Raw genomic sequence first — 140,696 nt, 5'->3', positions numbered from 1 at the left:
GAAATAAAAAAACAAAATATTGACAATTTTTGGACTCGTCTCCAAACGGCTCATGACGCCATAGTAGATTATGACAATTCAGATCTACCACACGATTTTAAATCATCGGCTTACGCACTATACGAAAACTGCTTAGACCAGTACGAAGCTACAAAAGCTATGATCTCCGATCAATTAAAGCTAATAAAAGCTATTGCACCTACTCCACATCCGAGAGTAGAGCTGCCACAAGTACAAAATCAAGAGGCAAGTTCAGGCATCCATCTCGAGGTGCCCGCATGTGACACAGAAATATTTTATGGAGGTTATGAAGAATGGCCGTCCTTCCGGGACATGTTCACTGCCGTTTACATCAACCATCCAAAATTATCAAAAGCGCAAAAATTGTATCACCTCCGATACAAAACGCAAGGTCAAGCAGGCGTAATAGTCAAACAGTTCGCACTTAATGACGACAATTTCAATTTGGCTTGGGAAGCTCTAAAAGCAAGATATGAAAATAAAAGAATATTGGTCGATAACCAAGTAACTACACTAATAACCTTGCCTAAGATTCAAAAAGAAACCAGTGAAGAGTTTATAAGACTACAATCCACTGTTTCAAACTGTTTGTCGGTTTTATCGACACAAAATATTCCCACAGACAGCTGGGACCCTATACTGGTAAACATATGCACCGCCGCATTACCAAAAAAATCTTTACTTTTATGGGAGCAATCGCTCTCATCACGAAAGAAATGCCCCACGTGGCAACAAATGAAAGACTTTCTTACTACCCAGTACGAAATCGCTGAAAGGGTAGACAAAAAGCTAATTAAAACAAAAAATGTACAACACGACCAAAAAAGAAGCTTCAATAGACCCCAAGCTAGTAGCAAAAATAAATTAAACAGAAGCTTTTACAAATCTCAATCGTTCACATCCGAACAAAATAATCATACGTCATGCGAACTATGCACGAGAGGGCATAAACTACAATCTTGCGAGAAATTCAAAAAATTAAAAATTATAGAAAGAAACTATTTCGTGAGATCAAAAAAATTATGTACAAATTGCTTGTCACATGCGCATACATATAAAAATTGTAAAAGCAAATTCAATTGCCTATATTGCCACAAAAGACACCACTCAATGCTTCATTACAGCAAATTTCCCATATCACCCCAAAGAAGCGCTTATACAAAAAGAACCACAGGTTTAGTGGTAACAACAACTCCCAAAAACCGAAATCCCAAAAATTGCCAAAAGACACCATGTTGCTCAAAGGCACAAAAAACTCAAACGCTACACAGCGAAATACAAAATAGGGTATTACTACCCACAGCAGTCATCTCCATCGAACACCGAGGAGAACTGTTTAAACTTAGGGCCTTAATAGACCAAGGATCACAACGATCTTTCATAGCGTCTAGGGCTCAAAATAGGCTACAACTGCCAACAAAACAAGCTAACTTTGAAATTACAGGAATGGGCGGAAGAGTAGTTCAAAACTCTAATAAAATCTGCCCCATTACCTTAATTTCCCCCCAAGCGGATAAGCACATACAAGCAGAAGCTATAGTCTTACCGCAACTTACAAATATGCTTCCAAACTATCACATAAATAGCAAGCATTGGCAAAAGGTTTCACACCTAAAGCTAGCAGATCCCAACTGCAACACTCCCGCTCAAATAGACCTTCTATTAGGCAGCGATCTCATACCACAGATAATACTCGAAGGTATTGAGAAAATTTCAAATACACTTCTGGCACAAAATACTATTTTTGGGTGGATCCTAAGTGGACTAGTTTCGGAACCAGTTACCACCATGACCACTCAGGTTGAGGAAATCTCAAACGAATACCTCAATTCACAATTAAAGAAATTTTGGGAGTTAGAAGAGCTCCCCCCCATATTAATCGCAACCCCTGAAGATCAGTATTGTGAAGACTTTTACAAAGCCACAACTACTAGATCAAATAATGGTCGGTACGTCATACGACTACCACTAAATTCACAATATTCCAACACTCCAAGAATTGGCCGAAAAAACAAACTCATAGTCCCTTCTGACAAGATCAGTTTGAAAAAAGACAAATATGTAACTTTTCGACCCCGCAGGATGGCTCTTGCCAATAATGATACAAAAATCCTGATTCAAAAAGCTTGAGATATGTTGTGCCCTCCTACTTGCCAAATTAGTGCATACGCACTTTAACATACATATATCCAAATTATCCCAAAAAAGTCGAAAAAATCGACACATAACAAATTATGCTCTAGTAGCTTACTTTTTCAAAATTATAAAACAATTTAAAAATAAAGTTAAGCGATCAGCATGCTCCCAATGCGATACAGTGACGCACCAAGCCTTACAACAAGCAAAGGTCGCTCTAATCGCATATATCTAAGCCCCCTTCGTATTGGTGGTTTATGGGAAATACTTGTAATACGTGTACAAATCCACTTAAAAAGTAGCCGTAAATCACAAATCTTACGCTCGCAAGATCCCTCTTTAAAGGTTTCAAAGGAGCACCCATTCTGGCCATATCTGAGCTAGGCGTGGAGTCGCCATCCTATAAGCCGATAATAAAATAATGGTAGATAACCGGCAATAAAATGAATAAACAAAATTATACCATCTAATAATACGTCGTCACAACAACAAATCGAATAAATGCAAAACAACGTTGCTTGCTTAACGCACTAACTTCTAAATCAAAAAACATAATACCCATTTCAAAATAAAGATTCCATCCTACACGTACAGGTAAATATGGATCTACCACTACTGCATTATCATGCATACCGCGCCCTCGGCTACTCCAATTGCAGTACGCCGTGATACCTGGGACATTTACAGCATATCTGTACTACTAGGCAAAATATTCGCCTAGGGGGCCCAGGATGTTTAAATGACTATAAACTCCCCTTCCAACTACACCGCTTCTTCAGGGTAAATAATGTCACACCCTAATACAACACACCACACCTTGGAACACAACACGCACTCACAACATAAACGACCACACTGCACACGATGTCAACACAGAAGTTACCACCATACACGATGACACCCCACACAATCTATAAAAAGAGGGATTGGATCTTCAATTCAACACATTCGAAATAATTCCGATCTCTTTTGCGCAACGTCACCGTATAATCGCTATCTGCGCTACCGCCCTTTTTAAAATCGTGGTATTAACGTTTAATTCAAAGGTTGTGAAAATAACATTTAATAAAAAAAAATAAACATTTTTAATTTAAACATAAAAAGAGCGTTTTATTAAAAAAGGGAAATAATATGTCTTTCGTGAGTGCTAACATTGTAGCATAATTATTCAAAGAGCAATAAGGTAACTTAGGAAAATTAGACAAAGTGAAGTTAGTGAGGAGGTGTGTTGAAAACAAGCTAAGTAATTTGAATTTGCCGGTTCGATAAAACATCGATAAATATGTAAATCTTTAGCTATCCAAAATAAAGACGTTGAAATAGCTTGTTGCAAAAACGCTATAAACAGGTATCGATACATATATATCGGATATATACGATTTTTTCTCAACTGACGCTTCGGAAAGACAACAAGGCTACGCATATCGAAAAAATAAAGAGAATATAAAACAAATTGAAAATTAAATTAGCGCCTGTGTTATTATTAAAATATTGTGGTTAATCGTATTATTAACGTAATTTAAATATAAATTGCGTTATCTATAACTGCGTGCTGTTGTTGTTTGCTGCCCACCGGAGCAATAGTATAAAGAAGATATACTTGTAACTTTTGATGAATACATATATTGATAATTGATATATTGGATGTCTAATATACTTGATACTATTGATATTTTACATGTGATGTGATTGACGACAACTCGATATAGTAATATTCAATCAGCTGTTTCGTTGTGAAATAGAAAGACTTCGAAATAAATCAAAAAATTCGGTTTGCAGAGCACCTTAATTGAAATCATTTGGTAAAAACGAAATCATATTACTTCCATTTGGTTTCTGGAACATGCCTCAAAAACTATTGATAGCAAATAAGTGACCAAATCTATTCCACAATCTTTAAATATATGCTTCGATATCGAATCCAGCAAGTCACGGCAATAATTAGCTTGGAAATCATTGTACAAACCTACAAGTAACCAATCCTAAATATATACATACATATCTCTTGTATCAAAACTTTATTAATATCAAATCAAAATAAACAAATCGAGGTAAACTTGGTAATAGATGAAGGCAGCTTCTACATGTTTTCGTATATATTTGCGGTTACTTATATTATAAATTAATATAATATATATATATATATAATAAAGAAAATCAATAGACTTGCAGTGTGGCGAACACGAATGAGAAGACAAAATAGAATCGGTGATAAATAGCTAAAATCAACCAGCCAGCAAAATAGCGTAGTTGCCAGGATGTTCGAGTGGCGACGTTTTCGTAACTATATAAGGGCTGCCGGATCGTGCAGCAGAGACAGTTCTAATTAAAGTGCAGCTTAGTAAAAGTAAACTCGAATAACAAGTAATAAGATTTCAGTGGTTTAAATTAGAAATAAAGGTAAGAGTATAAGAGCTATTAAATTGGGACTTTTATTTAACTATCTAGTGATCGAACTCAAATAGGAAGAGACAACGAAGACAGAATGCTCATCAAACTCTATGGACATAAACATGATTTTGGCTGCAATGTCGCAGATGACAACGCTAATGTCAACGCAAATATCGAAACAGTTTAAAGAGCAGGATATACGTATATCGCAGATGGCCTTACAAATAGCAGAGTGTCATCACAAAGAGTAGGATGCACGGATATCGCAGGTAACCTCACAAATAGCCGAAGTGTCCTTACATGTTTCAAATGAACAGGATAAAATTAAAACTGGAGTGGAGGAATTGAAAAATCGTCTCTGCGAAATACAATTATATCGGTCAATTATGTCAACAGCCTCTGGCAAGGTGTTTTTAAGCTTCAATTCGAAAAGACGGTATCTGCAAATAATTGGAACGTTGAATATAAAATAGGTGCATTTGGAGCTGAAAAACTACCGATCGATGCCCGTTCACTCAAGACTTTCGATAATTAAAAAAAATATTGTTCGATAGTTTTTCTCTTGAAATCTACTTACTTTTCGCTGGTTTAAAAAGAGAGTCCTCGGCTTTATACACTTCATTTTTATAAAATAATTTTGAATTTATTTATAAAACAAAACATGAACAATAAACAAAAAAAACAAAAAAATTAGTTACGTATAAAAATAGTATATAATTTTTCGTGTTACTATATTAACTGCTCTGAGAGCTGACAAGTTATAAAAATGTACATTTTTTATACATTTACTAATGTAATATGAGATCAAGAAATTTTCACTTAAAATACGTTTCGGTAGAGTACTTTATTGCTCAATAATATACATGTTCTTTTTTTTTATAATAGTAATTAGTTGACGTTTTCAGCCTTTAGTTTCTTCTATCTGATATCCTATCTGGATCGCTACAGCCTGGTTGAACACTCTCTCGGACTCTGTATCATCTACCAATAGGGATGACGTGGTTTTTACACTCGTGGCGGACATTTTTGTTTACGGATTTGTGTCAAATTTTGTCAGTGTATTCAGAAAAGCTTGCATATTATCATGTCAGGTTTCATTTTGGTACAACGCTTGGAAATTTTCCAAGACTATTACGAAAATTCACGTTCTCCGAAAAATTCACAATTTTACGTTCATCGAAAAATCATCTATTTTCTCAGATCAAGCTCATTTCTGGTTTAATGGTGTCATCAACAAACAAAATAGTCGCTATTGGAGTGAGTCCAATCCTCGTGTGGATCAGAAAACCCCAGCATTGCTCGAGGAGCTCGAAAACAACATTCAAAGCACTATGGCGGAAACGCTGCACCGATTTGGCCGACATTTTCTTTACTTCATAAATGGATGAAATTATCAGAGTACAAAAGTAGGAAAATGAACTCAGAAATCTACATTGATTTATCAGAAAGTGAGCTGCTAGATTTCACTTGTGATTTACATGGCAATGAATAGATTTTTCATCAAGATAATACCTTATCTCACGTGGTAAAGACGACAATGGGACTTCAGTAGCCTGCATTAATCCCAGATCTCAATCCCATCGAGGATCTATGGAGAACACTTTCCGCCAAAATACTTGCATGTTCGAAGCAATACGACAGCCTTAGGCAGCTTGAAAATGCTTTAGAAGATAAATAAGACAAAACTGATTTTCTGCTCTTAAAAAAACTGGTGGAATCAATGCCCCGTCGTATTTAGTTGGTGAAGTTAACTAAGCCCTATCTTTCATTTACTTTTGGCTAAATGACCACTCAATCCCCCCTCACCGTAAGACACTGTCACACTACACCAATTCACATCCACATCACCACACCTACTTACCATACATTCCACACCTACATATCATACATTCCACATCACTACTACACGCACACAAACACAACTTAACACCGATCACACCACCATGAAGACATCAGCAGATATATAAGGGACTAAAAGAAGGATCCCACCCGCTTTTTAGCATTTCGACTCGCTAGCGATTAGATCATCGAGCACCCGCCTAAATCGACTCCTTTTTTTAAAATAATTTTGCCAACGGTGAGTGGAGTTAAAATTAACTTAATAAGTAATTAATAGTGGTCCTTCGAGCCCTAGTGGACGGCACTATGGGTAGCTAAACATAAAAGAGGAAACAAAAAATATTAAAATAACGTGAACATAAAATTGTAACGTGAACAACAAATAATGTGAAAAAAAAAATTTACCAAAATGTAAAAAAAAAAAAAAAAATTAAAAACAAAAAAACAGGCGCAGTGACAAAATTGCAGTGCCAAAAAGTGCAAAAAAAAGGCGATGTGACAGCTATTGGAAAAAAAAAACAACAACCAAACCCAGAAAGTGCAGTAATATATAGAAAAATATAAATATATATATTTGTTATATGTGTATATAAATAAAAAATATGGACATTTATATATACATACATACATACATATGGAAAAAGTGAAGTCGAGAGTTCAGTATCCCAACATATGTTCGGACACATACACGTTCATATATAACACAAAAGTGGAAAAGCGGCAAAACACATTTAATGTGTCAAAAAAACAAAAACATAAAATCAAATACTTAAACACAAAAACAAACGGGCGCGAAACCAAAACCCAAAAATATAAAAAAAAAACAATATTAATCAAAAACGGGCGCGAAATTAACATTAACATATACGTACATATAGAGCCAAAACACAGGGAGAGAGCTGCACAACAGGCAACAGCTGGCGTCAAGGATAAAAGGGCTTACACAAAAAACCCTCAAAAAAAAAAAAAAAAAAGAAAAACAAATACATTCTCCCCAAAACCCCCTTGAGGCGAGGCAAAGTATGTGTATCGTTTTCATTTTTTATTTATTATATATGTATGTTTGGAAATCCTCTATACCATTAAAACTAAAAAAATTCGTTTTAACAGTTTGAATCCACGGGTACAGGAAACGTTAACGAAAAAAAAAACAAATAAAAAAAAAATAATATAATTATAATTATTATTTTCTTATAATTTTTCCTAACGTTAACGGAAAATTTCAAAAAACCGATACAAAAAAAAAAAAAACAGGAGAATATACTTATATACATATATACTTATATTTACATATATATGTATATATATATTATATTAACAAACATTCAGGACAATTCTGAATCGGTATTAGAAATTAAAAAGGAAAATCTTGATAATTTCTGGACACGTCTCCAAGCTGCATATGACGAAATAGTAGAATCTGACGACTCAGATCTACCTGAAAATTTTAAATCCTCGGCTTACGCCAAATACGAAAACTGCTTAGACCAGTTTGAAGAAACAAAAGCAATGATTTCGGATCAATTAAAATTAATTAAACCCATTGCACCTGCTCCACATCCGAGAGTAGAGCTGCCACAAATTCAATGTCAAGAGTCAAATTCAGGCATCCATCTCAAGGTGCCCACATGTGACACAGAAATATTTCATGGTGGTTATGAACAATGGCCGTCCTTCCGGGACATGTGTACAGCCGTTTACATAAACCACCCAAAATTAACAAATGCACAAAAATTGTATCACCTCCGATACAAAACAAAAGGTCAAGCGTCATAGTCAAACAGTTCGCACTAAATGACGATAATTTCAATCTGGCTTGGGAAGCTCTAAAAGCGAGATACGAAAATGAAAGAATATTGGTCGATAAGAATGTAACGATACTAATGAACTTGCCTAAAATTCAGAAAGAAATAAGTGATGAATTTATTAGACTACAATCCACTGTTTCTAATTGTTTGTCGGTTTTATCGACACAAAATATTCCCACAGATAGCTGGGACCCTATTCTGGTAAATATATGCACCGCGGCATTACCAGAAAAATCGTTACTTTTGTGGGAGCAATCGCTCTCATCTCGGAAAAATGCCCAACGTAGCAGCAATGAAATAATTTCTAACTACCCAATATGAAATAGCAGAAAGGGTAGACAAAAAACTAGTTAGAACTAAAAACGTTCAAAACGACCTCAATAGAAGCTTTAATAGACCCCAAACCAGTAGCAATAACAATTTAAATAGAAGTTTTTTTAAAAATCCATCTTTCACATCCGAACAGTATAAACAAACGTCATGCGAACTGTGTACAGGAGGTCATAAACTTAAATCTTGCGATAAATTCAAAAAATTAAATATTGTCGGTAGGAACAAATAGACCTTGTGCAAATTGCATATCACATGCACATACACTTAAAGAGTGCGAAAGCAAATTTAATTGCGTTTATTGTCATAAACGACATCATTCAATGCTGCATTACAACACATTTTCCAGCTCACCCCCAAACAGCGCAAATATGAAAAGAGCCACGGGTTTAGTTGCATCAGCAAATCCCGAAGTGCGAGATCCCGAAAATTGCCAAGAAGCACCATGCTGCTCAAAGGCATTAAAAACCCAAACGCTACACAGCGAAATTCAAAGTAGAGTACTACTACCCACAGCAGTCGTCTCCATCGAAAACCGAGGAGAGCTGTTCAAACTTAGAGCCTTAATAGACCAAGGATCACAACGATCTTTCATAGCGTCTAGGGCACAAAATAGGCTACAACTGCCAACAAAAAAATCGGTCCCATTACCCTAACTTCCCCCAAAGCGGATAAGCGCATTAAAGCAGAAGCTATTGTCTTACCGCAACTTACAAATATGCTTCCAAGCTATCACATAAATAGCAAGCATTGGCAAAAGGTTTCACACCTAAAGCTAGCAGATCCCAACTGCAACACTCCCGCTCAAATAGACCTTCTATTAGGCAGCGATCTCATACCACAGATAATACTCGAAGGTATTGAGAAAATTTCAAACACACTATTGGCACAAAATACTATTTTTAGTTGGATCCTAAGTGGACTAGTTATGGAACCAGTTACCACCATGACCACTCAAGTTGAGGAAATCTCAAACGAATACCTCAATTCACAATTGAAAAAATTTTGGGAGTTAGAAGAGCTCCCCCCCATATCAATCACAACTCCTGAAGATCAGTATTGTGAAGACTTTTACAAAGCCACAACTACTAGATCAGATAATGGTCGGTACGTCGTACGACTACCACTAAAACAACAATTTCCCAACACAATTGCCTTAGGTCACTCTCGCAACTCTGCAATACAGCAGTTTCAAAGTATGGAAAAAAACCTACTTAAAAAAGGCGAACTCAAACCAGAATATGATGGTGTGTTGGAAGAATACCTCCCTTTAGTCCACATGGAGGAAATAAGCCCATGCGAAAAAATCATCAACGGCAAATACTACTCATTTTACTTGCCGCACCATGCAGTAGTTAAGCCAGACTAAAAAACAACTAAAGTAAGAGTTGTCTTTAATGCATCAAGATCTACTAGCTCGGGGAATTCCCTAAATGATATTCTATTTACGGGACCCACACTCCAACCAGATTTAATGCTCCTCATATTAAATTGGCGTATATTCAAATACGTATTTAACGGAGACGTCGAAAAAATGTATAGACAAATAGTCGTACATAAAGACGATCAAGATTTTCAGCGAATTATTTTCCGAAAATCTCCCAATAGTCCACTCCGCAACTATAAATTGAAAACAGTTACCTTTGGCGTCAACTGTGCTCCTTATCTAGCCATTCGAACATTGCACGAATTGGCAGAAAACACCAAGTCAGAATTTCCTCTGGCAACCCAGGTGTTAAAAACACAAACGTATGTGGACGATATCCTGTCTGGAAGTCACAGTCTTCTACAAGCATACGAGTCACTATCACAAGTGGTAAAAGCCCTTAAAATCGCAGGGTTTCCGTTGAAAAAGATAACGGCGAATCACCCTAATATTTTAAAAACTATACCACATGAAAATTTGTTAGATACTAATTTCCTTAAATTCGAAAAGGAAAGTACAACAAAAACTTTGGGGATCCAATGGAATGCGATATCTGACCAGTTTTCATACACTACAGAGTCAATCTCTGCGTTATCCGCCATAACAAAGCGACAAATTCTATCCTCTGTGGCGAAACTTTTCGACCCCGCAGGATGGCTTTCGCCAGTACAAGCCAAAATCCTAATACAAGAATTATGGCTAGATGGAACCGACTGTGACAAACAAGTAAAACCACTTCGTTTAGAAAAGTGGTCCCAGTTTGCGAACAATCTGAACGATATCTCACAGATACAAATCCCACGATGGGTAAATTATGCCCCAGAGCACAAAGTCGAACTACACGGCTTCTGTGACGATTCTGAAAAGGCATATTGCGCAACTATATATGTTCGCACACAAAATGACACTGCGACTACATGCCACTTACTAGTAGCAAAAGCAAAAGTGGCTCCTTTAAAAACAATAAGTCTGCCACGACCTGAACTATGTGGAGCGCTACTACTAGCCAAACTCGTGTCCATCGTACAAACGCATTTAAACATGGCACAATATAAATTATATCTATGGTCCGATTCCGAAATTGTACTAGCCTGGTTAGAAAAACCACCACATGCATGGAAGACGTATATTTCCAACCGAACGTCTCAAATACTTGACCTAGTAGGATCAGCCACTTGGCGACATGTAGCCAGTGCTGACAATCCTGCTCATCTAGGTACGAGAGGATGCAAACCCCTGCATCTTGCCACCACCACCCTCTGGTGGAATGGCCCCCGATGGTTAACAGAATCTCCCGATTCTTGGCCACAATCGCCCATGCGCAATATAATTGCCCCAGAAAGTCAAAAAATCGACTTTTTTCACACAACCGTGGATGATACTGACATCCTCGAACGATTTTCATCGTATCCCCGTGCACTCAGGGTAATCGCTTACATGCTCAAGTTCATAGAGCGACTCAAAATTAAACTTAAGGGAGTAACTTCATTACACTCCCAATGCGATACAGTGACGCACCTAGACTTACAAAAAGCAAAGGTCGCTCTTATCGCATCTACGCAAGCACGCTACTTCAGCCGCGATATATCACTTTTGAGAGAATCAAAACCTATTGACAAGAGAAGTCCCCTCTTAGTTCTAAACCCATTCTTCGACGCGAAAGGTCTTCTTCGTGTGAATGGTCGGCTTGCCAATTCAAGCCTAACGTATAACGAACGCGGGGGCAGCACTTCCCCCGGAACGCTGCAACTTCGCTCTGCCTTTCTCCATCACAGGTATCGACCTTGCTGGGCCTTTTCGAATAAAGGCGTCCATGTTAAGGTCTCCCACTCTGATGAAAGGCTATGTGGCTGTTTTTGTCTGTTTTACGACAAAAGCAGTGCACCTTGAGCTTTGTACTAATCTGACGAAGGAGGCTTTTCTTGCGGCATTTGCTCGCTTCGTCGGTCGACGCGGCTTTCCATCGAAGATCATGAGCGATAATGGTAAAACATTCATCGGTGCTCAAAGAGCCACCGAAAAGCAATTAGTGGACTTTATCAAACAAGTCTCACCTGAGATTGTACAAAAGTACGCGCCCCAAGGCATTAATTGGCAATTCATCCCCCCAAGCGCTCCTCATATGGGTGGTTTATGGGAATCAACTGTAAAAAGCTTCAAATCCCACTTCAAAAAAGTAGCTGGAAATTACAAATTCAATTACGAAGAATTCACGACATTATTAATTCGAATTGAAGCCGTTCTCAATTCACGGCCTCTTACAATCCTCTCGCAAAATCCCTTCGATTTCACAGCCTTAACTCCAGGGCACTTTCTCAAAGGAACACCCATTATGGCCATAGCTGAGCCAGGCGTGGAGTCGCTATCCTTATTAAATCACTGGGAAAGAATTAAAATTCTCCATCACGATTTCAGCCGCCGATGGAAAGAAGAATACATAAAGGATCTCCATAAACGATCCCGTTGGAAGACTCCTGAACAAGCACCAAAGCTTGGAGATTGTGTCATCATCCATGATGATTGTCTACCTCCTACCGAATGGCGGTTTGGGCGCATAGAAAAGCTATATTACGGCTCCGACGGTCACATACGAGTGGTTGATCTTCGTACACAAAGCGGAATGCTAACCAGACCGCTCGTGAAGCTATGCTTTCTCCCAACCGCCGATAATAGTGACACAGCGAATCGCAAACAATCAACCGATACTACCGCAATCCAATAAAATAATCAAATCAATAAGCAAAAAACCGAAAAACTCGTTAATAACCGTTAAAAATAACAAATAACTAATAAAAAAATTGTCGATCAATACGATGACCCATTCATGCCACAGAAGGTGGCACAATCATCCATATCCTTTATATGACAAGTCTGCATAATTAAACAACTCTTTCATACAGATTAACATGGATGTGGATACGCCAACTACTCCCACGCCAACTGTGCGGGCGGCTACCAACGTGCCACGACACCGATGTCAGCACCAGTTCCTCGCGGTGGCACGCGACCTTCACCGACGCTATCATCGCCGCCTTCAGAGGCACATCGTATACGATGTCCCATTTGTCGGCGCCAGCATCGCCTGCAACATTGTGGGATTTTCAGAAGTATGCGACCGTTGCAACGACAACAAGTTGCCAAGGCACACGGGCACTGTCTAAACTGCCTATCGCACACGCATGGGACTGAAGAGTGTTTTTTTTTTTTTTGTATCCGAAGGGGGAATCTTCTGAAAGATACTGCCACAAGTGACAGCATGCACGATTCATACCGTGCGCTAAGTGCACCTCTTTCGGGACCACGCCCGGTCCATATTTTTTAATATGCCGAATGCGCAGCGGTACGCTTACGTGCTAAACCCTTAACTCCGTCAGCTTCGTATGTACCTTGCGGGACTACCGTAAAGTATTTCTTCGCAAGGTTAGCTTAGCCTATGGGCTCTTCCATCTCAGTGTACTTATACTCTATCTATTGCTCTCATTTCTCTCTTTCGCAGCCGTTCTGCTCGTCTCAGCTCTATTAGAACTTTTGCGGCCAGGTCTTTTACGGCGAGCCACACCTGCTCAGACCGCAGCATATGTGGTACTAAGTTGTCCGGTGATACGGGTTCTGCTATCTGTTGTTCTAGCAAGGTCCTTTCCACATTATATCGCGGGCAATAGAAAAAAATGTGTGGAGCATTCTCATTACTATTACCACAAAAGGAACACGTCACTCCGTTATCATGGCCATACTTGTAGAGGTACTCTCTAAAGCAGCCATGGCCAGTTAATAATTGCGTCATATAAAAGTCTGTTTGTCCGTGCTTTCTTTCCACCCAGGTTTTAACATTTTTGATAAGCCGGTGTGTCCACCGCCCTTTGGTTGTTTCGTCCCAGCGGTTTTGCCACTCGTTTAGACTCTTTTGTCTTTCTTCTTTTTGTTCCTCTATTGTCAATGACCTGCCGAGTATTTTGCTGGTATCGTATATTCGTTTGAGCTCAAGTGCCATTATATCTGGTGGCATTATACCGGATATAATGCTAACAGCTTCTTGCGATACTGTGCGGAATGCACTGGCTACTCTGATGGCGCTTAGTCTGAACATTGAAATCACCATTTTGGCATATATTTTATGGGTCACTGCTTATGCCCATACAGGTCCCGCATACAACATAACTGATTGGCTGGCTTTTGCTAAAAGTAACCTTCTCGCTTGATTTGGTCCACCTATGTTAGCCATAATTTGCGCTAGTGCCGAAATCACTCGGGCAGCTTTTTCGCAGGTTTTTTCAATATGCATCTTGTAGTTGAGTCTCGCATCGATTATTACACCCAGGTACTTTAGAGATGGCTGAGTTCTAATTTCATGCCCGTCAATGTTCAGAGTTCTCTCTAGTTTTTTTCTGCTCGAGATCAGGACTGCTTCTGTCTTCTGCCCCGCCAGCTGAAGTTTTGACGCGTCGAGCCAGTTTTTAATTTTCTGAGACGTAGCTACACAAACGCTTTGGATTTGGTGCAGCTCTTTTGCTACTATTGCCACAGCAATGTCATCCGCATATCCAATTATTTTCGCTTCTTTTGGTAGAGGGAGACGCAATATTCCATCGTATAAAATATTCCATAACATTGGGCCCAAAACAGAGCCTTGTGGAACTCCACCAGTTACTGCATAACTTTTCACCCCCTCCTCAGTGTCGTATAACAACAGCCTGTCGGACAAGTAACATCTTATAATCCGCAATAAATATACCGGAATATTGAGGTTCTCTAAGGCTCGTATTATGTGTGGCCAGTATGCTGAATTAAACGCATTTTTCACGTCGAAAGTGATGATTGCGCAGTATTCTTTTGTGCCATGCATCCACCTAGTACCTTCAATTGCTTTATCTGCTATTCCGGTCAGCTTCTTGATTGCGTCGATAGTCGAGCGCTTCCTGCGAAACCCGTATTGGTTGCTAGATAAGCCATCTTCAACTTCTTCCAGGTGTGCTTCAAGACGTTCACAGATCAACCGCTCCAGAATTTTCCCTATTGTGTCTATCATGCACAGTGGTCGATATGCACTAGGATCCCCAACTGTTTTGTTTGGCTTCTGTAATAAGACCAAACGTTGTTTTTTCCATATTTTTGGGAAAATACCATCGGTTAAGCACTTCGTATATAGCTGGGTGAAGCATTTTAGGTTTTGCTTTAGTGCAATCTTCAGAGCACGATTTGGGATGCCATCCAGCCCCGGTGCTTTAGCATTGCCGAAACGTATAGCAGCATTTATAACCTCCATATCGGTTAGTACTGGTATAGCTATGCGTTCTGATTCCTCGGGGAGAAACCGCTCTTCTTCTCGCGTGGGCTGTGTTGGAAAGAGTGTTTCCACAACACTTTTCAGAAGGGCTGGGCAGGTTGGCGCTCTTCCTTTAGGACCTCGAACTTTAGACATGACCAGCTTGTACGCACCGCCCCAGGGATTTTCATCGAGTTTGTTACAAAGCTCTTTGAAACACACAGCTTTGCTATTTTTAATACCTTTTTTCAGTTGCTTGCGTTTGGCCTTGAAGTTTTCACGTAAACCATCTTGAGCTGCCGTGCCTGCACTTCTCTGGTACTGTCGCCTCGCTTTATTACAATCAGCTCGCAATTGTTGGATATCATTATTCCACCAGTATGCTGGCTTTCGTTTGGGGTGTTGTTTCCATCGAATCATGGCGGCGTCACAGGCTCTCCAGATATGTTGAACAAGCAACTTAGCCTGTTGGTTGGTGTCTTCTGATTCGGGTATGTCTTCATTCAATACGAGTTTGAATAAATCCTCATCGATTGTGTTTTCCTTCCACCCTTTAGCTTGTACCTTTTTTTCACGCGCACCTCTTCTTTGCCTTAAGGAGCAGTTGCTTACATCTATTATAATTGCGAAATGGTCACTGTGCGTGTACGTGTCACACACCTGCCACTCTGCCGTTCGTGCCAGAGATTTACTGGCAAACGTTATGTCAATAATGGAACCACGACCATTTTTTTCGAATGTGTTCCTAAAGCCTGTGTTTAACAGGACAATATCAAGTAGCCCGAAGGCTTTCAGTAACGCATTTCCTCGCTGGTTTGTGCTTCTGCTTCCCCATTCTAAGGCCCATGCATTGAAGTCTCCTGCTATTATGTTTGGTTTGGTTGCGTGGGCATCCCCAACCAACTCATCGAGAACCTTTTCGAAGACCGACTGTGGAAGGCTTGGTGGCAAGTAACAACTGTAAAAGTGTATTCCGCCGATTTTTACTCTCGTGTAGAAGGATTTATGTGTCAGTGGTTTGTCCTGCATCATTTTATCACCGCAGGTCCAGATTGCTGCTTTTTTGGTCTTATCAGAAACCCACGTATCAAAGCTCAGAGCTTTTTGTATTGCTCACATATTATTACAACATCGACGTTCCTTTCGTACACGGTTTGCGTCAACAGTTCTTGTGCGGCTTCGCAGTGGTTTAGGTTGGTCTGTAATATTTTCATTTCCTTTTCTTTTGGCAGGCTTCTAAGAAAATGGGACATCTCCGGCTCCCAATTTGATGTTTTGCACTCGCTCTTCCATTGCTTTTACACAAGACACAGAGTGGCTCTTTACGACAGTCCTTCGCATAGTGTCCAGTTTCTCTGCATTTCATGCAACATTTACTCCTGTCATCAGGATTCGTGCACATTTTTGCGACATGCCCGAATTCAAAGCATCGGTAACACTTTTTTACGTTTACTTTTTCTCGAACTCTACATACTACCCAGCCAATCTTGACTTTTTGTGCGCCTAGTAGGTGCCTTGCCTGTTGCACTGGGAGACTTATCTCCGCCTTCTGTGTACCTGCGTATGCCTTCTTTACATGTTTTATTGAATCGACGCAGAAGAGATTCAGTTCTGTGCACTTGCATGCAGCTTGACAATCGTGTTTAGAAGCTCCCTCATGAGGTTATTTATGGAGCGTTGTGGGAGACTCATCATACTTGTTAATTTCTTTATGTTTTCTCCCAATTCGCGTATGCAATCTTGAACAACATCATTTTTTTGGAGCAGCGTCGGGATTTCCTTTTGTAGCGCGGGCGGAGAAGACCGAGCTCGTGCTTGTTTTTCGACGGACGTTTTCTCTGGCGATCGGGCTAGTTTTAGTGCTCGCCTGAATGGATCAGTTTCTGCTGGTTTTCTCAAACTTGTAGTTGTATCTGATGCAATGGCCAAGTGGTCCACCATCGCATCATTGCAGTCGTTGGATATCGACGGTCGGGAGCCTGCTTGCTCACCCCCCAAAACCGCCGGCACTGGGCTTTTTACACCCTGCACCGTAACTTTTAATTTTCCTGTACTATTCCCAGACATATTTTGTTTTTCCGGGATCCTACCCGTACCATTTTATACCTACTGGAAGGTGGTTTGCTCAGCCGCTCCTAACCTGGAGGCAGACGCTACCCATTAAGCCGCTCAATCTGAGTCAGACGCTTTTGGGGGTTTAGTGTTTGACACTTATTTATGGGCGGTGTCGAGTCACCCCATCACAGAAACTTCGTAGGGCAGATATAGCTTTTTAGGCTATACCCTCCATCTCTGCTGCTTTGGTCGGGGACTGCTTAGTGAATATTCGCAGCTAACCTTCATATCTGGAGGCCGTTCAGCTATCCGCCATCTGCTGACCCCCACAGTAGCATAAGCTAGCCTTGTGAGTGTGTGTCCACGGGTCTGTGCCAAATTTGCAGCAGACCACATCACTCACTACTTCATCGCACCTCGAGGCGCGACGTTGGTCGGCCACCTACTCTGCGAAGCCGCGCAACAGGACCTCGACCCTCAACTCGTGCGGTACACCCGCGGTTTGTAACACCACGGCGTCGACAGCCTTGACCGCAACCATGTCGTTCCAATGGACTGAGCAGCGTTGTGGAAACGTTACAACAGCGGCAGCGACTACTAGGCTAATAATTTGCCTAGGGGGGCCGGGATGGCTAAATGACCACTCAATCCCCCCTCACCGTAAGTCACTGTCACACTACACCAATTCACATCCACATCACCACACCTACTTACCATACATTCCACACCTACATACCATACATTCCACATCACTACTACACGCACACAAACTCAACTTAACACCGATCACACCACCATGAAGACATCAGCAGATATATAAGGGACTAAAAAAAGGATCCCACCCGCTTTTTAGCATTTCGACTCGCTAGCGATTAGATCATCGAGCACCCGCCTAAATCGACTCCTTTTTTTAAAATAATTTTGCCAACGGTGAGTGGAGTTAAAATTAACTTAATAAGTAATTAAAAAACTTTAATAAAACTTTTATTTCACAAAACAAAGAAAATGTTTATATATTAAAGAGGCTTTTACATGGGCTGTTAAAGTATACATATTTTCAATATAATACTATGTTAAGAAATAATATAATAATATAAAAACACTAACCAAAACTAAAACGTTGTCAAATTTTTTAGGTCTTTAAACCAGAGGTGCTACAATTGCTGCTACTAATACATATTTTTTAATACCGTAATTGGGATTGAAAACTAAAATAGGAAAAAATTAAACCCAAGCATTTGATCACGAAAAAATAAATTGTTTTAAAATTAGCATTATATCGCGTTTGCGTACCTCATTCATATAAAAGAAAATTCCTTTTTCAAATCTAATTTTTAATCCCAAAGTCGGGGAGTTATTTTTTAAAGCAAAATGTTTAAATTAAAATGTGCAACCGCGCTTCAAAATAATAATTAAGTTGAAGGCTTGCACATTCTTATAATGATTTGATTGGGGTACATATGTATGTATATTGTGAAATTAGATCACAACCTTGGTAAGTCTACTTAAGGCATAAACCATCGGTAGTCAAAATAAACTGCAAAATAAACTAGCAACTCTAAAATTGACGTTTGCGGAAACTGTTTCGTATGCTCTGACACAGAGAACAGGATTATGATTTATTCAAATGTGGAAGATCCAGTTACCTTGGTTATTTTAACAAGTACAAAGTTGAACGAATGCTAATAACAGAGACCCAGCAGATTCCCTCAAAATCAAAAGTAGTTATTTGACTAGTTATAGGTTGTTGAGGTCACAGAACAATTTACAGTAATCCCTAGCTATGACAAGGCAAGCTAAGTATATTAAAGAGGAGACAAAGGAGCTATAATAAGACAGTGTCCGAAGATTGAAGCCGTGATAAATTGCGAAAAATGTATTGACGAAGATTCCACTGGCGAAAATGACATATCGAGCGAAATGAATGCGTGTACCGAAGAACTAGAGGCAGACCATCAAAATAAGTATACACAATGCTTTGTCAAATACCCACCATATTTGATCAGGACCATTCTAAACCACGATGAACCAAAGCTGTGCTACATTTTTAACACAGGTGGTGCAAGACTTATCCGCCACGCTCCTAGAAGCGTTTCTTTTTTTTAGCAAAACCTGAAGTTATAAGCCAATCCATGCGTGAAAAAGCGGCGTAATCGAACCATCAGCGAGCCCATGTAGTTCACCTGTAGTACTGGTGAAAAAGAAAGATGACAACATGAGATTCTGTGTGTACTACAGAAGGTTTAATGATGTAACGAAGAAAGACAGTTATTCACTACCTAGAATCGATGACACGCTGGACTCGTTATCAGCTACAAAATGATTTTCAACACTACTAAACAAAGAAGACAAAGAAAATACGGTTTTCAGCGTTGGAGATGATCTATGTCAATTTACCGTAATGCCCTTTGGATTATGTAACACTCTTTCTACCTTTGAGAGACTTATGGACCAGTTATTAAAAGGATTACACTGTAAGACCTCTTTGGTATACCTCGGCGATGTCATCGTGTTGGGTAAAAGCTTCGATGAACATCGTTCCAACGGATAGCTATCGCTGGTCTAAAGCTGAGCCCAAAAAAGTGTTCCCTTTTCACAACAGAAGTAAGCTACTTAGGATACAAAGCGACAACGGAGGGCAGTTGCACAGATAATGAATATATAGAGGCAGTAAAAGTTTCCTTGGACCGTGTACTTATTATCGACGATTCGTTTCAGATTTTACCAGCGTAGCTGGTAGCCTCCATGAACTCATGAAAAAGAACAGAGTGTTTGAATGGAATATAGAATGTGAGAAGAAAATGTAATTTGGAAATGTCGGCAAGAAGATCTAGATTTAAAAAGTGTAATACATGGATTACAGTCGCAAAGGCTTATTGGGCACAATGGAATAGTTTGAAGTTAGTGTCTGGCTGCTTGCAGCGCATATGGGAAAGCGAAGATGGGCGAAATTCCCGCGCTCTGCTGATGGTTCCTAAAGTAAGAATACCCGAGGTTCTCAACGAGCTGCACAACGGACCAAGCGGAGGACACATGGGTATCAATAAAATATTGTAGAAATTAAAAGAAATTTTTAGTTGGGTTGGTTGTCGTCAATCAGTTACGGAGTGGACCAATTGTGTCTAGTGCATTGCTGCTAAAGGGCCGAGGTCCAGGAGTCATGGTCAGATGAAGCAGTACAATTCAGATGCGCCTTTTGAGCGAATTGGCATGGATGCAGCTGGTCTATTTCCTACCAGTAAATTAAGAAACAAGTATGTTTTGGTAGTTATGGACTATTTCAAAAAATGACCAGAAGTATACGCAACTTCTCACCATGAGACCGAAACAGTAGTAGTATTCATCAACAATTAGATAACGAGATATGGTGTTTCAATATAATTATATTCTGACCAAGGAAGAAATATTTAATCGGCTCTAATTCAAGAGATGTTCCAGAAACTGGGTACCCGGAAAACTTGTACAACTGCACTACATACGCAGACCGATGACATATTAGAAGAATATTTGAGGAGAGTTGTGGACAAGTATCAAAAAGATTGGGATACCCAAATAACCTTGTTCCTGATGGCTTATCGGTCTGCTGTACATAAAACAACAGGGCAGACTCCAGCAAGGACAATTTTTGGTAATGATCTTCGATTACCGATTGGTTTGAAATTTAGAACGCCAACGGAGGAAGGAATGCTAAGGAAGTCAATAGTATCCTAGAAGACGAGATGAATATATGCATGCTATGGTGAGACTGCACACCAAAATTATGAGCGATAAAATGAAACAAAATACGACAAGGCAATGAAATCTGAGGGTTTTATCGAAGACTATTGGGTATTGTTATATAACCCACAACGAAAGAAAGGGCTGTGTCCAAAATTACAATGTAATTTGGAAGGACCATACCAGGTAATTAAACGACTCAACGTAGTTTATCGCACACACATTGGACGACCAAGGAATAAAGTGAAGGTAGTTCATCTGGAACAGCTTGCAGTGTTTGGTACCGCAAATATGTCTAAACGGGCCGATCAGTTTATGGTGGAGGGCAGTGTGGCGAACACAAATACCAGAACAAATCAGAATTGACGATAAACAGCCAGAAACAAGTAGACAGAGAATTCGTAGTTGCCAGTGTGTTCTCGAAAGAAAGAGTTTGTCTGGAAATTAACACATGACCACCACCAGCAACTCAATGCATTTTGCCTAAGAAAGAGATAACCGATCACGAGTACACAAGTGGTTTGGTTAGATTTGTCAATTCTGGCAAGTAACAAGTAATTTAACCAAAAGTTCGCCTGCAAGAAGCAATCTCGTAACCACTTTACTGACGAAAGCGTACATTGTATCAGCCTACAAGTAACCAAAGAATCAGCTGTTTTCCTATGTGGGTGAAATAGCCGTGATCACCCCATCGAATCTGCATTTTTTCGACACAGAGATGTAAATAAAAGAAATGTATTGTAGTTTAACAACTTGGTTCTAAACATGTATTTGTAATGGAGAATATTATTGAAAACTTTCAAGAATATTTTCGAAACAAAAGATTATTATATATTTATTGCTTTTCCTCACCACCTCTAAGGCGCTCGGCTCCCCAGGATACCTATATTTACCCATATAATATATATAGTTCTTAAACAATCTACTTTTCATAACAATTATAACTCGAATAGATATATACTTCTTAAAATCAGGTACATGAATCAGGTTCGTGAATATTAATTACATTAACAATTTAACATTAACAATATAAGTTGAAATATTCAACTTGATTTGAACAAAAACGAAAATATGTATTAAAAATTTTATACAATTCAGGAACAATAACATAATCAAAACAATCTACTAAGTAATACATAATATTTACAAAATATTCCAAATCACCGTTACACAATAATATATTTGATAAAATTGGAAACACTTAAAAATATTGCAATACATTAAATAATAATTTAAATAATACTATGTAAATTTAATCTTTAGGAATTAAAACAACCAAAATATATTTGAATATGTAATAAAAACATTCTTAAAGTTATAAATTTTAAAACATAACACGGCAACACACTATAGCAGATTAGATTTGTGTCATTTGTACACTCAATCTTCATGTGAAATTTCCGTTGACACGTTTTTTGCTTTTATATCAAAGAGTCAATCTGTCGAAGGACTGACGCGACGACAAAGCGTCACAACATTGTGTTGGTAGAAAATCCGAGATGTGCCGAAAAATAATCGAACGAAATTCCCTTGCCGCTCTAACAGCTTTGCCTACAAATCATTGAGGTATGTATGTTTTTATATGAACATGCATACATATTGACGAAGATATTTGCGAGCCACGGAAAAATATTTTAGAATTGTGAAATATTTTAAATCGACAAAAGCTTTGTTGATACTTTTGTCATTGTTTTCTGTGTTTGCAGGGTTGTCACTTTTCCCTTTTAGAGGGAACATCAGAAAGATGTTCAATTTATGATTTCTAGCTTTTGCCATCGTCGCGAAAAGACGCTTGTAGGCAAAGGCCTGCTCGGGGAGATGTGTAAGGCATTTATGAATGAAACGACTTAGCTTATTGCTTGTGCGCCAGCGATCATGAATGAAAATGTTGTTGGTGTGTGATTTACTACAAATTTAGGATTTGTCAATTTGGCTGCCATAGTGATTTCTGGTGCTGATGCTATTTGAGACAATGTTTTTTTTTTGTACAACAATGTTTGTGTTTTGCCTATTGGCTGACGTACTCAAATTTGTACGCTTAAATGTATGTAGATTTGTGTATGCATTACTTATTTTGCGCGGTCATACGCATATTTGTACATTCATACTTACATATAGCGCAGTGCGCTCACATGTATTTATTGATAATTGATAATATATTATTATATTATATAATATAACATATTGATGTACATACATAAATTATTAATTCTGTAACAATTGAAATTAGAAAATTATGAAAATAGTAAAATATCATTTTTTGCATAATCTTTCACATTTTATCAATGTAACATTTGTGCAAAAAATCATATTCTATTAATTTTTCATCATAAAAATCGTTTATATTGCAAAAAATAATCATGCATATGTGAAGTGGCATTTGTATTTTTTGTTTTCTCTTTCATTTCATTTAATTTTTCTCTTTATGTTGGGAGATACGTAATTTGTCAGAGAACGTTGTTAGAAATTCTCATTTCTGTTAAATAACAGCAAATCCTACAGAAAATGGTGAACTCCTTGATCTCAATTTTTCAGCCAACCAATCGAGCATCATACAAAATTCAATTTGCACCATCTCGTTGTTTTAAGTTCTCTGGTTCAATTGCGGACCAGCGTGTGAATTGTCCAAATCTAAAAAAAAACGATGTTTGGATTTCACCACAGCTAGCTCGAAATGGGAAATTTTAACAGTGGTGCGTTAAGAGAGCTGAGCATTGAATGAAAATTATGCTTAGAAATATATATTGCTTTACAGCGCCCTTTGGCTTATAATATTATACGTTTATATGCAATGACATGTGTTGTTACTTTTGTGAATTTTTAGGAATGCATGCAGAACTTATAATATAGTAAATTATGCAATTTTCAGAGTAGTATTTATAGGGAATGTGCAAAGAACTACTACCTTTTATATATATTATATGTAGATGTGTATACTATGTACATTACATACTATCATAATATACTAAAAAATTTAATATATTACAATAGTAATTTATATAAATCCTACCATTCATCATTTAAAATTTATATACGTATGTGCCATGCACAAATATATGTATGTAAATTTATATGTATGTAAATATAAATAACAAAAACGGGTCAATTTTGTTGCGATTCAGCAGCGATTCGCAGATGGAAATTCGGTCCACCATGTTTTTTTGCGTTAGTTCGTGTGGCACCCAAACATCGAGCTTTTTTTTGAATCCAAGGTTATGCAAATGGTTCCAAATGGTTTTCTGTTTTATCTTTAGTTCCACAGCAATTAAATAAGTGCTCACGTCACGGTCTCTTTCCACTATTTTCATGATTTTATCGCAATTTTCGACGACAGGCCTCCCGACGCGTGGTGCATTTTTGACATCGAAATTACCGGAACGGAACCTAGCAGACCACTTTTGTGGTACACATTCGTTTATAGTATCGGGCCCATACTAAATTAATTTTTTCAACCGTTTTGGCTGCTTTTTCGCCTTGATCGAAGAAAAATTGTAAAATATTGCGAATTTTCTCTTTGCTGGTGTCCATCTTTGACGAGCGCTTACAACGTACTGAGTCAATCAATCGAAAAACTGTCAAAGACAAACTTTTAGCGCGAATAAACACGTTTTCAGTGCCGTATAGTATGACATGATGCGACACGTAACACTAGTACTATGGACAATAACGCCATCTCTTAGATAAACACCGAACAAACCTTTTACTTGCCCTAATATTATGACTTATCAGTAGTATCATATGTGCATATGGCATTGCCATACAAATAATGCATACACAAACTTATATATTTAACATATATGGAAACACATGATAATATGTCCGATGCCCAAATTTATAGTAAAACACAACGACAACATTTTCATTAATGAACGCAAGCGCACTTTCAACAAGCAAAGTTGATTCATTCATAATAGTGATGGTGTCACGTCTCCCCGAGCATGGGTTTGCCTACAAACGTCTGTTCGCGACGATGACAAAAGCTAAGAACTCATTATCCGAATTTACAACTTCTTACTTATATCTCAGTTGTTCTTTACACGGCAGCAGTCTGGCATGAACTTTGTCTGGTGCACAATCCGCAGCCCCTATAGACATTTTTATAAAAGTTCGCCATTGGAACATTCAGGCAACTACGAATTCGCTGTTTAGTTGCTTCTGGCAAAGTATCGATGGCTGGTAAGCAAAGCTGTTAGAGCAGCAAGGGAGAGGGCAAAAATTTGCGGAATAAATTTTTATAGTTGCTACATTCCACCAAGTGTTCCACAAGGCGAATATGACAAGATCCTCGATAACCTGGCACGAGAAGTATTGAATACTGCAATAAACGTTTAGCGTCTACACAAATAGACGAAGAGATGCTCTTCTCAAGGCTTTTTGGGTGCTGAATGCGGTTTTTCTGAATAGCGGTTACAGAAACACATTCGAAAAAAATGTCCTCGGCTCTGTTCTTGATATCACGTTCACTAGCAGCTCCCTTGTTATCTACATTTCAAGTAAGCGGCTCGTGCACGCACAGTGATAATTTGGCCATTATACTTGAAATTGGCAATCAAATGCATCTCCAAAAGTCGAAGCCTCCCAAAAAGGTTCAAACAAGCTACGAGACAGATACGGAACAGAAGGCTGAATACCTAGTTAAACACGTCAGCAAAGCCTGCGAATCCGCTATGTGTAGAAATAAACAAGGCACATACAGGAAACCCGCATACTGGAATGAGAATATCGCTGCTCTGAGAAGTGCCACAGTGTCAAAGGGGACGGCAATCGGCAGAATTCACAAGACTACACGAGCGCTTCAAGAGGATGCGAAATGACTTTAAAAAAGCAATAGAGAAGAGCTCTGTTGCTTTAAGGAGCTCTGCAACAAAGTTGAAGTAAATCCGTGACGAGATGCATACAAAATCGTCATGGCAAAGGTAAAAGGCCATAAAGAATAACGGTATCCTAAACCCTTTTTCCTACGCAAAATCTAAAAATGCGGTATATAGAAGAAGTTGCCACTGATGAAGAAATTATGGAAGTAGCAAAGAGATTCGCCAACTCTAAAGCATCAGGCATCTATGGCATCCCAAATAAGGTACCAAAGCATGCTATTAAATTAAAACCCGCTCCGTTCACGAAACTATATACGCAATGCTTACGAGAAAGAATTTTCCCTAAAATTTGTAAAAAAAACAGCGACTAGTGCTTATACAAAAGCCAACTAAACCAATGCCAAATTCTAACGGAGGTCGTAAGCAAGGCAATTGAGAGAACCAGGTGGATGTATGGCTCCAAATATTACTGCGTGGTAGTCACCTTCGATTTTAAAAATGCATATCATAGAAGTTCTTGAACGAAAGAAAACACCACTCTACCTGCTGGGGATCACATCTAGCTAACTTTTGGATAGGTTACTGCTATATGTCATGGATAAAGGACCTAAAAACTATATTGTGACAGGCGAAGTACCAAAGGGCTCAGGGTCGTTACTGTGGAACGTTTTATATGACGGTGGGTTACGTCTCCCACTACCCAAAGAGATACATATTATATAGTCAGGTAGGCTGATGATATAGCAGTAACTGTGGTAGCAAAGGAAATAAGCCAGATAGAGCACCTATGCAACCACGTGGCGATTAAAATAAAATAAAGGCTTACAAAAATAAAGCTCCAGTTAGCAGGCCAAAAAACCGAAGCGGTACTTATATGTAGGTAGGTGGGTAGAGTGGCGGTCTTTTGACACACCTAGGCCTTTAGGAGGCCCATTGTGATACCAGCGGGACTAAGGTTCCCTCACTTTATTGGCTCCTCTCTGAGCCACTCCGTGCCTCTCATGAACTTCATCAGTTTGCCTGCTTATTGAGCAAGTCAGGGACTGATTCCACCGAGACTCAGCTATGTTAGTAACATGTTTGTGGATTAAGTATCTACAAGTAGCCAGACACATATATATGTACATTTTCCTTACCAGAATCTAGTTTTAGGGTGGTGCCTGTTCTGACCAGTTCATCTACTACACAGTTCCCGGGGATATCACTGTGTCCTGGGACACATGGCAGGTTTATCGTTAAATAGGATATTAGATCCGTTGGGATATCAAAGCATTCCTCCCTTCTGGAGGGGAAGGTAATATTGGGGACCGGTTTTAGATTCAGATCTGTAGGATTTCGAAAATCCGTGGCTATGGGATGAAACGGTAACTTCCTAAGTATCATAGAATGCCCCTCATTACTGGCGACTAGTAGGAAGGATTTCCCAGTCTCTGGGCTGACTTCGCTGTAGTTTGTTTGCAAAACAGGTCTGTTGGCAGTAAGTGAAAAATTACGTTTAGTGCCTAACTTGGCGTTGTTCTGAGAGCTCTATTGATGTAAATACTGGCTACTCTTTGTATGCTTTCCATACTTCTAATCGAGTATTTCTTTTCTGTTATTGGCCACCATACCAATATACGTAACTCATAATCGGCCTTACAATTGCTGTGTAGAGCCAGTGAGCCACCTGAGGCGTCAGTCCCCATCTGGGCCCAACTATTTGCTTGCTTTATCTCCTATCGTTAGCCTGGTGCCATTTAATAATGGCGGCGTGATTCATGCTAGCATTTAAAATCAGTCCGCATGATACGGCCCATCGATTAATATAGTTTAATATTGTCTGCATAAGGCTAGCGAGGGTATTCGGGAACTTTTCTCTTACCGAAACTTCCACATTGTCAGCGTAGCCCACAACATGCACCCCCTTCTTTTCCAGATCTACCAGCATTTTATTCATTGGTAGGATCCAGAGAAGTGGGGATAACACGCTTCCTTGGGGTGTACCCCTACGGAGAGATCTGCACATCGTTGAAGCCCCCAGCCTTAAAATAATTGACCTGCCGAAGAGCATCTGTTCAAATAATCTTTAAGCGTGCTCAGTATGGCCTTCGGCTGGATGTTATTGAAAGCACCTTCTATGTCTAAGAAAGCCGCGAGGGTGTATTCTTCTATCTCTAGAGACTTTTCAATCTCTGCTTCCACTGAGTTTAACGCCGTTTCTGTGGATATACCCTTAGTATACGCATGCTGCGAAATTGCCATTTTTCCTAGGTAGTAGGTAGTTTGCCCCTTATGTGTATTTCTTTTAGACTCTCCAGCGTTTTTAAGAGAAATGAGGAAAGACTAATTGGTCTAAGATCCTTTGGATTAGTGTGTGAGCTTTTTTCAGCCTTTGGTATATATATCACCTTGACTTTCTTCCATATCGAGGGAATATAGTTTAATTACAGTGCCCCTTTAAGTATGGTTGTTACCCAGCTTATTGTATAGCTCATGGACTGCTGCAACTGAGCCGGGAATACCCCGTCTGGTCCCGGCGATTTATTAGGCATGAAGCTACCTATCGTCCAATAAGCATTACTATCTGACGCTATGTCTAACGAAGGGGACTCAACTACCACTTCACTATCCACTGTATAGTTCTCGAAACTGTCTGGGAAGTGAGTATCCATTAGCAAGCGTAGAGTCCCTTCACTGGATACCGTCCAACTGTGGTCTGGCTTCTGAAGGCATCCAAGGTTATGTTGCGACTGTGTAATTATTTTTCTAAGGCGAGACGCTTTTGCCGTTTTCTTGATGTCATTACAAAAAGATTTCCACGAATTTCTTTTCACCTTCCTTACCTCCTTTTTATATGACCTTAGGAGGTTATAACAGTTATCCCACTTTTCTTCTCTTTGAGATATTTTGGCTAAATTGAATTGCTTCCTGTAATCTTTCTGCATGTTCTTAAGTGTGGGAGATCACCAGGGGGCCCAATTCTTTCCGTATTGCGCGTTATTGGACAAGCCTCTTCTAGTTCTTAGCGACAAGAATCTGTAAACTGTGTAACGAGGATGTCTAGGTCATTTTTGTTCTCTGGTTGAAATGGCGGAATCATAGGAACAATTTTTTAGCTCCTGCAGGTGCATCTGTCAGTTCGTTTTCTTATGATTCCTGAATTTCTCTACCCTAACTACATTCTTTTCAATTATATACTCAATGTAGCGGTGATCTGAGAAGGAGTGTTACTCCAGTACCCTCCAATGTGTCGTTTTATCTACCAGTTCTTCGGACACAAGTGTTATGTCTAATACTTTCTGTCGATTTCTGGTTATAAACGTTGGCGTACTGATTTTGTTGCATAACAAAAGCTTATTTCCTAGCTCTCTCATACCAGCTCTTTAATCAGCTGCGATGGTACTACTATCTCGTCATACGGCAACTATCATGACGCCAGCCGGTATTTATTTCCGCCCGTCTCCCAGCGTACTGCTGTTGTGTCGTTATTACTATAGATGTATAATAAAAATACATTAAGCTTTTTACTAGCCAATATATAATAAAAGTATAAATTATACCCCGGTGTCCTCAGACCGCAAATACGCCCTCCATTAACCCATGGCTCCTAAATGAGGACGAAGGCAGGCCGTTTTTCCGCCATGCAGTTAACTAGGGTTAGACAAGGTAGTTTGCTGTGGTGGAGATTAATTTGGAAAATACGCATTAGTTAGTGTCTTCTCTGCGTCTTCTTGAGAGTCGCTCACTCTTAGTGTAAAGTTTAAAGAGTCTGTTTGCAAGCTCAGACCCAAAGTACACTCACCTTGATCTGTAGAGAAACTTCTAGGAAATTTTTAGACGTAGAACCAACCGGCTAAAGTTTCTCCTTGCGAGGAAAATATAGAGCTTCAGGAGATCTCTCACCAAAACACAAATTACAAAAATTAAACTCCTAATAACTGATAAAATAGATTCCATAAAAAACAAGCACTATTTGTAATAATAAATTACATAAATAAAGACGAAGTTAAGAGTTTAATTAGGTGTTCTACTTCGCAAGTCCCGCAAACGCTAAAACTGGTGGTCCAAGATCCCGGATGAGTTGCATCTTTAGAGAGTAGAATAAATCGTGCATGCCGTCTGCAATATAATGGGATCTTTTGAAGATTCCCCTTCCGACTACACAAAATAAAAAGAAAGAAAAGCGGTAACAATCGGCGAGCGTTCGTTTCTACCAACAGCGTCTTATACGTGATGACAAACAAGCGAGTCGAAACATATCACCACAAAGGACCAAATGGTCGCAAGGGGAAGAAATTGCAAAGGAATCAAACAACGTAGAGGGGATGGGCGAAGATCCGGTTATTGTAAGAAGGAAGAAAAAACCAAGAGATGAAGCTTGGGTTACTGTAAAACACAAAACCCCACAAAATAAGAAAGCGAAGATCGAAAACTTCAAGCCACTACAGCCGCCGCAACCGGATGCTCTTGCTATAGAAAAAACTGGAGACATGTCCTACAGTGACATACTGAGAGCAGTAAAAAAAGATTAAAAACCTTAAACAGCGTGGATAAAACGTCTCAATAAAACATGTTAATAAGGCATATGCGGGTACACAAAAGGCAGAAATAAGTCCCACAGTACAACAGGCAGGGCAACCACTAGGCGCTCAAAAAATTAAAATTGGCTGGGTAGTACGAGAATGATACTGATGCTTTGAATTCAGGCATGTTGCAAAAAAATTACAAATCCATGGAAGCTGGTCACTATACAAAGGACTGCCGTAACCAACCAGTCTGCGTCCAGTGTAAAAGCAAAGGAAGAATAAACACGAATCATCAAACCAGCACCCGGAGATGTCCCATTTAAATAGAAGACTGCAAAAAGAAATGAAATGAATGAAAATATTACAAATCAATTTAAACCACTGTGAACCACTGTCGATCTAATATGTGAGCAATACAAAAACCCCAACTCAAATACATGGACTTCTGATAGCTCCAAAAGGGGAGGAATTTGGGCCTATGGTGATAAAACTATGCAATTGACGTACAAATCTTTCTACACGAGAATAAAAATCTGCGGAACTCATCTACAGTTGTTACTTGCCACTAAGCCTTCCGCAGTCAGATTTCGTAAAAATTCTAGATGAGTTGGTTGGGGATGCTCATACAACCAAACCAAATGGTCTCGGTTTTATTATAGATATAACGTTTGCCATCAAATTTTTCGTTCGAACCAAGAAGTGTCAAGTGTGTGACACGTACACACACAGTGATCATTTTGGAATAAATATAGATGTAGGAAACCACTCCGCAAGACAAGCAAGAACTATGTGGGGTGGTAGAAGATGAAGACTTATTTAAATTCATGTTGAATGAAAATATACCCGAATCAGAAGACCCAAATTAACCGACTACCGGCCATGATTCGGAAAAAACAAAGACCCAAACGAAAGCCAGATGGGGGAATATCAAGATTCAACAATTGCAAAGAATTTGCAATAAAGGAGGCGATAATACCAGAGGGGTATAGGCACGGTAGATCATGAGGGTATTCGTGAAAACTTTATGACCAAACGCAAGGAGTTAAAAAAGAGCCATAAAAAAGAGCAGCTACTTGCTTCAAAGAACTTTGTAGCAAACTTTATGAAAACCGTCGGGTTAGGGCGTATAAGCTGGTCATGCCCAAAGTTCGAGGTCCTAAAGGAGAAGTGTCCAGTTCTTTTGAAAAATGTTGTGGAAACACTTTTTACAACACAGTACATGCAGGAGGAGGAGCCGTTCCTCCCTGAACAGTCAGCCTATAGCTTTACTAATAGTGAAATGAAGGTAATAAATTCTGCTGCATGGTTCGGTAAGCACCCAAGTTGGATGGCATCCCAAATCGTGCTCTGAAAATTGCACTAAAGTAACAGAAGATACTTCATAAAGACATACACAAAGTGCTTAACAAATGGTATTCTGCCAAACAAAATGGTAATGGAAGCCAAACAAAACAGTTTGGCATCCTAATGCAAATCGACGACTTTGCATGATGGACACAATTGGAAAAATCCTGGAGCGGCTGATTTGTGAACGCCTGAAAGCCCACCTAGAAGAAGTTGACGATTGTTTAACTAGTAACCAATATGGGTTCCGCAGGAAGTACTCGACTGCCGACGCAATTAACTAGAGTAACAGGTAAAGCTATTGAATGTACTATGTGGATGTATGGTAACAAAAGATACTGCGCAATCATCACTTTTGATGTGAAAAACGTTTTCAATTCAGCGCACTAGCCCCACATAATACCAGCCTTAGATAACCTCAAAACGCCGGCATATTTATTACTATACTATAAAGAGCTATTTGTCTGACAGGCTGCTATTTGTCTGACAGACTGACGAAAGTGTCATAAGTTAAACTGTAACTGGGGGTTGCACAAGGATAAGCGGATACGCTGAAAACATTGCTGTGACAATAGCCGAGGAGTTGCATAAAATGCAAACCGTATGTGTACCTACATCCCAGATAATTAAAAACTAGCTAACTGGGTCGAAACTTCAGCTGGCGGGGCAAAAAAAAAAAAGCAGTTCTGATCACGAGCAGGAAAATGCTAGAGACCACTACTCTAAATATTGACGGGTATACAATCAGAACACAACCATCACTAAAGTACTTGGATGTGGTACCTCTGAAAAAACTGCGCGGGTACTAAACAACTCGGCACTATCGTGATTTATGGACAGAAGGTTACTTTTAGCAAAAGACAGCCAATCAGATGTGTTGTATACGGCGCCTGTATGGGTGCAAGCGTTGATAAATAAAATATATGCCAGAATATTGTTTTCACAGTTCACACTAAGCGCCCTTAGAGTAGCTAGTGCATTCTACACCGTATCGTGGACGTACGGATTTCTATATGAAGCAATTTTTAACTGCCCATGGTTTCCTTTTGTGGAAACAGTAATGAAAATGCCCCTCACTCATTTTTATATTGCCCGAGATTTAATGTGGAAATGAATAAATTAGAAAAATTCTAATTTAACTGAAAATAGCAGAACAAAACGACAAGAACAAATAGTAACCTTACCATAAGCTTACCTTGCGCAGAAATACTTAACGGCAGTCCCGCAACATAGATACGAAGCTGACAGAGTTTAAGGGTTTAGCACGTAGTTCGGCATATTAAATAATATGGACCGAGCGTTGTCTCGAAGGAGGTATACTGGGGGCAGGGTATGAATCGTGTATCCTGTCACTAGAGGCAGTATTTTCAAGAAGAACACGTGATAGAAGTGAATACTTCTTTATCGCTTCATTGAGAGAAAGAGAAAGAAACAGAGAGAGTTATATTTCACATATTACAAGGATAATCGAAATAATAAAATGGGGTATACAAATTAATTTTTTTATTTATTTCTTCAATTTGTACATTATCTTCAGTTAGTATAGCGGATATTATAGCTTCATGGTAACTGAAGTATGAAATACATATATGTTCGTGATTTTAAATAGTTTAGATTTCTGGACAATAAAGATTGATGCAATCGTGGTTTCTGATTAAGTCGTGGCAATTTCCCGGTCATTACTCATATCTAAACCGAATTTCGCACGAAGAAAGTGAAGTAGTTGAATACTATCTTGACTATGAATATATTCAAGAAACTGAAAACGATTATTGTACCTTGAAATATCTTCATTTGTGATTGCTGCAATGGTTCGTCATTCATAATACATACATTTCGTTGGGTGTAGAGCTCTGTAATCTCGACTATACTTCGCTCTTGATTTAGCCGTTTTATTAACACGTGGCACATTTTTTCGAGCTTATGTCTCTGGAGTTTTCTTTGCAGATATTTTAGGCATTTCGAAATCTGTAGAATACAAGTTCGATCAAACAAATTAGTTGCAAATAGTATGGAACGCGTATTTGTAGGCTCCGTTCACGTAGTGTGTCTGCCCCTCTCACGTATGCAATCCAATTATGTATATACCATGAGGACACGTAAACTAAATGTAAATAGACAATTACTTCTATGTCTTTATATTATAATAATATAATGAGGATACCTACGTTATTAATTGTTTCAAGGATTTTATAAAAGTTACAATATCATTCAACACAAAATATAACAGTACTTTCCCCACCTCCGAGGCATACGTTCACATACGTTCTTTATATAAAAAATTTAACTATTATTAAATAGTTCTAAGTTTAGTTTTTGAATATATAGACTTCCTAAATAAACTATTTGTTGAAGTTCCAATATCTTTAGAGTATAAAATACGGTAGATATATACCTTTCCTAAAAAGTAGTTTAAAATTAGCTTACGCAACACTGTTATGCAATGCTCAATACCAATACGGGCAACCCATTTAAATATTTTTGAGAGTGACGCACTTATTTTTACAAGGGTGAGTTGTTTTTGAGTATTGTTTTTTATACAATTATTATTTCTGTATAAATTTATAAAACTTGTCTAAGGATTCGTTGAATAAGCATTATGTGGATCCCGTTATTTGACATGGTTGCTTAATTGCATCTTTCATTTTTCTGTGCTGAATATTTACTAATTTAGCACAGTTATAAATAGGCTTAAATCTTTAATTATTCTGGAATTTGCCAACAATAGTCGCTCATATATTAAAATAAACTAATTTTATTTTGAAAAATTACAAAAGTTTTACATATAACCAATATTTTTTTGGCAAATTTTTCATAACCATTTTCCGGTCAAAAGGCGGCCGTCTTAGTTGTCAATAGAAACTCAACCCCTAGGCGGACTTGACGTTTCTCCATGGACATCTCTCAGCTGTCGCTTTGTTTACATCTGATCAGCAGATAGTTTCTCTCCCTTTTACGATGATATAACCAGAAAACTTAGAACGAGAAGGTGCAAATTGAATTTTGTATGATGCTGGATTGGACGGCTAACAGAGCTGAAAAATTCCGAACAAGGAGTTCACCATTTTCTGTAATATTCGCTGTTATTTATCAGAAATGAGAATTTATAACAACGTTCTCTGACAGAAATACGTTTGTATTAACATAAAGAGAAAAATGAAATACTTTAAACAAAAAATATAAATGGCACTTTAATATGCGAAATTATTTTTTGTCATATAAACGATTTTTATGATGAAAAATTGATAATATATGATTTTTTTGTATAAATGCGGCATGATAAAATGTGAAAGATTATGCAAAAAAAACAAATATTTCACTTTTTCTAATAATTTTCTAATTTCAGTTGTTACAAAATTAATAATTTATGTATGTACATATATACTTATGTACATTAATATGGAGTTCGTTTGCATTCTTTGGTATGTACACATGGAGGAATAGAATTTTTGATATTACCACTTATCAATACATACATGTGCGCGCACTGCACTATATGTAAGTATGTGTGTACAAATATGCGTATGACGATCACCAGAAATCAATATGGCAGCCAAATCCTAAATTTATAGTAAATCACAAACGCTTTACACATCTCCACGAGCATGCATTCGCCTACAAGCGTCTTTTCGCGACGATGGCAAAAGATAGAAATCATAAATTGAACAACTTTCTGATGTTCCCTCTAGAAGGGAAAAGTGACAACCCTGCAAGCCCACAAAACACTGAAAATAGTGACAAAAGTGGCAACAAAGCTTTTGTCGATTAAAAATATTTCACAATTCTAAAATATTTTTCCGTGGCTGGCAAAAATCTGCGTAAATATATAAACATACCTATTTACGATGGTTTGTTGACAAAGCTGTTTGTCATGAAAGCGTGTCAACGGCGATTTCATATGAAGTGATGAATGTACATAACACTGCAAAACGCAGTTCTTTTGTGTCCATACTTTTGTGAACAGAATGGTGTTAAGTACATGAATTATTTTAAGAAATATATCAAAATACTTTAAAATTATTACTAATAACTCATAACAAAGTAAACATTTTTCAAGATAAAATAAAAAATTAAAAAATAATAGTTCTATAAAAGGGAATATATTTCAAATGGCATATCAATATTCCCTGTTTGGCATACTTATCATATTCTCTGCAATATTAGCCGTTGGGCATGTTAAGAAAGCGTATGTTTACAGATTCACCGCTGTTATAAAAGCGAGAAATGTTATTTGTTTCTCCTGACTGAAATTTTACAAATGTACTCTGCCAGTGGAACGCATATGTTTCACCATTAACGGAATGTGGACATTTGAAAAAACTCGCTTACAAATCTGCATCGTGAAATCGATTTTACAATATTTTTAAAGAATATATTAAAATTTTCTTGTCTGGAATTTTTCAATCACCTAAAATTGCACCCCGAGCTTCTGCGAAAAATCAGTCAACAAGAAAAATGCGTCAGACCGACGAAGCCTTCAGCAATTCCGGAAAAACCGTCCACTAAAGTACAAACGATCGAACCAGACAGTGATTGAATATTTTAATAATATTTAATTATATTTTGCTTTCTCTTTTATCATTTCCATTCTTTTTCATTAAAATTGTGTTGCTCTCTCGATGACTAAACAAAACGGTCCCGGATTTTTCCGGAAAAAATATGGTCACCTAAATCTAATCTAATCTAGCAGGTTTCTTAAGGCCATAAGGTTTTTCCGAAATCCTCACGCAAAAACTTTTGTGGAGATGTAAAAAGACGCCTGTGGAAATGAGAGCCCTTAACATAAATATAAGGGATCGCGCAACGCAAATTTCTATTTCCCATTTAAATAACACGGAAAAAATTTTTCTTCAATTTTGGAATTTTGCAACTCTGAACCGGTTTAACGGATTGTTGAACCAAATTACATTCTTATAGGAAATTTGACACTCTACAAAAAAATCTTTAGAAAATTTTTGATTATCTAGCAACAGGGGCAATTGTTTCATCATAGTCTATTGAGTATTTCTGTATAAAACTTTTAGCAGCTAGTCTTGCTTTATATTTAGTTGGTTTACCATACTCGTTATGCTTGGTTTAAAAACGCATTTAAAATCTACTATGTTTTTATCTTGAGGCATTTCTACAAGTGGCCAAGTGTTGTTAATTGAATGAGAATTTAATTCTTCTTTATCAGATCTAATTTTGATTTCATCAAATGTCGTTTGGAACGATTCCATTTCCGATTGTAACAACACAATTGTTTTTCATATCTTTGTATGAAAGTTTAGGTCTATCTCTTAGCCTCTCACTTTGCCTAATATTTGTCTGCGAGGCAAATTCATTAGTTTAGTCATTAATATCGGTTGACAGCGCAGACAGTTCTGGATCGGAATGCTCTATTTCTGTTAAGACACCATTAGGCTGTTTACTTGACTGGCCAGATGTCTTCTCATTTTCTATTATATTCTCAATTTTCAATTCGTATTGAGAATTTTTACCAGTATTTCTTTCATTAAGAAGAATGTTGTCTTCAACAACAGCTCTAAACTTGATCATGTTTGTTTAGTCAACAACCTCTTGCAATAGAAAATTTTATATTATCCACATACCATACCTTATACCCATTTGGTTCACATTCGAATAGGATTATCTTCCATGATTTTTCATCAAATTTTCAAGTATACCGTCCCAGGCTTTCGGTGCTAAAACAGGTATGAGCGGATAGAGGAGATCCTTCAGATCAAGAATATATAGCGGGGTCTAATATAAAAAAAAATGTCTAAACCGAATTAGTCAAGTGTTAGTGGAAATAAAAGTGAAAAATATATATGTATAATTTTTTTTTAAATCGCAAAAATATGTTATTTAAATAGCTGAAAATTTCTTTAAGCGTAAATATCTCGAAAACTATAAGTTTCCCGCGGCTATATCTATAATTTTCTTGATCTGGAGGATCTCCTCTATCCGCCCATACCCATACTAAAGGCGACCCATGAAATATGTGGCTGTGAATACTAAAGAACGTGCTTTTTCAGTTATGGTTCTACAAGTCATCGCATCATTCAACAGTAGAGTATCTGGTATGGTTAAATGGCAACTGATACTTTTTTCGACACAAAACTTCCGGCCACATATATCTGAATGTATGACAAATAAGGGTCGATTAATATTGTAACGGTTTTCTCGATAAATCGTCTACCTTGAAACTCGCTCTTGAGTTCGATCACTGGATTGTAGTTCTCCATTTGTTACCAAGCCACGTTAACCGCGTGAATATAGAACAGCCTGAATTTGTCCTCATTTAGGAGCCTTGGGAAAATCGAGGGCGTATTTGCGGATTGAGGACACCGAACTACAGCCTGGTTAATTGTGAATGTAAATTCAGAGCATGCATAATGGCAAGGAAAAACAGCAACGTTTTCACCTTCTCGTTCTTCTAAGTTCTCTGATATAACAACCTCAATTTCAGTTTGAAACATCGTAAAGGGGGAGTAGAGAAACTATCAGCTGATCACACGTAAACAAAGCGACAGCTGAGAGGAGCCATGGAGAAATGTCAAGTCCGTCCAGTGGTTGAGTTTTAATTGGCATTAAAGATGACCGTCGTTTGACCGGTAAATGGTTGCATATTGCTTTTTTTTATTTAATGCAAAGTTGTCCCAAAAATATTGGTTTTAATGTTTTTAAAGTAAAATCAGTTTATTTTAATATAAATTCTTAAAAAAAGCGACTATTATTGGCAAATTTATTTATGCTGCTTCTAAACTGCCGTAAATTAATAAATATTCATCACAGTAAAATGCAGATAAGTTTTATAAATGTATAAAAAACTAATAATTATATTAAAAACAATACTCAAAAACAACTCACCTTTGTAAAAATAAGAGTGTTGCGTAAGCCAATTTAAAATACTTTTCAGGAAAGAAATATATATCCCGTATATTATAATATAAAGATATTAGAACTCCAACAAAAAATTTATTTAAGAAGTCTATATATATTTAAAAACTAAGCTTAGGACTGTATAATAATATTTTATTTTTTTTTTGTTAAGAGTTGTGATAAACTATTGTACAGATATTAATCGCAAATGCTGAAATACAAAGACAGCTTCCGGGTAGGCCTATCGTATTTTATACTATAAAAATATTGCAACTTGAACTCATAAAATAATTTATTTAAAACTAAACCTTGCACTATATAATAATATGATAATGTTTTATGTAAAAAGAATGAAATATTGTACATATTTTCATCACTAAATGCTGAAAAATAAAACGTAAATAAAATTTGTGATTAAATAGATATATACTTAAATTAGAGAAAAGATCGGCTCAGTAATTATTTCTTGATATATCTACAATTATAAGTTTTGCTTAATTATTTAAATGAATAATTTAAACTGATATGATAATTTTGCTTTTTTGATTATATGAACCATTATGACTTATAATATCAAATTCTGTTACAATAGTTATTTCTTTCCGTTCATTCATAGTTGAATTGCTTTTTCAGTTTGTTTATTAATAAGTTAATTCAAATTCTTAAAAATATGCCGCTTATTTAACATCAGTAAACATCATTGAAAATATTTATAAATAATTATTACGGCGCTTTTTTTATGCCCAACCCGTTTCAACCCCTCGCTACTCAAACTCAAGAGAGGCGGCCATGTTGATTTTATTGTCAACGTACGCCTCGAAAGCGGGGAAAGTACTGTGAACGGGCACTTTCGCTGTTCCTTTATATCATGGTAATAGATTACTGTTATGGGTCTCACTGCGAACATAAGTTATATGAAGATTTAGTGCCGTTTTCTCAATACTCGGTTAATATTATCCTTAACCGTTAGTAGTTTAACTGGATGATACTTTAACTAACAGAACCGTTTTCACCAAGTTGTGTTTCGCTTACCTACAGGTAGTTTGATTATTGTGAATGCGTGCAAAAAACAGTCCACCAAACTTGCATTGTAAACATGCAAAAATGTCTAAACGTTATGAGTCATGTAAGTACACGTTCAGGACTCGAGGACTCTTTTTGCCGTCTTAACCGATTTCCTTTCATGTTTGCAACAGCGCTCGGTTTCAAAAAAATATTTACATTAAATTCGTCAGATTAAATGTTATTAGTTCTTTTTTGCATGTAATATGCATATATAATTGCAAATATACATAATATACCATACTTTTAATAATAATGCAGGACAATAGATAGAATACGCATCTGAACGCCGCATAAGCAGCTGATTTTTTTCCATGATCTGGTTAGAAACTAACTAGGACTCCTTCTTTCGCTAAAATTTACCAGAACTTAACTGCCAGATGTTTGCTAACCAGATATAGATAAAACCATTTTTCAATATGTTGCCGATAAAGTTCTAATAAAGCGTTTAACCATATATTGAAAAAGCGGCCCTTTTACGAATCTTTCGAGTATATGTTTTGTCTTCAATCAATAGTAATATCTATAGATATCATAAAGTCTCATTCACAATCAAGTTTCCTCGCTTTGCGTGACAGTTTATACTAAAAAAACGAAGCGCAGAACACAAATGGTATACCACAATGAAAGCTTTGCTTGCAGTGTTTCTGTCTAATAGAAATGGGGACTGAAGCTTGGCATAGCTTAAAAAGATGAGAGTTGCCCAACATTTTGCTTAGCTTCGACTCGAAAACTTTTTATGTGAAGGTATTCATACAAAAGCGATGTGGCAACATCATACACTACCGACAAGCTACAACTATGTAGTACTATGTTACCGATCGTCAAACGCACAACACTACCGACCGGCAAGCCTATATGCCATAAGTGATGGTCTTCAGGCGATACATCCGGATCTTGTCTGCAGGAGACTCTCGCCATATAATTCGTTGATAGTCCCGATGTTCAGATGCAACCAATTTTTGCCTGAACATCTTCTCTATGTCCGCAGTTATCACCACTCGAGCTCGACGAAAGCATAAGAGTATACTACTCAGTGAATCCTGAAGTGTTGGTAGGTGCCGAAGCGTTGAGCACCACGCGGAACTTCTTTGTGACCGAATGATGAGGAATGTGGTAGCAATTAGTATGGTCGTAAGATGGTTGTACTAATTCCATATGTCCGAGTGCTGCATACTCCCTCATAAATGAAATGAAGTTTTCTAGTCCGTCCATGTCAAAAATATTCAACTGTGTTGCCAGTATTGCTATTGAGCATTGAGTAAGCTAATTTTTTACTCTTTTTTAAAACAAAGAATATATCTAACGTATTTTATACTATAAAGACATTGAAACTTCAACAAATAATTTATTTTAGAAGTCTATACATTTAAAAATTAAACTAAGAGCTATATAATATTATATAATCTTTTTATGTAAAGGGTTGTAATAAAATAATGAACATATTTTCATCGCTAAATGCTGAAATATAAAACGAAAATAAAATTCGTGCTTAAATAATTCAAACTTAAATTAGAGAACATCGGGTCCGTAACTATTTCTTGATATATCTACAATGATAAGTTTTTCTTTTTTGATTATATGAACTATTATGACTTATAATATCAAATTCTGTTACAATAGTTATTTATTTTCGTCTACACATAGTTTGACTGAATTTTCAATTTCTCCATTAATAAGTTACTTAAAATGTCTAAAAATATGCGGTATATTTAATTATATCAACATGGTATAATATCACATTTTGTTAACAGCATTAAACATCATTCTATAACCAAAATTTAAGATTTTTATTAACAATTATTACTGCGTTTTTTGTTACGCGCAACCCGTTTCAACCCCTCGCCACCCTAACTCACCAGAGGCGGCCATGTTGGATTTATTGTGAACGTACGCCTCGGAGATGGGGAAAGTACGGTGAATGGGCACTTCCGCTACTCTCTTATTCCATGGTGAATAAAGCGATACACAATTTGAATGGGAGCACCCACCACTGTCTGTAAAATGCTGATACTCAATACACTCGCGTTTAAAATTATAATAGAAATGCTATTTTTCTCGTTTACAATGTAAAATATTTAATAACATATAAAAGTCAGTTATTATTATTGCTTTTAATACATTTCTATTCTAGGATGATGTCAATAAACGGGTTTATAATCGGCAAGAGTAGCGCACAGGATCATTGTTGTCGAAAGTGTATAAGCGAAAAATTGATGTGGCGCTCAGGCCCGTAGACGATAAGCGAATGTTGATGGTATGTTGTGTGGTCTTGTGTGGTGTGATTTCATCGGGTGGTGACAACCTATGAATGTTCTCAAGTGTATTGTGTTGCATTAGGGTGCGCCAGTTGTTCCCGGAGGGAGTGGTGGTACTGAGGCTTAGCTCATTTAAACAAATGGTTAGCGTTGTAACCGAAAAACAGTGCACGCGGTCAGCAGTCAGTATGGTTTCATTTCCCCCACTTTAACGGAGCATCTCGACAGGCAATTAAAAAGTGCTAATAACCTGAGTTGCTAGCAATATTGCTAATGTTTAGCAATTGGTGCTTACCAAATACATTTCATACCCTTTTATACTATGTTCGCACCGAATTGAAATCGTTTCGAAAACCCCATTTGTGGATTGTGGAACCAAAATCGTTCTGACCGACATTGTGTGTTTTCGATGAGTTTTCATTGACAGTACACACATCTATTTGTTTACATTTGTTATGTACCCTACAAGAACAGTGATGGTCATCTGATGGGTAATACGACAGTCATAGCTGAAAAAATTTTGTCAGCGCGCAGAACAAAGTTTCTATCATTTTTTTAAGAGCCTTGTTTTCTTTTTGTTTGTTTGTTTTGTTTTTTCTGAGTCATTGCTGACCATAAATCCGTCATAGCTGAAAATTGTCAGTTATGACTGAAACGGTATCAGAAGTGAAAAATTCTTTTTTTTTTTAATTTTTATTTCTTTAATAAATTTCAAACTTTTAATCAAAATTAGTTATAATAATATACTTAAATATAAAAAGGAATGCAACAAAAAATATAATAAAATATGAGAATATAAAAATAAATTTTCACTTGATGCCATCTCCCCCTCTCTATAGCTCTGCGTACGTCTTTCTCCAATCAGTGGATAGTTCTGAATTTAAAAATGCAAATGTAAATTAACAGTACTAACATATCAACTGTGAGTGTATTGGTGAACCCATCAGCAGTTTCTTGTAGGGTACGTTTGGGCCAATTATGGAATGTAAACAAATTGTCAACTGACATTTAGGGTTGACAAAATATGTCTTCTAATAAAATCGATTAAACTAGAGCAGGCACCGAATATAATGAGTGGAATGTATGTTTTCAAGCGGTTTGCAGCGAAAACTGTGTTTTCGTTTGACAGATTTTGTATGGATGAAAACACAAGTTTTCGCCTGAAAACCTCTTTTGTCTATGAAAACACGAATTTTGTGTCGGTGCGAACATAGTATTAGATAAAGAAATATGTTTTAAGAACTCATGAACACAAAAAGAATAAACGTATTTTTAATACTTACGTACAAGTATATATTAATTTGATTTATGATACATATTTTGTACTACTTATGTGTATACATAAATTAACAAATAAGACACCCAGACTTAATAATAACCCTATAAGCAACCTATTGGTTAAATCACCGGTTTCTTTCTGTTAAAATTTTTAAGAGCGACGAAACAACAACGTGCTTGGTCCGCTAAGGGAAATGTGCACTGCATGCAATATTGTAAAAACAACTTTTGTTGTCCAATTTGCTTAATTTCATGTTACATCACGTTCGTGAACCAACGTAAAGTTTTAATGGCAGCGTATTTTTCTCAACCTATACATAAACCACCAAATTCGTTCAAAAAATACGAGCCTTGAGCTATGCAGCTAAAGGTTTCAAGTATACATCTTGCAAAAACAAAATCGAGACAGAAATGAAAAAAAGTGTCGTGACGGGACCTTGAAAAATCACTCTGATGCGGCCAAAGAAGTATTCACTTCAAAAATGTATGTGAATATGTGCGACCGCTTAGTCTTTTAAGATGTCAAAACTTTTAATGACCAGAGCAAATAAATATATAAATATATAACTCATCAAACCTATATAAATTGCATTATTAGGTAATAATACAAATCTAACTTTATTATACCTTATATACGATTTTATTTATTAGCTGCATATTTATTTAACAATAGAAACCTTACTTTATTATATATAATATTATAAAAGATTCTTAGAATTCATCATCAAATAGGTAAATTTGTACATGCATATATACTTATGTGCTATTATACTAAATATATGTGATACAGAATATCTATAAATTATACTCAAAGTCGTTTGCGCATTGTAAATAAACGAATCTGCAATTACGCTATTTTTGTGTCTCCTGATGTTAAACTTTAGTGAAATCCGCTAATAATTTTTTTTGGTGATATCCTCCCATCGTGACGAGTACGTAGTAAAAACCGAACATTTTGACAATCGTCCCACCATGAACCTTTTTTATAAATCTACATTCGTAAAAGTTAGCAAATTGGTTACCGATAGGTTATCAGTAATTAATGCCTTTATTATCCGGTAGTTTACTTTTGTACGGGGCACGGGAAAAAAGGAAGACATCTATATATCGATCGATCACATCAAGTCACTGATACGCAAAACTGCAACACATTGAGAGAAGTTTCAAAGAAATCAATTGTCGGTGTACTCGGCGTTGATTTTGCCGGGGTGCCATATAATATAAAATATTATCTGAATTCAACAGAATTTCACTTTAATGTATTTAGGTGTGTAGGGTATAAATGTTATATGTAATTTGTGTGGGTTAGTTGTACAATTGGATATTTATGTGTGTTTTTGTTAGGTGTCAATTTTAAATATAAGTATGATTACAATTATAAATATAACCTGATGTGGTTTGATATTGCCGTGTAGATTTAAGTCCTGCTGTTGTTGTTGGTCTGCTGAGGTGATCTATTGGTTTCGCACCTTTTTTTGTCGGTACGCATTGATATGTGTTCCTTCTTATTGCGTTTCGTTCTTATTACTTATCTAATAATTTTGTTCCATTTGCCATCGTACTTTATACTTAGTACTTACTGCGTCAAACTTTCCGTGACTATTAATTTTTGTAAATTTTGAACATGTCACCAATCGGTGATGTTTTTTGCACAATCCACAGGCGACGTGTTTATGTGAGCGTTTTGCTGAATGGGTGATAGTACGCCGGGCCGTGCAGTGGGTACTTTCTCTTTTTTCTCGGATGGAGGAGAGCGTCGCTTTAAAGCGATGTAGGCGTCTAGCCAGGGTCCCATCGTCGGAGAGAGGGGGGATATTTTGAGGAGCCATGTCACTATAAAGAAATGAGATTAGTTATTTTGGATATTGGGCGGGTAATTGCTATTTAAGAGCTACGTCTGTTAACTAATATTGTCTTATTGTCTGCACCGAGATGGGTTTTTACGATGCGACCAAGTTTCCATTCATTTCCGGGTATTATTGACCTCTATATTAATGGAGTATCTTTATTGCGTTGAAGGTATTACCACTTATACCGTTTGTGGGGTTCTTTTAGATATTCTTCTCCCAATCTTTTGCAAAGATGTTGATGGAGTATCTTTAGCTCCTCTATGTACGATGATTAAATCTGCATCTTCTAAGCTGCGTTGTGCTGGGGTTAGTAAAGGGGTACCTGTTAAGAAATGGCCTGAAGTTAAAGGTTTTGTATTCCAGGCGTCTTCACTTAGTGAGCTTAACGGGCGAGAATTCAAGCAACTAATTCTTCAAAAGTGAATTTTTGGGACTTGGACACCTTTTTAAATGGTTCTTTAAACTATTCACTCCTGCTTCCCAGAGTCCACCCATGTGTGGAGCTCTTGGAGGATTAAAATGCCAGTTGATTTTTAGTGTGCTTCACTTGTTATTACTTGTGTTTTTAGTGATTTTATGAATTCTTGACGATCTTTGATTAAGAGTTTAGATGCTCCCACGAAATTAGTACCATTGTCCGAATAGAGATCGCCGGGACATTCGCGTCTGGAAAAGAAGTGTGCGAATGCGGCCATGAATGCTTGGATGGTGAGATCGCTTGCTGCTGCCAGGTGTATTGCTTTGGTTGCAAAGCAAACAAATACGCGTACATAACCCTTGTGCCGGTGTAATTTTTTATGTCATAGGGACCAGCGAAATTAATTTCTGCTTCTGCGAATGGGCGGGTCGCTAGGAGAGCTGTAATGATTTGAGTAGTTTCTCTCGTCTTGTGTAAAACGCAAGTTTTGCACTGATGGATAATGGACTTGATGAGTATTTTAAGCTTCGTTATCCAATATTCTGTGCGCATGAGTCGTAAAATTAGCTCGTTGCCACCATGTAGGATAATTTAGTAGATAAATTGGGTGAGTAGTTTTGTTAATCGACTACTATATGGTAGTAGAATCGGATGACGCCCGTTATATGTTAATGCGCCTGAATCCGACCATTAACTCGTATTATTCCTTTGGGATCGATTAAAGCGTATAGGGTCAAAATTGTACTTCTTCAGTGTACATATGCTCGTTTTTTGGGCTAAAGCTTTATACTTCTCCTGGAAGTGCCTTCTTTGTTTTAAAATAATTAACTTAGTGCGGGGATTATTGAACTCGTCTGGACTTATTTCCAACGTTGTGTATGGCTGTTGTGATCTATTGGATGACGCATTAGTACAGAATCGGAATAAATATTATATGTCTCGAATGGCTTGGGATGAGTGTGTAGTGATGAAAATTTATGCAGTATATTCTCTTGTGTCGAAAGTCTTGCTTGGCCGCAGTTCCACTGTTGTATCGAATGATTTTTGTGTAACTATTCAATGTTTCGGGTCGAGGTTTAGCCATTGGGGTCCGTGCCAGCAGAGGTCATTATTAACCATTTCCTGAGGTGTGTTTTCGCGACTATTCAGTTCTGCCGGATTGTCCTGGCTTTCTACGTAACACCAATTTTCGTAGAAACACTGATGTATAGGGTTGCTGCGTAAGCTTTTTCTGATTCGTCAGAGAATCCGTGAAAATGCATGATCGCTGATGTCAAAAAGTGAGTCCACTGAGAAATCCGAGGAAGATTTTGGGCTTCGTAATCCTTTATGAAGGTTTTTCATCTATGAAGTTAAGGGTTTTAGACTCTCATCCCAATCAGATTAATCGAGCAATATCTGTTGCAATATTATTTGGCTGTGACTGCAATGGGTATGAGCCAACCAGCTGGGTCGAAAATTTTTGCTATAATCGATAATACTTCTCTGGCTAGATGAGTTGCGCCCCCCCTCAACGTACATCACTGAGCACCAACCACCTCATCAACACAATCCACTAGAAGACACCGCCCACAAACATACACCACCCACACATACACATCACATCACACCACAACTCTACGTTACCCAACTATCCAAACGAACTGCCCAAGAGCGAGGCCGATCTTTTCCTTTTTGGATTTCAAACCGACCACAGCGTTCGTCGTAGCTTCACCGGGTAATTAACAAAATTAATCAACCTTTTTAAAAAACCAACTTTCCGACACCATTTTTCTTTCCGAAAGTTAAGTTCGCGGTAAGTGGCGACCATAGGTGAAGAATTATTCATGGTCTCTCGAGCCTTCATTATTTGCAGTTTCGTTATTAGGTGCGGTTGACAGTGATGAAGGTTTTCTATGCGGCTAAGCCGTGGGTGGGTAGACAATCAGAGTGTATGATGACACAGTCTCCAAGCTTTGACGCTTTTTATTGAGCTTTATATCGGTACCTCTTGAGGCGGTCCTTTAAATACTCTTCTTTACATCGGCGGCTGAAATTGTGATGGAGAATTTTAATTCTTTCCCATCGGTTTAATAAGGATAGGGACTCCACGCCTGGCTCAAGTATGGGTGCTCCTTTAAGAAAATGCCCTGGAGTTAGGACTGTGAAGTCAGGGGGATCTTGCGAGAGTGTTGTGAGTGGCCGTGAATTGAGAACGGCTTCAGTTCGAATTAATGAGGTAGTGAATTCTTCATAATTGAATTTGTAATTTCCAGCTCCTTTTTTTAAGTGGGACTTGAAGCTTTTTACTGCTAATTCCGATAAACCACGCATATGAGGATGGATTGTAGGGATAAACTGCCAATTAATGCCTGGCGAACTCTCTTAATAAAATCCACAAACTGTTTTTAAGTGGCTCTTTGGGCTCCAATGAAAGTTTTGTCGTTATCGCTCATTAGCTTTGAGGGGAAGCCGCGTCGTCCGACGAAGCAAGCAAACGCCGCGCGAAAAGCCTCCTTAGATTCGTACATAGCTTGAGGTACTCTGGTTTTGTCGTAAAACAGACAAAGACAACCACATAGCCTTTCATTATGGTGGGCGACCTTAGCATGAACGCCTTTATTAGAAAAGACCCGGCAAAATCGACTCCTATAACTGTGAAAGGCAGAGTCAAGTTGCAGCTTTCCAGTGGAAGTGCTGCCATAATTTACGTTCGCAACTTCTGCTTATGCAGAGTGCAGATCTTGCACATGAAAATGCATTTTTTTATTTGTGGCTTAAGTCGGGGAATATAAAACTCTAGGCGGACTATATGTTGTATTACGCGATGTTCTGCGTGGAGCATAAGTAAGTGGATATAAATGAGGAGTAAAGTAGCAAGTCGAGACTTCTCTGGTATGATTAGAGGATGTCGTTCGTGATACGTGAGGCTTGAATTGGCAAGCCGACCATTCGCACGAAGCAGACCTTTCGTGTCTATGAATGGGTTAAGAACTAAGAGTGAACTCCATTTGTCAATGCGTTTTAATTTTCTTAATAGTGTTATATCGCGGATAAACTAGCGCATTTAAGTTGATGCGATTAGAGCGACCTTTCCTTTTTGCAATTCTAGGTGCATCAATATATCGCATTGCGCCCTTAACTTTAATTTTAAGTCGCTCTATAAACATTAACATATACTCTGATTGCTCGGGAGAACGATGAAACTCGCTCAAGGATGTCAGTATTCTCCACTGCTGTGTGAAAGGAGTCGATTTTTCAACTTTCTGGGGCTATTATGTTGCGCATGGGCGATTTCGGACAAGAAGAAGAGATTTTGTTAACCATCGGGGACCATTCCACCAGAGGGTGGTGGTGGTAAGGTGCAGCGGTTTGCACCCTCTAGTACCCAGATCAGCAGGATTGTCAGCATTGGCTACATGTCACCAAGTGGCTGATCCTACTAGGTCACGTATTTGAGACGTTTAATTAGAAATATACGTCTGCCAAGCATGTGGTGGTTTTTCTAACCAGGCTAGTACAATCGGCCCATAGATATAGTTCAAGTCGTGGTAAACTTAACTAATAAGTGGCGTGTGGTCGCAATGTCGCTATGTGTGTGAACGCATATAATGGCGCAATATGCTTTATTAGAGGCGTCACAGTACTATTGTGTTTTTTGCCAATTCGTAACGCCAAAGGTAACTATTTTTAATTTCTAGTCGCGGAGTGGACTATTGGGAGATTTTCGGAAAATAATTCGCTGAAAATCGTGGTCGTCTTTATGTACGACTATTTGTCGATACATTTTCTCAACGTCCCCATTGAATACGTATTTGAATATACGCCAATTTAATATGAAAAGCATTAAATCTGGTTGAAGTGTGGGTCCCGTAAATAGAATATCATTTTGGGAATTTTCTGAGCTAGTGGATCTGGAGTCATTCAACACCACTCTGACTTTTGTTGTTTTTTTGTCTGGCTTTACTACTGCGTGATGAGGCAAGTAAAATGAGTAATATTTGCCGTTTATGATTTTTTCGCCGGCACTTACTTCCTCCGTGTGGTCTAAATGGAGGTACTCTTCTAACACGCCATCTTCAGGAGTTGTGATTAGCATGGGGGGGAGGTCTACTAACTCCCAAAATTTCTTTAGTTGTGAACTGAGGTATTCGTTTGAGATTTCCTTAAGTTTGGTGGTCATGGTGGTAACTGGTTCCGTGACTAGTCCACTTAGGATACAACCAAAAATAGTATTTTGTGCCAGAAGTGTATTTGAAATTTTCTCAATACCTTCAAATATTATGTGTTATATGAGATCGCTGCCTAATAGAAGATCTATTTGCGCAGGAGTGTTGCAGTTTATGTGATAGCTTGGAAGCATGTTTGCGGTAAGACAAAAGCTTCTTAAAGCAGAAGCTTATCCGCTTTGTGGGAAGTTATGGTAATGGGGCATATTTTGTTTGAGTTTTGGACTACTCTTCCGCCCATTCCCGAGATTTCAAAATTGGCTAGTTTTGTTGGCAGTTGTAGCCTATTTTGTGCCCTAGACGCTATAAATGATCGTAGTGATCCTTGGTCTATTAAGGCCCTAAGCTTCAACAGTTCTCCTCGGTGTGCGATGGAGACGACTGCTGAGGGTAGTAGTACTATACTTTGATTTTCACTGTGTAGCGTTTGGGTTTTTAATGCCTTTGAGCAGTATGGTGCTTCTGGGAAATTTTTGGGATATCGCACTTCGCGCTGTTTGGGCGTGAGCTGGAAAAATTGTTATAATGGAGCATTGAATGATATCGTGTATGACAGTAAACGAAATTAAATATGCTTTCGCACTCTTTAAGTGTATGCACATGTGGCAGACAGTTTTTACAAAGTCTTTTTGTTTTTACAAAATTATTTCGGTCGATAATATTAAATTTTTGAATTTCTCGGAAGATTTGAGCTTATGCCCCCCTGTACATAGTTCGCATGATGTTTGTTTGTACTGTTCGGATGTGAACATATGATTTTTGAAGAAGCTTCTATTTAAATTGTTGTTGCTACTTGCTTGGAGTGTGGAAGAAGAAGTGGAAGCTCCTATTTGGGTCGTGTTGAACGCTTTTCGTTCTGACTATTTTTTTGTCTAACCTTTCTGCGATTTCGTACTGGGCAGTTAGGAAATCTTTCATTTGTTGTCACGTGGGGCATTTTCTTCGTGATGGAGCGATGGCTCCCATAGCAGTAATGATTTTTCTGGTAATGCGTACGTATGTTTACCAGTATAGGGTTCCAGCTGTCTGTGGGAATATTCTGTGTCGATAAAACCGACAAACAATTTGAAGCAGTTGATTGAAGTTTGATAAATTCTTCACTTGTTTCCTTTTGAATGCATGGCAAGTTCATTAATATCTAGATTTTAGAGCTTCCCAAGCCAAATTGAAATTGTCATTGACCTTTTGTTTTGTACCGGAGGTGATATTCTACAATTTTGTGTATTTGCTAGTTTTAGGTGGTTTATGTAAACGGCTGTAAACATGTCCCGGAAGGACGGCCATTGCTTATAACCTCCATGAAAAATTTCTGTCACATGCGGGCACCTTGAGATGGATGCCTGAACTTGCCTCTTGACATTGAATTTGTTGCAGCTCTACTCTCCGTTGTGGAGTAGGCACAATTGCTTTAATTAATTTTAATTGGTCAAATGGAAATCATTGCTTTTATGTCTTAAAACTGGTCTAAACAATTTTCGTATTTGCCGAAAGCCGAGTAAACTGATGAAATTTCACAAATATTGTAGTATGTATATAGTTATATAGTTTTGAATAAAATTTAAAAAGACAAGAACATTTTCAATTTTCCAGGATACTCGTTATGTTGTGTATGTTTCACCCAGAACTCTTTTAAGTTAATAAGAGGTTTTATTTCCAAATAAATAAATAAATTAAGTGTATTTCGTATTTTATCGCTTTAATTTTTATTTGATTATATTTCAAATTGCCGCCGCTTTATTTGTTTATAAGTGTATAAGAACCTAAAAAACAAATGTTGTACCCCATGTCAATAGGGTATATTTTTTTTTTCGAAGGTATTCCGCGTATATGTTTGTATACCTGCGCCTGTATGTATGACCGCGAAAAAGAGAATAATTTACCGCAGGTATTTTTGTAAAATTTATGTATATATGAGGTCGGCAGATATCCTCCACTGAACTCTCCCCGAGGGTGCCGACGGGTAATAGATACCACAATTTCACGACGTAAGCGGGGACGAGCTGGTAACAGTCCGCCCCTGCCGTAGTTGTGAGGAATCTAGCTAGGGTCAAACTTCTTATCTGTGTGTGATGTTCCTCAATAGCACAGCATACAGATAAGGAGCCTTACCATGGTCGGGGGTAATATAAAGGGCTGGATCAAGGTGTCATGCGACCCGTGCCGAGGATCAACCTGCCTGGGGACCCTTAAATAGCCCAGTCTCAAATGGAGCTTACGGATACCTGGCGCCCTCCGTAATAATATAGCCTCACTTGCGTAGCGGGGGCTATGCGCAAGCGGATACACTTTCCCTTACACTCGTGGGACCATCTATGAACCTAAACACAAATAAACAAATTCAAAACAAAAATAAAAACAAAAATCGGAGAGAGCCCAGATCTCCAGAAAAAGGGAGATCCAGAAGATCAGGGCAAGCACTAGTAAAGGGGCAGAAGCTAAATAGGCCCATAGAAAGTGGTAGCGCCGGAGGCAGCCAGACCCAAACGCGGCAGCTAAAACACGGCTGTGAAGCAGGGGGAGGGAGGAGATGCCAAAGGGGCTGCTGCTGGAAGTGCACCTGCAAGGAAGTGCCCTGCATTTAGTATACAGGACCCGGCAAAGGCAAGGTATGCGGAAAGACGACGCGCCGCATTACTACACCTATTGAAGTTAGTGGAGGAGCAACCGCCAACCATAAGGGAGCTAACCAAGGAGCTCCAGGCAGCGATTGACTGCGCGAGAGCAGTCATACCCAACTTTAAGGTGGAACCTCCAGTAAAGGCAGCAAAGCGACAGAAGTCAGCTGAAGAGGCTAAGCCGTCAGCCAAACGACCGAAAATTAAGGGCGTGACGCCCGCGAAATCATTTGCAGAGGTGGCCCGGAACCGTATTGTCATTGGCGTTCTGGATGAGGGGGACCCCGAAGGAAGAATCCCCAGAGCCCAATGGAAATGGGTGCAGGCTGCGCTGACAAATGTGACGCTGGAAGTGCTACTTAGCAATATGGTACCAGGGCCAGATTAAAATGATTGCTTGCGATGATGAGAGATCGGTCGCACTATACAAAGCTGCTATAGCCAAGGTAGGGGAGGTATACCCCGGCGCAAAACTGGTAGCAGTAGATAGAAAGGACATACCATCCAGACCGAGAGCAAGGGTATGGATCCCGGCTACACCATCAAAGCCGGATCAGATTATGCAGCTCATAAGAGCCTGCAACCCGTGTCTGCCCACGGAGGGGTGGAAGTTCATCAGGGCATTTTACAATAGTGTAGCAGAATCTGGCGTGGAGACCAAGAGAGCAATGATGCAGATTCTGCTGTTACTAACAAAGGAATCCATAGAACCGCTGGCGAAAAGTGGCGGGGAGATAAACTACGGTTTCACGAAAGTGAGAACTATACCATACAAGTCGGACGCCAATGCTGCAGACCCTCTAGCATCGGAAAGCGAGGCATGCGAAGTAGAGGAAGATCCTATGGAGTCCTCGAGCGATGTAGAAAGTATAGAGCAAGGTGAGTGTTCTTCCGGGTCTGAGCTTTCTGCCAGACTTTCAAACTTGTATACTGAGAGAGAACTTTTGAGCGACTCTCTGGAAGACGCAGATACAACATTAGTTAATGCGTCTTCTACAAATTAATCCTTATCACAGCAAACTAGCTTCAGCAGCCCTTATTAACCGCGTGGCTATAGAACAGCGTAAGTTTGTCCTCATTCAGGAGCCATGAGTTAATGGAGGGCGTATTTGCGGACTGAGGACACCGAACTATAGGTTATTTATGGCTAATTGTCAAGGTAAAATCAGAGTCTGCATAATGGCAAAGAAAAACCTCAACGTTTTATATTACATCATTACAGCAACAACGACACAGTAACAGTAAGCTGGGAAAAGAGCACATGTAGTTATCGGCTGGTGTCGAGCTACATGCCATACGAGGAAGAGCTGATGCCACCTCTGATGGTAAAAGAGGTGGTACGGGATAGCGAGGCATCCAAGTGCATGATTATACTAGAATGCGACTCAAACGCGCATCACACAGTCTGGGGCAGCACAGATGTCAACGACAGAGGTAAGTGTCTCTTTAATTACCTACTAGGCACTAAGCTACTGTTGTGTAATAAGGGAAGTACACCGACGCTTATCACAAGAAATCGACAAGAAGTACTGGATATCACGATTGTGTCGGAAGTATTATTTGACAGGGTAATCCAATGGAGAGTCCTCAAAGAACATTCCTTTTCGGATCACCGATGTCTTCAGGAATCATAGGAAAACAAACTGTCAGGTGCACATGTAAGAGCTGGAAAAACGTATCCCTATGATTCCGCCATTTCAGCCCAATAGTAAGGAGGATCTCGGCATCCTCGTTGTTCGATTCACTGAATCTTGCCGGCAAGCATTAGAAGTGGCTTGTCCAATAACACATAGTAGGGGTAAAACTAGGCCCCCCTGGTGATCTCCCGAACAGAAAGAATGCAGAAAGCAGTTCAATTTAGCCAAACAATCCCAAGACGAGTTAGACTGGAATTATTATTACAACCTCCTTAGGTCATACAAAAAGGAAGTTAGGAGAGCAAAAAGAAATTCTTGGAAATCTTTTTGTAATGATATTGAGAATACAGCGGAAGCGTCTCGACCTAGGAAAATAATGACATAAACGGTGCATAGTATCGGTTTTCTTCAGAAGCCAGACGGCAGTTGGACGGTATCCAATGAAGAGTCGCTGGGACTACTAGTGGATACCCACTTCCCAGGCAGTTCTGAAAGCCATACGGTTGGATATACTCAAGAGAGTGGAGCAGAAGTTGCCTCCACTCTTATAAACACAGTGTCAGAAAGCAACGTACACTGGGCAATAAATAGCTTTAAGCCCTTCAAGTCGCAGGGGCCAGACGGTCTCTTCCCGGCTCAATTACACCAGTCGCAGAATTACATAATGGATTGGCTAGTTACCATTCTTAAGGGGGCGCTGCAATCAAACTATATCCCTTCGCTTTGGAGGAAAGTCAAGGTAATATACATACCTAAGGCAGGTAAAAGCTCGCATACAAGTCCAAAGGACTTCAGACCAATTAGTCTCTCCTCATTCCTTCTAAAAACGTTATAAAGGCCAATAGAACTATATATAAGAAACAAACTAAAACCAGATAAGCTGGCTGGATCGCAACATGCGTATTCTAATGGAAAATCCACAGAAACAGCGCTGCGCTCTGTGGCGGAGATTGAAAAATCTCTGGAAGCTAAAGAATACACTGTAATTGCCTTCTTAGATATAGAAGGAGCCTTCAATAACATCCAGCCTAGGGCCATACTGAGTTCGCTTAAGGATCTGGACATCTCTGAACCTCTCAGAAAATTAATTGAATAGATGCTCATGAGCAGGTCAATAATCTCAAAGCAGGGAGCGTCAACGATGTGCAGATCCGCCCAAAGGGGTACACCTCAAGGACTCGTGTTCTCCCCACTTCTCTGGATCCTGACAATGAATAAGTTGCTGTGGGATCTAGAAAAGAAGGGGGTACATGTAGTGGCCTACGCTGACGATGTGGCAGTATCGGTATTCCCGAATACTCTCACACACCTTATGCAAACGATCTTGGACGATATAAACCGTTGGGCTGTATCGTGCGGATTAAACGTAAATGCTAGTAAGACAGAGCTAGTATTATTTACCAGAAAGCATAACACTCCAGTAGTTACGGCGCCATTATTAAATGGTTGCAGACTAACAATTGGTGATAAGGCAAGCTACCTAGGACTATTCTTAGACAGGAAGTTTACATGGAAACAAAACTTGGATGCTAGGGTGAAGAAGGCAGCCACAGCACTCTACACCTGTATAAAAATGGTGGGCCCCAAATGGGGGCTAACACCTCGGATAGCCTATTGGCTCTATACAGCAGTTGTCAGATCATGACTTACGGTATATTAACATGGAGGCCAATAATGGATAAGAAATACGCGGTGAGGCGTATGGTAAGTATACAATGAGTAGCGAGTTTATGCATTATTGGAGCTTTTAGAACAAAGGCTAGCCAGGCACTAAACGTCATTTTACATTTATTGCCAATAGACCTGTTCTGTAAGCAAGTAGCAGCAAAATCAGCTCTCAGACTAAGGGAATAGTCCTAATTAGTCGCCTGCAACAAGAGGGCACTCTAGAATACTTAGTTTATTCCCGTTTCTACCCAAAACCATGGATTTTCGAAATCCAATAGAATTGAAGCTAAATTCGGTTCACAACATTGCCTTCCCCAGCAGAGAGGAGTGGGAAAGGGACGAAGTGGACAGGAATGAAGGAATTAGCATCTACACAGATGGATCCAAACTAGATAATCGAGTGGGAGGTGGTGTCTTCTCTGCAGCTTTAGCTCGCCTTCCGCTTACCAGACCACTGCAGTGTTTTCCAGGCGAAGATCACAGCAATCAAAGAAAGCCTCGTTGTATTGACAAAAAGTGTGGTCATAACACATACATATATATTTATACGGATAGCCAAGCGGCCTTGAAATCACTCAAGTCTCCTATGGTCTCTTCAAAGATAGTGAAAGAATGTCTTGATCTATTAGAGGATCTAACATCCTATTTCTCGATAAACCTGGAATGGGTTCCAGGACATAGTGATATCCCTGGTAACTGCGAAGCAGATGAACTAGCCAGAACAGGTACCACTCTACAATTAACACCTGAAGAAGAGGGTATCTTTATGCCTCTAAGCAGTTAGGCAATCAATAGTTTGTTGTATATTTGGATATACATTTTTTACGAAACTGTTTTATGTGTTAGCGGTATTTCGGTTTTTACCGGAAAATAAACCGAAATATTGAAACAGTTTGGTAACCGCTCTTTTTGTTTTTGCTTTTATGAAAACGGTTTTATGCAATAATTAAACCGCAAATGCATAAATTTTAACATACAAACATTATATACAAATACTAAATGGAGTTGACACGACTCACTTTGATTTTCCTTAAGGGGTTTTGGGGACAATATTGTATACCATATGTGTGTATGGTATACTTGTGAGATGCTTTTTGTGTTGTGGCTCTCTCCCAGTTTCAGCTTCGCTGTGCTGATTTAGGTTGGTGTGGTTGTTGTTGTGACCTTTTGAGATGATTATGTTTTTTTTTTGTTAGTTTTGACTCGCGCCCGTTCTTTTTTAATTATGTATGTAGTTTTGTTGTTTTTAGTTGCTATTCGTGTCAGTATGAAATTTTGTGATTATTTCGTGCTCGTTTTTTTGTTTTTTTTTTATAATTGTTGTTTTTCACTTCTTGTACATATGTTTATGTCACTAAACACTTTATTTTTTTTTTCATATCAACTTATTAACAATTGTTTTTCTATGTGTATATGTATGTCACTCCATTGTACAGCACTTTTTAGTCACTTGTTATACAATATTGTTTTCGGATTTTTTGTTTTTGTTTTGGTGTATGTGTATGTCATTTCACTGCACAGCACTTTTTAGTCACTTTTGTATATATATAAATTATATATGTATATATGTATATATTTTTTTAGTTTTCTTTTTCAATCACTCCATAGTGCCGCTCACTATGGCTCGACGGACCATGAATAATATACTCGTTTGCACTCACCGTTTATATGCGTTTATTGAAAAAAAAAATGAAAAGAGATTTTCCGGCGGTATCTGCTTTGTTTATTAGGAAAAAATATATATATAATATAAGTTAAAAGTTCTACTTAAGGTACTCGGGCGAGAACGGCGGACGTCTTCACGGCTCGAATGCGTACGAAAAAGAAGGGGCTCTAGTCCTGTGTTAGTCCCTTTTGAGTGTTGGGTTGTGTTGAGTTGTGGTGTGATGTGATGTGTATGTGTAGGTGGTCTGCGTGGTGTGCTGTCTGCAGGGGTGCTGTGTGTTAGTGGGTGGAGTCTTCTTGTGGATTGTGTTGATGTAGTGTGTTGGCGCTCAGTGGCGTGTATGGAGGGGGGAGGCATAACTCATCTAGTCAGTGGGATTTGAAGCTTTTTACAGCTGACTTCCATAAACCACCCATATAAAGAGCGCTTGGGGGGTTAAATTGCAAATTTATTTTTTGGGGGCGTACTTCTGAACAATTTCAAGTGATACTTGATACCGTTACCGCTCACTAGTTTTGAGAGGAAGCAGTGTTGTCCGACAAAAGTTAAAATGCCGCGAGAAAATCCTCCTTTGACAGATTCGTACATAGCTCGAGTTGCACTGCTTCTTTCGTAAAATAGAAAAAGACAGCCATATAGCCATTCATTATGGCGGACGACCTAATCATTGGCGCCTTTATCTGAAAAGGCCCCGCAAAATCGGAACCTGTAGTTGTGAAAGGCAGAGCGAAGTTACAGCTTTCCGTTGGAAGTGCTGCCATAATCTGCGATCGCAACTTATGTTTATGCATAGTGCAGATCTTGCACAAGACCAGGGATTTTATATTATTTAATTTAATATTATATTATTTGGACCTTAAGTCGGGGATTACGGAACTCTTGGCGGACTAAATGTTTCATTAGTCAATGTTCCGCATGAAGCATAAGTAAGTGGATATAAGTGAGGAGTAATGTGGCAAGTCGAGACTTCCCTGGTATGATTCGAGAGAGGCGTGAGTAAGTTGGTACCCAAACAGTGCTCCTGTGAGATTCCAGATAAGACTTTTGGGTCATTAGAGGTCCATTTGCGTAGAGCAAATCCTGCGGACTGCAAAGATGATATTCCTGGGTACATTTTTGTGCAGCTGCTGTTGTTTGGTGTTGTGCTGCTCGGACGATCTAGTGGTTGCGGGCCTTTTTCTGACCGTCCGCGTTGATATATGTTCCTTCTTATTAAGTTTTGTTCTTATTAGAAACAATATTTACACCAGCAATGCCTAACGTCAACGTTACTATTTTGGTATGTATTGCGCACGCTGTGTACTTGCGCAGATTATAGATTATAAAAGTATTTTCAAGTATACGGTCTATTGGAGCATCTATTCGCTTTACAAAACGGTAACGAGTTGGAGCCTTCATCGTCTTCCATTTCTGGACTCGACTTTAGCTTTCGATTTCGAAACCGTTGAGAGCTGCGGTAAAAAGCATACTGTAGAAATATTTAAGCGGTATACTAACACACTCGAGGGCTGCTGAATGAGAGCAGGGAGTATAGGGCAAATTGAGCGCGATTACCACAAAACCATCGATCAACCGACGAAGGTTGTACTAGACCGAAACCAAGGGTAAAGTGAGACGAAAAGTTAGATAGGAGGCTGCGGCCCTTACAATTACCACGGAAGACCTTAAACGCCAGTCCCCGACATTCAGTTTAGGGTAGCTCAGATTTTATTCATAGAGCTCATTCAGTCTTGGAACATGTTGTTAGCAAATATGTGTTAATTTTTTTTAGGATAAACTCTTCTACATTTGTGATTGCGGTATTATAGAAAAATTTTTATCGAAGCCCATACCGTGAAAAGAGCAAGGAAAGCATTGACTGCCTTGTTATGCTGCAGAGGAGCAATAGCAAAACTCCATTGTGGCTTATTAATGCCGATTTTTCATATAACAGCCATAAACATATGGCACCAAAGTTATTATGCGACTCAGACAATTTCTAAATTAACCGCAATTAATTGGAAAAGTGGCAAGCTGGTGAGAAAAAGACAGGAATAGGTGAGAACTCTGCGAAGCTCCGCTTTCATCTCTCATTCTACTGCAGTCTAACTAGACTTTCCGGAAGCTTGGTCAGCCTTAGGCTACCATTAGTTTTTGCGCTTTTCTGAATGTCTCACCTATTTTTTGAATGTCTCACCTATTCGAGATCAAGCTCAGACATTAAGAATCTTCTTTCCCGCTGATTAAGTGGGATTATAAACAAAACGATTTGAGAGCCCCACGAAGGTTTTAGTAATAATTAAATCTGATGACAGAACATCTAGTTTCAATGAATTATCAGCTCTTGAATCGAATCTGATTATTATAAACACTGGTAATTGTTTCGACCTTTTAATCATTTTGTACAAGGTGAATATTGTTGTAACTACTTTGCAAAAAAATTTATAATAATTTTCCTGATTTCTATAAATCAAGTTAGAGTATTGCACCAATAGAATGCCAAGTGTAAACAGGGTATAAGAGATGTGATCGTGACCTAGTTTTTTTAATATTAGAAAAGGTGGTATTGGAGTTATCGATTTTAGGCGGATAGTCTGGACTGGTTTAAAAATGATGAAGTGAGTACGAAGAAAGTCTGTTACAATTTTATTTTTATGGTTATTGTAACTTCTTTGCACATATAAATTGATTGTTTATATCAAAAGTATGATTTGGAGTTCTTTCGCAACAAAATTTGGTAAATGTATAGTTTAGGTCTCCCAACTAAGGAGGTCTCAAAAATGATTTTTTTTTTTTAAATCGTCTTATTTTTACACGAAGATTACAAATCCGTGAACGGAAAGGGTATTTTTTCAATAATTTATGTATATATTTACAAAGGTATATAATGCACTTTGCACATTTAAAAAAGGATATAAAAGTAAAAAATATAAGTGTATAATTCATTTTAAATCGCAAAAATACGTACTTTAAATAGTTGAAATTTTCAATTTTAAACGTAAATATCTCGAAAACTATAAGTTTCCCGCGGCTATATCTTGACCTGGAGGACCTTCTCTATCAGCTCATACCCATTTCATCCCCGAAATCCTGTGACGGTATTCTAAAGCCGAGTTTTTTACTTAAATTCGTCGGGTGAACGATACGTTTCAAGGTATGCCATGTCTTACCCAGAAATGGAAATCGGATAAATATTTCTCATTCCATTTATATGTAGGAGATAACGCAAATCTTAACGATATTCAGAGGGCGTCTTGTTCCGGTAATAATCTTGTACTGAAAATGGGGTCAGTTTTTCCCCAGCCTCCACATACCTAATAAAAGATTTTCAAACTTCATACCATGTTGTAACGGTTACCTAGTCACCGCTTGGGTGATGAGTTATGATTTGGTTATCGTCAAGGTCGTCTAAAGGATGGCCCAGGAAACGAGCTGTTTCGATGGGGTCGGACCACAGGGAAATGGGTGTTAGATGAGTGGCGTTCGTTGAGCATGCAAAGAGGTGGTTAGTGTCATGCGGAGACTCATTGCACGCAGGACATATGTTTGATACATACAATATACAACATGCTACAATATACAACTTTCGTTGTAGATTTACGTAAGTACCTGCCGGCGACGGCCTTACCTCACGGTGTTCAAAAACACAACGTATCAATACTGTCTGGGTCCACACTACCATCTTGGTGTGATTCGAGGCCGACCTAAAACCTCTTCCGTTTTCGGGTACGGCACCCAGTTACTTGTGTAACTTCTTTTTTCGAACTGAAAATTCAGTTCTTCCAGCATTTAGGTTTAAACCACAGCCACCACGATACTCCCCAAAGGGCCGAACCCAATGAGCAGATTGAACAGAAGTCCAAGGGCTTTCTGCTCCCCGTGGTACCGGAAAGTCTCCGGTCAGACTGCGTAGCCTAAACTACTGCCAGTTGAGCTCCCCATTACTCAAATGACTGGTGACATTTGTCGCTTGAACTTCAAATGTCTTTTTATTCGCTTTTTTCATTTAAAGTGTTTCTAATATCAGTTCAAGCTGAGTATTATAGCACTATCACTCCACATACTATGCTGATATTACTGTGCAAAGAATATAATAACAGTCATAGTGCATATTGGCTTTTAGTCGCCTTTTACGACAGGCATGCCTTGCCGCGGGCATATTCTATCCCCTGCCCGCAGGGGTGCTACAATATACAACTTTCGTTGTAGATTTACGTGAGTACCTGCCGGCGACGGCCTTACCTCACGGTGTTCAAAACACAACGGATCAATACAATGCGTTGATCAGCGCCCCAAACAATACGAGCTTATGCAAGTATTTATTTGGATACCAGTGGCAGTGTGTCTGGGTCCACACTACCATCTTGGTATGATTCGAGGCCGACCTAAAACCTCTTCCGTTTTCGGGTACGGCACCCAGTTACTTGTGTAACTTCTTTTTTTCGAACTGAAAATTCAGTTCTTCCAGCATTTAGGTTTAAACCACAGCCACCACGATAATCCCCAAAGGGCCGAACCCAATGAGCAGATTGAACAGAAGTCCAAGGGCTTTCTGCTCCCCGTGGTACCGGAAAGTCTCCGGTCAGACTGCGTAGCCTAAACTACTGCCAGTTGAGCTCCCCATTACTCAAATGACTGGTAACATTTGTCGCTTGAACTTCAAATGTCTTTTTATTAGCTTTTTTTCATTTAAAGTGTTTCTAATATCAGTTCAAGCTGAGTATTATAGCACTATCACTCCATATACTATGCTGATATTACTGGGCAAAGAATATAATAACAGTCATAGTGCATATTGACTTTTAGTCGCCTTTTACGACAGGCATGCCTTGCCGCGGGCATATTCTATCCCCTGCCCGCAGGGGTTGCTACAATATACAACTTTCGTTGTAGATTTACGTGAGTACCTGCCGGCGACGGCCTTACCTCACGGTGTTCAAAACACAACGGATCAATACAATGCGTTGATCAGCGCCCCAAACAAAACGAGCTTATGCAAGTATTTATTTGGATACCAGTGGCAGTGTGTCTGGGTCCACACTACCATCTTGGTATGATTCGAGGCCGACCTAAAACCTCTTCCGTTTTCGGGTACGGCACCCAGTTACTTGTGTAACTTCTTTTTTCGAAATGAAAATTCAGTTCTTCCAGCATTTAGGTTTAAACCACAGCCACCACGATACTCCCCAAAGGGCCGAACCCAATGAGCAGATTGAACAGAAGTCCAAGGGCTTTCTGCTCCTCGTGGTACCGGAAAGTCTCCGGTCAGACTGCGTAGCCTAAACTACTGCCAGTTGAGCTACCCATTACTCAAATGACTGGTGACATTTGTCGCTTGAACTTCAAATGTCTTTTTATTCGCTTTTTCATTTAAAGTGTTTCTAATATCAGTTCAAGCTGAGTATTATAGCACTATCACTCCATATACTATGCTGATATTACTGGGCAAAGAATATAATAACAGTCATAGTGCATATTGGCTTTTAGTCGCCTTTTACGACAGGCATGCCTTGCCGCGGGCATATTCTATCCCCTGCCCGCAGGGGTAGGCTACAATATACAGAACGAATTTGTGCGAGGGTCACTCTGGAATCAGGAGCCAACTCGAACTCTACGTCTGCTATGGGTGGTGGTTTACTCATAGTACGCCATTCAATGAGAGGAAGTCGGTGAAGGTGTTGATGGCTCCACTGTGAACGGCAGTCAGTGCTTGTCTAAAGTTCCTTGCGTCCGAAGTCTGGTTGGCGTACTGTTTAATGTCGTCGACGTCATCAAGAAAGGACCTCTTGATGTTCCTAGGAGGCGGTTCCTCTTCAAGCAGACGACTGCAGGGGTGATTTTTGCTAAAACAGCCCAGTAGAAACTGCTTAGAGAGGATCTCGGTATGTTCCTTAACCGGCAGCATACGGGCCTCAGTGTGTAGCTGTTCGATTGGGGACATCAGTGAAGCTTCTTCGTCTGCGTTGCACTACATCCAGGCGACCATATTGGAGCAGCATAATATAAGACCGGCCGGCCGATTGTCTTGTATGTTGCCAGCAACGTTTCTTTGTCTTTTCCCCAAGAGCTGGCGGCAAGCGATTTGAGGATTTTGTTGCGGCTCTGTACTTTGGCAGTTATAGCGGTCGTGTGGGGAATGAAAGAGCAAAGACTGTCTAGTGTAACGCCTAAAATTTTAGGGTTGTTTACCGTCGGAATTTTTGGTGCCATCGACTGAAATGTTTAGATCCAGTCTGTACTCCTTCGTCCAGTTTGTGAATATGGTCGCTGTGGATTTGGTGGGGGAGAGTGTCAGGTTCCTTGCAGAGAAGAAGCGAGAAAGATCAGAGAGATAGCTGTTTACTGTCGAGCACATGCCATCGATTCCATTGCCCGACGTCAATATCGTGCAGTCATCAGCGCTTGAAATTAATATTTCAACATAAAAATAAACCAAAAATCAACAAAATGTTGCTTACGTTATTCCACGGGAAATGCTTGCTAGATTGATTTTTGTTATTCTAGCAAACTTTATACCGAATATAGCCATCAATATGTGATTTATCTCTCTGTTCTCGAGTATACTTGAGTATTGTCAAAAGTTAATGCAATCAGTGCAGACTTTTCATAGTCACAATATACACAATATTATGTGTTCGGCGGAAGGTTGGAGGGGGAGTTTTTTGTCCATTAACTTTAGCTTCAGATACAAGACCATCGAAGTATTTTTCAAGCAGAAGTGGATCAAAGTGGAACTTAAGGGGTTACATGGGTTTCGTCGGGTAATAAACGGCCTATTTTCAATATTTTTTTTTTATATATAAAATTATTTAATTAATTCAAATTTTTTTCTGTCTTAAAGATACATATTTAAAGCATAATTTCAGAAATTTTCAAAAAAAAAAATTAAAACTCCGCCATTGTGACGTCATTTCCGGTGACCTCTTGAAAAAAAGGTGCGTCCGCGTTGTCAGCATAACTCCTGACAGGATCATTTAAAATGAAAAAAAATTTATGTGTTTTAGTTAAGACCATAAACTCGTACTTGAACGAAGGAAAAAAAACAAGTTCAAATTGGAATTTTGGCAGACCTTTTTACAAAAAAATGAAAATTTCGGTCAAATTTGCTCGACATTTCTTGTTTTTTAAATAGTTGTAATTGAAAAAAGAACCCTTCGTCCAAGTACGAGTAAATTGTATCTCAAACACCTGTATAAGATTTCATCAAGATCGGTTGAGTAGTTCGCGAGAAATCTTGACAACCGACTTTGAAAACACAGTTTCGAGAAAAACGCGTTTAAAGTTTTAAGTGACAATATAGCTGACCTCAAGCGCGCAACTTTTCAAAGCTGTATCTCCAAAACTATTACTGATATCAACTTGAGAATTTGGGACAATATTCTAGAAATGTTATAGAATTAAATAAGACAATAAAAGTGATTTTTTTTTTGAAGCCGCGAAACCCATGTAACCCCTTAAGAGGTTGAATTACTGTCTCTTATTAAGGAGTTCTCACTAGATACTGTCTTACTGACCCTGCTTAGGGGAATGCAATAAGTTAATAGTGATCGAAATCACTTAACGGTAGGCCCAGGAAACGAGCTGTTTCGAGGGTGAAAATACTGAAACTGCTTGGAGAGAAGTATGTTATGTTCTGGCATTTAGGTGACCATATTTATTTATTTAATTATTTATTAGAGAGAAACGCCAATCGGCAGTGTATATAAAATTTTATAAATTTTGTTTGATATTTTAATGGAAGTATATGAGATAACAGAGAGGTTAGTAGATATTATTAGTGAACATGGAGACAATGTGAATGCTAGCTGGTTAATATTATTTTTTTGACGTTAGAGTTGAAACTTGACAGAGATCTTGCAAAAAAGTCGATGTCTGCTGAATATTCATTGACCGTGTTAGCTATCCTGTTCTTTCGTCCGTGGTAAATGTAGTTTTTGGTTGTTTTTTATTGTGGTTAACAACCTTCTCGTACGGAGCCCTGGTCTGGACTCAATGAATCCAAATTGGTTGCTGATCTCCGGACACTGTATCTGGCCGTGGATTGACTTGTAGAAGAAAGTTAAATCAGCAGCTTGACGATTAAACAGACTGTCGACCATGAAATGACTGTGCACCTCATCTGTTAAGTGGGTCTCTCGTGTGTATCATTCATTTGTTGAGTGTGAGGTGACCAGATTATGCAGCCATATTCCAATATAGGACGTACTAGCGTGTTAAATATGTGTATAAGTGCTGAGTTTAAGAAGCCGAGTTTTTGAAGGCACGTGATGTTATCTTGTCCACATGACATTGTTATTTATGATAATGCCTAGATCTTTAATTGATGATACCTCAGATAGTTGGTGCTCATTGAGATGATATGTTGCTGAAGGTGGGTTTGCTAGTCTAGAGAGACATAGAACCACACACTTGTTCTTGTTTAAATTTAAATTATTCTTTTGAGACCACCTATGGAGTGTGTTGATATCACGCTGTAGAATTTCCATATCATCATCGCTATTTATCTTCATATAACTCTGATGTGTAGCCATTCATACGTACATGTAATTGTCTATCTGTTAAGGATGACTTCAGCCAATCCAGCGCACTAACTTTAACATCGTATTGTTTCAATTTATCGATAAGAATATCGTAATTTGCCATATCGAAGGCCTTAGAGAAATCCGTATAGACGGTATGAGTGCTAAATCCTTGGTTCATTGCGTCCAGAACGTATCCTGTATAGAGATATAAATTTATAACTGTGGATGGTACTCCTACAAATCCGTGTTGTTTTGTAGATATAATATTCTCGAAGGTTGATAATATTTGAAGAAGGATAATTTTCTCGAAGAGCTTAGCAATGGATGACTGAATACATACGGGTCTATAGTTAACCATGTCACTTCTAGAATCTGCTTTATGTATTGGATAGATGAAGGAGGTTTTCCACACTGATGGAAAAATGCCAGACTTGAGCGATGCATCAAATAGATGAGAAATAGGTTCTGCTAATACGATTGCGCAGTTTTTCAAAAGTATATTAGGAATACCATTAGGTCCTGTTCCCTTTTCGGGGTCCAGTTTGTGCAGTTGTTTATAAACGACATCGTATGATACCTGGAGCTTTGATAAATCCATTTCTTGGCTGTGACCCTCGTTATGATCGTCATGTAAAGGCAATCCGTCGTTATTAGTTTTATAAATGCTCTTAAAGAACGATGCAAAGAGATTACTTCTTCTTCATTACTAGCTGTGGTTTCCTTCCTTCATGGTAGCCGGGATATCTGTGTCACTCCTTTAGTAAATTTACACATTGTGCTTGTGGGTAGCTAAAAGGTAGGTTGTAGTCTCCTAAGATTAACAGCTTGCAGACACGGTATTTGTTTTTTAGGTATTGAACGGTACTGGTATGATTAATGTAAACGTCCAATGGTGACAGTGGAGGTAGATAAACACAATCTATTACTAAGTCGCCTTCCGTAAATTTAACTTTAATAAATATGTGTTCTATATTATTGTCTTCTCTTTTTAACTGTTCTGTCGATATTTCACCCTTTACCGTTATTAGGACACCACCTCCACGTTTATGGCCACTTGTGTTGCTGTCTCTATCTTTCCTAAATAACTCAATTATTTCACCATCCGATATCGAAGGATGTAACCAGGTTATAAATTGATGTAATTTTGTTCTTAAACCTCTCATGTTTTGATATATTATTGTTATTTTGCATTTCTTTATATTTTTCTTACGGCGCATTACGGTTTATCAACTATTTTAGGCACTCCGTTGATATATTATATTACTTGATTGTCTTTTTGTTATCACCATCTTTGATTAGCTTATTGAGCTCTGTTCTGAGCGTATTAAGATGCTGCTGTGCGTGTGTTAAGCTAGGCTTAAATTTAATGCCTGTGTCACCAGCTGGATTAATCTTCATCACTTCCCTAGTTATTGCTGGGGATGGTGTGTATAGTAATACTGGACGGGTCTTGCCCTGCTCTGGATTGCCGAGACGACGGAGTTTGATGCCTTGTTTGACAAATCTTCTAGCAATAACGCTGCAACCTGCTCCGTGTCGTCGTTACTCCGATCCTGCTGGTTTTTTAGATTCCGGTACATTAAAAATAACGACCTCAGACTCACGTTTCTTACGCTCGTTCAGTTCAGAAATTATAAAGTTGGGATTCCCATTGAAATTACTGATTGAATCAAGTTGCTTTTGAATTTTGTCGATCCTTTTACCCATTAGCTTCTGCTGCTGGGCTGTTTTATTATTTTGTTCCGTGAATTTGTTACGCAACCCAGTGACATTGAGCTCTAGTTTATCCATTTATTTTTAAATGGTGCTAGATATAATGAACATACATACGTTCAATTACATCGGTACTAGTAGACAAAGCTGTGTGTTGTCCATCGTCCACCTCGAATTCGTCATCCGACTCAATAATACTAACCTCTAACTTGGATGTCAAACAATTCCAAGTTGTAAAACCTTTATTACAAAACTCAGCGAGATAATCTTCAAATTATTTTTCACTTCAGCTACTACTTCTTGTGATACCACTTTTTACAAACATAGCAGTCGATGCTACTAGTATTTTTTCTAAATATTTTATTGCAACATTGACAGGTTTGTTTACTTGCCGCCATCTTGTATTTTGATATATGAAATTTTTTAGATATTTCGCACAATTTATATATTGAATAATAATATATTATCTTTAATATTCGATGATATGATAGTTAATTCAATGCTTTTTGGCGATATTCAATTATGTTGGCATTTAATAAATCAGCATAAAGTTTTTGCTGAAAAAATATTTTTCAGCTGGTGCCAAATTATCAAATTAATAATAGAAAAAAAAATTTTCTAAATAGATTTTTGCAAAAGGAAGGCAAAATCTGGTATTGGGGCGGCGTAGTTGACCGATTGACTTGTATGTTGCCAACAACTCTCTCTTTACCCGAAATGCTGCCGGCCAGCGACTTGAGGATTTTGTTGTGGTTCTGTACCTCTGTGACAATCACGGTTGTGTGCGGAGTGAAGGAGTGCGGACTGTCAGATGTTTCCTCTAAAACTTTAGGGTTATTTACCGTCGAAATTTTAAGATCATCTACGGAACCCGCTGTTCAATTCCCCTTAATTTAGTTTGTTCATCTCGCAATAAAACGTAACTACTGGGGAAAGGGTAGTTATCGTGCGATTAGACTCCCCTAGTTTGGCAGAGTTTCTAGGCTTCAGTAGTGTGACCACTCTTCCGATTTTTCTTACATCGCGTATGTAAAGGGTGTTCAGTGACAAATTGAGGGCTTCGGTAAGATAATTTACTCCCGTAGAGCCTAGGTGTTTTAACATCAGCATATTTATTCCGTTTAGGCAACCGTCGGTTAACACATCTTTTCGCCTTATTCACCAAAGGGTGCAGTATAAATTTTCGGCTATAGTAACTCGCGCACTTCTTCGGGTCTGAGGAGGCACGGCCGTCGAATTGAATTTCGACACGGTCATCGTTATGTCTCCTCGGATTGGACAGGGATTTGACGGTTTCCCATGTTTGATCACTCCGGTAGAGAGATTACATGACTTCAAGTGTTCCACCCATTTTCCGTTTATGTTGATCTACCAGTTGGAGAATCTCCAAATTGATGCGGGGATCACAGGGGTCGACCTTACGTAGGGAATCGCGCTCATTTTCTAAGCCTGTTGCTTCAGCTGGGAAATTTTATCGTAGTTCTTGAATTCAACCAGCGGGGATGAAGCGAGCAGTAGCAGCAGCGATCACCTTGCGGAATTGAAGTTCGCCAACGAATACTTCCGTTGGAATGTGAAGTGCAATGAAGGTGCTCTCAGTGAATTCTGTGAAACCGAGCCATTTAGCTTTGTTAAAAATAACGAAAGTGCAGTTGTCCCCAAAAATAATGTTTGGAAGCTTCTCGATCGACCGCTGTGGCACTTGTCGCAGTAGTGCATGGGCATGGGGTCACATAGAGGTAGAGTTTCGAACGAGCCTTTTGGCACAAACGCAACAGAAAAATTCCTTCCTAAAAGTGATAATAATGTTAACTTATTACTTACTGATCCAAACACGTCTAGGTCCTCGAAATAACAGCCCTTGGCGGGTTAAAATTTGGGTCAATTCCGGTATCGTATAACCGGCAGTTGTGGGAACGTCTTTTTACTCCCTGTTTCAGATAAAGTGGAATGGTGGTACAAAGTTAAAAGAGTCAATAACAGTATGGGTACGTAATAATTGCAGCAGTACAGCTACTTTGTTGCATATTTGCTGATACTCTGCTGTTGTGCAAAAAAATTTTGTGTTGCCGATTATTTGCATAAAGTGACAGTAGAACGTGATGCTGTTGCAAGTGTTGCCAAAAATTTTCGCAGAACGTGATACTTTGACAAATTTGCAACAGTACTGTCGTGATTGCCATCTCGAACGCACCCTATTTAATTTATGAATAAAATATTTACATATCAATTGAAACCAAATGCCATTTGCTTCAAACAGCTGTTTCGATGTGAAATAAAAATACTTCGAAATAAATTAAATCACTCGGTTTGTAAAAACGAAATCCCATCAATTTCATTGTTTCTAGAACATATCTGATAATTTAGTTTAGCGCTGAAAATTGGTTAAATCGGAATAAATGAATTTAATCGGTCCAGACCTTGGTCTAAACCTAATATTATATAATGATTTCCGATTCTCTGGTTGGGAAAACCCGACGTACGCTGACGTTAAAACTCGTTAAACCAATTTTGGCAGTTGCCATCGAAGGAGAAGAGTTACCGTATACGGATAATAATTTTTCCCATATTTCTAAAATCCTCGGAATCTCCCGTTTCCAAAGAGCCGATTCGGCTAACTGTATTTTAACATACGATCATACGGTTACATGCTAGTGGTAAATTCCTTTTACGATTGTGGCTTCTGCGGATCGGAACGCCCTGCTTGATGCGCGGATTTAAATACTTTATTTCATTACATTTGCATATCTGATTCGCTTTGCAACATTAATCTCTAATTTAACGTTTTCAGTTTAGATTACATTAAATAATACAATTTATAATCAGCTGGTGAAATTATTAGTATTTTGCATACGAACGTATTTAAATTTGTAGTTGATGTGCAGGACTTCAACAAATATACAGACATTTTTACATACAGACAAATTTACATGTCTATTTACTTATATAATTTAAAAAGGAAACATTGCTTGCAGATTTATCATTTGGGTGTATTTGTTTTATTTTGCAGGGAAGAATATGGATTATTGGCTTAAACAAACCATATTATCAGACAATCAGGATTTATCAACCGTTTGCTTCAAATTGCTTAGCTGGTTGGATGCCGAACTTTGTGGCACAATGACGTATAAATATATTGAAACAATTCTTACGGGTGCCGTGTTCGTTGATATCATATTTGAAATAATGGGAGAAGAAATGACTAAAGATTTAATGGAGACACATGCGCACCACAGGCTATTTTTAAAAGATAATTGTAAAATATTAAGTGAAGTAGGGGTAACTGTACATTCAGCTGCTAATATTTTAACAACTCCTGAAGGATATAAATATATTTTTACGATTGAAAACATACTAAAACATTTTCTAATTGATGTTAACTTGATTTATAATTATAAGCGGTCATCAAAAAATATAAGTATAGATAATGCGAAGTACAAAATGCTGTTAATAGTTCAAAGAATCTTCCAGTTGCCACCGAAAAATATTGATATTTCCGTGAATAGGTTGGTATCTCATTGTGATTTTTCTTTACTTGGGCATATTTTTTTAGAAGAAACAAATAGCTTACATATTTGCAAATATAAGATTTTAGAACATAAAATTTGCAAAAAAATTTCCCAAGGAAATATAAGTTCATCTTTTATAAAATCGATGTATGTAACAGCCTCAAGTTCATTAAAGGGGAACACCTTTTTAAAATCATGCCTTAGAAATGATGTTTTCGGTACTAGCTTGGTACAATTTTTCATGCTATTTTTTGAAAACCTTGAAAAAGAAGGATATAATATTACAATAAATTCCCAGCATAAGTTATCTGACATAATTTTTTTAGTGCATTGTGCACTACATTCAAAAACATCTTGTTCTCAATTAAATAAAACAATTCGTACTAACAAAAGCGTTGCACAACTTATAAAAAAGTCATTTTTTATTTATTAATAGGTATAATTAGTATGTATGTATGTATATGTTAACAAATATTTTAATTTCCAATAAAAGTAACATATACTGAATACCAGTACGTGAAAAGGGTGAAAAGTAAAACTATTACTAATGGGTAAGATCTGGATTTATACCTAATTTAAGTGGTATAACTACTATCTTCAATGCTCTCAAGATTTCTTTTGGATATTGTAACGGATTTCTGGATAAATCGTCTACATATAACACACTCTTGAGTTCGATCACTGGATTGTTAAATAAAAGTCCCAATTTAATGGCATACACTTATCTTTAATTTTTGTTCCAATAACTTACCACTTATTGCTCGTTATTTGAGCTTAAAACTTCTTCCATATGTCCCAATTGCTCTTAACACGACACCACTTTAACTAGAACTGTGTTCGCTGCACAATCTGGCAGCCCTTATATAGTAAATCTTTATCAAAAGTTCGCTACTAGAACATTCAACTACGAATTCGAATAGGAAATACGAATAGAAAACGAAAATAAATGGTTACAACAACTTTTTTTTAACGTGAAAAACGCAATTTTTCCACTAACGAAAAATCATAATACTTTTGCGCTTGCTTTAGAAGACATATTAGCGCAGTGTTGCACCAAAAGGGCTGCCCGTTGGTTTGAGCATCAGGTATTGTTTATTCGATTCGCTGGAGAGTAACGCTTGGCGAATCGAAAACAGCTGCGTTTAGTAATGAATAATGATTGTGGAATTCATACATATTAACATACGAAGAACTAGAGAATAGTCAATGGGGTTACATTCACACTTGTTGTTAAATATTTTTTTGAGAGAACTTACATTATATTATATATTGATTGATTATTTAATAGGATTAAACTAGTATTTCAATTGTAATAATTGTGCCTATATGCTGCTCTCTTATAAATTGATAGTAAATAATTTTGGAGATTCCTTAAAATTACCAACTTGAAAAACTGAGAACAGAAATTAAGTAATTTTACGACGAAAATTCGGAGAATTATAAAATAAAATGTGATTTAACTTTATTCTAGATATAAAAATAACACATTAGTTTTAGCAGGAATAGTACCCGACCATCAAGCAACGGCAACAATCACTGATACGTCGCACATATTCGGAAAATGAAATAAAAAAGATCGAGCTTTACGCCGTTGTGTTACATTCCACCTCAACAATGCCCCCATGCATTCATTGTGGAATGTAGGAAGTGTGGAACGTGTTACGTGACTATATATCCTACTTCGAAGAGTGCATTCGAAAATTCACACTCGGGTTGTTATCTGCGTACACAAGCTATAGTAGCCCCTTGCTAAGTAAAATCCTGTTATAATATCCAACAAGGGAATACGGGCAACTAAAACCAGTAGTCCTCCGCAATAGCGGATTAATTTAAACTGTTGTTGATTTGTTAAAAAATATGCACCATTTATTGCAATTTAAAATAGATTATGAAATACTTAAATTACTTACATAACAATATATAAATATGTACATAACATACGTCTGAAGGATGTGCTATTGATTTTGTTAATATTACTATTTTATTATTTATTTAATTTGTTAGATCCAATGTTCTTCCTGCTATGAACGTACATTACCGAGAAGCGGTGTGTCTTCTGCAGCTTTTGAAATAATAATTGTTCGTTTTGAAGTAGTAGGTCCTGCCTCTTGCCCCTCTTCCACAGTGTTTTGAATAGAACGTTCAGTCTGAAATTTTTTAAAAGCAAATAGGTTTTGGCATTAAAATACATAGCTACAAATGAACAATGAATTTATGACAAATTTTTAACAGCACAAAATCAAAACGTATCATTGAATTCAACATATAGGCTAGTGCAAAACCCTTTAAGAATGGTAAAGAGTGAAAAAAATTATGGTAGGTTGCACCCATTGTGAAAGGTAGATAAAATAAGAAAAATTAAAGAAAAAATAATTTACGCTAGATCTGTGAGGTGGTTGATTAAGGGTTAAAAACAGACCATAGGTCGCGGTGCATACCTCAAAATTAATCTATTCTAGCTATTCTAAGAGTTAAAAACAATTGATTTCGATTTCTGGCAAACTGTGATTCCTATGAGATGACATCCTAAAAAGATATACAACTTTTGTACTTACACCTTTTTCACATAACCTCAAAACGTATGTTAAAAATTTAAATAACCAAGTCTTGTTTTTTATTTTTATCTTTTACAATTTTTTTTTTAATTTGGTGTAAACTAACCTTTTTATGTCTCAAACGAACTGTATTTTTATATATTTAATAATTTTTATTTTGACTTAATGTCAGAAAAAACTTTAATTTTTAATCGAAAATTCTCACGTCAAAATATCAAATTTTTTTAAGAAACGCGGCAGGCCTTTTCTTCGTCGCTAATTTTCTCAAAAAATTCAAAAAAAAAGTACGAGCTGTTTTGTGCTACGAAATAACAGGTAGATTAATTTAAAAACAAAACCAGCTTTTAATCGTCGGAAATCGATATAATCTGTTTCTAAGCCTTAAAAATTCAACTAGCCCCTCGCGTTCCCCTTTCCGACCTCAGATCGACGGTAAATAATTTTTCGTTTAATTTTTGTTATTTTGTCTTTTATTCCAATGGGTTTCACTCCAATAATACATTGAAGGGTATTTTAGTAAGATTCAAGATTAATATTTTAATTTACATATGTAAGCATCCTAAAAAAATCAGTGTAGAAAATAATATGTCTTTCGTAAAAACGCATATGCTTTTGACATAGTTTAATTAGAACTTAAAATTTTTCGGATAGCTTCAAGGTATAACATAAAGAGGACGACAAGCTCGGCTATGAATTTAGCACAGGTATAAGACTTAATATATGTAAATATTACAATCAACAAAAATGTTTGAATCAATCATTCTACCAAGAACAAATTATACGGCAATACCAGAAAGCAATACTACAAATACTGGTTATTACCATAACTGTTGTCGCATTCCAATTATAATATTTTCATTCCTGCTGTCTAAATTCCTATCGTTACAGTTCATTAATGCCATATTTCAGTTTTAAATGGTTCAAAAAATATTTGTGTTCATGGACTTATTAAGTTTGATTCAAGTACTCATATTCAAGTCAATGAAAACGTCAAACAATTTGATTTTATAGTAACTGATAGCAACACTTATATTCCCACAAAACATAATGTAATTCAAATTAAATTAATTTGCTATGACTTGCTGACCAATTAATCTGAGAAGTTCAAATTTTGTCATGCGTGAAAAAAACTTAAAAAAGTTTGTCATGTCTGAAGATGTTATTGTATATAATGGGGATGGACCGCTCTGTATAAAGTAGTTCATCAGCAAAGCTTGATAAATATGTTGTTTCTGTGTAAAAATAGAGGCAAATCGGGTAATAATCGTAAACATGAACATCGTGATAACTCTTTGAACAACGAAATCTTACTAACTACTCGACCAACACAACCACGCCTAAATCCTATCGCTAAAAATTTAACAAAACTAATACTTCTAATACTATGTTACTTTTATTGTCCGAAATCAATCCATACCTGTTCCGAACTTTACATACCATATATTAGAGTCTTTTTCAATTCAATATACATATATATATTGACTAATATTTAATATATTTCAAAGAAATTAAGTGGTCATATTTTTTTGAACAGAAAGTGATTTGATGCCAAAAATGTATGAAATCGGTCTAGACCTTATCTAATGATTTTCACTGTTGTTGTTATTTTAACGGTTATCTAGTCCCCGCTTGGATGATAAGTGATAGTTTGGTTGTCGTCGAGGTCATCTAACCGGAGGCCCAAGAAACGGGCTGTTTCGACGGGGTCGGACCATAGGGAAAAAGGTGTTAGATAAGTTGGGTTTGTTGGGCATGCAAAGAGGTGGTTAGTATCATGCGGGGCTTCATTGCATGCAGGACATATGTTGGGTATGTCGGGGTCTATTCTGGATAGGTAGGAGTTTAATCTGCTACAATATCCAGAACGAAGTTGCGCGAGGGTCACTCTGGTTTCGCGGGGAAACTCGAGCTCTACGTCTGCTATAGGTGGTGGTTTGCCTCCTAGTACGCCATTCACTGAGAGGGAATCGATGAAGGTGTTAATGGCTCCACTATGAATGGATTCCACACATCGGGTATTTGAAGAGTGGACATCGACAAGTTTAGGACCTTGGTGAGATAGTTTACTCCCGTTGAGCCTAGATGTTTTAGCATCAGCAGCCGTCGGGTAACACATCGTTTGGCCTTGTCGGTCGAAGGGTGCAGTGTAAACTGCCGGCTAAAATAGCTCGCGCACATTTTGGGGTCCGAGGAGGCATGGCCATCGAATTGAATTTCAACCCGGTCGTCATGTCTCCTCGGATTAGACAAGGCCTTGACAGTATTCCAAAGCTTACAGACTTAGATTAACACTTACCGATCCAAACAGGGTTAGATCGCCGAAATAACAGCCCTTGGCCAGATGAAATCCGGGTCAATTCCGGTAACGTAGAACCAACTGTTGTGGGAATGATTTTCACTCCCCTAGTTCAATTGTTACATAACGCAGGAGTAATATGAAGAATATACTTATATTTATAATATGTTAATCAATTTGACTTGAAAAAGATGTATGTTCACATGCCACAAATAGAAAATTTTAATTTGATACAAGAAATGAGGGTAATCAGTTGAGATTTTACCCTAGTATCAAGGTATTTAAAAAAACTTATTTCACACGCCGTAAATTCTTACAAACTAAGAGAGTATCTGTTGTAGCGGTTATCTGTGTGGAAATAAATAAGTCAAGTGCTGTCAACGACACATCTACTCAGTTCAATGCGGATTCCTTATTAAGGCATAACTGCATCTTCAATGCTAACAAGTTTTGTTAAATACAGGTTGGTTGAAAAGATTCTGCGCTCGAAATGAAAAACTATTGTTTTTGGTACGTAATATATTTTTTTATTTAATATAATTTCCCTTAACTTCAATACATTTATTCCAATGATACGCCAATAATTTTATGCCATCCCTATAATGACTTTCCGGAAGCTCTACAAAATACCCGTCGACGGCAGTAATAGTTTCTTCATTTGATGAAAAACGCTTTCCACGAAGGAATTGTTTCAGGTTTTTGAAGAGGTAGTAGTCGCTGGGAGCCAAATCTGGTGAATATGGTGGATGCTCAAGTAATTCATACTTTAATTCGTTCAATTTTGTCATTGTTAAAACACCTTTGTGGGCAGGTGCATTGTCTTGATGAAAGATTATTTTTTGTGCGGGAAACCAGGTCTTTTCTCACGAATTTTTTTATCCAGCTGATCCAAAAGGCTGCAATAATAATGCAAGAAATCGGTTTTATTCTGCTTAAAACGCTTCAAACTATGTTGAGAAATATGTTTTCGATCCAGTTTTTCTTGAATTGTTAACGTTTGCGGCACTAACTTTCCAAACAGCTTTTGCATATGTAATTCTCCATGTAAAATATTAAGTACTCGTTCGTCTGAGATGCCTAGGGCATTAGCAATTTCACGCTTAGTCAAACTTCGATCTTTACTAATAATATTATGAACTTACTCAATGATTTCAGGTTTTTGGTCGTGCTTCGCGATCGTTTTCAAGCCTAGTACGACCACTTTTAAATTCACCAGCCCATAACTCATCAGTGCGTTTTGAAGGTGAGAGCTCCTTATACACTTCTAAAAATTGTTCATAAATTTCCTTTGCTTTAAAACCTTTCAAAACAAAGAATCTAATTACAGCGCGATATTAATTTTTTTCCATAATAAAAAAATACTCTGGCACGTCAACTTTTAATGGCTTGTAAGCAAAGAATTAATTAACAGAATGACTTGTAACTTTGCATGCGTTCTCACGAAAGAAAAACACAACTTGAGAAAAAAAATTTGGAGCCAGTAATGCTAATTCTTAGTGAGAGCAGAAAGGTTCAACCAACCTGTACTGTATTAATTAATATTGATACAATTGAAAAAAGACTAGTTTCTATCTCTTATCTAATATTGTATTACTTTCAATTTGTTCCTCCACAAATTTTCTTAGAAAATTTCTTTTGATTCCCTCACATTTCTGAATCTACATTAACTTCATTAGTTGTAGGCCACCGTCCTTATTATTTTTCACATACTTGTATATATTCACGGTATTTGTTATTGAATTTTTGTTATAAATAAATTATTAGGCTTTTATGTAAATACTTTTACTTACATTATGCTTGTGTAAGTTGTGTAAATACAGTGTACTTAGGGACATATCTGCAACTGTAATATCAATTGGGTTCGATATTTTTGAGTCGATTCCGTATAGACTGAAATAAAAAGAAGCCAATAAAATTAGATATAAAATCCTATAGTTGACACAATTATGGAGTAAAAATTACTTTACTACACTTACTTATATAAAAGTGCTTCTGACGGCCCTTGCAGTCGTCCTTCGACTTTGCTAATACGCAATTTGCGCATATTTTCCAACGAATTATCGCAAGAAGTTTGTAACCTTAACATATTTCCCTCTTGCTCACCAAAGCTTTGTTGAAGCATTTGTTCAAAACCACTAGTTTGAGGAATATTCGGAGTGAGATGACATTTTCTGTCATAGTATTTATTTTGAATTATAGACTGTTTAATTGACGATGTTAATAATTCAGCCCTTTGAACATTATGTGCATTAAACACAGATGTAGCCAAAGAAGAATACTAAAAATGTAAAACATATATATATATATATTTTTTTTTATAGAATATAAGTATGTATTAAATTATAGTGCATAACAATTATAATATTGTTACAATACCTCAGCATCGATTGTTCCAAATGAAATTAAACTTTCAGTTATAGGACTTGGTTTGTTATCCGTATCGTTTATCATTTCGTTTTTTAGTTCCTCTGCAGCATGTTCTCTAATATCGTTCAAAAAATTTACAGCATTTGGTGGGACTTTCCATTCTGGGTTGGTTAATGTAAATCGGATTAATGAAAGTTCCGTTTTACCGTTGTCGACTACGCTCTTTGTCGTACTATCATCAACGTTTCCTTTTGGTTTTGTATTAGGCTTAGGAAGTTGCCAATCAGGATTGCCATGTTTTCTAACATCCATTTGAGCGAATGAGCATACATTTCCAACACCCTTTACACTTACTGTAAAACTTCTAAAGAATTTTACCAGTTCCAGAGATTTTGGGCGGAATACAAACATTAATATAAATGGAGTAACAAGCGGACTAACAATTTCATTTAACAAGTAACCCTACAATCATAAATATTGAAAATAAAGTATGTACAATTATCTTTAATAATATTTAAGCTTTAATTAAAAAACTTACCGCTTTAAACTGAAACAAATTTTCAAATTCTTTTCTTACAGCCACTGTATGCGCCCTATTCTTCCAATTAGATGGTAGATAATGCACATGCGCTAATATTGCGGTCATCAATTGTTCTGGGCACCATATTAAATTTTCGTCAGGAATCATAGTTCTGAATTTAAAAGGTATATTTTATAGATAATATAAATTTCAGTGCTAAGATAATTTGTGATTTTATTAAAATAGTTCTTGCTTGTCCAGTAGATACATGTTTTTTATTCTACCATCTTTCACCTGTTTTTAACGGTTGTATAAATTATTGGTCGGAATTAAATATATATAAATTATCAGGATAACTGAAAGAGTTGAATACGGGTGAATACGCTCCCTAGCTCCCATATATCTTATATAAGGATTTTCAAATATCCGGTTGACTTTATACCATTATATGTGAGTTATTTTGCTAATCGTAACGCCAAATTTGGCATTAATAAAACTCAGAGAGTATCGTTTTTGGTAATGATATGTCATAATGCCACAATTAGAAAAAATCGGGTAACACTACCCGTAGACCCCATTTTCTCAATATAAGAATTTCAATATATCGGTCAATATCTAAGATGCCTTAGGAATAATAAGTGAACATATAACCTGGATATACCATATCTTAGTTTAATGCCAAAAATTTTCGATGAAGTTAAACTCACTTACCGACTCGATAGAATATATTCCGTGGCTAATAGATGGTGCTAATTTCGAAATCATTGAACCCGCAAAATTGAGAATATGTGTCGAAATCTATCCGTCCATGCGTAAGTTGTGGAAATTTAACAAAATATGCCATTTGTAAATATTTATGTGAAAAATTTGCTAAGGACGCACTAAATTATTTATGTTAAAATGTACTTAAGTATCCTGTAAATAATTATTCAAAAATAGCTGGAGGAAAATGTGTTGAAAGTTAAAAAAAAAACTAAACAGGCTTATGAAAATTTTTGACTAAACTTTCTTTACGTATCGCTGTCAATAAAAGAGTTTACTTCTGATAAAGAAGGTTATCGACTTTATGAATGATCGCATGAAAATTTGCGATCGAAAATTCTTTCCGTATCGAATTTTATTTCTACGCGGAATGAACGATTAGACCCACTATATATAAAGATTTTGTTTATTTTAGCAGACTCTATACCGAATATAAAAGTTTATGTGTGAGTTATCTTCCTAAAATAAAAACATGTTACCGAATTCACCTAAGTTATGGTCAAAAATTAATGCGATTAGTCCAGATTTTCCTCTAGCCCCAATGTACGTGATATAGTGATTTCCATCTGACTTTAAAGCGTTTATTTCGCTCGATATGAGGAATATTTTAATAAAATTATGTAGAAAACTTTTCTAAAAAATTATATAGTTTGATGCTGAATATGACTGAAATTGGTTTTGTGCTTGGTCAATAATATAAATTTATAAGATACCAAATTTGATTGTAATCCATTCGGTTTCTTAAAAAAGTGCGTTCTGAATTTCTTACGCAACATTTTTTAATAAAAAGTAAAGTATTTTCCCGCCTTTGACCTTTGCAAATAGCGAGAGTATTAAATGTTCGGTTACACCCGAAGTTAGTCTTCCTTACTTGTTTTAAATACATTTATAATTTTATAGAAATCTTGCTGTGATTATATCACAAGGAGAATGGAATATAAAAAAAGTTTGAAACTTGAAACATGTGATAAAAAATTAAATAAAATATATGATTACTTCTTACTAATCATGCTTCAATGGACAGACTTTATTGTTGTTTCATTGCTGCACTTACAGTTTTTTTAAATAATAATATTTTAAGTCTGCAATTGTAAATTAGTTTGGAGGTTCGAAATTTAATATATATATACTTTGAATAATTTCTTGCATAATAGATGAATTAAATTTACCTGCATATTAATCCAATAACAGAGAGAATAGTGATAATCGTTAATACGTGTTCCACTTGGAAAACAAATTCGTCATATATACCCAATGTTAAAATTAATACCAATATTCCTCCGGATATAAATAGTATATTCCTGAAATGTGTTTATTTAATATTACATTACTATTATTATTTTTATGCATAAACCGACCTTGCAACAACTGCCATTAACGGTGAAGAGAACGAGCTTAGATACCTATCTGCATATTCATATGCACGATTTAAACGTGCATCTAATTCATGTTCTAATTCATTAAAGTGTCGTAAGTATAAACGACCATAATTGGACCATGTTCTCATCCCTAATGTTCCTGGCTCTTTTCTTAAAATCTGTAAGAAAATTAGCATATGCATGTGTATATACACATTAAAAAATTTATTTTAAATATTCAGCAATAATTGTCAACATTGTATTTTTAACATACACAAAGTTTCTAATTAATTAATTATAAGTAATTATTTACAATTAAGTCCTAAGAGAGTAATTAACTATCTTTAAAAACGAAAATCTAAGTTAAATAATTCAATAACGAATTATTATTTTTTTGTAACTAGTTAATATAATATATAAAAGCTATATGCTGTGCTGGTTATACTGGTTTATTGAGATTTAGCTTCGGTCTTATTGTAGCACAGTAATTTGAGATATAAGAATAACGATAAAACGTCATTATGCAAACTCAGCGTGATTGCAAAATTCATACAAAATACAAGTACAGCGATTGCACAACTTCATGCACGCGTCGAATTGTCAATAAAGTATGCACCAATTTGTCCCCATAACTACCCAGGGTAATCGTAAGAATAAGTAGTCGGTTGCTATTTGGTTTTAATAAAGAAAGGTTGTAAAAACCTTGAATCAAGCAGCTTCCGGTCCGCGGAGTGAAAGTGAAGTCACGGTCAATTTTTATTTATTATTCTGTTAAACTCCCTTTTTGCCATCGGTGACCTTCAGTTTCGTAGGCAAAGCCGCAGGACAACCCAGGAAAAGGTACGCATCGCAAGATCTTCAGTAGTTGAAACTAGGATACAAACGGGATCCGAACCTCGTGGGAAGGAGGCACATCAACTTGTAAGAACATTATAATAATAATTACATTGTTAATTTTGCAAAAGAATTTAAACTTTGAGCTCCATCATTTGTTTGTAATCCTATATTATTTAACCCTTAATCTAATTGAAAAACTCGTGTTTACTTTATGGCAAATCTGAACAATTTAATCAAGCGATCCATACTTAGTGAACAAGCATAAGCAAGAAGAAGTGCGGTCGATTTGCTATTGCAGCTGCTATTAGCGAAATAATAGCGGAACAGTTGCCAGCATTATTAAGGCGTCAAATTTCACCGGAAGAATTCGCCAATGTAGCCGATCAAGTGATCGCCCCAAAACATGCCAGGAATTTATAGTACCAGTCGTAATAAAGACAATACGTGAATTTTTTGGTAACCCATCAGATGTTAGCTCATTGAAACAGTGAGTAGGTCGTATCAAGGAAGCGTATAGCGGTTATCAATGTACATTAAAGTACAATAGTATGTCACTTTGCATAATATACGGAATATAATATGACATGCCGATATGGCATTGGAATCCTATAATACCACTCATATTTGGTCAGCTATTTCCTAGTGTTTGACACTTCATTCCGCGGACAAATGTGTCATTAACCCGCTTGAGTACCAAATGACCATGTTAGTCCAAACTTTGAGTCAATTAGTAAAAGAATTCCATAACAGTTTATAAACATTTATCACATATTTAAAAAAAAATTTATTTTGAACAAAATTGATTGTATGAAACTACGCAGAGAAGCGGAACAATTAATGACAAAAAATAAGAGAAAGCTCTTGATACTTTTGTGCGAGAATTACGAGGTAATATATTCGCCTATAGGTATCAAAGAACCAGCAGATTTACCTTCAGCACTGCATTTGGGTTTAAAATTATAATATCAAACTTTTCATGCTAACCACGCTACAAACATAGGCCAAACAGGTAACTTGAGAAATCAAAATTCCAAACCAATACTTGCGGCACACAACATGCAATTAATAAAAATACAATCACCCCTCAAGAATTTACCACTACCAACAATACGGAAAACAACCACCAATCACACAACCAGAACAGAACTTTCACAATTTCAGTTAGCTACTGCTGCACCTCGACAACTATTCCTAAATAGGCAGTTCCAGCCTATCGCACCACCTAGGCCTACGGCACAAAAAGCCACTGCCCCGTCCAGAACAAATGGACCTAGACCCTAGTGTACAAACAAAAACGGGAAACTATATCAACCGATCTCGCTTCAAAGTTGGAAAAAAAATCTCTGAGTCCAATCTCAGATGGACATAAACGACAAAGAAATTTCAACATACAAACTTCCAATAATAAAAACAAAATACAATCCGCTGAAACAAATGCCACAATGACAGAATATGAACAAGCAATCACATACTATGAAAAATATTTATAATAATCTCGAAAGAATCTAGACAAATATATATAACACATAGACGAAATCGATTCCGGCAACAATACTTATGAATACACAATAATGCCTCTCTAAATTTTATACAGGAATATGATTATGAAGTAGTTTATGAACCGGCGAAATATAATGTAGTAGCCAGAATGCCAACAGCACAGCACTGAAAATTCTAATCACAATTTGATATCTAACATTGAAGGCCCAATAAACGTATGTAAGAACCAAATAATATTTTACCAGATAACCTAATCCGACTACAAAATTTAACCACTTACCATAGACATGAAATATACCGACAAGTATTAGTATAGACCGTAAGGCGTTGCGAAGTGCAATCAGTACTCTGTAACACCTTCGCATTGTAAACAGTGTTGTACTGGTATTAACGGCCGAAAGGAAGAAAAATCAAATCAAAATCAACAATAAAGAAGACGAATAAACAGACGTACATTATTCAAATTGTGTAGGGGTTTAAATTAGTTGCGAAAGTTTTAAATATAGAAAGTGTATATGGATTACAAATAATGTGGGTTATAGTAAATGAAAATATAGTTACACATTGGATATTAAAATCAAAAACTATCAGATTTCAATGTCATTGAAATAAATCTGCATTATTACAACATATAAAAAATATAATTAAAATTAAATATGTTATTGGTCGCATCGTTAAATTTCTGACATTTGCCGTTTTAGATATAATTTTGCAAATTTTAATTTCGTTTTTTTTAAATCTATCCTTTATTTGTGTTCTAATTTTTCAATAGCTAAGTTATATTTCCTTTTGCACAATTAGCATGCGCTAACAGCAATTTCCAATGCCCTTATCTCCTTACCTAGTAGCATCTGGTACTGACAAAAATAAACAAATTTTTTAAATTGGCTCAAGGCCGAATCATTGAATCCAAAGCAACAGAAGATATGGAAACCCTTTGCGAGATATCATATTTTATTTCGGAGTCCCGAAGCATATTGTTATGCGCAACGAAAAATCTTTTAGTTCTCAATTCATCAAAATTCATGTTAGAGCAACTATGTATAGAAACTTACACTGCAACACCATACAAAAGCACAGTTAACCACTCATCGAAATTTCGATACGAATAAAATTACTAATTTCATTCGTTCACAAAGAAGCGACCTTTAGAAGTCTTTTATGGCAGGTATGTAACATCGGACCGAGAAAAAACTATTATACACAACAAAACTACACTTTTATACATTATAAAATACCGAATATAGAAGATACAGAAAACCAGTTTATACTTGTAAAACCCATAGTCAAAAATAAAACGATTGTACACTTAAACTCAAATAAAATGGTGATTTGTACACAAAAACCTCGCATATGAAATTCCAGAAAATTGTAAAACATTAGTAAATATAAAAGTATGAGATAAGAATAAAATTGTTAACATAAGCAATACAGACTGCATTCCTAAGCTAGTTAAGGGAGAAACTGCGCTGCGTTGTTAAAGCAATGCTGACTACGTAACAAAGGGGAAGGCAATCGAAGATGCAATCATTTTACTAAAAAACTACAAAGGCAAGGATGAACAGCTTCCTCCTAATAACATTCTTCGGCATTGCTTTTACTCTTATTTTGGGGCTGCACACATACAGTCATAAGCAGAAGAGTATAACATTGCAACTAGGGCCTACATCGGGCAGGGAAACAAAAGTCACCACAGTCGTCGCACCAACAAAATACGAACGATCACCAGCGGAAGTGCAAGGCCCACTACCTCAGTTCAACAACACTCCCTACTTCTATCTAAAAACTGCTCTCAAGTATAAATTAGAGGGCGAAGAGTTTACAACAATTATATTGACAAATTTGCTTGTAACAATTACGATAATATTGTCAATATACAAACTCAGCGTGATTGCCAAATTCATAAAAAAATGCAATTACAGCGATTGCACAATTTCCTGCACGCGCCAAATTGCCAATACGGTATGCACCAATTTGTCTGCATAACTACTCAGCTATATAGGATAGTCGTAAGAATAAGTTGTCAGTTGGTATGAAGTTTTAATAAAGAAAGGTTGCAAAGAAATTTAAAAGACGCTACGTTGTCGTTTTTAGTTTAGTTGCTTATCGAAAATTATTGTGTGGTTATAAATCCATCATTTCTTACATGGAATAGTAATAGTCGTTAAGCAAAAATTCCATCAACAGGCTGTTATTTCGGCGAACTAGCTCTGTTTGGATCGGTAAGTAGTAAGTTGTAGTAAGTCGTTAATTCGATAATCTAAGGTATGTTTGCATGTATAATACTTACATTAGCGTATGAGAATAGGAAATATAGGCACTGCCACACAAAAATAACTGGAGCCAATATTAAATTAGCAACTGCAACCCACATAATAAGTTTTGACAATCGTTGAGCTAATTCGACCTGATTAGTACGAAAGTTGAAGTCATCTCGGAGTTGCCAATTATTTTGAAATGGTGAACCAGGCCCTCCTATAAATAGAAATTATTTAATTTAACTAAGAGATATTTCCTCATATTTTTAAATTTAGTGTGCAGAAAAATTTATTTCATATTTATAAGAATATGGGTCTACAACTATATATGTGCGGTTTTTTTTGTTTGAACATTTACAATAGTATTATTTACAGTATTATCCATCTGAAGCTAAAAAATTTTCCCATCTTCCTGGAAATTTCAGGATTCCATCCCAGAAGAATCAAGCTACAAAAATGAATCAAGCCAATTTTTTGATACTCTGTTCTGATGCGAATCGTATTCCAGTGAGGGCGTTCTGCATTGGCCGGAATAAATGGTAGTCAGAATGGGCAAGGTCTGGGCTATAAGGTGGGAGAGTCAAAACTTCCCAGCCGCCAGTTTGGAATGGCTGCTAGAGTGAGTATTTTGAGAGCTCTTCTCGTGTTTTACAACCATCTTCATTGAGTAATGCTTCCAGTTCCTCATCTTCAAACTTTTTTGGCTGTCCAAAAAGTTCTTCGTCTTCAAAGCCAAAATCACCACTATTCAATCGCATGGTCAGTAGCTATTCAGTGGAATAATAATCGAGTTACGCCATCTCTTGGAAAACCGGATAAATACAGTTATAGACCCAATACATAAATTATTTTTGTTTAACTTACTAAATAGTATAAAATGTATATTATACAAAAGTCCACGGCTCAACGTCACACATTCTCCAAGCAGTGGTATATTAAATTTTACAGGTAGAAGGTTTTTGTTCATAAGAGCTACCATATAGTTTTTAAATCTGCAATAGAAAAAATAATACGATATTAATTGATATATATTGATTTAGACGAGTTTGCTGGTTTACATATTCTTTACAAATGCCATTATAAAAATGTTAGCAATTCTACCAAACATACTCAGGGGTGTTGTGAAATCTGATAGTTGTTGGAACCAGAATTGAAACCGATAAAAAAAATGTAGTAGGTGTCATGAATTCAGATATTATTGGTTTGACGTTCGAAACAGAAATTGTATCGGTTTTGGGTGTCACGGAAACCAATTTTATCGGTTTTGTTATCAGAAACAAAGCAAGAAATTTTCGCTGACAGCATTCAAATGTAAGTTTAGAAAATATCTTATATTATTGTTACGATTTAATTTATCGTTATTTCTATAGGGGGAAACATAAGGATAAAACAAAAAATGTCACAATTATCGAGTTTATGGAAAAATGCAAGATATTTTAGGAGAATTTACAAAACGTAACAAACATAATTTAACACCCAAATGCGTCTTTTTTCAGTCGATAATGTGATAATGCAAGTAAATGCAGGCCAAATTTCACATGTGACTCCCATGGTGCATCAAGTGGATTACTGTGATCTTTTAATATATTCCTTTTATTTTTTTCGTTGCTTTTTTACTTCAAATAAAATAAAAGCTAAAATGGCGGAACTCATTGTAAACTTTAGTAGACTTCATTCACCATTTTAAATTTATAAAACGCTTCCTAATCTATTCATTTGCAAATTTTGTCACATTAGTAAACAGCTGATTCGAATATTGGTTTTGCATATGTTCGAAAAGACGCAAATCCAATCAGATTCTGTGACACCATTTAAAAACAGAATTGGTTTGCAATTCTGACAGCTAAGCAAATCCGTCTTGATTTCACCTTGCTCCGTCTTGAACACCCCTGACTATCTTTCATATAACCTTTTATTTGTTCAGCTTTTGTAAAAATGTCGACATTTGGCCATTATAACTGATAAATAAATAAATTATTTGAGAATTTTAATTTACGTTAATATTTTTCCTTTCACAAAAAGTAAACATTTTAATTTTATTTCATCGGAGAAAAATCTAAATTTTAAATTCATTATGATTATTAGCCGATTTTTTATAAAAATGTGTCCTCAGTTTCAAATCATTTTCCCCATTTATTCGATAATCAAGAAAAAATGTAAATCCAATGTAATAGAAATTATATATGTATATCAATTGTTTCCGGATTTTCAGTAAATTTATTGTTGTACTATACGTAGATACATTTTTGTCACACAGTATTAAAGAATAAACTAAAGTGTAAATATTTTATCTTAACCATTTTAATAACATTTTTTGGGTTGAAATTTAATAAGGCTGCAGTTCGGAAAAAATGTGTAGTTTTTCAAACTACTTCAGCTTAAGAGACCAGATATAAAATTGCAAAATGTTGAACATTTTATTTTATCGCAATATGTAATTTAACTTATAAACTATGTGACCTTAGCTTCTTTTAAATTTATTAATTAATTTTTTTTTTATTTCCTAAAAATTTATATAAAAGTCAACCTAACTAACAATAAGTACGGAAGGGCTAAATTCGGATGAAACCGAAAATTTTATACTGTCGCAATTTTCAATTTAAGAAACCTGACAGATTGACGAATATATAAGTTATAAAGTCAAGCGGATCAAGACACTGTTATTAAAGAGATGTTTTTTCTAAATTTTGTTAAGATTGCTTACATATTGACCAATAGATGCGGTATACAGTCAATCGAAAGTTCGAAAATATTAATGCTTGGTATATGGGGCCTAAATGACCCAATTTTACCCATTTTTGGCAAAAATATTCTCCTCAAATTTCATAACTAGATTACAGAGATTGAACGACATGTTCGGTAAAAAATCAGCCATATGAACTGAACTGAGGTCCACATATTTGGTGTGTGAGTCCTTGAAAAATTATAGTCCGATTTCGACAATTTTTGGGGGTTTGGGCCTTTGATGGCACTGTTTGGGCCAAGTTTTATTCTGATAAATTAATTGATGTTTGACTTGTATACTTCTTCTGTATATTTTCTTCAGTGTATTTTAAGAATATTTGGGTAACCTTATGCAATAAATTTGCTTGGTTGGTCAAGTAGTTCCTGAGATATAAGAATTCACCTGAACGAGGTCATTGTCCAATTTTTATACCTGCTCCTATAGAGCCCTTTCATACCATCTTGATTGTACAATTTTATGCTTGTGGCGCATTTATTAAGTGAGTTACCACACGTTTAGTAGTTTTTAATATAACAGGTTGTTGTTGTAGCGGCAGAAATCTGCCGAGTGGACAGTCCTTGGCCGGATAAAATCAGGGTCCGTTCCGGTTACGAAGACCCGACTATCGTGGAAACGGCTCACAGGTGTACTACGCTATTGGGATCCCTTGTACGAAATTAAAGATTTGTATTTGAATTTAGTGCTAAGTTATGGCACTGTATATGTTTTCGCTTAACGGCACTTTGTGGACGTGGCAAAGTTTATTTGCAATACTAACCCTCCTGTGTACCAATGTACCAAGTTTCATTATAATATTTTAATTTTTACTCATGTTATCGCTTGCACAGACGGACAGACAGACAGTCACTCGGATATCAACTCATCTAATCATCCTGATAATTTATATGTGGTATACATAACAATATATCTATATGGATAAGTTTATGCAACATACGAGGGCTGCTATATAGCTGGCAGGCCTAGGCAACACTAAGTGTTGCCAGGTGCAATCTGACATTTCCATTGGAAAGTTTGACATTTTTTAGCAACATTTTCGTGCGATCATTTTTCACAACTTTCGACGTGGATTATCACGACAAGAGTGCATCGATGAACTAAAATCTTTGTATGGCTATGAAGCACCATCCTTGACGTAAGTGAACTGATAATGCAAGACCGTCATGTAACATACCTTCAGATAGAGGCATGCCTATGCATTTCTCCCACCAGCACACATTCGATATTCATGAACACCTGGCCGTAAAAAAGGTTTGTTCTTGTTGGATCCCGATCGCTCAAAAAAAGGCTCGTGTGGATTGGTGTAAAGAAATGCTGAAAAAATACGATCGCGGTGATTCAAAAGACGTTTATAAGATCGTCACAGGTGACGAATCATGGATCTATGCGTATGAGCCCGAAACAAAACAGCAATCGACCGAAAAAAAAGCATTTTCGTTGATAGATATTCGTATTTTCATTATTAGACCAGAAATATATATAGCAGCCCTCGTATTAGGGGTTTCACAAATTTTTTGGTATTAGAAACTGGACCATTCTCAATTTGTGTTCTATTCTGCATGAAAAGAGCTTCTCAAAGAAGTATAGTCATCCTTTGGTTCCTGGGTGTGTCATGTGATGTATGAGTAAATTTTACAAAAAAAAAAAAACATACCTTAAAATTCGGTGGTATATATCCAATTCCGTCAATTGCTCTTTATCAATACACATATGCTGTTCAGATTGGACTTCTCTTATCTTCATTTTTACTTCATGCCACGTAGTGTTATCTATTTCTTTCTGTACAAATATAATTTTTGTAGCATGAAATATAACGTTATTGTACATATAATTACATTTCTATCATAGGCTAAACGTTATTATATATTATTTACCACAAAAAATAAAAAATTAGAATATAAACTATGTGCAATTTTAAATTACATAAACATTAGAACTAACGTATCTGCATTCAAATATTACTATTCACATACTTCGTCAATGTGGAGAGCTGTTTGATAGAATTTTTTCATATCCAAATATTGAGTTATTAAATAAACAACTCGCAAAAAACGAACAACGAAATAAAGTATTGCTAGAAGGAATAACAAATATGTAAAACCATTAAAGTTGGCTATGCATTGCCTTGTTGGAATAACAACGTCTCGTAAAGTAACTTTGGTATGGTTACTCGGTGGTGGAAAGTCTCTGAAAAAAAAATATAGTAAATATTTAATATTTAAGTTTTACAGAAGTTTATATTTTAGAAATAATTTACAGAACATTCGCAATCTTATGAGTCACTGTTAATATTTTTATACTCTCGCAACCTGTCTGTCCGTACGTCCGTCTGTGTAAGCTGTAACTTGGGTAAAAATTGAGATATTTTTATGAAACTTGGTACACATGTTTCTTGGTAGCGTAAAACGATTGGTATTGCAGATGGGCGTAATCGGACCACTGCCACGCCCACAAAACGCCATTAATCAAAAACAAATAACTTGCCATAACTAAGCTCCGCAATAAGATACAAGACTGTTATTTGGTACACAGGATCACATTAGAGATGGGCATCTGCAGTTAAAACTTTTTTTTTTAAAGTGGGCGTGGTCCCGCCTCTAATAGGTTTAATGTGCATATCTCCTAAACCGCTAATGCTATAATAACAAAATTCACTAGAAGCAAATGTTTTTAGCACTTCTATTGACGGTGTGAAAATAGTTGAAATCGGGTGGCAACTCCGCCCACTCCCCATATAACGGTACTGTTAAAAACTACTACAAGCGCGATAAATCAAGCACTAAACGCGACAGAGACATTAAATTTTATCTCTGGGATGGTATGAGATGACTTTATAGGAACCGCGTTCAAAATTAAGACAGTGAACGTGGCACTGCCCACTTTTCGATGAAAACCCATATCTTGGGATCTGCTTGACTGATTTCAACCAAATTCGGTACATAACATTTTTTTCATATCTATGCTATAGTGCGAAAATTAGTGATCGGATTACAACCACGCCTATTTCTCATCTCTCTATTATATATAAAAGTTTTCTGCTGCTGTCGAGAATCAACTAACATAAGAGCGAGCTAGCTCGCGCTCGGCGGGGGGCGGACGTAGGCGAGCGAGCGAAGCGAGAGTCCCGGAGCGCAGCGGAGGGCGCCTAGTATGACAATATTTTAAATTCCATTTGATTCTTTCACTTTCCACTATGCAAATCAAGCAACAATGACTGTATCGGGGTAAAACTTTGCGTTTAAAGTGTGCCACCTTGTGACCAAAAATTCTCTGAATCGAACCAAAACTGTTCAAGCCCCTATTGAATATGTGAACCCCGATTCTCAATTTTTACTCAAGTTAGAGCTTGTACGGACGGACGGACGGATGGACGGACAGACAGTCACCCGTATTTCAACTCGTCCCTTCATCCTGATCATTTATATATACATAACCCTATATCTAACTCGATTAGTTTTAGGTGATACAAACAACCGTTAGGTGAACAAAACTATTATACTCTGTAGCAACAGATTGCGAGAGTATAAAAATAGTGTTTATTTCCTATCATTTACAATGCTTTTAAATTAATATTATACCGGTTTCGTCGCAGCTTCGTTCTGTGTATGTTTTAAATATTATTTAATAAAAGATCGGACGCAGCCGAACATTAGGTACCCCTGCAACATAACGGGTTTTTTTCGAGGTATAGAACTTGAAGTTGGCATTACTGTTCAAGATGGCGACCGAACAGCTGTCAAGTGATTTATTCTCAGTTTGGTTTGGCAATTCATCATGAATAGACTCACACCTGAACAACGCTTGCAAATAGTGCAATTTTATTTCGAAAATAATGGTTTTGAGCGGAATGCGTATCGCGCACTACGTTCATTTTATCGTCTATAATTTTTTTTTAGCAATGAAGCGCACTTCTGGTTGAATGGCTACGTCAACAAACAAAACTGCCGCATTTGGAGTGAAGCTAATCCTCAAATGTATGTCGAAACACCGTTACATCCAGAAAATCTGACTGTTTGGTGCGCTTTATGGGCTGGGCGAATCGATGGTCCGTACTTTTTTAAAAACAATGATGGCCAATGAATGGAATTACTAACTTTTTCATTCCTGAATTGAACAACCATGGTGTTCAGGAGCTGTGGTTCCAACAAGACAGCGTAACTTGTCACACAGCTCGTGCCACAATCGATTTATTGAAAGACAGGTTTGGTGACCGCCTAATTTCACGTTTTGGACCTGTGAATTTGCCTCCAAGATCTTGTGATTTAACACCACTGGACTACTTTCTGTGGGGTTATGTAAAATCATTGGTCTATGCGCATAAGCCACAAACGCTTAACCATTTGGAAGGCAATATTCGCCGTGTTATTGCCGATATACGGCCACAAATGTTGGAAAGTCATCGAAAATTGCACGTGCAGATTGGATTACATCTGGCGGTCATATGCCAGAAATCATATTTAAAATGTAATGCCACAAGATTATCTTTCGGATAAATATAACCCATGTCAATCGAATAATCCATCGTTGTTTTTTGCAATTTAAAGTTCTATACCTCTAAAAATAGACTCGTTATATGAATTAAAGGGCTGTAAAAAATTTCGAGCGCATGAAGTAAATTGTCGTTATTGGACAATTTTTTTTTATAACGAGTAAGTTAGTAACTTTTATAAAGTCAACTATTTTGATGGAAATCCTTATAATAGGTATCCGGGGGCTGTGAGAAAGTCTAGATAGATTTCACCCATTTTTCATACTCAAAGAAATCTGAAGAACAAAGTAAATTTGATATCCGGTAATCTTTATGATTAAATTTGATTTAAAAAAATTGTATCAATAAATATTATAGGCAATTCGGCGTAAATAGTATAGGCGCTGCCCCGATGTTAAGTTTTCTAACAAATCCATAGCAAAAAAAATCTGATATATTATCCTAGTAAAATAGTGGCAATGTTTCGATTCCACCCCAACAAAAAATCTCAGACTGGCAAGAAATACATATATCGTCAACTAAAATGAAAAATAACATAACATCTCTTTATAACTTTGAAAGAGAAGGAAAACCATATAAAATAGAAACTACCACAAAATTGGATATAACTTGGTTACATCTGTTAGCAAAAGCTTAAGGGTTTGGGGGACGCCAGAATTTTAAAAATAATCAATTTTGTTTTGCATTTTCGTTAATTGAATTATCTTGAAAATATTTTCTGAAAATTTTAAGTTGATCCGATAATTACTTTTTCAGTTATTCGACAAACAACAAAGCGCTCGGGAGCAGGTAGGTGAAACTTTAAATGCGTTTTTCTCAAAACTATGTTTTTTTAACTAGTGACAAATGTAACTTGAAAACCGCTTAGTAGATGTTAATGAAATTTATACAGGTTTTAGAATACATAATAAACTCGGGTCTGATCGAAAGATTTTTTTTCAAAAATTTCGATTTTTTAAGTTTTTAACTTGAATAAAATCAAGAAAAAAATTTCCTGAGGCCATTATTTTGTTAATTTTTGAAAAAACAAAAAAAGCTTCGATCAGGCCCAGGATTATCTATTTATAAAACTATTTTTTTTTATCCGATTGATTTTAGATGAATCTCAAGGACTTCGGATTATAACCGCAAGGACCTTTTTTTGGAACTGGATCAACACAGACAGCTATAACTTTGGAAATTAAAATTTTTTTTTTTGAAATTTTCGTGACTTCAAATCAAAACATTGTATAACAATGCCATATTACTACTTTTGTAAAATAACATGATTTAATAGCAAAAAAAATTGCTGAAAATTCTAATTTTTTCGTGCCTCTGACTACTCCTAACCCCTTAAACATGTACTGTTATATAATATGACGTGGTGAATCTGAAACAATATTAAATTCAATTTAAATATTTTTATGAGTCGTTGTTTTGCAATTTAGGCGACGGCATATATGTTCCAAGTCACCAAGATATTGCAATTTAAATTCCATTTTTTGCTTGGACGTATTGTTGGGTGGACATACTAATCAAATACTCAATTTTTCGACATCCTGGTCATTTATGCCTGTAACACGTGGGCTGAAAATGATAGGGCCTAACAAAGATAACATGGTTTTTTGATCAAATTAGCTTTATCAATAAATATAATCTCTCCCCTCAGTTCCCTCAGTTTCAGTGATAACCTCTTCATTCGAGCGAATTTTCTTACCGGCAAGCATTTTTTTGAGGTCTGCGAAAAACTAATAGTCGCTAGGAGCAAAAAAAAAAATCCGGTTTGTTACGTTTAAAATGACCAAACACTGCTCAGAATCATTACAATGTTACAGTTATTGGTCAACAGTCAGCAAACGCAGCCAACACGTTCTTTTCAAATTCTTACGATGTGAGCTATATCACGCAAATTCACTTTCTGATCGTTCAGAACGATTTTGTGGATTTCTTTATGTTTACTGGTGTTATAGCCTCATTTGGACGTCGACTGTGCATCATTGGTGTCCCTTCGACCAGTTTTGAAATCAGCGTTTTATTGTAGTTTCTGTTGTTGCAGACATAACACTTTTCAAGCAATTGCTTCGCTTTACAGTATTTTTTCTCATCAAAAAGCAATGAAAAATTAAAACACTAAATTGTTTATCATCCATTGTTTTTAAAATAACAAAAGTAGCGTCCCTCTTAGAATAGTGAATAGAATGTCATTTTAACAGCTCTGAATTCAATAAAACTAGCGCCATCTATGTGTGAGGCCCGGTCATTTTTAGTGTTATATATATTACACACTAAGTATGCTAAGTAATTTCGTTTGATGACCACAGCTAATCTTATTGAATTTTTTCGCAGTTAACATTACATTTACTCGCTTTACCGTTATATATTTGAACAGCTGATACAGTTATGGTTGTTTGGTCGAAGATGGAAGCTTGAAAACAACATTTTCGGCATATTTTACTGTTTTACTATCAAAAGGGTAAAAATGCAGTTTAAGCAAGACGAAAATTTTAATGTGTTAACCGAATGTAAATGCTAAAATTGACTTTCGATCTTGAGGATGCACCACGTCCTAGAAGGCCTCTTGAAGCCGATGTGGTGGATGCAAATCGTCGAATAACAACTCAAGAGATTGCTGAAGGATTAAATTTGTCTAATTTCATAAAATTTTTAACACAATAAATTGTTTAAATTTCACTAAAAAACGAAATTACTTTGTGAACGACCCAATATATTATATATACCTTCTCGATTACTTTTGGATGTTCAAACATTTTTAAGTGAGCAAAACGGTTTTACTCTTTGCAACCTGTTCCAGGAGTAAAAAAAATTTGAAGTAGCAATTAAATCGAAATTACCCAAATAATACTTGATAGTTGATACAGTATATTGTGAAAGTTAGTAACCACACCACGAAAGCAAACTTGCACAACTGAAAAATTTCATCTAAGGCTATGACTGAGAATCCATGCTTTTGATGGTAATTATACATGCGAGTAAAAAATGAATCCAAATCTTCAATGTGATTCCATCGAGCTGAAAATAAAAATAAATAAACGTTAGATTAAATGATTTTTTATTAGATGAGAATTTTTTTGGAATACAAAAACATTGATACACTTTCTTTATTTTCATTAGCTTTATTACTCTTTAAAGAATTAAATTAACTCTTAAAATTATACATAGAATAAGGCACGGTCCTACTGAGCGCCTGTTTCAGCTTTTTTCTTTTCTTTCAAATAAATGTATACTATTAAATGTTTGGAATGTAAATGATAGTAGGGATTCTAGGTGGGCTTCTCATTCTCTTAGCCAAAAAAATTAAACTGTTTCCTTAAAAAATACTGGTATATATACCAACTTCCATTGTTAACCTGGACAAACGGTCATCTAAAAGAACGGTCATGAGAAGAGTTTTCTGCTATTGCTTCCAGATAAAATCCTTAACTTACTTAGTGTATTAAGTAACATAAATATGTTAGTACAAAAATTAAAATTTGTTATTAGTTATATTCAAAATATATATTAATACGCATATGTATGTATATATATACAAAAAAAAAGGTTTATTTATTTTCTACACTCTAGCAAGTGATATATAATATATATATTTTTATTCAATATTTATTTAAAAGTATTTAATTTTGCGGTGCTAGCTATATACAATTTAATTTTAGGTAACATGAATTAGTCAACTGCTATTGAAAAACTAATATTAAGTCTAGTAAAAATAAATACATGATTTTTCGAAAAGTAATCTGTATCTCGTTTGACGCAATATGGCGTTAGAAGGATAAGATTCTCAGACCGTTTTGTGATCGTGTGACTCAGTATTTTTTGATCAAGCGTCAAAGATGGACACTGGCGATAAAGGGGAAACACAAGCCAATAATTGTTTATTGCCTGTATGCTTTATCATAGAGGACTTTTTAATTTACCTTAAGCTCTAACCGGCTCGAAGGACCAAATGTTTAACTCAATACAATTATTACTAAACCTTACCGCAGGTGCGGGATTGAAAAGATGTGTGGTTGAATGAGAAATCTTGCATTCTGCCTTTATTTCAGTATTTTAATTGCTTATATACTATTTTTAGAAACTATCTTATCTACCTACATGTGCGTGGGTATGTTTTTCATAGATAATACTTGGTATGTTTTTTTTCTGTAATTTCTGAAACTAGGTAAATATGTTTTGTATTGTTAAGTGTTGAATGCATATGTATTCCATGCATATGTTTTATTTGTGTTTGTTTATGTTATATATTTTGTATTGTCTCAGCATTGTCGAGATAAACATGTTCAAGGATATTTGAACATTTTGCCGAGGACAAAGTAATTATTTTAAAGGAGCGGACTGAATGATAGTTAGGGTTAACACTTAAACTAACATATATTACCTATGCTGCGGCGCACTACTAAATGATGTCTCTTGACACCAACTCACATGTTCATATTTGAACACTAACTGTCAATTTATTTCAAAAATAGTGGATTTATTTTACTAGACCTAATCATTGTGAGTCAAAATATTTCGATTTCTATATTGTTTCTATTTTTTTCCAATTGGGATAAATATAACTATAAAAAAGCAGGAAAGGATTTAGTTCACCGAACATTTCATACTCTTGCAACTTGCAAGAATCAAAGCAGGGAAAAAGGTGTTGACACATTTTTTCTATGTTGGGAAAGAAATCATTGTTCGACGAAATAGTGAATGGATTACAATCAAATTTGTATCTTATTAACTAATATAATAGATCATAGACTCAATTAGTTTTATAAGTATATTTTACTTGTCATCACCGAAAATTATATTAAAAAAATCGTCTTCAAATGTGATATATGTGATATAAACTGAATGAATTCTATTCATTAGAGACATGAGGTTTTGACCAAGGTCTAGCCTTAGGTGACCGTATTTTCCCCGGCAAAATCCGGGACGGTTTTTTTAGTCATCGATTTTTTCCATATTATAATTCAATAAAAATTGCGACATAAATATAATAGGTGGGAGAGCAACACACTTTTATTCAATTAATTTTTTTTTTTTTTTTTTAACCCCGAGACGCTTAACTCGGAATCCGGTCTGTCCCGGCCAAACCGGGACTAATGGTCAGCTAAGTCTAACCCAATTCCATTCATATTAAGCGTTTAACCACATAAATTTTAAGAGAGTTTGTCCGCTTAATTTTAGTAAAATGTCGCACATTTTGACCATCCTAAACGGTTTAAATCAGGTGAAAAGTCGGAAATTACTATATAGGGTTTATTGTGGGCTGATAAAGGTCTGGGATAATTGCAATAACTTTTAACATTGTTAAGGTATACTTGTGATCACCTTTTCAAGCTATTTATAAATATATAATTCACACACTGACCGACCTATTCGGCTTATGGTTTGTTAGAATAACGAAAATCATTTTATGTAGTATATGGAAGTTGGGGTAATTCGTAGATCAGTTTTACATATTTTCGGTATTCAAATATAGAATATCCAATATTATACCCTCAGTTAATTTTGCTAAGATATCTTACATGTTTACTGATATATACGGTATAAAGGCAACGGAAAGTTTGTAAAACTTTTATTAGGTATATGGGAAATGAGGGTAGTATTGAATGAATTTATCTATGTATTTTAAACAATACCACATATTATTAAGATGCTTCCTAAGTTTTATTAAGGTACCTCACATACCATCACCAATATATATGGAGTAAAATCAGCTGGACGTTTCCAAATCCTGAAAATCAGTTACATGTGGGATAGGGCAGGTTTTCTCCCGAGTTAATCATTTTTGGGCCAAAAAATACATTGTTATTAGAAAACGGGCTCTATTAATTTCATTAAAATTACTCACATATTGTCCGATATACAAATGTGGTATAAAGTAAACTGGAAGTTCGAAAATTATTATATATATATATATATATATAGGTCAAGTAAAAAGTTTGTTCGGTTTTTATTTAAGAGATGGCGTTATTGTCCATAGTACTAGTGTTACGTGTCGCATCATGTCATACTATACGGCGCTGAAAACGTGTTTATTCGTGCCAAAAGTTTGTCTTTGACAGTTTTTCGATTGATTGACTCAGTACGTTGTGAGCGCTCGTCAAACATGGACACCAGCAAAGATCAAATTCACTATATTTTACAATTTTTCTTCGATCAAGGCGAAAAAGCAGCCAAAGTGGCTGAAAAAATTAATTTAGTTTATGGGCCCGATACTGTAAACGAAGTGTAGCACAAAAGTGGTTTGCTAGGTTCCGTTCCGGTAATTTCGATGTCAAAAATGCACCACGCGTCGGGAGGCCTGTCGTCGAAAATTGCGATAAAATCATGGAAATAGTGGACGTGAGCACTTATTTAATTGCTGATTAACTAAAGATAAGCCAGAAAACCGTTTGGAACCATTTGCATAACCTTGGGTTCAAAAAAAAGCTCGATGTTTGGGTGCCACACGAACTAACGCAAAAAAACAGGATGGACCGAATTTCTATCTGCGAATCGCAACAAAATCGACCCGTTTTTGAAGCGGATTGTGCCTGGCGATGAAAAATGGGTCACTTACGACAACATCGAGCGCAAACGGTCGTGGTCAAAGCTCGGAGAAGCGGCCTAGACGGTGGCCAAGACCGGATTGATGGTCAGAAAGGTTTTGCTGTGTGTTTAGTGGGATTGGCAATCATCTACTACGAGCTGCTCCCCTATGGCCAAACGCTCAATTCGGCCCTCTACTGCCAACAACTGGACCGCTTGAAGGCAGCACTCATCCTTATAGTTCGGACCTGGCACCAAGTGATTACCATATTTTCCTGTCCATGGCGAACACTCTTAATGGTGAGAGGTTGGCCTCAAGAGAGGCCTGTAAAAATTAGCTCTCCGAGTTTTTTGCCAATAACAAAACGGCGCATATTTGACTTAAATCGGACAAATGTACACTAAGTTATCATCTTTAGAAAAATCAATAAAAAAAAACCTAAGCTAAGGGAAGTATTGATCCATTCAACGCATTTTTGACACAAGGGTTTATTATTATAAAAAAAAAACATTCTCCCCGAATTTCAATAATATATCTCACCGATATAAATACATTGGATGCACTATTTTTGCAAAGCTTTATCCCGATATATTCATATAACATTGATTTTTATACTGAAAAGTGAAAGAATCAGATAGAATTTAAAATTGGTTTATACGGGAAGTAGACGTGGTTGTAGTCGATTTCGCCCATTTTCGTATTGTCACATAGGGCTATCAGGAAAATGTTATGTACCGAATTTGGTTGAAATTGGTCGAATAGGTCCGGAGATATTTGATTTCACCAAAGGGTGGGCGGTGCCACGCCCATATCTTTGGCGTATTTAGTTACTGATTTATCGCACTTTTAGTGGTTTTTAATTCAACTGCTATATGGGGTATGGGCGAGTTGTTGATCTGATTTACATATTTTCACACTGTCGTAGGAGTTGTCGAAAATATTTATCCTGTACAAATTTGGGTGTCATAGCCATATCAATGGTTTGAGCGATACAGTGGCTCAAAGTGATGAAACAGTTAGAAAAGCTATATGTTAACATAAAATTTATTTATCATTTAAAAGTTAATTTTAAAATGTGGAATATGTGCTCATTAATAATCAACAAAAAAATTTTAAATATAAATTTCAGTTCAGAAAAAATTAGGATACATTTGAAAAACATCGAATTCAATAACAGAGTAATAATGGAACACAAAAAAGCAGAAAATATGTGTGAGATTTAAGTGAAAATGTTAAAAGAGCACCAACAACTGCTTTCAATAAATCAAAAGATATAAAAACAACGTTGGCTGAAATAATGAAAAACAGTCATAATAGTGCCTAAAAGTTAACATCCGCAGCTGAAAAGTATCTCGGAAAGAAGGCTCATGCAAAAACGATTTAAAACGAACTTAGAAAACAATAGTACAATGGTAGAGTGGAGTGGAAAAAATTATTAACGAGTAAGACCAAGACTAGAGCACATAAAAGAACATTTTTAGAATCGGGTTTTATGTACAAACAAAAAGAAAATCCAACGTACGACAATCTTATGTATGGTACAAAGCTAATGAAGAGCTTAAATAATCGATCTTTCGCCCAACGATAAAGTATGGTTTGGGGCTGCGGTGATATGGGTTGCGATATTTGATGTTGGACCGGGAGTGAACGAAAGAAATATGGATAAAATTTATTATTTGAATTGAATTTTGTTTTTTGTTTTATGAAGTTTCTTCATAGCAGTTCTAGTTTTAGTGATACAGGTACTTCTTGAAATATCGTTACTCGGCTTACTTAAAATAATTTTGAGGAAAAAAAGTACTACATTTCATTAATAACCCACTATTTCTACATTAAGAAGAGCTTGTTTAAATTAGCCGAATAGTTTTGTGCTGGTTTGGAAATTCGTTAATTTCAAGAAATTGTGACATTGAATGTCTTCCAAGAAGTTGTGATTTAGCTCCATTAGACTATTTCTTATATCCCATATCACTCTTATTGGAAACCCTTTTACAATTAAATTCCGAAAATAAGATGATACTACTAGGCAAAGGACAGCCATCGGCATTTTCTCTATTATTATTTACATACCTTCTCGAAGACGGTATATCGATATTACTAATTAACAAAGACATTAATTGATTATAATGACATTATGTATGTATGGTAATAAACATATTTTAGGTTTTTATCGATCGATACAAACTTCGAAATGCTGCTTCGAATGACACCCGGATTAATAAATTTAACGAAATTGTTTTTGTGAAATCTATTAACTTCGTCCTTTCATTTGCTGTATCAATTATTTCAATTCTATACAATATTTCAATATTATCGAAGAGATATCAATATATAATTACCGTTAACGTTTGTCCCAGTTTTTTAATTACTGCATACATATATTGTAGAGTGAAGGGTACAGATGAGATCAGAAGGAATCTCATCTAAAGGTGCGCGGTGCCATGCACATTGGCCAATATTTACACCAATTGCTGTGCAGCTCTATATAATTTAATGCCTCTTACTTTTTTTTTTATGTTATTGTCCGCTTACCCCCAATCTCCTCAGATTGCCAAGAAACACATGTACCAAGCTTAAATCAAAATATCTCAATTTTTACTCAACGTGAAATTTTACTCTTAGTGAAAGTTAAATAATTCACGAAAAATAATAATACAATACTCATGAGAACCCGGAAGTCAAAAAAAAGAAAAAATCTTAGGCGTAGAGGACAAAAAGTTCTAAACGCAAATGCAAAAAGTTGAAATTCGATCGGGTATAACCGAACATTTTATATTCTATTATTATACTTTCGCAACCTGCTGCTACAGAGTATAATAATTCGCACCGACACAAAATTCGTGTTTTCATAGACAAAAGAGGTTTTCACCCGAAAACTTGTGTTTTCTTCCATACAAGATCTGTCAAACGAAAACACAGTTTTCGCTGAAAATCTCTTGAAAACTTACATTCCACTCATTATAATCGGTGCCTGCTCTAGTTTAATCGATATTATTAGAAGACATATTTTGCCAGCCCTAAATGGCACTTGACAATTTGTTTACATTCCACTGTGTTCAAATGAAGAAAAAAATATATTGTATAAAAAACGAAATTCGTGGAGTGAGATGGGAGAAGCCTTACTAATTGAGTTGTGGGAAGCAAAATTTGGTTCGCTTCGAGGCCCAAGAAAGAATAGCTACATATTAGAAGAAATGGCAGTGGAGCTGCAGCAGCAAGGTGTCACCTTCACGGCGGCAGAAGTCAAAACCAGTATTGAGTAAATATTAATGCATTATATGTTATTATGTTTTATAATAAGAAGAAAACTTTGTTTAAAAAAAATGAGCGCAATACTGTCGCCATATAAAAGCTACAACACAGAGGGCTTAGTGGAGGAAAGCTTTCAAAGTAAGATACATGTGTTTTTTATTGAATGTACAAGTATTATTTATATTTACATATATATATACATTATTAAAAAGGTTCTACGAACTCCGAACCGATGGAAATTTCGGTGGAAACGACTGCGTGTTCAACATTTGTTCCTCAATGTGGCATCCGTCTGTAAACAATTATTAAACCATTGGCGTAAATATATGATTTTATAACTAATATTTACCAATTGCTCCTAAGCATTGTGGGAATCCAAGTACCTCGAAAGCAGTAACCAATTCTGTTATGCTTTCTATATTTAGTGGCAGCATTTTGAAGCAGGATGGTTGCAGTAATCTCCAGATTTCGGTACAAAATTCCAGCAAAATTTCGCAAACCGTAAATTTACTTACAAACATATATAATATTGCTATAGCCACTCTTATCTCGAGCGGAATAACTTTTCTGTAGTTCGCATCCATTTTTTGTAGACGCCGGAGGATTTCGCATAATTTTTTAAATGAACTGCGGTTCATGCGAAAGTTTTCTTTAAAAAAAACGGATCCATTTCGTTGGCAATCGTGTTCCCAAAATTGATTTTTGCGTTGCTGAAATTATTGATATTTAATTGAAAAGTTTTGCCTCAGTAGAAACCTATACAAACTTTGGTCCAACATGATTTAATCAGCATCCCAAGGTCCTTTATTATACATAATAGAATTAAACGTTTTTTGTTCAAGTCTGCTTTTTAAGGCGAATGTTTTTTTTTAAGGCGAATGTACTGGGTACTAAGAACTTCTATCGATTCTCTTAAAGAATCGTCGTTGCGCAAGAAGTTTATCCGGTTTCTCAAAGCCAATAATTTCGTAATTAAAATTTTCTTCTCAGAATTCTATAAAACAAACAATAATAATTGTAAGCAAATATTAAAAATTCTAAAACTTACCATTCTCGTTGGCCTAAACGTACGTAACAAATGAATGTGTGAACTATCAATGAAAACTCATCGAAAACACACAATGTCGGTCAGAACGACTTTGGTTCCACAATCTACAAATTGTGTTTTCAAGAGGATTTCAATTCGGTGCGAACATAATATAACGGTTGTTTGTATCACCTAAAACTAATCGAGTTAGATATAGAGTTATATATATATAAATGAACAGGATGAAGAGACGAGTTGAAATCCGGGCGACTGTATTAAGATGCCCCGCAGATGCCCCGCACATTAAATTTTTTTTAAAAAGTGGGTGTGGTCTAGGCCCCTAATATATTTAATGTGCATATCTTCTAAACCCCTAAAGCTATAATAACAAAATTCACGGAGAACAAATGTTTTTAGCACCTCTATCGACAGTATGAACTCTATCGAATGGTTGAAAGCGGGTGAAAACCCCGCGCACTCCCCATATTACGGTACTGTTAAAAACTACTACAAGCGCGATAAATCAAGCACTAAACACGCCATAGACATTAAATTTTATCTCTAGGATGGTATGAGATGACTTTATAGGAATCGACTTCAATATTAGACGGTAGGCGCGGCACCGCCCACTTTTAGGTAAAACCCCATATCTTGGGATCTGCTTAACCGATTTCAACCAAATTCGGTACAGAACATACTTCTCATATTTCTATGTTATAGTACGAAATCTGATTACAACCACGCCTATTTCCCATAGAACACCATTTTTAATTCCATCTGGTTCTTTCACTTCGGTCAATGTGTAAGATATATAATTGAAATTCATATAATAAAATAAATAAATGAAATTCTCGATAATAGTATGTTTTGTGTCAAAAATTGGTTGAATCCGACCAATACTTCCTTTAATATAAGATTTTGCCAACACCTGAGGTAATTTCCCGCCTTTGATCCTGGCAATTTGCGAGAGCATAAAATGGTAGGTTACACCCGAACTTAGAACTTCCTTACTTGTTTTTATTTTATATTTTATATAAGGTAAGGAAGAGTATAAACGAACACTTTATACTCTCGCAACTTGCAATGATCAAAGCCGGGGAAACCCCTACAGGTGGTGACAAAACTTTATACTAGAATATAGTGCGAAATAATTCAACATTTATTGTTCATAGAAATTTGGTATCTTATTAACTTATACGAGTATTGAAGGTTACATACTTTCTTAGTTATAGATATATAATATTAAATTCAACCTAATGACCTTAAATGATATATATTGATATAAATTCAACACAAGGTGCTAAATTTAATATATTGGGTTTATGAGGATCGGAACTCTATATATTACGGATGCAAAGTTTACAGAGGCCTACACCAATTTCATTCTTATTCAGCGCTAAACCACATTATTTTTTAGAAAAATCCTCATTTAATTTCATTAATATATCAGAAATATTATTCGATATATCGTAAATGCTCCTAATTACGGCGTATTAAGGTAGATTGATGAATATACACATATTACAGTTAATCAAAAGTCGGACGAATTTAAAAATTATAAACAAATCGTAAAAAAGGATTTTATTTTTCGTATTAACTTTTCAAAAGATAGATCTTAATTTAATCTTTTTTGTTTTTAATGCATTTCTGACACTCAATGCGCCCCAATTCTGTGCTAAAATTTTTTCAAATTCTGATTCCGCGCACGATTAGAAAAAGCTCTTATTTCAACTATTCCGAGCAATTTGTTAGCAAATAATTTAGTTGCACAGTTTATACGTGAAGACAATGAAAAATTAGTATTCACATAAATCATATAAAAAAACAAGTAAGGAAGGGCCAAGTTCGGATGTAACCGTACATATATATATATATATACATATACTCTCGCAAAGTCAAATGGTATATTCGTTCTAGATTTCTTTGTGGATCTTGCCGTCTTGTTTTATGTTGACCGATATTTTCGGTAAAAAGTCAACTATTCAGTATCTAGGGGCTTGAACATTTTTGGTTCAATTTAGATAATTTTTGGTCACAATGTGCCATACTTCAAACGTATTATTCACGCAAAGTTTAATGCCGATACAATCATTGCTGCTTGATTTACATGCTTGTTGTAATCAGATTTCGCCCATTTTCGTACTATAACATAGAAATGTGAGAAGAATATTATGTACAGAATTTGATTGAAATCGGTTAAACATATCCCAAGATATGGGCTTTCACCTAAAAGGGGGCGGTGCCACGTCCTCTATCTAATTTAGAACGTGGTTCCTATAAAATGATCTTATACCATTCCAGAGATAAAATTTAATGTCTCTGGTTTGTTTAGTGCTTGATTTATCGCGCTTTAAGACCTTTTTAACAGTACCGTTACATGGGGAGTAAGCGAGGTTGTCACCCGATTTCACCCATTTTCACACCGTCGATAGAGATGCTAAAAACATTTGTTCCCAGTGAATTCTGTTATTACAGCTTCAGTGGTATAGGAGATATGTACATTAAACTTAATACGGGGTGGGACCACGCCCACTTTTAAATAAATTTAAACTGCAGATTCCCGTCCCTAATGTGATCCGGTATACCAAATAAGAGTCTCGTATCTTGTTGTGGAGCTTAGTTATGGCAATTTATTTGTTTTTGATGAATGGCGTTTTGTGGGCGTTGCCATCTGCAATTCCAACCGTCTTACGGTACCAATAAACATGTGTACCAAGTTTCATAAAGATATCTCAATTTTTACTCAAGTTACAGCTTGCACAGACGGACGGACGGACAGACAGTCACCCGGACTTCAACTCGTCTCTTCATCCTGATCATTTATATATATACAAGGTGCTATCCAAAGTAAACAGGACTTTTAAAAAAAAGGCAGAACAAATGGTTTTATCGGCAAAATCAATTAATTTTATTCAAAATAGTCTCCTTCTGCTTCAATACAGCTTTTTGCACGGTTTAAAAGCATGTCGAACGAGTGTTTTATTTCGTTGCCTGGTATGGCCGCCAGTATGCCGGTGCAAGCCTTTTGAATGGCCTCCACGTCTGCATAACAAAACAAATCAGCATTGTCTTCACTTTTGACTTCTCCAGGCGCGATGTTTTGGGTTTCGGCTCATTTCTCATTCATGCCCTCACGACCACTTTGAAAACGTTAAAACCACTCGTGCACTCTGCTACGGGATAGGCAGTCATCGCCATAAACTTGTTTCATCAATTGAAATGATTCGGTAAAAGTTTTACCAATTTTAAAACAAAATTTAATGTTGGCTCTTTGTTCGAAGCTCATTTTCGCACCGATGACAAAAACATACTGACACTTAAAACGCAATAACTGCACTTCCAATAGATGAAATATCATGAAACATGAAAGGATAGCAGATTCTAACGCACTAGTCGACATATAGATGGCGCCACTAGAGTTTACTTTTTTACTGTTCACTTTGGAACGCACCAAACAACCGTTAGGTGAACAAAACTATTATACTCTGTAGCAACAAGTTGCGAGAGTATAATTACCTTAATAAAGAAATAATACAAAATTACTTATGCTGCTTATGCATTTAATGCGATATATAAACATAACTGTAGGTATACATTCAATAACTTGTACGTGAAATAAAATTATTTCAATGACACTGATATAGTATGTACATATGCATGTACATAAATGAAATAAAATATCTTCTTTTTCTGCCCAACGCCAGTTAGATCCACTCATTGTCATAGTTTTGATTTGAAATTTTACTGGATTTCCATTAGTAATTTTTAACATCTTATGAATTAAATCTATTATTAATGTTCCGTTTTACTTTCACCTCTGAAGCTTACTATTCTATCTTTTTTTTTAATTATTTTTTCTTTCTTAATCTTTTTTTCTTCACCCAAGCGTCGCTAATACTTAAAGTTTTCTGAAGCAGTGGCGACCGCTGGGGTTAATTTTTTCATGAAAAATTTTTTGTTCGGGTTTACTGGTTGGGGCTCTGCCCAGAAAAGAGCATTTTTAAAAGGCGTTGGAAGTTCATTTTTTTTTTCTATTACATTAACTGTGCTTCTTGGTGGAATTCTCGAATTAATATTAACCATTGTTGGGACATCTTCGAATTAATTTCTCGAGCCACTGAGCATGGTATACTGTCCAATACAATATGTATTGTACTTCACCCTGCTTCGACTTCATGGCCAAGATGGAGTTGAGCTGCTCAAATTATGTTTATTAACTGATTCTTCACTGAAATCAATAATCATGATTTCGTTATACAATGAACAGTTGTTGTTAGCTAAAATACTTGTAATATTAAGATCGGGAAGAGAAGTACTTGCAATGCAACCGCTTGTTTACTCATACTTAACACTTCTACAAAAGTAAAATCAGTTTTCGTCTTTAACATCACCACTACAAGTTCCGCTGTACTCAACACACAGTTTAAAACTTTGTAAAAATTCTTCGGAGTTAGTTCCGAGTGTTTTTGTTGCTTCATAGTTCTCTAAAATGTCTGCAATATTCATGATTGATACTCTGATTATATTGGATGTGTCTCTGATGTTAGGTTTTAAAATTTTATTGTAAGCCACTGCATCTTCGTTAAACGGGAATATGCCACAATTCTTGAAACCATTTCGTAGTATATTAGAAGTAATTACAGATTGTATGCGTTTCGGAACGATAGATCTCTCCGATTCTCCAATTTTGTATTTGCTTTCATCACGGTTGAAAATTCGTGTTGAATCTTCTTAAACATCGAAACAAATGTGGTTTTCAAAGTATTGATTTATTCTTTTAAGCCCACTTCTTATTGAAGATTCTGTTACCGATGCAAGATAAACTTTTAAGCATTGCGAAACACTTTGACTCATTGTGGAATTTCTGTTGAGAAACCCCTGCATCCACTTCTTGCTCGGTATATTATTTTTTAAAAAATTCGGTCGATTTAGTTTCTTAACCAAGTTAGTAACACAGCTTACAAGTTGATTATTTGTTACCGGAAAGCCGATTTCCGCCAAATAACAAACCCATTTGACAATAAGGTTTTCCTTCTCTGTCCTTAGTACAACTGAAGATCTTCGGCAGTCTTGTGAATACTTGTATTTAATTTTGTCCAGTACAGTTTGCTTCGGAACACGATATATGTATCTTTGAAACATGTCATCCGATTGATTCTTATTGCTTCAAGAGCTAAATTTAATGATTCCTGTATTACAATATATCATCATAAGTGTCTGTTAAATGGATTTAAACGTAATTAGAAACACAATCTTCCCAACTGCGGCCTATAGAACGGAATTGGGGACAAAATTAAAAACTGAATTATGAACCTATTTTCGGGCTACACATTTGTATATATATTAAGCAGGGAATTCCCTAAATGTTTGATGTAAACTGTTTTGTAACTAATTTAAATTCCAACAATGAAACGTCATGGCAAATAAAGTCTTGTTAATCCAATAACATGGCTTTAGAAAAAATAAGTCTCTAAATTGTGTTTGCTTATTTTAAGCTCAGGTGAAATTTCAAAGTACCAAATTCCGTTCTATTTGTATTTTTATGAGTTCATTATATAATATTCATATTAAAACATATAATGTACAAATATTGTAGTATATGCATATGTATATGTATGCAGTTACCCAATTATAATCTTAATCTTAAACAATTTTTACACAGCTTTTAGCACTTTTCACAACAACACTTGTTAAATGTCCCCACCAGCCAACTTAAATACAATGAATTTATGTTAATATGAATTAAAATGATTTATAGTTTGACATTTTTCAAATGTAAAGTTGAATATATTTTTGACAATTTAAAATAAATGTCCTTTAAATATATCGACTTATTTTGTTTATTTAAAAAATGTGTAAACGAAATAGCACGGAATTAGGTATCAGGCCGCAATTGGGCACACTTACCTTAAAAGCTTTATAGTCAGATGGAAAATCAAAATGGTTGGAAATAACTATATCGCGTACGTTGGGACTGGGGGAAGATCTGGACTAATTGCATTAACGTTGAACATAACTCAAGTATATTTGGGGACATATGTTCATTTTAGAAATTTAACTCACACATTGACCGATATATTCGGAATAGATCCTACTAAAATAATAAATATAATATATATGGGAGCTGGGGTAACATGGTGAGCGATTTCACATATTTTGGGTGTTCATTAGTTTAATCCTGTGGGGTTAACGCTTGAGAACCAATGCATTATACCGTCATATGTTCTAATATATTTTTTGCTATTTCTTGTTCTCTATTTATTTGGCTAATATTCAAAGGCAAGCATTAGAAGTCATTCAACTCAATGCAGTTAATAATTGTATTTGCATTGTGTACATACATATTTGCTTGTTTGCGCTTGCTTTGTGCACCTATGCTACCGCTACGTTTTCGTCCACGCAATTATATGAATATTTTTTTCGGCACATTAGCTAGTCCCATTTTACATGTACTAAGCTTAATATGTAAGCAGCCTTTGCAATCTTTTACTTAATAACAGGAAGGAACAATTGCGTAAAGTATGTACTTGGATTATTCTCCTTTTATGAACTATTAAATTTATATAACGTACATACTTATGTATATATGCACTATTAAAAAACGAAACTATGTATTTAGCGGAAACTATGTATTGACCGATGTTGAAATATTGCTTAGAATATTATTTATGGAAAAGAATTTTGCAATTAAGTTAGTCTAATAGCTGACCACACACATCGTCATTGTTTTTTGTATTTTATCGTTGCTGCAACTTCGCTTAAGCTTTTTGCTTTTTTGATATTTGCGCGGTTACAAAAAAGCTTTGTAGCCCTATATTTTTTGGCGCCCAACGTGGGACATGAGTGAGTTTTTTGTTCTTTCGCACATCATTTCGGAGTGTGGTCAGTATTAGACTACATCGTTGGACATTATCGTCGTTGGACATTATAGTCATTGGATATTATCGTCACTGGAGATTATCATTGGATTTCGTCACCAACATTGCTTGCACACAGCACAGCACACCAGTTTGCCACCGCTAAGTCTCGTCGTTACCATTGCCGGCAGATCATATTCGCATGTTTGGTTCATACCCATACACAAGTATAACTTGGCTTTATAAACTTTTTGTGGTAAAATTAACTAATCACTTATTGCTTAACTACTGTTTTTTAAAATAATTTTGAAGGCTCTAAAAAGCATATACAAGATCCTGTTCTGCAATGTCTTTGCACGAGCTAAGACAACATCGCGCGAGCACCAAGAAAAATATTATGCGCATTTAAGATATCGTCGACGCCAGCTTGCGATCAGGTGGAGAGGCTCTTTTAGCTGCGGAATACAAATGCCGTTTGGGCATGCTGGGGTCCAACTTTAAGCAGATTCTTTCAATTCAAACTGACATCGAAAGTTTGGATGCGGATGATGGAGGACGTGGTGATCTGGACGAACTTTACATCACAACTAAATTGGCTAACCAATCGCAACTGGCAGAAGATAACAACGTTTCACTTTCGGACACAACTTGCGTGGTACAATCAAGTTCAAAACTTCTACCACTTAAGCTTCCTACGTTTGATGGCAAGTATTCGAATTAACAAAATTTGATCACCTCGTTCAAGCAAATAATTGATCGTGAGTTCTATTTAACTAATATTGAAAAATTTTAACATTTGCAAAATTCTCGCCAAGCTCAAGCCTTAGAAACTGTAAATGCGTTTCAAATGACAAATGAAAACTACCCAAAGGCGTTAGAACGGTTAAAGGTGCGGTATGTCATCAAAACACTAATTTTTTTGGAAGGAATAAATTTGTTATTTGTTTTACCAGCTTAATTGAAGGCTTCAGATATTTATGGTTCCTTTACATCGCTAGGTACCGATAGCCAAATATCGCAACGATAGCCAAATACGGCATTGAGACGATTCAAAGCACTAGAACGTCGATCAGCTAAATCACCACAATTGAAAGCACAATACGTTGAAGTTATGAGCGACTACGAGATCATATGAGCGTTGTGAAAAATCCAAATCTCAGCGAATCACATTATTTTATACCACATCATTGGTAGCTAAAAGCAACAAGTACAACAACAAAGCTTCGAGTCGAACCACATCCCAAAAATCATTAAACGATATTTAGATGGTTGGCCCTACAATTCAATGCGAACTTTTTCTTCTTCTTCTTCGTTTTCGATTCCATAGGTTTGCACTCACTGCCTACATAGTCAAAATGTATCGCCAAGTATTAATGCACAAAGATGATCGAAAGTTCCAGTACATTCTATGGAGGAGTTCACCGCCTGAAGATATTCACACGTATCAACTGAATACTGTAACGTATGGTATGTCTGCTGCACTATATCTTGCTATACGGAGTTTGTTCTAACTAGCTGAGCAGCATTCAGAACAATTTACATTATTGGCGCATAAATCGTAAAGTCGTCATTCTACGTAGACGACTCTCTGTGGTGTTGATACTCTAACCGAACTTTTACAGATAAAGCAAGAGGTAATACATCTGTTAGAATTAGGACAGTTTAAATTAACAAAGTGGTATTCAAATCATTAACAATTCAAAGACGACTCTGTAAAGAACCTAAACGTAGATACATCCATCACTAGTACACTTGGACTAAAATGGAACAGATACATGGATTTTGTGACGCATCGATTCGTGCATATGGCTGCGCAATATGTACTCGCGTTATCAACAAATGCGGCATACTACCACCATTTGCCTACTTACTGCGAAGTCCAGGTTGGCACCTACCAAAAAACAATCGTTACCCAAATTAAAAATTTGCGGCGCTCTTCTTCTTGCTAGTCTTTTAGCAAAAATTTAACACAAATAGTATTACATTGGCTGAAGATGCATTCTGCAACACTTCCAACTTTTGTTGGTAATCAAATTTCGGAAATTCAAGATTTAACCAAAGTTGCCCATTGGAGACATGTACCTACGCATTGTAACCCGGCGGATGTTTATCTAGAGGATGTTCTGTAAAGGAACTTGTTAATTCAATATAAGTAACGACACCAGCAGCCTTCGATTAAGAGCTTGGATGTTCCGCTTCATCAATAAATTTCGACATGGTGCAAATCTTAATAACTCATTAACACTTTCAACACAAGAGTTACATCACGCCATTCATTTCCATAATGAAATTCATCTTTTACAGAAAGAGAGAAAGAAAAAAAGGCTCGTTACGCTATTTAAATCCTTTTCTCGAGTATACCGAAGGATTTCAAATACTCAAAGTTATAGGTCGATTGGAATCAGCAGATATTCCAGAAGAAAGGAAACACCCCATGCTGTTGCCAACCAAATGAGAATTAGTTGTGCCTTACTTTCGCCATCAACATCGGAAACACTACCATGCAGGACCAAAGGCACTCGTAGCACTGATAAAACTTCAGATTTGGATAGTCAATGCGCGCGATTTAGCAAGACACATCGTCAGATCGGGAAAACATTATATACGTTACAAGCCGAAGCTGATGAACCAAGTCGAGCAATTAACTCAATATCGCCCTTTTGCGCGGTGCGGTATTGATTTCTGCGGACCAGTCAACGTATATTTGCGTATTCGAGGCAAAACACCTTATAAAGCGTACATTGGGATATTCTATGTCTAGCGACAAAGGCGGTTCACATCGAACTTGTATCATCTATCCACGGACGCATTCTTAGCGTCATTGAAGCGCATGATTGGAAGAATAGGTCTACCGTCTGACATCATTTGCGATAACGCTACAAATTTTGTGGGTGCTGGCAACAAACTAGCTGAATTAAAATAATTTTTATTTAAAACCGAAAACAAAGATGCAATTATAAAATATAGTGCTAACGAATTTATAAATTTAAATTTTATTCCTCCCAACCTCATTTCGGCGGTATTTGGGAGGCAGCAGTCAGCTGAGAAACTAACAACAGTCCTGGTTGAGATAGAAGCTGTGTTAAATTATCGGTCAATAACACTAATGTCATCGGATCCAAACGATTATAAAGTATTAATTCCGGTGTTGTTAGGCCACTCCCAGAGCGGAGATTGTCAGAAACGTACAACGGTGGAAACAGGTCACAAGCATTAAACAAATGTTTTGGAACAAGTGGTGAAATAAATACATCAACGAACTTCAAGTACGATCAAAGTGGTTTTCGGAGCGACCAAACATCAAAACGGCACATTGGAAGAGGTATAAACTGTATTCAAGGAAAGGACTCTAAAGTGCGTGTGGTGGACATTCGAACAACGAAACGAATCATTCGGCGACCAATTCACAAGCTAGCACTTCTACCTGTTTGAAATGCCTTGCAACGGGGCCGGGATGTTGGGTCACCGAGTGAGAACCAATGCATTATACGGTCATATGTTCTAATATATTTTTTGCTATTTCTTGTTCTCTATTTATTTGGCTAATATTCAAGGGCAAGCATTAGAAGTCATTCAACTCAATGCAGTTAATAATTGTATTTGCATTGTGTACATACATATTTGCTTGTTTGCGCTTGCTTTGTACACTTATGCTATCGCTATGTTTTCGTACACGCAAATATATGAATATTTGTTTGTGCACATTAGCTAGTCCCATTTAACATGTACTATGTACTTAATATGTAAGCAGCCTCTTGCAATGCTGCGTTCCCATTTTTTACATTTCTCTTTTTCTTAATAACTACATTATATACGAAGGAGCAATTGCGTAACTTATGTACTTGGGTTAATAGAAAACGAAACTATGTATTTAGCGGAAACTATGTATTGAACGGTATTGAAATATTGCTTAAAATATTATTTAAGGAAAAGAATTTTGCTAAAAAAAGTTAGTCTAATAGCTGACCACACATAGCGTCACTGTTTTTTGTACTTAATCGTTGCTGCAACTTCGCTTAAACTTTTCGCTTTTTCGATATTTGCGCGGTTACAAAAAAAAGCTTAGTAGCCCTACAAATCCCATATATATAGTTAATGTTCACTTAATGTTTCTACGATATCTTACACATTGACGGATATATACGGTATAAAGCCAATCGAAAATCTTATAAGGAGAAAAATTACCCGATTCAATCCATTGTTGATATACAGGAATACTATTTTCAGGAAAGGCTTCTTTCCAAATTTCAATAATATATCTCACAAATGGGTTCGGTAAAAAGTAAGCAATATGCACTTGGGTCTCCATATTCGGTATCTGCTGGCTTTTAACAAGTTTGGTCCGATATTGACAATTTTTAGACTCGAGATGAAGAAGTGCGAAGTCTTATCCCGATATATTCATTACTGCTGGATTTGTATACTGGAAAATGTGAGAATCCGATGGAATTTAAAACTGTGTTATATGGGAAGTAGGAGTGGTTGTGACTCGATTTCGGCCATTTAACCGTTATATGGGAGTGGTTTCATCCATTTTCATAGCGTTAAAGGGGATAACAAAACACTTGCTTTGAGCAAGTTTGGATGATTTGCTATTAGTGGTTTCGGAGACATGTACATCTCTGTGGAGATATATTTTATGTATCTCATCTCTCAACAAGAGTAATAGCTACCTTACTATGGTCTCCTATAACATAGCTCAACAAAATGTTTGTTTGTTTTCCGCATGGGTATTACTTAAGCCATTATAGCAATATAATCATTATTGATTTTCGCCAAAAAAAATTTTATATATATATATACGAATTTATTGAAATGAGAAAAAAAAGTGTGAGTTAAGTAAAAATTTAAAGCAAAGCATGTCAAGTTTACTTCAATCTGCTAAAAAATAAAAATCAGGACAAAAAATGGGCTCCAAATGTGTCATGTAACTCTTGCAGATATTTTCTGGATAGTGAGTTTATTACCTCTTTTCTTATAATAATTATTGACTAATTAGGTTATAATATTCGTTTTGTTATAGGCTGGTACCGAGATGAAAAAGAGCAATGAAGGTTGAAGTGTCGATAATTTGGTTCCCTGGTGATCATCACACAGACTGTTATATTTGCATTGTTAATCCACTAAAAGGTAAAAATTCAAAGAAAACATTTTATCTTGATCTGCCTTCGACATCCGCTCCAAAACCACATACAGAAAAGAAATTATAAAATCAATTACTCGCTCAGAATAACCATCGCTCAATTTCAATTCGTTCTAGAATCTGAACCAAAAATATCACGCCTCACAGTATCACAGGCGTTAGAAGATAAGGCAAGCTACATGGGACTAATTTTGGACAGGTAGCTTTCTTGGAAGCTACGGTAAAGAAAGCAGCTACAGCACTTTACAAGTATAAATTAATTATGGAGCCCAGATGGGGATTAACGCCTCGGGTAGCTCACTGGCTTTACACAGCAGTTGTAAGACCGATTATGACTTACGGTATATTAATATTGTGGCCAATAACGGAAAAGAAATACGCGGTAAGACGTATGGAAAGCCTACAAAGATAAACCTGCAATGGGTTCCAGGACATAGTGATATTGACTGTGTAGGCAACTATCAGAACAGGCACCACCCCAGAACTCCCATAAAGAGGGTATATATATACTAGTTGTATATATTTAATCGACAAACATGTTATAAACATAGCTGAGTATCGCTGGAATCAATCTCTGACTTGCTCAACAAGCAGGCAAACGTGGCATGAATGGAATATGGCCGGCACGACTATTAAAATTCAAACAGAACGATATAAGAACTCTAGTGGGAGTACTAACAGGCCACTGTCTAATAGGCAGACATGCCAGTAGACTTGGAACGCCATATAACGACTATGTAGAAGTTGTCGGGTGGCAGACCACCATTAAACATCTTCTATGCGATTGTAAGGCTTTCTTTAAAAAACCTCTCTCGGAGGTTGCACAAATAAACCTTTTAGTGCTGATGAAGTTCATCAGGAGTACGGGGTGGTTCAAAGAGGAGCCAATAGAATGAGAGGACTTTGGTCCCGGTGTTACCACAATGGGCCTCCTAAAGGCCTAGGTATGCCGTAAGACAGCCACTCTACCTACCTAATCAAAAATGATTTTCATATATCAGATTGGAAAATTAAAAATAAATTTTTAATCTCAAAAATCGGATTAAAATTAAAAGTTAATTCTAATTACCGGATTGAGAAATCAAAAAAAAAGCTTTAACTCAAATTGTTAAATAAAAAAAATGTTTATAAATTTTGAATTATTTTTTGGTTATCTATGTAAAGGAAGGATCATTTTTAATATATTGTAATTTTAACATAACATTGTCTCATTTAAATTTACTTATAATAAGTATTTCAGTTAGAATTACGCAAAACCTTTACTTTTTTATCTCTACATATCAGCTTTTAATTTTAAGAGTTTTTTTTTAATTGTTACTTAAATTTTTAAAGTAAAAAAACATTTATTATTTTGAATTCTGGTTTTGGGATTAAAAACTAAAATTTTAAACTTTTATTCCAATTTCGAAATTAAACATTTAATTACTTGCGAATTTTGTAATTAGAAAATTTGCAACCCTTCCTGAAAGCTGGAAATAATAATAAGCAAAGTATTTTAGACTTTATTTACACTGCAGAAATTTTTTTTTATAAATAGTTACCTTAGGAAATACAACGGCTCCATAATCTAAGGGAGCCAAAATCTGTCTCATCTTAAGAACACTATTTGAGCAAAATTTTTCTCTGATATCTTCACTGAAGTTCGATTTATCTATGGTAAATTGTACAAATTGATGAAATTTAGAATTGGGTTATACGGAAAGTAGACGTAAGTTTTGTCCGAGTTTTCCCCAGTTTAATATAGGGATGTAAAGCACCAAATTTGTTTCAAATTGATCGAGTAGTTGCTCAGCTATAAAACTCTACCTAAATTTAAGTTATACTCAGTGCAACATGACATATACAGTACAGCAATTGATTACTATAAGTTAATTCAAATCGAATAGAGTAATAATTTTACCTTTATTTGTTTCGGGAACAACATGTATCATAATTCCACTATCTCCCGGAGTATCGTCATGATCTTGAATATGAAATTCTTCACTTTCCTTTTTAAAAGGATTACCTTCATTTAAAGACTGATAATTAGTATCCACATTCAAAGCCATTTCTGAAAACATGAAATAAATGTGATAAAATTCTGATATATTAAAAATAATTAAAAAGGAATAATAAGAGGTAAATAAATGTTATTTACAGAGCTTTCAAAATATGTAAATGTTCATATAAGACCGATAATTCGGCTTCAAATACCAAATATAAGACACATTTTTTTTAACTATTTCGGCAAATTTTAAGCTTATTCCGATTGAACATTAAGAAAGAGGTTCCAGAACAGCGTTACAAAGCGTCGATCCGTTCCCACGACAGTCGAGTCTAAGTAATCGGAACTATTCCTCGAAATTATTTCAGGGATGTTTTCTGCCGCTAAAACAACCACAATAGATTTATATATGCATAAGTCCATTTTGGTTCAAATTTTTATTTTTACCACTTAACGGAGCCATTTCTCACACACAAAAGAAGGCTGCTTTAAATACAACTTCAGTATTTCCTATTTTTCGAGCTTCTTCTTATTGAGTTGCAAAATGGCTATACTTAAGTATAAAGTATACTTATTAATACTACTACACGATTATGGCAAACTAACTGAACCTTGGCAGGTTTCCTTTGGAAAACCGTTTCTTAACCCAAGAAACTAACAGGAGAGAGCACAAGTATGCTACCGTAAGAAGCAGATAGAGAGAGCTACTAATTTATGCTAGCAGAAAAGAGCTACGGCCATATGAAGAAACAGCTGTTAAAACACATGTATAAACAAGCGATATTTAACGCATTCGATTTGATTTTGTTTACTTTTATAGCATTGAATGGTAAATTTAAAAATTCGATTGAATAATTTTCAAGTGTTAATATGATGTGATAATTAAGAAAACATTTTAATTTTTCTTGCTAATTTCTGCTAGTTTTCCGTTTCTTTACTTTTTCGTTATATCATTCTTTGTAAGAACAACTTTTTCCTTTTCGCATTCTTCTTCTCCCTACCAGCTAGCAGCTACCAACAACGTAATGCGCGTCCGCAACGAGTTTACAAATTTTATAATGAATTTGACTTTTTTAAATAGGTCATCAGGCAATTAGAGTTGCTAGATGTGTACATTTTTTGGAAAAAATTAAACCTCGATTTTGAATTGAAATATTCTTGAAGACACAAATAATTTTTTGAAATGCAAAAACACTTCATAACATCTCCGATACAAATTATTATTAATTGTTTACAACTAAATCATCAGTTTATAGATTTTTATACTTTCGCAACCTGTTGCTAGTGTAATAGTTTTGTTCACCTAACGGTTGTTTGTATCACCTAAAACTATTCGAGTTAGATATATATTTATATATATATACTAGGCGCCCTCCGCTGCGCTCCGGGACGCTCGCTCGCCTACGTCCGCCCCCCGCCGAGCGCGAGCTAGCTCGCTCTTATGTTAGTTGATTCTCGACAGCAGCAGAAAACTTTTATATATTAGGTTGGCCGTTATTTCCCTTCCGCTTTTTTGTCTTTTGAATTTCGCGGCTATGTACAAAGCGCTACAGAGCTCGTATCTGGCAACACTATACATAATTTGAAAGGTCTTGACATAATCTACAAAACAACGCTATGCATGATTAGTTTGGATATTGCGTTCAACAGTTATAGACGTGTAAACATGGAGTTCACTAACGCCGAAATTCGCGCTATTTTAACACTATACATAATTTGAAAGGTCTTGACATAATCTACAAAACAACGCTATGCATGATTAGTTTGGATATTGCGTTCAACAGTTATAGACGTGTAAACATGGAGTTCACTAACGCCGAAATTCGCGCTATTTTAAAGTTTTCCTTCGTTAAAGGCAAATCCGCTAGAGAAACGTTCCGTGAGATTAATGGTGTTTTGGGGGATGGTACTCTTCATCATCACTTCGAACCGCGGAGGAATGGTTTCGACGATTCAGAGCCGGTGAAAACGACACCATGGATAAGCCAGCCGGCGGAAGACCTGTGACGACAAATACCGATCAAATCATGGAATACATCGAGTTAGACCGGCATATGGCATCTCGTGACATCGCCCAGGAGATGGGAGTTGGTCACCAAACCATTTTGAACCATCTGCAGAAGGCTGGATACAAAAAAACCTTCTGGACCGAATCAACGCCTGCGATATGCTGCTGAAACGGAACGAACTCGTCCCATTCTTGAAGCGGATGGTGACTGGCGACGAAAAATGAATCACATACGACAATATCAAGCGAAAACGGTCGTGGTCGAAGGCCGGTGAATCGTCCCAAACAGTGGCCAAGCCGGGATTGACGGCCAGGAAGGTTTTGCTGTGTGTTTGGTGGGATTGGAAGGGAATCATCCACTATGAGCTGCTCCCATATGGCCAGACGCTTAATTCTACCATCTACTGCGAACAACTGGACCGCTTGAAGCAGGCGATCGACCAGAAGCGTCCAGAATTGGCCAACAGGAAGGGTGTAGTGTTCCACCAGGACAACGCCAGACCACACACTTCGTTGATGACTCGTCAGAAGCTACGGGAGCTCGGATGGGAGGTTTTATCGCATCCACCATATAGCCCGGACGTAGCGCCAAGTGATTACCACCTGTTCCTGTCCATGGCGAATGCCCTTGGTGGTGTGAAGTTAAACTCAAAAGAGGCTTGTCAAAAGTGGCTGTCCGAATTCTTCGCAAATAAGGAGGGGGGCTTCTACGAGGAAGGTATAAGATGAAGTTGCCGTCTAGATGGAAACAGATCATCGACCAAAACGGCGCATATTTTAACTAAATCCGATCACTGTAACACTTTTTATAAAGCATTGAATGAAGAGCAAAAAAGCGGAAGGGAAATAATGGCCAACCTTATATTTTGTGATTTTATTTGTTCAAGTTTTTATTTTTTTAATATACAAGTTTGTTAAATATATTTGTTCATAAATGAATTAATATTCACATAGTTTTTTCCGCATCGGCAGTGACCAAAAATTGGGAATAGGTCGTACATTAATAATATGCGTTAAACGATTTCATGCAGATTCAAGTCGACTAATTCTACTTTATTCGTATATGTTTTGGTGTAAAGTTAACAGATCATTGACGGCACAAGGGCACACAATTATCATAGAAAGACTCGTTCCGAATTTAATCAAGATATCATATATATTATATATGAAGTAAAAAGTCAGTTGAAAATTCGAAAATTGTTGTATTAGGTGTATGGGGGCTAACTCTATATATATCATAGAGAGAAATGATCAGGATGAAGAGACGAGTTGGAATCCGGGTGACAGTATGTGCAAGCTGTAACTTGAGTAAAAATTTAGATATCTTATTATATTATGAAACTTTCTCCTAAACCGCTAAAGCTATAATAACAAAATTCATTGGGAACAAATGTTTTTAGCACCTATATCGACAGTGTGAAAATGGATGAAATCGGGTGATAATCCTGGCCACTCCCCACGGTACTGTCAAAAACTACTAAAAGCGCGATAAATCAAGCCCTAAACACGCCAGAGACATTAAATTGAGATGACTTAATAGGAACCGCGTTGAAAATTAGACAGTGGGCGCGGCACCGCCCACTTTTAGGTCAAAACCCATATCTTGGGATTTGCTTAACCGAAAAAAATTCGGTACATAACATTCTTTTCATATTTCTATACTATAGTGCGAAAATGGCCGAAATCGGAGTACAACCACGCCTACCTCCCATATAGCACAATTTTAAATTTCATCTGATTGTTTTACTTTCCACTATGCAAATCAAGCAACAATGATTGTAACGGGGTAAAACTTTGCGTGAATAATGCGCTTAAAGTATGCCACCTTGTGACGAAAAATTGTCTAAATCGAACCAAAACTGTTCAAGCCCCAAGGTACTGAATGTGTGGACCAGTGCCTATAGTTGACTTTTTACCAAAAATATTGGTCAATGTATAAGATATATAATATAATTGAAATTCATATAACAAAATAAATAAGTGAAACTCTCGATAATAGAATGTCTTTGTGTCAAAAAGTGGTTGAATTGGATCAATACTTATCTCAAATATAAATTTTGTCAGCACCTGAAGTTATTTCCAGGGCTTTGATCCTTGCAAGTTGCTAGAGTATAAAATGTGCGGTTACACCCGAACTTAGAACTTCCTTACTTGTTATAAGTTATATTTTAAGCGGTTTCATGAGAAAAGAACATAAACATATTAAAAATACTATGGCAACCAACCATTTTGAACCAAGTTATAAGAAGAAGCACGCTATCTAGTAACACAACCTGAATCATGTGTAGAATGTTTTCAACTTTCAAAAATTTAAGTGAAAACAATTTGACATTCTTACAAAATATTATAGTCAGGTTAGCTCTTATATTAGAGAAGTAAGTTATTTCAAATTAGTTCAACATTTGAGGTAAGGTACTGTTAAGTTTTTCGACTCTACATAAACTTTTCATTTTTGCTAAAGAATATTGAAATAATTAAAATTAAAAAAATCATTTAAATAAGTATTTAAGTAAATGACCATTAATAACACCTATATTTTTATGATTAAAAGCAACTTTAAATCCCATTGATTGCCCCTGAACATGGTATTTTAAAATTCCCAAGAAGTTCGTAACACCCGGAAGGATACTTTAAAGACCCCATGAAATAAATACATATATATATGATCAGCGTGATAGTGCGTCAGTATACTATGTGTACCGATATGAAATGAGTTTTTTTGTAAAAATGAAATACTAATTTTGAATGGAAAAGAAAAAAAAATTTATTCAAAGCAATGACCTTTGAGTTTTACACATTTTGACCACCTTTCTGGCAATTTGTGGATACCATGTCAATAGAAATGTTCGTCTTTTCAGGCAAACTAATCAGACACCCAATTTTCGACTTATGCGTAGGAATCGAAGTGGTTATCCTGAACCGATTTTGCTTTGTGTGCAGTTGCATTTTTGTGTAACAAAATTACTTTGCCGTGTCTTCTGGCCATTCTGGTCGCAATGCATGGTTCAAATTGATAATTTTTGTCTGTAGCGATTATTATTAACAGTTTTACCAGATTTTAGAAGCTCATAATACACCACAACCTTCTGATCCACACAGAGCATTGCCTTCTTACCGAATCGATCTGTTTTTTCAGTCGATGTTTATGGTTGTTCCAAATTAAAATATGATTTTCTCCGATTAGGGTTCTTAAAATAAATTAATTTTTCATCGCCAGTGACAATTCGAAGCTGAACTGATTTTCTATCTAGTCTACGAAGCGAAATTTCACAATTATTTTTTGGTTTTCCATTTGTCTTCTATTCTATTCATGTGACTCCCATTCTTTCCGATATTTCCCATAGCTTTCAAACGGTCTGAAATTGTTTGTTGTGCAACATTTAACATGGCTGTCATTTGCTTTCAACTCCAGGTATCATCTTCATCCAATATTGCTTGCAGATCGGCGTCTTCAAAATTTTTGGTGGTCTTTCACGTTCTTCATTTCTTACATTAAAATCATTATCTCTGAACCGTTGAAACCATCTTTTGCAGTGATAGGGCATGACCACCATGTTCCTCGACAACCCAAGCAGGGACTAGATAACCGTTACAACAACAACAAGCATTTGATGCGACTCTGCAGCACTTTTCTTCATCGCTTTCCGGTACAAAATTTGACATTTTCAACACAATGAAATAATATGATGTTGTTTTGTCTTTTATTCCAAAGAAGCGGCTCATTCGTTGGAACCGATATTGGGCCACTATAACATATAGCTGCCATACAAACTGGTCGAACAAAAGCAAGTCCTTTTATGGAAAAAGTTTTATTTGATAAGATATCTTCACGAAATTAAGCATGGAATATTGTACAAAGCAACGCTACATTCTCTGAACAAATTCTTCAGATTGGCCCAATATAGGATATAGCTGCCATTCAAACTGACCGATGAAAATCAAGTTAAAAATCTTTGGCCGGTTACATATCTACATATTTCCTATACTAATTTATTTTAAAGGTGGTAATGTGTGTTTATTTTAGGATCGTATATTAGGTAAATAGGGTCGGCTTTAGAATAACGTCCCACGCTTTCGTGGATAAAATGGGTATGGGCGGATAGAGGAGATCCTCCAAATCAAGAATATATATAGATATAGCCGCGGGAAACTTATAGTTTTCGAGATATTTACGTTTAAAGTTGAAAATTTCAACTATTTAAAGTACGTATTTTTGCGATTTAAAATAAATTATACACTTATATTTTTCACTTTTATATCCACTAACACTTGACTAATTCGTTTTTAGAAATTTTTTTTATATTAGATGCTGCAAAATAGCTTTATTTCAATATTTAAATCATTCTTCAATTTTATTAATTTTGACAATAACAAAATGGTTGTGAATGTCAAAACATCAGTGTTGCCATACTAATATATTTTGTAAACGAAGAAAAATATAATATACAGAGAGATTGTACCCTAGATACAGGAAACAACGCAAAAAGAATTTCTGCGCGTAAAAACTTTGGTACACCTCGGTGTTGGATCGACCAGGGTTATTTTTTTTGAAGTGCGGCCGAAGGCCGCCAACGCAAAAATAAGTTCTGCGCAAAAAAACCTTGATACACCCCGGTGTTGGATCGACCAGGGTTATTTTTTTTGAAGTGCGGCCGAAGGCCGCCAACGCAAAAAGGAGTTCTGCGCAAAAAAACCTTGATTCACCCCGGTGTTGGACCGACCAGGGTTATTTTTTTAAAGCGCGCCCGAAGGCCGCCAACGCAAAAAGGAGTTCTGCGCAAAAAAACCTTGATTCACCCCGGTGTTGGACCGACCAGGGTTATTTTTTTGAAGCGCGGCCGAAGGCCGCCAACGCAAAAAGAAGTTCTACAAGAAAAAAGTAATATTGTCATAGAGGGTATAACATAATACTTAACATCAATGCTTTGTAATAGTTTATTTCTCTAGGTTTTGGATTCCTGTATTTGGGGTATTATCTGTTTTAATTTCTTTCAGTTCAATTACAAAAGATGTCGATAAGGTAACACTGGTTATTTGAAATTTTGCAACCCTTTTGTTATTGTCAGAATTAATAAAATTAAACAATAATTTAATTATTGAATTAAACTATTTTTGCACTATATAATGTAAAATAAATGTGTACAAACGAATTAGTGAAGTGTTAGTGGATATAAAAGTGGAAAATATAAGTGTATAACTCATTCGAAATGGGAAAAATGCGTACTTTAAATAGTCGATATTTTGAACTTTAAACCCAAATATCTCGAAAACTATAAGTTTCCCGCGGCTATATCTATATATATTCTTGATCTGGAGGATCTCCTCTATCCGCCCATACCCATTTTATCCCCGAAAGCGTAGGACGTTATACTAAAGTTTTCCCGGTAAATAGTTGAATATTTAGGATAAAAAACCATATAAAACTACTTATCATACCCCTGTATGTCATTATCTTATATCCATGCATACATTCAATATAAATACATGTCTACATATATATAGAGCTGTATAGTATCATCGACCTTATATTGAAATAGCTAATCAATGGAGGCACATTTTTTAACAGGTGACACCCAAATATAATAGTTAATAATGAATTGATTATTATTTACAAAATATGTCTACATACATATGTAAATACATTATTACGTACATTACGTTACGAAAATACTCAATAACACACGACAAATTTCAAAGCCAATTGCTCTACAAAGTTTATTATTGATATTTATTAATATACACTATATAACACAATTCTACGCAAACTTTTAAAACGTCCATATATTAAAGTATTTTTTATTACGTTGTTGCTTATATATACATATTATTTTTCTTCTTGTCAATCTAATGCTATTTTTCGCAGTTCTGTCGCAGAACTGCTTTACTTACCCATGGCTTTATTTTTTTTAAAAGAGAAGAACTCTTAACACCAATTACACAACAATTTATTTATGTGGCCAAACATTTGCGATTTAAAATACAATCTTTGCATCTTCTTAATATTTACACAGACTCATCATGTTTATACAATTTAAACTATGCGCAGCTGATTTGCCGAAATTGCCATATCGAAAATTTAAAAAAAAGCTGCCATACCGCTCGGATTTTAATATAATAACCATCATACAAGTATAATGATCAAAAACAACTGACTTAAGCAATCTGTTATATACTTTTTCAAAGGCTAATTTTAACAAAGTAAAATACTATTTATGCTATAAGTCAAACGGTAAATTTTTTAATTTGTGTTCAAAATTGCATTCTTTCGCAACAGAACATGTAAGCTATGAAATATGATACTTATTCGTATCTGTGCATTTATTTATGTTATTATTTATTCCATTCAATTAATTCCTGTATCTCAAACAATACTTTCAAAAGAGAAAGTTGCATTTTTATTATTTAAATAAGAAGTAAAAATATTTAACAAACTTGAAATCAATAATATGATCTCTAAAGTAAGCGCATCGCTGACAAAAAATCTAAAATTTCGAGAATTGTCACGAATCTCAGAACAAATCAAAATTATTAGAATATTCGAGTGGCTAAGTTTTGTTAGAAATCTAATTTAAAATACTTTGTAGGAAAGAAATATATCTTCCGTATATTATAATATAAAGATATTGGAACTCCAACAAAAAATTTATTTAAGAAGTCTTTATGTTTAAAAACTAAACTTAGAACTGTATAATAATATTTTATTTTTTTATGTTAAGAGTTGTGATAAACTATTGTACATATATTAATCGCAAAATGCTGAAATACAAAGACAGCTACCGGGTAGGCCTATCGTATTTTATACTATAAAGATATTGCAACTTCAACACATAAAATAATTTATTTAAAACTAAATCTTGCACTATATAATAATATGATAATGTTTTATGTAAAGAGAATGAAATATTGTACATATTTTCATCACTAAATGCTGAAAAGTAAAACGTAAATAAAATTTGTGATTAAATATATATATACTTAAATCAGAGAAAACATCGGCTCAGTAATTAATTCTTGATATATCTACAATTATAAGTTTTGCTTAATTATTTAAATGAATAATTGAAACTTGTATGTAAATGATAAATTTTGCTTTTTTGATTATATGAACTATTATGACCTATAATATCAATTTCTGTTACAATGGTTATTTGTTTCCGTCCATTCATAGTTGAATTGCTTTTTCAGTTTGTTTATTAATAAGTTAATTCAAATTCTTAAAAATATGCCGCTTATTTACTTATATCAACATGGTATAATATCATATTTTGTTAATATCAGTAAACATCATTGAAAATATTTATAAATAATTATTACGGCGCTTTTTGTTATGCCCAACCCGTTTCAACCCCTCGCTACTCAAACTCAACAGAGGCGGCCATGTTGATTTTATTGTCAACGTACGCCTCGAAAGCGGGGAAAGTACTGTGAACGGGCACTTTCGCTGTTCCTTTATATCATGGTAATAGATTACTTTTATGGGTCTCACTGCGAACATAAGTTATATGAAGATTTAGTGCCGTTTTCTCAATACTCGGATCCTAACCGTTAGTAGTTTAACTGGATGATAGCTTTAAATAACAGAACCGTTTTCACCAAGTTGTGTTTCGCTTACCTACAGATAGTTTGATTATTGTGAATGCGTGCAAAAAACAGTCTACCAAACTAGCATTGTAAACATGCAAAACTGTCTAAACGTTATGAGCCATGTAAGTACACGATCAGACGAGGACTCTTTTCGCCGTCTTAACCGATTTCCTTTCATGTTTGCAACAGCGCTCGGTTTCAAAGAAATATTTACATTAAATTCGTCAGATTAAATGTTATTAGTTCTTTTTTGCATGTAATATGCTTATATGAATGCAAATATACATAATATACCATACTTTTAATAATAATGCAGGACAATAGATAGAGTACGCATCTGAACGCCGTATAAGCAGCTGATTTTTTTCATGATATGGTTAGAAACTAACTAGGACTCCTTCTTTCGGTAAAATTTACAAGAACTTAACTGTCAGATGTTTGCTAACCAGATATAGATGAAACCATTTTTCAATATGTTGCCGATAAAGTTCAAATAAAGCTTTTAACCATATATTGAGAAAACGGCCCTTTTACGAATCTTCCAAGGTTATGTTTTGTCTTCAATCAATAGTAATATCTATAGATATCATAAAGTCTCATTCACAATCAATTTTCCTCGCTTTGCGTGACAGTTTATACTAAAACAACGAAGCGCAGAAAACAAACGGTATCCCACAATGAAATCTTTGCTTGCAGTGTTTCTGTCTAATAGAAATGGGGACTGAAGCTTGGCAAAGCGTAAAAAGATGAGAGTTGCTCACTCATTTTGCTTAGCTTCGACTCGAAAACTTTTTATGTGAAGGTACTCATACAAAAGCGAATGAGGCAACATCATACATTACTGACAAGCTACAACTATGTAGTACTATGTTACCGACCGTCAAACGCACAACACTATCGACCGGCGAGCCTATATGCCATAAGTGATGGTCTTTAGGCTATACACCTGGATCTCGTCTGCAGGAGACTCTCGCCATATAATTCGTTGATAGTCGCGATGTTCAGATTCAACCAACACTTGCCTGAACATTTTCTGTGCTGGAAGGTGCCGAAGCGTTGAGCACCACGAGGAACTACGTTGTGACCGAATGATGAGAAATGTAGTAGCAATTAGTATGATCGTAAGGTGGTTGTACTAATTCCATATGTGCGAGTGCTGCATACTCCCTCATAAATGAAATGTAATTTTTCGGTACGGCTATGAGTGGTCTCGAAGATGTGCCCACATTCATTCTATGGCAGATCGTCAACCACTGCGATTTCCTCCATTTGCCAAAAGTTAGACACCATTTCCTCCAACCGGTGGTCCTCCCTGTCTAGCGAAGTGGTGAATGTGAGCAATGATTCCTTTGCAGGAAGAGTCACGGCTGCTGGACCAAACACGACCCATCCAAAGCGGGTACGCTGGGCAAAAGGATCGTCTGGTCCTCCCCGATGACTTCACCTTCTATGAGTCGCCCCTACGCGCCGATAAGAAAGTCGATAATTACAGGCGTACCGAACCGGGTGTCCGCCAAATCTATGTCTCTCAAATATGGCCATTGGTTCATGTCAATCTTCTCTGCTGAAGTCGGGGAAGTAATGGACGATAAAACCAAGGCATCAATTCTCATTTCAAAGTTAGTTGTTGTTGATCTAAGAGTGAACGTAACGCTGCCTTTCACTCGAGTATTGATGGCAGCAAATACACCTTCTACCCTTACTTCACAATTTCGTCGATACAGCTGCAAACAGTTTGCTAGACGATTAGTCACAAATCTAACCTTTGATCCGGGATCGCATAGAACTCGTGCCATTCGCTGCACTGATGCTTTTCTAAAGGCATACGCACGCGCGGTTACTAAAAGGGTTATCGGCTAAGGTTGGCAGCGGGGGTCTTGCAGGTGCGGCTAGTCATGCTGTTGTGGTTGTAGGCACCTCCGCAGGTACCCCATTGCATACGGTCGGCGTCGTTGTAGAGGCAAGCGTTGACGTGTGGTTGAACGTGTCTCGGCATAGGATTGTGTTTTGCTTACGACCACAATTTCGACAGCTACCAGACGAACACTGTCGATAAGAATGACCCGTACGTAAGCAGTTGTAACATACCTTCAGTCTCTTTAGGACTTCAAACCGTTGCTCGATACTAAGAGCCAATAATGTAGGACACCTGACGATACGATGCGCTAACCCGCAATGACCACATGCGTCCCCATGGGCCGTTGCTGGCGGCAAACCATTAATGAGAGCGATGGTTTAGGAGCAGGGCTATTAGTTATGAAATTTCAAAAGGTCTTTTAACTGTGGTATTTCTGCACTAGGCCACCTCATTCACCAATCTGGCTTAGTTATCGCATCTAACCATTTACACATGTCTCCATCAAAAAACGGAATAGCTGACGTTTCCAATTTGAGATCCACTAAATGGCGATCTAGAGATATTGTGAGACAATTGTGCGCTCCGTCAGCGACATTACATTCAACCCTTGACGATCCGATGAGACGATTAAGCCTGCTGCATGCCGCAGTATACAGCTCCTCTACTGATTCCAAAAGTGCATCATGTGGGCCAATCTCGGAGGACGTAGCTCCTACAATCAGACGATTATGGTTCTCCATGAAGCGCTCAAAATGTTATTCAAGCGACATGAGCTCTTGTTGAAAGTGAAATACATCACGACCTTCCATGGCACTTTCCGAGACACGTGCGCTTTATTGCTTTCACCGTTGATGTACGCCAATGGAGCTCCGCCATGAAACCCCACAACCGCAATTACAAAATTAAAAAATATTAGTCCTAACAAGAGGCACCAAAATGTGAACTAATTAGATTACCAGCGGGTAGAGTTCTCAATGCTTTATTGGAGTTTGTACAATTATGAACGGTTTGCTTGACACCAAACCAGAGATGATAACAATCAGCACCGAGTTACAATCAGAGAAGAGCTCCTCCGATATTTATAGGAGTTCAACGGAATTTAAAATACCGTAACTTTAAATATGCATAAACAAAGATAATTATAAAGGGAATGAATGATAAAAGAGAGATGACAAATATAAAACTTAGATAAGACAGTATTGCCAGATCAAATTTGACAATATTAGAAAATAAACTTAAACTAATGTAAATAACTCTAAACAACATTTAAATATTAAAAGTTATAAGCAACCCCATTCTCCTCCATCCTTCAATTCCGCCCATTTTCTCACAGACTCCGAGTGAACTAGAGGTCAGCAGCAGCAATCAGTTTATTTGTGGAGTATAGTTTTTATTGTAAAATAAATTAATCAAACCTTTTTTAGAAACGCAATCATTAAACTTACATTGAATTTTTCTATCAAAACAAATGTCTGACAGAAAAATAAGCAAAATTGGCATTGGCAATTGGAATATTTTCCAGTACGTTTAAAAAAATTGTCTAAATTTAATTTATTCTCCAAAACTTTTACATCTGCTATTCTAATGTTCTTTTTATTTTAAAGATGGCAATCTATATATGAACTTTATTTAATGTTCTTTCCTACACTAAATGACATCTTATGTAAATTGAATAAAAGGAATAAACTCATTTCCATATCTTTGCTGCAAGTAATTTTTCAAAAATTCTAATTATGGTATTAACCGCCTGTTCTAAGCGGACCGTGCATGTTTTATATACAAACAGTGATCAATAGAAATTTTTTTGTAAATCTAATTAAAACTAACTCCTGCATGATTCATTTTAAATGGAATACATACATATGTATATAATATATAACATTTCACTTTTATCTGCCAGAGTTTTAACTGTTTTACAATCTGTCTTGCACCCTTAAAAGTAAATTTCCGAGATAAACTTCCCACACTGTAGTGTCTATTTATTATAATTATTTGTTAGTTATCGGCATGGAATAGAAGCCCGTTCAACTTTTTATTAAGTGCTCTCAACAAAAGAATTTCTTGGTATTTAATAGTGATATATCCTTACTTTTAACATTAAACGCAATAAAATAACGAAAAAAGTACTTTTTCAAACAAAATTTCGTTAGTTTGAACCAGGGATGGGCAAAACCAGAGATAAAGAGATGCCCCACTCATCTGAAATGAGTGAGCATTAGCTAAACGTCAAAACTTCCTGAACTCGGGCAACAATGAATATAAAAGAAAACGTGAAATTGAAATATATGCGATGAAATCTTTTGTAATGCCATGCTTAGTCGTATTAATTTTCAATTGAAAATTATAAGACACATTTATTAATTGAGAGCTTTTGATTAAGTATGGAATATTGAAATTGAAAAATCAATTCATTAATATAATCACAAAAGGCATTTAAATAGTTTCTCCTTGTGTTAAACGGATATATAAATAATAATTATTAATCTTAATAAATGTTGGGGGTTTTAATTTCAATGCCCCCCAATTTTTTTTTGGACTAATATGGCTACAATGCAAAATGTTATAAAAAGCACTAATTTTGAAGTGCTCTCACACTGATATAAGTAGTGCATCCCTTTATCCTTGGGCAAAACCTTATCATGTGCTAAAAGAGTGTAAGCGATTGTTACTAACACGCACAAACGAAGAGTGTAAAACGAGCACTTATGCTCTAAACACAAAACGACCGCACGACAGCGAAATTTTCTGGTCGGCATATGTCGTCAACTAAACAGCTGATGTGCAAATTTTCCTTGTTGCCGTACTAAAACCTTTCACTTCAATGGAATTTAATGTTTTGTTCAAAGTGAAATTTTTTTTCCAAAAAAATAAGTAAATAGGTCGATTCATTGTTAATTGATAAATTACAATTGATATTACAAGTAATATATCAGTGCTATTTTATGCTTCAGTTGGTAAAATAATATTAGATTTGTTAGAGCTTTGAATAATTTTACTTTTCAAATATTTGTGGCAATACTGCAGCTGCCCATTGTCGTCGGCATATTTAGAGCTGGTTTTAATTTAGCGACGGCGACAATTGCAAGCCTGCTGCTGTGAAATCATGCTGCTGTCTAAATAACTGTGCCCATAAAAACGTGTGTATTTTCATTTTTGATAGATGCTGCCTGCTGCTGCTCGTCTACGTATTCAACACTTTACGATGGGACAAAGCGATGATAAAGTCAGTCGCCAATATGCAGTTGATTGATTACTTGATAAATACCAAATTCTTTAACTATAATCTAACTACCACTCAACCTGAAATAATATTAATTTTAATACATTCATGTGTACGTATTCACTCCAGCATAAACTCGCTGATTCGCTTTGTCACACTGTAAACGCACAAACACAATGTCATTTTGTGAGAGTCGTTTGGTTGTGGTCGTGTCCATCCCTGGTTCGAACTACAAACTTTATTCTTATGACGGTAGGTTAAGTTGAAAAAGTGGTTTTTAATAACATTTCTTAAATTTTCATTATGCACAGTACTTCTTAAGAAATAATTCATAATTTTGACATTTATCGACGCTAACAATAATGCCAATTATAATTTTTTATTCTAACAGAACCACGAGTAATACTATGTTAATAAAACAAATAATAAAGAAGGGGTTCCACCAGTGAAAAAAATGCAAGCTCTAATAAAAGGCCAATGAATTATATTAAATTTTAATTTGGAGATCTTACTCAGCAAGTCCCGAATATCGAAACGTCAATATTATAGAAATAATTCGTATGGAAATTAACTTATACACGTTATTTCTCACATTAGTCTTATCCGTAATAAAGGAACAAGCAACGAATGGACGTACACAAGAGATTCGGGTAGATATTTTCATTGGGCAATAAGAACTTATTGCAAAGTTAACAGAAATCTACCCAATAAGTCACGGATACCAAAACTTCAATACATTAAAGTAATTAGTGCGTCAACTTACGGATTCACAGTACAACTCATAAGGCCTTGGCGATAAAACTGGATGAACGATCGCACGTACACAAGACACTGCAAGACGGAGGTAATACATATTACAAATACAATCATACTTTTCCAGCTGTATTGGCCGGGTGAACAAATTCTTTGTGGACAATACCCTTGGAATCATAAAAACAAATCAGCATTGTCTTCACTTTTGACTTCTCCAGGCGCGATTTTTTGGGTTTCGGCTCGTCCTCGTTTATGTCCTCACGACCACTTTGGACACGTTGAAACGTTTCGGTAAAAGTGTTACCAATTTTAAAACAAAATTTAATGTTGGCCTTTGTTCGAAGCTCATTTTCGCACCGATGACAAAAACATACTGACACTTAAAACGCAATAACTTCACTTCCAATAGATGAAATGTCATGAAACATAAAAGGATAGCAGATTCTAACGCACTAGTCGACATATAGATGACGCCACTAGAGTTTACTTTTTTACTATTTACTTTGCAACGCACCTTTTATATTATAATTTTATAAGTGTATGTATATATTAATACACTAAAAAACCTAATATATTACAATAGTTATTTATATAAATCCTACCTTTCATCATTTAAAACTTATATACGCATGTATCATGTACATACTATGTATGAACCTGTACACCTTCACGTATTGAGATCATGATATTATCACTTCTCAGTAATAACATGTGCGCGCACTGCTACATACGTATGTGGGTATGTCAGTGCTGATCATCATTCTTAGTTTATTATGAGTTATTAGTAGTAATTTACAAATATTTTGACATCTTTCTTAAAATAATTCATGTACTTGACACCATTATGGAGTCACAAAAGTACAGAATTGTGTGTTTGCCGTCGGCATTTCACATTCATACCACATGTTGCTTTTCTCAACCACAAATATAAAGAGTTGCATTTTTCCCTCAGCATTTCTGATTACAGTACATGTAAAAATATATGAAAGAAAAATATTTGTAAATTTGCCTACAAACAACATATGTATGAATATGGAGATAAGTATGTACATTACTTCATATTAAATCTCTGTTGACACGGTCAACCAATGACCGAATCTCGCGGTTTTTACTTTTATGTCAAAAAATCAATCTGTCGAAGGACTAACGCGATGACAAAGCGACATAACATTGTGTTGTTGGTAGAAAATCTGAGATGAAAAAATAAACGAACGCTCGCCGATTCTTATCGCTTTCCTTGCTGCTCTTACAGCTTTGGGAACAAATCTTTGTAAATATGTATGTTTATATATGAACGCGCATATATATTGATGCAGATTTTTGCGAGCCACGGAAAAATATTTTAGAAACTATTTTAAGTCGACAAAAGTTCTGTTGTACCTTTTGTCACGTTGTGTTTTGTGGGTTTGCAGAGTTGTCACGTTTCTCTTTTAGAGAAAGCATCGATTGATATGATGATTTCTAGCTTTTGCCATCGTCGCGAAAAGACGCTTATAGGAAAACGCATGCTCGGGGAGATGTGTAAGGCGTTTGCTTTTATGAATGAAACGACTTAGCTAATTGCATATGCGCTTGCGTTCATGAATGAAAATGTTGTTGTTGTCTGATTTACTATACATTTGGGCTTCAGCAATTTGACTGCCATATTGACATGTCTGTAAGTTTGTGTATGCATTATCTGTTCGACAATGTCATACGCACATACATATGTATGTACATATGAGCAGTGCGCGCACATGTATTCATTGATAAGTGATAATATAAAAAATTCTATTCCTCCATGTGTACATACCCAAGAATGCAAATGAACTCCATATTGATGTACATAAGTATGTACGTATGTATGCATATTTCTGTTAAATAACAGCGAATACTACAGAAAATGGTAAACTCCCTGCCCAATCATACAATGTTCAATTTGCGCCTTCTCGCCCATTTACGTTTTCTGATTGGACAACACTACGACAATCATTGCTTATTGATGAATTTGGCGAACATACACCTGTGTCTACTCTTATTTTGGAAATAAGTGATATAAAATTTAAGAATAGCGTAAAATTACTGTGCGAAGAAATTAACTTAGAAGTATTTAGAGTAAAAGATTGTATTAAATTAAGAAATGAAAATATATCCACCACAACATTTTGTATAAAGAGCTAAAACAGATTAGTTTAAAAACGTTAAAATGGGAATTTCCAAATTATTTAACTGCATTAATAAATGCTAATTTAGTAACTGACCTTAAGTCAGCAATACGAATTTTAAAAGTAAATAAGATTAAACAAAAGCAAACAAAATTATAATCAAAGAAACATCCCATAGATTTCCCAGAGTTTCCAATCTTTCTCACACATATTCAAAAGGAGTAAATGGTAACGAGTTTCAACATATTCCTCCAGCTAGTGGAAATCGATTTTTTGACTATTCTCGTGGCAATAACTATTGAGAATATACCCTATCACCTAATAATTCAAATCACTCAAATCCAAATGAGTGGATTTATTACCCAGGAGTACTAACAGGTCACTGTCTAATTGGCAGACATGCCAGCAGGCTAGACGTACCTTACTATGACTATTGTAGAAGCTGTCAGGAGGTAGAAGAAGAGGAGTCTGTAAAACATCATCTATGTTAATGTAAAGCCCTATACAGGAAAAGAATCGCAACTACTTTATTTATTACCCAGGAGTACTAACAGGTCACTGTCTAATTGGCAGACATGCCAGCAGGCTAGACTTACCTTACTATGACTATTGTAGAAGCTGTCAGGAGGTAGAAGAAGAGGAGTCTGTAAAACATCATCTATGTTAATGTAAAGCCCTATACAGGAAAAGAATTGCAACTATAGGTCGTGGGTTCCTTGACGACGTATCAGAAGTTGCTAGTATAAAATTATTTGTACTGATGAGCTTCATCAGGAGCACAGGTTGGTTCAGAGAGGTGATGATAGAGTGTGGAAACATTAGTCCCGGCGGTATCACAATGGGACTTCTATAGGTCTAGGTGCGTCGTTAGACACCCACTCTACCTACCTATTACCCAGAAATGAATACAGCTTTAAATTGTCCTAATAGTTATACTAATAGAAATAATTTTAGTACGCTTAATACCAATAATGCAACACAACAAATAAGAAGGCAAAATAAATTCGTCAAAGTTTCAATTAGAAGCCTCGGAGGATTATCCACGAACAATTAAAGATCGAAGTTAAATTTATAAGGTTCTTCATAGAAACGGGGTCTTCTGTCAGTTTAATTAAGCCCCAAGTTCTTAGAAGTAGAATCGTTGAAATTGAACCAATATTACTAACAATAGCTACAGGAACAGTATTACTTAAACAGATTCAAGAAGTTTTCGACAATTGTCATAACCACAAATTGATGTTTTACGTTTATAATTTTTTCGATAAATACGACGGATTAATAGGTTAAAATACACCTCGTCAACTCAACTCTAACATCGATTTAAAAAAGTAATACAATTTACACAAATTTTTTAACATTGTTAAATATTATACACACACTAACTTACTAACAGAGTGAAATGTTAATGATGACAAATTTACTGCCAAATTTAGCACTCAATCATTTAAATAATGAAGAATCGCAATAATTGAATAAATTGCTGGGGAAACACAAAACTTTATTTCACAAAGAAGGCGAGAAAATTACATTCACTCACAAAATTAAAACTATTCAAGAAGATCCAATCTATGTTAAATCTTATAGATACCCAGAAGTACATAAAATGGAAGTAAATAAACAGATAAAAGATATGCTTGAACAAAAAACAATTTGCCACAGTATTTCTCCATATTCTGCACAGATTTGGGTGGTGCTTAAAAAGCTAGATGCTACAGGTAAAGAAAAATGGAGAATCGTTGTAGATTAGCGCAAGTTAAATAATATCACCATTCCAAATATGGACGCGATTCTGGACAAGTTAGGTAAATGTTTATATTTCACGACAATTGATTTGGTGCAAGGATTCCACCAAGTCGAAATGGATCCTATAGATAGACAAAAAACCAGCATTTCTGATTACAGTACATGTAAAAATATATGAAAGAAAAATATTTGTAAATTTGTCTACAAACAACATATGTATGAATATGGAGATAAGTATGTACATTACTTCATATTAAATCTCTGTTGACACGGTCAACCAATGACCGAATCTCGCGGTTTTTACTTTTATGTCAAAAAATCAATCTGTCGAAGGACTAACGCGATGACAAAGCGACATAACATTGTGTTGTTGGTAGAAAATCTGAGATGAAAAAATAAACGAACGCTCGCCGATTCTTATCGCTTTCCTTGCTGCTCTTACAGCTTTGGGAACAAATCTTTGTAAATATGTATGTTTATATATGAACGCGCATATATATTGATGCAGATTTTTGCGAGCCACGGAAAAATATTTTAGAAACTATTTTAAGTCGACAAAAGTTCTGTTGTACCTTTTGTCACGTTGTGTTTTGTGGGTTTGCAGAGTTGTCACGTTTCTCTTTTAGAGAAAGCATCGATTGATATGATGATTTCTAGCTTTTGCCATCGTCGCGAAAAGACGCTTATAGGAAAACGCATGCTCGGGGAGATGTGTAAGGCGTTTGCTTTTATGAATGAAACGACTTAGCTAATTGCATATGCGCTTGCGTTCATGAATGAAAATGTTGTTGTTGTCTGATTTACTATACATTTGGGCTTCAGCAATTTGACTGCCATATTGACATGTCTGTAAGTTTGTGTATGCATTATCTGTTCGACAATGTCATACGCACATACATATGTATGTACATATGAGCAGTGCGCGCACATGTATTCATTGATAAGTGATAATATAAAAAATTCTATTCCTCCATGTGTACATACCCAAGAATGCAAATGAACTCCATATTGATGTACATAAGTATGTACGTATGTATGCATATTTCTGTTAAATAACAGCGAATACTACAGAAAATGGTGAACTCCCTGCCCAATCATACAAAGTTCAATTTGCGCCTTCTCGCCCATTTACGTTTTCTGATTGGGCAACACTACGACAATCATTGCTCATTGATGAATTTGGCGAACATACACCTGTGTCTACTCTTATTTTGGAAATAAGTGATATAAAATTTAAGAATAGCGTAAAATTACTGTGCGAAGAAATTAACTTAGAAGTATTTAGAGTAAAAGATTGTATTAAATTAAGAAATGAAAATATATCCACCACAACATTTTGTATAAAGAGCTAAAACAGATTAGTTTAAAAACGTTAAAATGGGAATTTCCAAATTATTTAACTGCATTAATAAATGCTAATTTAGTAACTGACCTTAAGTCAGCAATACGAATTTTGAAAGTAAATAAGATTAAACAAAAGCAAACAAAATTATAATCAAAGAAACATCCCATAGATTTCCCAGAGTTTCCAATCTTTCTCACACATATTCAAAAGGAGTAAATGGTAACGAGTTTCAACATATTCCTCCAGCTAGTGGAAATCGATTTTTTGACTATTCTCGTGGCAATAACTATTGAGAATATACCCTATCACCTAATAATTCAAATCACTCAAATCCAAATGAGTGGATTTATTACCCAGGAGTACTAACAGGTCACTGTCTAATTGGCAGACATGCCAGCAGGCTAGACGTACCTTACTATGACTATTGTAGAAGCTGTCAGGAGGTAGAAGAAGAGGAGTCTGTAAAACATCATCTATGTTAATGTAAAGCCCTATACAGGAAAAGAATCGCAACTACTTTATTTATTACCCAGGAGTACTAACAGGTCACTGTCTAATTGGCAGACATGCCAGCAGGCTAGACTTACCTTACTATGACTATTGTAGAAGCTGTCAGGAGGTAGAAGAAGAGGAGTCTGTAAAACATCATCTATGTTAATGTAAAGCCCTATACAGGAAAAGAATTGCAACTATAGGTCGTGGGTTCCTTGACGACGTATCAGAAGTTGCTAGTATAAAATTATTTGTACTGATGAGCTTCATCAGGAGCACAGGTTGGTTCAGAGAGGTGATGATAGAGTGTGGAAACATTAGTCCCGGCGGTATCACAATGGGACTTCTATAGGTCTAGGTGCGTCGTTAGACACCCACTCTACCTACCTATTACCCAGAAATGAATACAGCTTTAAATTGTCCTAATAGTTATACTAATAGAAATAATTTTAGTACGCTTAATACCAATAATGCAACACAACAAATAAGAAGGCAAAATAAATTCGTCAAAGTTTCAATTAGAAGCCTCGGAGGATTATCCACGAACAATTAAAGATCGAAGTTAAATTTATAAGGTTCTTCATAGAAACGGGGTCTTCTGTCAGTTTAATTAAGCCCCAAGTTCTTAGAAGTAGAATCGTTGAAATTGAACCAATATTACTAACAATAGCTACAGGAACAGTATTACTTAAACAGATTCAAGAAGTTTTCGACAATTGTCATAACCACAAATTGATGTTTTACGTTTATAATTTTTTCGATAAATACGACGGATTAATAGGTTAAAATACACCTCGTCAACTCAACTCTAACATCGATTTAAAAAAGTAATACAATTTACACAAATTTTTTAACATTGTTAAATATTATACACACACTAACTTACTAACAGAGTGAAATGTTAATGATGACAAATTTACTGCCAAATTTAGCACTCAATCATTTAAATAATGAAGAATCGCAATAATTGAATAAATTGCTGGGGAAACACAAAACTTTATTTCACAAAGAAGGCGAGAAAATTACATTCACTCACAAAATTAAAACTATTCAAGAAGATCCAATCTATGTTAAATCTTATAGATACCCAGAAGTACATAAAATGGAAGTAAATAAACAGATAAAAGATATGCTTGAACAAAAAACAATTTGCCACAGTATTTCTCCATATTCTGCACAGATTTGGGTGGTGCTTAAAAAGCTAGATGCTACAGGTAAAGAAAAATGGAGAATCGTTGTAGATTAGCGCAAGTTAAATAATATCACCATTCCAAATATGGACGCGATTCTGGACAAGTTAGGTAAATGTTTATATTTCACGACAATTGATTTGGTGCAAGGATTCTACCAAGTCGAAATGGATCCTATAGATAGACAAAAAACCGCTTTTTCTACTCAAAATGGCTACTACGAATTATTGAGAATGCCATTCGGTTTAAAAAAAGCACCAGCCACTTTCCAAAGGCCTATTAATACAGTTTTGGAAGGTCAAATTGGGAAAGATTGCATGGCTTTTATTTAGTTTTCAGTACATCCATGCAGGAGCACACCGAACAGCTCGATAAAGTGTTTCAAAGATTAGCTGAAGCCGGACAAAAGTGAATTTTTAAAACAAGAAACCAATTAAATTATCCAATTCCCAAAACGGAAAAGGAAATAAAACAATTTTTGGGTTTAGCGGAATTTTACCGTAAATTTATTCAAACATTTTCAAAAATAACATAACCCTTAACAAATTGCTTGAACAATGTGGTGAATAGTTCAGATAAAGAAGAGCCATAGAAACTGTTTAAATGACTATAAACTCCCCCTCCAACTACACCGCTTCATCGGGTTAAATAAAGACACACCCTAATACAACACACCACACTTTGGAACACAACTCACACTCACAACATACACGACCACACTACACACGATGTCACACAATCAACAATAAAAGAGGGATTGGATCTTCAATTCACCTCATTCGAAGTAATAGCGATCCTGCGCGCAACTCAATTTTCAATTCTACACTGCGCCGCATCAACACCTCAAATTCGATACGACAGCTCCTGCGCGTAACACTTCGATACGTTACCGATCCTATATTATAAATTGTTCAATATATAAACATCTATATTAAGGAATTTTATTGTGTACAACGTCATAATAAAATTCGAATAATAAACTAAATTGTTCAACTAAA

At 36.2% G+C, this 140,696-nt stretch overlaps 3 protein-coding genes and 3 long non-coding RNA genes across 10 annotated transcripts; 3 read left to right on the top strand and 3 right to left on the bottom strand.

Annotated features, from left to right (window-relative positions):
• Window positions 1–52,549: 52,549 nt before the first annotated feature.
• On the top strand, window positions 52,550–53,206 carry LOC118680960 (uncharacterized; the record flags this gene model as incomplete). The annotated part of the gene is made up of 1 exon (XM_036363064.2): window positions 52,550–53,206. A coding segment is annotated over one exon (657 nt), but the record flags the coding sequence as incomplete, so codon positions are not given.
• A 6,458-nt stretch (window positions 53,207–59,664) lies between these two features.
• On the top strand, window positions 59,665–71,419 carry LOC106622654 (uncharacterized). 3 transcript variants are annotated; one of them, XM_014241901.3, is made up of 2 exons: window positions 59,665–59,770; window positions 70,398–71,419. In XM_014241901.3, the coding sequence occupies exon 2, from the start codon at window positions 70,406–70,408 to the stop codon at window positions 71,327–71,329; it is 924 nt and encodes a 307-aa protein (XP_014097376.1). In that variant the 5' UTR covers window positions 59,665–59,770; window positions 70,398–70,405; the 3' UTR covers window positions 71,330–71,419. The 3 variants fall into 3 exon arrangements, with proteins under 3 accessions (XP_014097376.1, XP_014097375.1, XP_069966344.1); XM_014241900.3 differs by having other exon boundaries at window positions 59,756–59,889; XM_070110243.1 differs by lacking the exon at window positions 59,665–59,770 and adding an exon at window positions 70,026–70,044.
• A 1,314-nt stretch (window positions 71,420–72,733) lies between these two features.
• Window positions 72,734–125,423, bottom strand: Atg9 (autophagy-related protein 9). Of its 2 annotated transcripts, XM_014241891.3 has the most exons (14): window positions 125,259–125,423; window positions 117,278–117,427; window positions 95,413–95,590; window positions 90,066–90,279; window positions 89,747–89,871; window positions 86,214–86,341; window positions 85,382–85,566; window positions 80,755–80,933; window positions 80,566–80,697; window positions 78,653–78,806; window positions 78,124–78,576; window positions 77,724–78,025; window positions 77,538–77,637; window positions 72,734–73,043 (listed from the first exon to the last, which is right to left on the bottom strand). In XM_014241891.3, exons 1-14 carry the CDS (start codon window positions 125,260–125,262, stop codon window positions 72,918–72,920), a joined length of 2,430 nt encoding a protein of 809 aa, XP_014097366.1. In that variant the 5' UTR covers window positions 125,263–125,423; the 3' UTR covers window positions 72,734–72,917. The 2 variants fall into 2 exon arrangements, with proteins under 2 accessions (XP_014097366.1, XP_069966342.1); XM_070110241.1 differs by lacking the exons at window positions 89,747–89,871; window positions 90,066–90,279.
• LOC138857486 (uncharacterized) lies at window positions 76,522–77,528 on the bottom strand. The gene is made up of 2 exons (XR_011396600.1): window positions 76,890–77,528; window positions 76,522–76,824 (listed from the first exon to the last, which is right to left on the bottom strand). It is a non-coding gene; the product is annotated as an uncharacterized lncRNA (long non-coding RNA).
• LOC118680956 (uncharacterized) lies at window positions 78,694–87,592 on the top strand. The gene is made up of 4 exons (XR_004976596.2): window positions 78,694–78,819; window positions 85,775–85,968; window positions 86,030–86,660; window positions 86,720–87,592. It is a non-coding gene; the product is annotated as an uncharacterized lncRNA (long non-coding RNA).
• On the bottom strand, window positions 100,291–104,601 carry LOC106622653 (uncharacterized). 2 transcript variants are annotated; one of them, XR_011396599.1, is made up of 4 exons: window positions 103,399–104,601; window positions 103,117–103,344; window positions 102,700–103,060; window positions 100,291–102,642 (listed from the first exon to the last, which is right to left on the bottom strand). It is a non-coding gene; the product is annotated as an uncharacterized lncRNA (long non-coding RNA). The 2 variants fall into 2 exon arrangements; XR_004976598.2 differs by having other exon boundaries at window positions 103,117–104,601.
• Window positions 125,424–140,696: the final 15,273 nt, after the last annotated feature.

Source organism: Bactrocera oleae, chromosome 5 (genome assembly GCF_042242935.1).
Source record: "Bactrocera oleae isolate idBacOlea1 chromosome 5, idBacOlea1, whole genome shotgun sequence".
In the NCBI taxonomy this organism is placed as follows: Eukaryota; Metazoa; Arthropoda; class Insecta; order Diptera; family Tephritidae; genus Bactrocera; species Bactrocera oleae.
The sequence above is the reverse complement of the archived record's forward strand: the minus strand, read 5'-3'. Positions and strand labels throughout refer to the sequence as shown.

Coding starts and splice junctions, on each gene's coding strand:
- LOC106622654 (XM_014241900.3), top strand. CDS start 59,859: ATGATTTGGAGTTCTTTCGCAACAAAATTTG. Junction 59,890..70,397: donor TTCTTTCGCAACAAAATTTG/GTAAATGTATAG, acceptor TTTATTTTGCAG/GGAAGAATATGGATTATTGG.
- Atg9 (XM_014241891.3), bottom strand. Junction 90,280..95,412: donor AACTATCAAGTATTATTTGG/GTAATTTCGATT, acceptor TTTTTTTTTCAG/AGACTTTCCACCACCGAGTA. Junction 78,026..78,123: donor TTGGAACAATCGATGCTGAG/GTATTGTAACAA, acceptor TTACATTTTTAG/TATTCTTCTTTGGCTACATC.